The sequence below is a fragment of the Stegodyphus dumicola genome, chromosome 8, assembly GCF_044657685.1.
Source record: "Stegodyphus dumicola isolate Sdum_Otavi_A_Nest chromosome 8, ASM4465768v1".
In the NCBI taxonomy this organism is placed as follows: domain Eukaryota; kingdom Metazoa; phylum Arthropoda; class Arachnida; order Araneae; family Eresidae; genus Stegodyphus; species Stegodyphus dumicola.
Window position 1 is genome coordinate 103,196,608 of NC_140775.1, and position 144,179 is coordinate 103,340,786.

General features: G+C 32.0%; 2 protein-coding genes across 5 annotated transcripts in view; both read left to right on the plus strand.

Moving 5' to 3' along the window:
- Positions 1 to 20,894: 20,894 nt before the first annotated feature.
- Positions 20,895 to 117,857, plus strand: LOC118181246 (nose resistant to fluoxetine protein 6-like). 2 transcript variants are annotated; one of them, XM_085822199.1, is made up of 15 exons: positions 20,896 to 22,118; positions 23,514 to 23,683; positions 30,862 to 30,979; positions 36,357 to 36,453; positions 44,221 to 44,369; positions 44,467 to 44,646; positions 45,355 to 45,448; positions 57,454 to 57,546; positions 61,922 to 62,090; positions 85,090 to 85,169; positions 89,801 to 89,917; positions 101,089 to 101,218; positions 105,020 to 105,206; positions 111,303 to 111,445; positions 117,496 to 117,857. In XM_085822199.1, exons 1-15 carry the CDS (start codon positions 21,851 to 21,853, stop codon positions 117,613 to 117,615), a joined length of 2,115 nt encoding a protein of 704 aa, XP_085678325.1. In that variant the 5' UTR covers positions 20,896 to 21,850; the 3' UTR covers positions 117,616 to 117,857. The 2 variants fall into 2 exon arrangements, with proteins under 2 accessions (XP_085678326.1, XP_085678325.1); XM_085822200.1 differs by lacking the exon at positions 89,801 to 89,917 and having other exon boundaries at positions 20,895 to 22,118.
- A 14,145-nt stretch (positions 117,858 to 132,002) lies between these two features.
- Positions 132,003 to 144,179, plus strand: part of LOC118181245 (uncharacterized) — a 14,799-nt gene continuing 2,622 nt past the window's right edge. Inside the window, exons 1-5 of one of the 3 annotated variants that reach the window (XM_085822205.1) lie at positions 132,003 to 132,425; positions 132,523 to 132,591; positions 133,957 to 134,034; positions 134,281 to 134,339; positions 141,141 to 141,238. In XM_085822205.1, coding sequence (XP_085678331.1) covers positions 132,370 to 132,425; positions 132,523 to 132,591; positions 133,957 to 134,034; positions 134,281 to 134,339; positions 141,141 to 141,223 — 345 coding nt within the window. In that variant the 5' untranslated portion in view covers positions 132,003 to 132,369 and the 3' untranslated portion in view covers positions 141,224 to 141,238. Of the gene's footprint in view, positions 132,426 to 132,522; positions 132,592 to 133,956; positions 134,035 to 134,280; positions 134,340 to 139,084; positions 140,070 to 141,140; positions 141,239 to 144,179 lie in introns of those variants that run through there. The other 2 variants (XM_085822203.1, XM_085822204.1) reach the window with 2 other exon arrangements.

Genomic DNA, 144,179 nt, shown 5'->3' on the forward strand with positions numbered 1-144,179 from the left:
CCCAAACCAAAAATATCTTATTCATTAACAATTAACATGAATTAATTTGAAACGATAAAAAGAAATGAAGTATCATATTGTTAGCAGATGTCGATGAAGATGAAAACAATTTTTGACAAAACATTACAAGTGATTTCTTGTGGGCATGCATGTAGTCATTAGAAGCAGGAAACATGAAAAATGAGCACTGCTTTTTACGGGACTCGAATGTGAACCTCTCAAATAAGCGCCGAGTGTGCTATTGTTACACCCCGAAGGCATGCTGGAAGGAGGGAGAAAATACCTTATATATATTTTAAATGAACCATTCCCGATATTTTTTATCTCAGTGTATAACTTATTAGTTCATTTGATTACAGAGTATAACTCATTAGTCAAACAATTCCCTTTTCACAGAAATGAATAGTGTTTTCTACAAAAATGAGAGCATTACTAGACAAGTAATGTATAATTTTTTATTCTTTCTTGATTATCATACTAACCTGTAGTATAGAAAATAATGGTTATATTAAATGACCTTTGAAGTAAATCAATAAGTGGTTAAAATCGCTATTACACACATTTTTTTTTCTTTTTTTCCATTGATAATGCGGCAACAAGAGAAGATGATGGCTCAGTATGAAAATTTTTTATGATGAAATCAATGAACTGTTGACAAAGGCAATGACGTTTTAATTAAAATAGCATTGCCTCAAAGTTTCGAGACATCTCTTTATAGAATAAAGAGGAGAGCTTAAGGTTCTGTGCAGGGACCAGGTAAGGCTAATGATATAATTGTTTCTAACGATTTTACCAGCTTTCTTTTGTACGATTACGAAAACACATACAGAGTTCTCATCTTTAGTACTGAAAAGGGAACACAAGTTTTGAAACATAGCGTAAAATGTTTCATGGATGGAACTTTCAGAAGCAGTTGCAAACAGTTTTCTTAATCTTATTCCTTACACGCACATCTGGGTAGCTCAATAGACGAGCGTAAAAGGGCATCGTAACATATGTTGTGATGCCCTGTAAAAAAATAGCCTTTATTATAACATTTTTCAAGTGTTAAAGAAAGACACTTAGCAGAATCCGAAAAATATTATCATGGGTTTTGAGCAAGCAGCAGTTAAAGTCATAAGATGTTTATTTTGCAATACAGCTATCAAGGAATGCAATTACCGTTTGACACATGAACTGTGGGGTTGCGCCTAAGACATTGGTATGATAAGTACGTATCGAACGAACCAAGAAACTCGATTAGTTGATCAGCATTAATGCATCTTCGTTAGCAACTTGTCAATGAATTCTAGTTATTAATACAAGAAAATTGCCCATTGAAGCCTAAGTTTAGAGAACTCTTTGACTATTTTGTCAGTCAGTAGCTGAATAACAAAAATAGTTCTGTGGACATATGGAATTGTTATAAGGAGAAGCACATCATATGATATAGTAGAAGGGCGGAGTCACAGACTGAGCAAGCTTATTCTTCATTCATCATTGAAGCAACGCATCAAAACATTTAGAAAAGATTAAAAATACGACTGTCAAATCGATTTTGCGGATTTGAATTTGTTTGGAAAGAAATAAAAAAATATTCAAGTTGAGAAGAAGACTGAAAATACTAAAATTAATTTTGAGTCAATGAATGGTATCCCAAAGTGGCTATAAGCATTTCAAAACTGGAGTGAAGCTAAGAATATACAAGAATATCTTGTTTGTTCCCCTGAAAGAAGCCGAAAAATTGTACTGGCTTAAAAAGTTTTATCGATTATAGCCCCTCATACAAACCTCAATTTCATTATACAGATATAACCAAAGTAATATAATTAAGTTGTTTATCAATTCAAATAACCAATGATACGCGCGAAAGGCAAAATTAAAAATTTAGTTTCTTCCCAAATGTAGGAAATTATTTCTTTTAATGGTTAACATAAAAGAAATCTAACAACAGAACGCGTAAACAGAAATAATGTAAAAATTATTCGCAGTTATGTAAAAATTTATCATTGACGCTGAGGTGACTGTGTCAACGAGTTGGCTTTTACTCTAAAAACGGCTAAACGCGTCACAACCGGAAAGACTCCATCCGAATTATTTTGGGGGAGGAAAATAATTACCCTCTTGGACAAATTGTTCTTTGTGCAGGAAAGGCAGGCAGCATTTAAATTAACTGAGACTCAGAAAATAACTAACGAAGCAATAAGAAATTCAGACATTGCAAGAGCAAAACAAAAAGTGTATTATGATAAAAAAAGAAGAGATTTTAACTTCAAAGCCGGGGTTGGAGTCTTTGAATTAAAACTTTCGTTGTCTTGCGCCCCACAAGAAAAAGTGGCTAAATATTATCCCAGATTTGAAGTTCCTTTCATTATTCAACGAATTTGTGGAACTTTAAGTTACTTAAAAGGAGATAACGGAATAAACGTTGCTGCTAATGTTGATCAAGTTAGGAAATACTACGACCGCCCTGACATACCAATTTTCCAAGATATTTTGCAAGACTCGCCATCTGACAGAAGAGAAGTACCAACGCCAAGTGCAAGAGATGGGTCTTCGTCTTCAAGATTTGTAGTTTCAGAAAAGAAAAGGAAGGAGTCCAGAATGGTGGAACTGAAAACTAAAAGATATCGACATAAGGAGCTAAAAGGCGACATCAAGGAAAAACTGGGACTAGCACAAAAGAATAGCAAGTCGGCTGGAAAGGAAGTCAGACGGAGACCCCATACCAGATCCAGCGAAAGAGGAACCGACAAATGACGCCAGCTAAGAAATCAGCGATCTAGTTTTCAAGTACCGAAGAAGGAGATCAGTGACCGTACGGCAGCGCAAATTCCACAGCGAAACGGGCATTCGAAGAAGAACCTTCCCAGCGCAAGAAACTGCTTAGGAACTAGCGGACTGCTACGACTGACCAGGCCAGCATTCTCCGAGTAGAGAAAAGAACTTCGATGGCAAGTTCCCACAAGCGTCAAAAAGCTCCAGATTTTGTTCAACGCCAAAAGAAGGTAGCCTGGGAGAGAAGATTAAGCCAGAAAAGGGAGCAGCTGATAGACAAGGAGGAAAAAGGCGGCCCACGGCAGCGGATAAGGGTTCAACAAATCAGCCAAGTCCCTTCCTAGAAAGAATTTGTAAAGAAAAGGATGACGGACTTCGCCAAACAAACGATAAATCAAAACTATTCTATTTAAGTTTATTTTAAATCTAGATCGAAGTTGGCTGAAAATATTTCTTTTAGTTAACATTTTTTTTTAATCAAGCAAGAAGCTTTCTATTTTTGCATTAAGCAAGAAGCGTTATACATTTCTAGCGAGTTATTTCGCTTTAAATAAGAACGAGATGTTCACTTTCAGTTTTAGAGACTGAGAAAATGTTTGCATGTTTTCAGTTTAGTGAAGCAACTTCATTACTCGTTAATCTAGAAATTTTGTTGCATATAATTAATTTGAAATTGTTTTCAGTAATGGCAAGTAAAGAAATTCTATATGTAAAAATTTTTGTGATTGTGCTAATGCCGAAAGTATTTTGCATGCTTGTAAACGGAAATAAATGTTTTTGCATGGAAGAGTCAAGTTAAGCTTAATTGTAGAATGTACGCTAATAGTAAAATCTAGTTTGAGAACGAATAGAAATTAAAGTTAGGCTATCTAGCCAACATTAAGTTAATTTTTCATTAGAATTAAGACCTCAAGGCTGAGAATAGAATGTAGGTTGCGTTTCTGAGGTCTAATGTCCAGTTTCTAACAAGTAAGATGTGGGTTAGTTGCCAGTGTAGCACACCTTCTACATAATCACACGCTCTCATATCAGTACACCTTGCTGGAGAGCAGAGGTTATTAGTTTTAAAATTTGGGCACGAATGTAATGAATAAAAGTACTCCCATATGATGCTAAATGAAATATATCTAATAGCGTACAACCTTCGCAAGCTAAATGAATGGTAAATGTGTGCAAATCTTTCTAAAATATTTTCCTGACGAAAAAGTCTAAGATAAATTGTATGGAAGTGCCACGATATTTCGTCTGTAAAGATTTAAATTAAGAAAATTAAGATTTAAATTCGTAACGGTTGACTCAAGGTTAGATTTAGAATTTCAATATCTTAACCAGAATTTTTAATATTTGTTATGCAATAGTTAAATTATGGCGGGGAAGGATGTTGTGTTCCCCTTAGTTCATTAACTAGTTATTTTAATTTTAGTATCTTTTCTGAGTTCTCTTATTTTTCGTTCGCATTTCCTCGCCAGGATATGCAAACTCATTCCAGAGAGTATTTAAGCAGGTGAAACGAGAAAGTTAGACAGTAATCAATCTAACAATAGACTCAATGCTTCCATGCTTAATAACATTCCAACAGACCAGCAAGTTATTGTGGCCGGTGATCTTAATGCAAAGCATATGGACTTGGGCTGCAGGCATACGAACTTTAACGGACAAATTTTTCCCAACTTTTTTTTCCAACTGTCCTGTTGCTCTTCATGTTCCCACAGATAGCACATATCATCCAACAAAAATTCAAAAAGCTGACATTTTAGACATCCTGGTTACGAATATCTCTATTCGTATTGCATTAGAAGTTAAAACTGAACTCATCTCTGATCACATACCAGTTATTTCCACCATAGGAGTCTCTATTAAAAATACATTCAGGACTTATTAAACAGATTGTAAACATTTCCATGAAGCACCCACCTTGTTTTTTCTCTCTTAAACTCCCACAAGATGTAAATAGTGCTGTAAATGAATTTGCCAACTGTATTATAAAAGCTTACAGAGAAGCTACCTGTACTACACAGCTTTCCAACTATTATACAAGACTTCCACACAGTATCAGACAGCTGATTAAAGACCGTAATAGACTACTTAAGGAATGGCACAGCCACCTGGAATCCCGATCTCAAAAGGAGCACTAACAGACTAAATCGAAAAAGTAAAAAACTCATTAAAGATTATAATGATTACTCTAGGGAAAAAAAAGATCTCAAATCTGATCATTAATGGCGGCTCTCTCTGGAAATACCTTCAAAATCTTAAGAAGAAGCATGTATGCTCCAAGCCTATTCACACAGAAAATAAAATTGCTTGCTCGTTCAAAGAAAATAGTTGAACTCTTTGCAGAGCACCTAGAATCGCAATTCTCTTCAGACACCGACCCTATGGATCCACAATTTAAAGATTATGTGGAAAACTATGTTTTTACATCGACTCATGCGTCTTCTGCAACTTGCCTGCCTGATCTCGTCACTCCTTTAGAAATCCGAAACATCATTAGATATCTCAACATTAATAAAGCACCTGATATTGACGGAGTTACCAAAAAATTATTACAAATCTCCCTATCAATGCTCTCTTCAAACTTCCGAGTATCCTGAATGCAGTTTTGTCAACAATTTTTTTTTCTGAACCCTGGAAAAAAGGCAAAAATATTTTTACTTCCCAAGCCCGAAAAAGATGCTGAAAGTCCAGATGGCTACAGGCCTACTAGTCTTTTATCAGCGCCTGGAAAATTTATGAAATGGTCATTATTAATCGGCTTGAACCTTACTTTCACCTTCTTCCAAATGATCAATATGGATTCAGAGAAAACCTCAGTACAACAAAGCAGCTGCTTATAATTACAGAATTCGTCGGTGTGGCACTCCACAACATACAGAATGTTGCACTCCTTATGAAATGACGTGGCGAAAGATTTCGACCGCTTCTGGCATGAACGGCTCATTTACAAGTTAATTAAGTTTGGGCTGAATCGTGAAATGATTCTTTTAATCTTTTCTTTTCTCAAATAGCGCACCTTCGTTGTAATTTATGGAACTTATCTCGAGGTTGGGGCACATAAAATATGGAGTCCCCCAAGGTAGCATCATTCATCTGCTGCTTATCTGTACTACATCTCGGAAAATTGAACTTTAAATTGTAAATATTTTCGTATTTACTTTTTTCCTTTCAATATTGTAATACATATGCTTTTCTTTTCTTGAAACGGTAATTTGAACTTTTATTTCACCCTTGCTGTAAGATTTCACATTTTGTCTGTTTTCCATTCTAGCAGTCCAATCAGATTCTAGTTTTCATATTTCTCACTTTGCTTCTCTGATCTTCGGTTTTTCGGTCACCCCTTTCCTCCCTGCCTTCGTTTTTTCCTTAGCGAGACTACTATGCAGGAACTTCTTATTGCCATGTGTTTTAGGGCTTATTTACATAGAGCCGGCATAATTACACGAAAGTGTAATAGTTCCAGGATTGGTGTATAAGTTAAAGTTTGAGAAGCTTAGACAGAAAGTGATTTCGCTAGTGTAGAGCACGTTTGCTGTTTTGTCCTCCAGCTGTTAATCTTAGTAGCGGCTACGCATTCTGGCAGTGTAGTTCGTATGTCGCCGGTGTAAGTTGCTGAGTCAGCCTGTTAGATTAAATTAAAGTGTGGTGTAGTCTCGCACTACTTCTTACATTTTGAATTTATTGTTAAATTATGTTGAAGTTCTCACCGCAAGAAGTCGGTGCTATTGTAAGTACGAAATCCGTGCCTTTCTGCTAAAGCCTGTTCTGTTTTTGAGTTGTGATTAATAAAAATGGTCTTTCAGATCCTTTCCCTGTTGTGTTCATCTTCAAGCATGTGCGAGAAGTCGTCAGCTTGGACATTGAGATCTAGTCACATTGCATGATAGCTAAAAAGTTTAGACCTTACAGTATTTCTAATCTTTTAGGGTACAGACCAACTCTACATTCTCCACCTTATCTTATTTAGCTACGATACTATTATGCTATATGGGGAGAACTGATTACGTTAGTCAACAAAGATGTTTCATAGAATTACAGCTTGTTTCTAATGTATTTGCACTTGTTGATTTCAGACATGCATTCAGATGTTTTCGTTATCACTTCGGGGCCGATTAAAAAGGTTGGTTGTCCTACAATTCTGTGAACGGCTGCCAAAGCCTAGTTCCTTTGTTTTCATAATGGAGAAATAAGATTATTAGAAACTGCCGAATGATTCTGGGAACTTTTAAAATCTGAAGTCCTAAGTCTGGTTCTTATAAGCTTAAGACAGTAATCAAGACTTTTATCGCCTGCGGTCATCTTTTTATGTTACTTAGTAATACGTCAAGTGCTTCTTTCGTAAAGTATGTTAATGCTTCCTAAGAGAATATGACACAGAGAAGTTTTAACAATACGTGCAAGTATATATTGAAGTTTTAATGAACGGAAAGCTTTATATTTCCTTTTGTGAGCTTTTTCTTGTAATTTATTTCCTGCTTTTATATTACCATTTCAGTTTCCAATTAATTGTAACTTCGAATAAAATTGTAATTCTTAACATAAACAGCTCCCATCAATACATTAGTTCATTCACTCAATATGAAACAAATTAACAAAAATTTGAAAATCAAAAGTATCCAATTTGAGAAATATAAAGGCAATATCTGGGTAGATTTAAAAGTAACTCAATGTTTTCCTTACTTTTCAATTGAGCTACAAAATATATTGTTATTTATTTTAATTTGTGAATGAGACAGCATGGACAAAAAAAATTTTACAGTTTAAAACACCTGCTGGAAAAAAATCGCTAATGTCAGGAAAGTTTAATACATTTAAGAGAACATTTATAGATCCTAAAAACTCTATTTCTACCCACATTAAATATGAACGCTCCTAGTAACATTGTTGAGGTGATGGATATCAATAGCTTATCTGTCCAGAAACTAATTTCTTAATATAAATAAGTAAATAAAATAGCATACATAGTAAAATTAAAGAAGATATTTTTGGGATACCATAAATAAATAATTAAAATTGTTTGTGGGTCAGTAATTTGATAAGCTTTTGAATTTAGTTGAAAAGATTCCTTCATGAAATTTTCGGATAAAAATATAGGATATTGAAGCTATGCAAAATATTCTTTCCTAAGAATGCTGGAGCAAATTAAAACGAGTGCAATCAGAATTTTGAGAAGGAAGTTTCTAATACTGAAAATTATTGCTAAGGCTTTTTCTATTTTAATATGTTTGCCGATTTCTGCTCAGCCTTGAAACAAGATATTTCTTAAGTGCAGCATAGTATCATATACTTCCGCCTTTTAAGTGCTTTGCTTCCTTGATGCACATAAAAATTTATGCATACTCGTATATTAATTATACATTGCAAAAAATCTGTATTTATCTAGAAAACTTTGATATCATGTTCAATTCAACAAGAAAACTGCTGCAAAATTCATATTTTTATTTATTTGTATATTAAATGTAATATAAAATTTTGTTACTCAATATTTTGTAAAATCAATTAAGAAAAAAAACGATATTTCAATTTACAAAATACGGTTATACAAATAAGAAAACTACTTTTGAATTACATTAAAACGCATTTAATAAAAATCATTCAAAATGATATTTTTTCTTAAATTAAGACACGACATTTCTTGTATAATTACAGTATTTCACTTCTCCTTCCCTCAATTTGCACGCAGTAATCATTTGTAATTCAATAATCATTCGTAATTAATGCACTTGTTGCGGACCTAGTTACAATGACCTGATAACAAAGCAAGCAAAAGAATACTTGCGTTACATGATTTCTGGTATCAATGAAACCGTGAATTACTCAATATTTGTCTTGAGGCTAAGGTCAGAACATGACATAATTTTTTTCGTACCTCATCAGCATTCGAAAACGAGTTTCGATTTTAGTCAAACGTTGAAAGGATAACCCTTTTTCTTTTCAGTAAATTGGATCCTCGAATGCTTTTTGTCCAGAAAGGCAATATTTATACAGTGATGTAAATATCTTATTTTAAAATTAGGTGTTTAGAATTTAATGAAATGTTGTTTCATAATTTTTTTTTTCCATTTTAGGCTTTTTAACTAAAAAAATTTGATTTATTTCCTCTCCCCTCTTCTTCGACAATTTTGAAATATATACCATAGGGAATATTCTCCAATTCATTCGGGAGTTTTCTACGATTCATTAATATGTAAATTATTCAAGAAAAATTTAGGAGATTATAAACATGGGTACTATTATACATAAGCCTATCTGGATGTTAAAAATTTTGGGAATTATTCGAGAAACTTGGAAATTAGTATACAGTTAAGAAATATTCCACACCCGATATTAGAAAAACTTGGAATATTATAAATTTGAAAATATTCAGTTGTGAGTCTGGTTATCAAACAAAGTTGCAGGGGGGATAGAAATTTCATTTGGATAATCAGGTAATAAGCTCCACCCTCTATAAATTAAGTGTGTATTTTCTTTAATGCAAGAGAGAAAATCTGATCTTTAATTTATTGTATTTTATTTCGACAATAATTAAACAGTTAAAAAAATATTTCTGCCTGCTTGAAAAAAAAAAAAAAAAAATGCAAAACATAAGTTTTCTGCAAAATTAAGCACTGAGATAAAGACAAAAACGAAGGAAATTAATTCTTATTTGCGCAGCCCTTAAAACTAAATATACTGTCTTGACCTGCACAAAGTATTGAACAGCTTTCGTATAGAATCTTACTGAAAATCTGTAAACGTGGTTGACTATCCTGATATAACGTCGTTCACTAGCCTGGGCTATTAAGGGAGTATAAAAACTTCTGTGAGGTAGTATTTTTAATTTGCGTTCTCCTGTTTAGTTCCCCCTTGCCGAGGTTTACAAGATTTGTATTGAATTTCTTGGCCAAGTACTGGAAACAGCATCCTTCAAAATCTGCGGACTAATGAGTTGTTTATTCAATGTCCTATTTCTTCCACATATCGACATGATCTATTCTAACTAATCTGCAAGCTCTTCGTCCGACGTGCAGTTTTATTATTTAAAGCCACAAACTGAGCACCTTTCCCCTCATAACAGGCTGATACTCTCTTAGATTTTTCCAATATGCGCTGGATACATAACTACCAAAAATACGAAAGTGAATGAATGAATGACCTTAGTATAGGGAGAAACTTCAAGGCTGAATTTTCTAGACACAGTGTCTTGAAAAGATCGTCTCGTTGAATGATCCGTGAAGGCCAAGTCCTGTTTACAGTTGCATAAAAGACCTCAAATAAGAGATACTAAATGCAATGCAGTATGGCTCACATTTTGAAAGGTAAGCATATTTCAAGCAGCTACTGTGTCAATCTACGATATGTAATTTTGGGCAAAACGTGTTGAAAAGTGATCACAGATCTGCTGGATTGCATATTTTCTCGTACTACTGTAGATTATAGAATTGCTAATTTTGTGAATGACCACATTTACGAGAAAAGTTAAAGGTCTCCAAACACCGTAAGCATACGAACTATTTTAATATTTTTGAGTTATTATAAATAAATATTAAGTAGATATTTTACGTATAGATTTTAAAAAGGATTACAAACCCTGCACATCAGAAATGTTAATGCGCAGGTGTAAAATGACTTAGAAACATTAGATTTCTAGCAAAACATTAGATATGCGCTTAGATTATTTATTGATTAATAATTAAAAAATATATTGAAATAAATAGAATTTGAAAGTGAAAAACTCTATTTAGCAAGAAGATTATCAACGACTTAGCAATTATCTTAGCAATCCCCCCCCCAAATTTTGATTAATATTAAGCCTTGCCTTTCAAATTAAATAACGATATAGTCGTAAGAAAATCTGATCTGAATCAAATTTGTATCAACGAAGACTGAAGATAGTAAACAAAAGAATGCCTTTTCTTTGACAAAAATTGGGACTTTTTAGGGAGGTAGCGGGAGGAAAGACTAAACAGTTTCTTTAGTTCTTCAGCAGCGAATCACCTTGAACTTAATGGTGAAGAAATATCCTCTTCGAAATTTTTAGTGCAGAGACTTCAATTAACTTCAATTTACTTCTTAACTTCAGTTTGATATGCTACTTTGATATGCACAATAATCAGTTAGCGCGATTGAATGAAATAATATTTCCCGTTTTATGTGAATCATGAATCAGTTAAGTGACCTCTTTTACGTTTCGCGGAGTTTTGCTATCCCTAATGCAGAGAAGATGTATTATTTTGATATCGACAATTTTGACGTCTAGAGAGCAATAAAACTCATAGCTTGTTAATAAATTCATAATATATTAATGCATAAGCGAAAAACTGCTCTTCATTTGTTGTTCTCAATGTGAAACAGTACTTAAAGAAATATCATTTGTTAGTTAGCGTTTGAATATAATGTTACTGTTCTAATGACGAGGGTGTGGCTCTAACTATCATCATGAAGAATATTGCAAGATTTCTTTCTTCTTCAGTTATGGATGTTGAACATGAATATGAGCCATTTATGGTTTCAACAAAATTGCGTACAGAGCCAGATAAAATATGCGACATATATTTCCGCCAAAAAAACTTTAGGAAATTCATAGATAAATGATTTAAAAAAAAAAAAAAAAAAAAAAAAAGAGGGGGAAAAAAAAAGAAAAGAAAAAAATCAAAAAATAAATAAGAAAAACAGGTTTTACTTTTATGAGAAATATCAGTGTTGGATTATTTAATTATGATTGTTATTTTTCGTATCATCGACCAATTTTACAAATTTTTAACTACGCTACGTTGTATTCAGAAATAATGTTAAGAAACGAATAATTAATACATTGTAAAGACATTAGTTTTTTTTTTTTTTTTTTTTTTTTTTTTATGCGGGAGCAATACTTTCGCCGGGACTCGAACCTGAACCTGTCGAATACGCACCGAGTGTGCTACTGTTACGCCACGAAGGCATGCAGAAAGGAGGGAGAAAATACCGTATATAATCCTCCCTTAAAGGGCAACAGGAGATTAGGCGACCCAGTCGCCAAATCCCAGTGGTGAAGAATCGTCATCTACCACTTTTTAGATCGGACGCCACTGCAAAAACAGAAAGTTTTTTTTAATATTTTATATTTTTTTTTTAATGCAGGAGACATCAAAAATGAGCAATGCCCTCTCCTGGACTCGAAGCTGGACTTCTCGAATACGCCCCGAGTGTGCTACCGTTTCTCTAGGAAGGCATGCAGAAAGGAGGGAGACAATACCGTATAATATTACTATTACTTTCATTTTACTTTTCAAATTTCTGTAAAAATTCATTATTTAAATTAACAAAATAACATATAAAATAAACAGAAAGAACACTTAATAAAATAAAAATTAATAAATATGAAAAGTCTTAGGAACTAGTCCTGTGCATTTCAACGGACGTTTAGAACAAATGTAACAGCTTCCCATCAATTTTTTTACCTTAAATTTTTACCAAAATGTAAGTACTTGGGATAATAGATAGTCTTAAATCTATTTATTGCCATTAACTGTCTTTACATACTTCGGAATTTTAATAATTGTAATTATTGCTCTGATTTGAATCTGACAGCTATTATTTTTATTTTTTAATTGAACCTTAACACTGTAACTACCACCGTCACCCGGATCTTCACTCACAGACGATGCAAGATGCACTGCGTCATCTTCTGACCCGTCCAAAGCATTTCTTTTGGCATTAATTTCTCTACTACCCTCAAGTCAAAAAAAAAAAAAAAAAAAAAAAAAAAAAAATAGAGAGAGAGAGAGAGAGATTTATATCTGAAATGTGAGCAGTTTTACTTTGCAAATATCAGGAAGCTTCTGCGTCATTGAAATTCGAGTCAGAATTTGAAGTCGTCCTACCATGTCGTCTTGTTCAGCCATAACTTCTCCTACATATGCCTTCTAGAATTTTCATGTTTTAATTAAGCTTCGAAATAAATCAGCTTAACAGGTACTCAAATCCAAAAGCTTGTTTTTACGAGCATATCTCTACAGATTTTCTTGCACTTTGGGTGCAAACATTACAAAAATGGAAGTCGCGAAAGAACAATTAAATTGTTCTTCATTTAATTGTTGTTTATTTAATTGTTCTTTCGCGACTTCCATTTTTGTAATGTTTTCTCAAGAGCATCCTTTGTTTAAATGCATCGCCATATATTTTTTCCATCTACATGAGACTTCCTTCTTAATGCTCAGTTTCCAATTATTTATGCATAGTGCACCATTCGCAATTCAAATTTCGCTACGTAACTCATTCTTACTTGATTCATGTTACTTCCTTTCATTGAGTCATGTTACATCCCTTTGTTTGAAATTTGACATGTTGCCATAGTGTGTACAACATGTTTGTTTGTGTTTCTATTCTTGTACTTAGGCGAAATCATAAGAGATTTATTTTTTCCTGGGATAAGTTTCATTAAACGACGTACGATTTGCGCAATCATAAATAAGGGAATTTCTAGTTATGGAAACACTCCGTGAACCACCCTCTTTTTCGATCTAATGTCTTACCAATTCTTACTTGTGATGGAACCTTATAAGGTATTTCTCCCACTTCCCTAGCGTGCCTTCGTGGTGTAACGGTAGCATGCTGGTCCGGTATTCCAGAGGTCCGTGGTTCGATCCCCGGCGAAGGCGGTTGCATACTTTTCATCTTTTCTGCTTCCAATTAACCTAATGACTCTACAAGTGGCGCCCGAGCTAAAAGGGTTGTGTATGATGATTCTCCGCACCCAGGATTTGGCGACTAGGTCCCCTAAAACCCTAGTCGCCCTTTAAAAAGGGGAGTATATAAGGTATTTCTCCCACTTCCCTAGCGTGCCTTCATGGTGTAATGGTAGCATGCTGGGCCGGTATTCCAGAGGTCCGTGGTTCGATCCCCGGCGAAGGCGGTTGCGTATTTTAGATCTTTTCTGCTTCCAATTAACCTAATGACTCTACAACCTCAAGGAAGAAGATAGTACATGATGTAGTTTCCGTAAACTACATCATGTACCACAGTACCTAAATTATTATTATTAATAATAGTAATAATAAAAAGGCCATCAGACTGTTATCACGAATATTACGAATATTTCTGACGATATATTGCGACGAGCAGTGAACAGTTTCGATTGTCTCTTTGACTAATATTTTGCGGAGATGTCAACAGAGGCAATGTCGTAGCTAGGGAAGGGCAAGGGGGAACATCTGTACATGGACGAAGGTAACCCTGTGGCAACAGCGGGAAGGAAATTTTGATTCGCGCAGTTAGACTATAGCACGACCGGGGGAGGGATTTTCATTAGCGCAGTTGGAGTACACCCGGACGAAGCATCCAGCAAATTTATGTTACGAAATTTTTGAATGAAATATTTTTTGTTCTCCATGAACAAGAGGAGAGGCGAAATATTTAGTTGTCTCCAAGCGCTGAAAACCCTAGCTACGGAGGATACATTCAAACAGTGGTTTATAAATGTTATTCATAAGATTGTTATTCGACATAGAAAATAATAAATAATAAATCTCATAAGGTATGTTTGCATAAATATGCAATGATAAATAATAAATAATAAGCAGTTGCACCCACTCTCTATATTATTGAAAAATTTCAATAAGTTGTTAAAATGCTACTCGTATTGAATAAATAAGATTTATTACACTTTGCACCAGATTTTAATAAAGGCAAAAAAAACTCTCTTTTATATAGTTACTTAAATTGAAACAAGAGTCAAAGTTTTCTTTTAATGCAAAAGACTTACTCGTTTTCGGAGGGCAGCCGGTAAATTGTTCTCTCGAGCGATAACTAAAACTACTAATAGTATATACGGGGTGCAAAATGTACACTGCGAAAAAAAAGGGGGGAGGGACAGTTTCTATGCAAATCTCTATGCATGTGAAACATATATGACTCAAATGTATATCCAATTTGTAGTACATGCAATAGTACAAGTATACATATCCTATATGCCAATCACTATCTGCACTACAAAGTGAGCGTATTACTTCCATAACAGTCTGTATTAAGTATTATATATAATCTCCAATCAGTAATATGTATTATGTACCAGAACTATGTGTAATTCAAGTGCCTGTAATGCATTATGTATAATCTGCAAACTGTATTATGTATAATCTGCAAACTGTATTATGTATAATCTGTATTATGTACAACAATCTGCATTACGTGCCGTGTATAATCTGCAATCTGCACTACGTATTATGTGCCTGTATTAGGAACCAGTACGCCTTATATACCTGTATTATGTACTTGAAATCTGTATTATGTGTTTTGTACCAATCGCGTCTCATATTGCAAATCTCTTTACAACTGCAACATATGTGACTCAAATGCACATCCAATCTGTAGTACATGCATTAGATCAAGTATACATATCATCAACATCGTAAAAAACAACCTTGTATTTAGCGTAGGTATAATGAAACACTCAATCGATTTCGAGGGCAGCTAAAGGTCCCTTCTCATCAGGAGAAAGAAATACATAGAAAGAAGAAAATAGGAGAAGGAGTCACAGAAACACGTGGTCCTTATCAGCACTGCACGTGGTTATAACTAGATTTTTAATCAGAGTTGCACTGGCCGCCTACTTTTACTGAGCCAGGCTATCTGATCAAGCATAAAGAAATATTAGCGAAGTTAAAATAGGGAGCGAGGGGCAAATGCACCTTACGCTCAAAATCTGAACTTCAAATAATGGAAAGCCTAGTCTAGTCTAGTCTGTGCGGCTATTGCCGAAATGTCGCGCAGCTGCGCAACTTGTTATAATGGAAAGCAACCACTGAACGGATTTTTATACTCTCTAGTAGTACCAAACGCGAGGAGGTAACGCCATCTATCGGCAAAAATAACTGAATTAAGATAGTAGAATTTTAAAGGCATTAGGAAGGACTGGATTGGACTTTAAATCATTAACTAAACTTGCTAAATCTTTGTGAATGTGAAAAGCCTCAAGAAAATCCAATTCACCTATGGAAGAAGCCTTTTGAATGATTTTTGCAGACCCAAAATCAAAATTATGGTTAAAAGTCCAACTATGATACGCTATTGAAGGCTTGTTAATTTCGCCTTTTTTGACATAAGATTCATGTTCGTTGATACGAAACTTCAACGCTCTTTTTGTTTGGCCAATATATCTTAAACCACACTGACACGATATACTATAAATTCCCCAAGAATTCAAGACAGAAACGCAATCTTTTATAATCGAAGGGTGAATTTTATTAATAGGGGAGAAACCGTCTTGAAAATTGAATTTCTGGAGAATCCGTGCAATTTTATAGCTAACAGAAGGATAAAATGGAAGCACGACAAGGTCATTAATATTATTTCTAACAGTGGAATGTCTTCTTTGATGGGAATCTGAAAATTTTTTAACGGCTTTATCAATAATCACGGGAGAAAATCCACGGTCAATCGCAACTGCTCTCAAATAATTAAGTTCATTGGTAAGCAAAGATTCAGAGGAACAAACTTTAAGCGCGCGGAAAACATAATAGTAAAAAGAAGCCATTTTTTGCTTAACAGGGTGGCATGACTTGGCATGGGGTGATAAACAAACTGCAAAGGGTTTACGGTACACAGTGGTGCTAAAATCGGTTTCATCGCGGATTATAAGAATATCGAGGAAGGGGAGGGTATTGTTGGATTCAATTTCAAGAGTGAATTGGATGGCTGGATCAATTGAATTCATAATAGATAGAATCGCGGATAACATATACATATCATATATGTCAATTACTATCTACATTTCAAATTAAGCAAATTAATTCCATCACAATCTGTATTATGTATAATCTCCAATTTGTATTATGTATCTGTACTATATGTAATTCAAGTGCCTATATTGTATTGTGTATAATCTGCAAACTATATTAAGTATTATGTCTAAACTGTAATATGTATAACAATCTGCATTATGTATAGTATATAATCTGCAACCTGCATTATGTATTATGTACCTGTACTGTGTACCAGTAAGTATTATATACCTACATTATGTACTTTCAAACTGCATTATGTATCATGCAGCAGTCGAGTAGTAAATTGCAAATCTCTATGCAACTGCAACATATGTGACTCAAATCTACACTGCTAAAAAAAAAAAAAAAAAAAACGTGGGGACAGTCCTATATCTCCCATTCTACTGGGCCGATTGTCGAAATTCAAATTGCGTTCTTCATGTCTCGAAAGTGCGACTTAGGATATATATTAGGTTTATATATAGTACTATTCTAACATAGGTATTTTGACACAAAATCGGACTTTTTCTGAAATAACATACCAATTTTTTTACGTATTTCGATTCAACGACTCAAATTATGCCTAAATGTTAAATTTTGTAAAATTTGGTGCGAAATTTACGGAGAAATTCAAAAATTTATATTGGCGCTTTTTTTCAGATTGCGCCAAGAATAGTTCACTTGCGAACTTAATATGTGGCAACCTATTTTCATTTTCCTTTTTATATCATGCGTGAGTGGGGAAAAAGTTACAATCGTTCCTTCTTTCAAATAATGTTCTTTATATTATAGTTTTAATTATTTTAATTATTTTTTTCTTTTTCGAATTTCATTTTAATTGTTTAAGTTGCATGGTTTCTTTCAAATAACTGCTTTAAAAATTTCTGTTTATTCATTCGAACAGCGTAGTTTAAATAAAAGGTGCATCGTTTATTTATTTTTTTTTTCAAATAGTTTTCTTTATACTATATTTTTTTAGTCACAGTTATTATTTTAGGTAATTTTTAAATTTTTAGACTTTAATTTTAATTGTTTGTGTTGCATTGTCTCTTCAGATAATTGTTTTAAAATTTTCTATTTATTCATTCGAACTGAGCATTTTAAATATATTTATTAATATAAATTTTCCAGAATTTGATTTTGTTTATTTACATTGCGTTTCTTTCGGAAGAATACTTTGTGACCAAGACTATGATGCATTTGAAAACTGCATACATTAAAAGAGAAAATACAGTAAAGCACAGTTAGCACGACTTTCAGTGTTCCGTTCAGAAAAGATATACAAGTAAGAGAGATATATAATCGACATTTTAACTTAGGATGACTTGCATACATTGCTTTAAACAGTTTTATCAGTGTGCCGATTGCTTTACACAATTTAATCATCGTACATTTAGTTTTTTAAAATGTTATTCATATTTAGTCAAATGTTTTATTTTATAAATCGCAAGAATCAAATATCATAAGATTAAAATAAATAAATAAATAAATTAAAAAAACTAAATTTTATGCAAAAATTCATTTTTTCTTTTTAATGGCTTGCACTTTTTCTTCAGATATTCTGCAAGTATATTAAAAAGTATTCATCTTTTCGGAACATCTTGGTATTTCTTACATTCATTTTAAATAAAGTTATCGCCTTCCATTTCATTAAAGCCCACAAACGGCCAAGCGGTTAATTCGCTGAACACTGGTAGTTCGCTCCGGGGTTTGAACCTCGGCAACCGGGCTGGTTGCATGGGCGTTTTCGTTGTTTTTCTCATGTGTAACGTGTATGCCAGCTGGTTTCCCTTAGAAAGTTCTTCACAAAATCATCCTTCCTTTTAAGCAGATAGCCCTGCTTTGCCGTAACTTAATAATCCAATTCAATCCATTTCCTCAGTTTTTGGTGAAAGCCTTTATCTGTCTTTAGAGGCTGAAGGCATGAGATGAAAGGGAAGATTGGTTTCATCAAGAGGGAAAACGTCTTTAGATGATATACATATACGTTTTAGAAAGATTGGGATTTTTTGGAAGCAGGAGACTTGAAAAATGAGCAATGTCGTCACGGGAATCGAGCCACGGACATCTCGAATACGCGCCGAGCGTGCAGACCTCTATACCACGAAAGCACCATAAGAAGGCGGGAATAATACCTTATGAATAAATTCCAGAATCTTCAAATAATTCGACTGAGAAATCATGGGATGTTCCTTTTATGATACGATATGATGCTCTATGACGTAATTTCAATTTATGCAATTATATAGTTGAAAACCAGTCGCTCTTATATTTAATATGCAATGATGTGGTTTTTGTCTTTTCCGTCAGTACTAACTCAATTCCTGCTATTTGCTGGTGTGCACGTCTAAGTGTTTTGTCTGTGAACATCCAACTTCCTTGAAGTAGACTGCCCTTTAAATTTTTGCTTCCCCCTAATTTCCTTTCTTTAATTCTACATTTGTTTTCAGTGCTGACACAAGAAAATTAAGATTTTTCGATTGTTACACTTCCATAAACTTTGCATTCTTGTCAATTTTTTTAAAATATTCGTTGCATGAAATACGTTTCGGTTGAAGATAGCTTTTTATTTTCTAGGCATTTTAACCATAAATAAAGTTTAAAGCAAAGTCCAAAGGATAAATATCTGAATTAAAAGATTTTTGTTAAATGAGAAAGAAATAAACTACTCCAGCAACGCTTATTCTGTACCACTGAGTGGACTGATTCTTATATCGGGTGCAAAACTATCTAAATAATATTATTTAGAGTTTTTAAGTCTAATAATTTCTATAATAAAGAACATGTTTATTTTATGTAATATACTACACAAGAGATAATTACTACTTTAAAAAAGTCTTTCTAAGAGAATTAATGTAAAAATTTATACTATTCATATATATTTTTTTAAAGCTGGGACATGACCCAAACTCTCAACGTCTTGTTTGCTTATAAACATTGTGAAAATAAACATCAAACGAACTTCTCAGTTTTAGACAATTCAGTTTAAATGGAGTTAAAGTAGTAGACGATAAAGCGACAAAGGTAAAAATTTACTCTGACAAATATTAAAAAAAAAAAAAAAAAAAAAAAAAAAAAGGAAGAAAGAATGAAATTAAAAAAAAAAAGTTAAAATTGAATAATATCATCTGTAATTTAAAAAAAAATTTTCATATAGCATTAATAAATATTTATTACGCATCATAGAGGGAAAAAATTCATATAATTACTTCTCCGTAAAAATTTATTTGAAATTTAAGGTTAAAAATAGCTGTGGCAATTTACTGTAACAAAATTCATAAACCACATTTGGCGTTATTATCGCTCAAAAAAAAGATGCCAAATTTCAAAACGGGAAAACATGTAAATTCGTGTATAGATTAGAAAATTTTGAATAGGAAACTCTAATTTTTTGCAGGTATGCTTAGAAATACGCCTACTTTAAAATGATGGTAAAAATTTTATAGGTTAGAATTAATTTTTTTTGCGAAAAATTTATAAAAATTACTTAAAAATACAAATTTTAAAAATAAATCATAAAAATAGATAAATTTCATTTGAAATGAACTTAAATTTCGAAATGCGAAAGGAAGAATCAAAAACATTTCATAAAAAAAGATTAATAAATATATACCTAATTCAATTAACATTGAGGAGCTAAAATTTTGAGAGCTGGTTTTTTAAAAACTACTCATGCGATTTTTTACAAATATTGGTAGTTTGACGTAATTTGAGTCGTAAAATCGAAATATGTATTAAAAAAAAAAAAAAAAGTGGGTATGCTATTTCAGATAAAGTCCCATTTTGTGTCAAAATACCTATGTTGGAGTATCGCTATATATAAATCTAATATATATCCTAAGTCGCGCTTTCGAGATATGAAGAACGCTATTTGAATTTCGTCAATCGGTCCAGTAGAACGGGAGATATCGCACTGCCTCCCTTTTTTTTTCCGACAGTGTACAAATCATGTAGAACGCCAGAAATGCTGGGCCTGATACAAAGTTTTGAAGATAAGCATTCCCCTCCCCTGCTTAACCATGTACCTTTTCTCTTCATCCGCATTCTCAGTTTCGTTAGACAGAGAAATTCCTTCGACAATAAAATAAATACCGAAATTGTAATTCGAATGCGTAGTATTCAAAACTGTATCACATCGAGCCATGTTATGACCGGAAAATATAATGTAATTTTATATAATGTTACGCATTGTGCTTTTCACAGGAAGGCGATGGATTTTTTTACCATCCATAAAACAAGATAACAAGATAAAAGAAAACAAGCGAGAAATTACTGGGGGAAAAAGTACTCGCTGAGCGGAAAAAGGTCAACACGGAAAACTGGGTCAGGAAGGAGAAAAAAATAAGTAAAAATTCAGTAAAGGAGAAAGGCTTTTATATATTCTCTATTAGACACACGTTCTAGGATACTAGAATAAAGAATCGCGTCTGGAGCAGGGCAACGTCCGAGGCTGCTAGCATTTAAAAATGTGTACTTATTACAAATTCTGTTATTAGATCGCGTGATTGCTTGGTTATTTATTGGTCAACTTTATTTGGTATATAAACTTGTAAAAATGACATAAAATGTTTTTATTATGCGTAAGAAGAGTATACTCTGCTTTTAATATGATTATGGATTTTTTTTTTTTTTTTTTAATATGCAAGAATGTTAACGACTACAAACGGTAGACGAGACAATAGAAAAAAGAAACATTAATACAGCCTCTTTTCTTTTTTTGTACGGAAAAAGCGGCAGCAGAATTACTTCCGCGATTACTCTATTGATTTAATAAATACGAATTCAGTTCTGTAACGCTTTCCATATTCTGCAATTCCTTAATGGCTGCATTTTAAACTAAATTTGATGAATAGTATTTATCTAAAAAGCAGTTTGGGCGTACATTAGCGATGCATAAATGATGATGAAAAATGCAATAAATTCTAACAATTGTTTCTGTAGTCAAATAATCAGTTAATGGAGTTTTTGTATTGTTAAAGGATGAAATGATAATTTGCGTTTTGCCTTTTTATTGCGTCTGCATCAATGTGAAAACACAAAAGCATGGCAAAGATCCAAAAATTTTGTAATCTCTCTCATTCACGTCGTATTTCAACACTTGATAATGTAGTAGGTTCAGACTGTGTCATCGAACGCGAAAGTCCTTCGAAAAATCAACTGCGGCGGGTATAAAATTCGCTCCAGCGGTTCGCGTAGGAATAAATGACAATGTTTTAGGATACGAATAGGAAAGAAAATCGTTTCTTCATTCCTTATATTTCTGCTATACTACTTCATTTATATTTAATGCTTAAGAATTAAGATATTCGCAATCAGCAAAAATAATCCAGATTAAAAAAAAAAAAAATTTTAATTCGCCATTAAACTCTCGTCCAATGAGAATGGCGGGATTTTTAACGCGTTTCTTTGCCGCGGGATATGTTTTCCTCAGTTTGTCAACAAACGAATGGGTAGTGCATGCGTACCGCGAACCTTCTGATGCAAATCATGCGTTTTCAAATTTCACACATTCATATTTGTCATTTTTGGATGATTTGTATAGTAATCTTAAAACAAACCATGGCAATGATTCCGAAAAATGTAGAACAGAATCTGAAAAGCTTTTGGATTTAGTGTCAGCTGGGGATTCCAATGCTTTAAAGGGTAAGTAATTTTGCTTTTGTCAAACTTTGCATCGTATTTGTCATTTTTTATTTTATTAAAGAAGTAAGTTTTAATAATTTAAGTATTTTAAGTAGTATTGAATCAATAATTGTGATTTTTTATTACTAAAATAATATTTTCTGATTTAAAAATTTTGAATATTTTTAATCGTAGTATTTTAGGTATCATGCTTGAATCTTGTGAAGTATGAAAGAATAGAAGCAGAAGTGTGTGGGGGGGGCGATCTTCCCATGTCTAACTCCCTTTAAATGCGTAATATACTAATAAATAAGAATGAAATATAATTTTTCAATAAAACTAATTTTATGAAGTTGTTTGAAAATTTTCCGTATCTTTTTTTGTAAAGCGCATATATGTTTGTAGTCATTCTTGGTTAGAAATGTCTTCAGAAAATTTAACTGATAACTGAAATTTTTCATAGCAGTTCTATTTTAGAATTAAGCTTTATAACATCAATTTATAAATTTAAGGGTAATAAATTCTGCTGTGTTTACAACTCAACATATTAAAATTGGTGTACACCATCAAGTGGTGCATCTTATGAAGATGAGAAATTATGTTACATTGCAATTAAACACTTTATTTAAATAGTTGGTTCATCAGAATGAAAATTTTTAGTGCAAAATGCTATTTCTTAAATTTATGTATTTCATTTTTTTGCATTTTTATAAATCCAATTTACGAGTTAATTCTATTTGAGAGGTGACTGAACTGTATGCAGTCCAGTTTAATTTTTCCTTCCGTATCTGAAAATATTTATTTAAAGAAAACAAGTGATAATATGAAACATATTTTAATAGTACGATGAACTGCAGCAATGGAATGTTAATCCAGTGAAAACTAGAAATAGAAAATTATGCTGATGTACTGTTTTAACAGGGCCGGATTTACGTACGAGCTACACAAGCTATAGCTTGGGACCCCTACTTTCCTGCTCCCCCCCTAAAAATGAAAATATAGTATAAATAGTATTAAAATATATTGTAACAGACTTATAAAGGGCCTCATAGTTTCAAATGGCTTAAGGCCTTATCGAGTCTAAATCTGGCTCTCTGTTTCAAGGTAACTATAAATTCTAGGTAAACTGTGCTAATCAGTGATTAAATCTAGTAAAACTATTTTCAGTGCAAGAAGAATGATCTTAAAATCATAAATGTCATTGTAAATATGAAAATTTCATGGAGAATATGTAGTTCAATAATTTTTGCATTGCTAATTTGGGATGTGTGTAAATTTCGCTTGACATTTAATGAACAAAATGGGGTGCATTTATAATTTTATCGTTTTTATATATAAATATATCCTTTTTAAATAATAGAACGTGAAATGTAGTTCTTCTATTTCTAATTACACATACTTTCTTTTAAATTTTAGTTTTAGATTCAAGCGGAAAACCTTCAAGTGGACTCTTGGAAGGTGGGGTCTATTTTATTGGATTCTATTCTGAATGTGTAAATGCTGTAGTGAAAATCAGTGACGATTCTTCATTTTCTGGAAAATACTGTTTGCTAAATTTGGAATTTCCTGAAACTAATAACCAGAAGGTTTGTTTAAAACTGATTTATGCAAATCTGTATTTTTTTTTATTTCAGTGTAAGTTAATTTTTTCTTGCTTTTCTGTAAGCAAGTAAAAGTGTATACAAGTAAAAGTTTCTGTGAGATAGTAAAGTATGAGCAAGCATATTTCTGTACTGTTTTTATTATCTTCTTTCTTTGTTTTAGGATATTGGCAACTCTTTTTTAGGATATTAACTAACTCACTAAGTTATTAAAAAAAAGGTATCTTTTTACTGTTGCTAAATTTTAAAGTGTGTACATTTACTTGAAGACCAGATATATATGTAGGTTATTATTTTTCATACTGAATACTTTTGCTTTTAATGTCTTTAATTTTTATGAAACTGTAGTAACGATCCTGTGATGATTTTAAATACTATTAACTGTGGTATTTTTTTAGCTTGGGTTTAATATTATTTTCATTTAAAACTTTTAAAATCCTTTATTGATGCATCTTGTATGAAAAGCTTTGCAAATTTTTGTAAGCTCCTGAGAGGGGAATTATTTTTTTTAAATTTCTGTTTTATTAATATTTAATAAATTCTTTTGAATAGTTTATATAATATCACAAGAAGGAAGATGAATGTTGTTCTTCTTTGGAAGAAATAATAATCATAAAAACTGACATTAAATCTAACAACATGTATGGTATGGTACTTACTTAAATTTCCTGTCTACCGTGAAAGTTAATGGAGATCCTGCTAAACTTATACCAGTCATACTTTTGGAAATTTGAAGTAACAGATATTTAATTAGATAATCAGTAGATAGATAGATATTATCAGTAGATAGTAGGTAGATGGTTATTACATAGGAAAAACTTACCATAAATATGAGCATCCAATTATTCAGATTCATTAAAATATATCAGTTATGCCGGCAGCTAAAAATTCTTTATGGTATTAAAAATAACAATAATAGGCATCTTCTTTGTGAAACCGGTATTTTGTGATGCTGTATCTGTTATTATCTGCACTATATTGCTGAACATTGTAGAGACATTAGTTGGAGAGATGAAAAGTGAGCAATCACCTTCACCGGGAATTGAACCACGGACCTCTGGAATACTAATCCAGCATGCAGAACCACTACACCACAAAGGCATGCTAGGAACACGGGAGAAACTCCTTATATACTCACCCTTTTAAAGGGCAACTGAGGTTTTTTTAAGGGACCCAATCACTTAATCCTGGGTGGGAGAAATCATTGTCCACCACCCTTTTAGTTCAGTCGCCACTGTAGAGACATTAGGTTAATTGGAAAAGCTAGAGAGAGGAAAAATGAGCAATTGCCTTTGCCAGGAATCGAACCACTGACCTCTGGAATACCAGCCCAGCATGCAGAACCACTACACCACGAAGGCACGCTAGGAAGGCAGGAAAAATACATTATGGCTTAAAAGTTAATGTTTTAAATAGTACTAGTATACACAGTTTTCTAATTTTGAAAATACTCCACTGTTTTCTGCTCTGTAAAAATTAGGTTCCAAATTTTAATCATTTCCTTAAATTCAAGAGAAAAAGTGGTCTATATTCTTCTTAAGAAATACTAAAGTGGCGATTTGAGAAACTGGCTTTTTGGGCATAAATTTGAGATTTGAGAAACTGGTATAAAACTAAAGCAAAGACAGTGCTCATCCATTATTTGTGTTATACTGCATGTTTGGTGACAGTTTTGTTTGCCAAAATTGGTCAACACAAATATGTACCCATGCATGTTATATGAAGTGACTTCAATAAGTTGAATATTGATATTGAATAGTCTGGCGATTTCATCTTCTGCTTATGTATTTTTAAATATCAGCAGTGAACCATACCTGTTATATCCTTTTATTTATCTGTTAAGATCAAATTTCTTGCAGGCACTTTGAAGCATGTGCAAAGAGGAAATTCATGGAGAAGCATTCAGGCTTTCCAGTTTAAGTTGCATGTTTTCCTTTATTAAGACAAATTTGATGGAATTACGTATTTATCCTTTTATATAGTCCTCTTATATGGAAGACAATGGTGGTAGCTACAGATTTTGTTTTCTTAAATATTAATCTTAAATCTGCATTTAAATTAAAATGTTTCTCAAAACAAAATAAGGACTTTTATGAAAACTTTTACAACACCAGGAGCTAGAATATTTTTGTAAATGCAGAATTTAATCCTTTATATGATTCCCACAGAGAAAGAACTTCAATCAGCAAAATGTCTGATATGCTTTCATAGAGTATAAAAAATTTCATGCATTTATGTGCTGAATTTGGGGAATCGTAAGAAAAAACATTCATTGATTTAAAGATATTTTAAGTGCATATCAATCAAGAAACTATGATTAATTTTCATTCTTATTTAAAGACAAACCATGAAATATAAGTTGTTCTTTTCAGCAATTAGTAACTTCAGGTGATAAGAACAGTAGTTATTATTAACTTTGCAGTGGGTACCTAGAATTAAATTTTTCTTTTGAGGAAGTAAGGTGCAATCTCCATCATAATGTCAAAACTACCATTGCTATTTTTTTCTAATTTATAGTTTTCCCATTTAAATACTTAATCTAAAAAATCATACAGCTGCAGTTAAATTCTATTATTTAAGCAAAATACATAACATTAATTCAATTGCATTTGTGTTATGATAATGATGAAAGTTTAATAAAATACCAATCAAAAATGCAATACTTATTTTGATCTGATGCATTATTTTATGAGGTGAAAAGACTTCATAAAAGCAGTTTTTTAATTTACACCAAGTTGTTTGTTAATTTTTTTTAATGTGTAAAACTTCTTTATAAATGCATATTTATGTACACTGTGCAAAAAAAAAAAAAAAAAAAAAAAAAAAAAAAACGGGAGGACAGCTTTACATCTCTCGTTCTACTGGGTTGACTGACAAAACTCCAATTTTCATGCATTTTGCATGTCTCGAAAGTTTGACTTAGGATATGTATTAGATTTATATACAGCATTGTTCTAATATAGGTATTTTGGCACAAAATCAGACTTTTTTTGAAATAATATGCTAATTTTTTTCCATATTTCGATTCTACGATTCAAATTATACTTAATTTAAAATTTTGGAGAAATTCAAGAATTTACTTTGGTGCGTTTTTTTTTTCAGTTTGCGCGAAGAATAATTCATTTGGTGAACTTCTTATAGCAAGATATTTTCCTTTCCTTTTTTATATTGTTAACAAAGAGGAAAAAAATCATCATTAACTATTTCAAATAATTTTAACAGAGTGTGTAAACCACATTTGGCATTATTATCGCTTTTAAAAAAATATGCCAAATTTCAAAACGTGCCAATATGTAAATTCACATATATCCTAGGACATTTTGAATAAATAACTCTAATTTTTTGCAGGTATGCTTAGAAATACGCCTACTTTAAAATGATGGTAAAAATTTTATAGGTTATAATTCAAAATTTTTTTTAAAATTATAAAATTTATTTAAACGTAAAAATTTTTAAAAGAAATCATAAAAAATGGTCAAATATTACTTGGAATGAACCTAAATTCTGAATTCTGGAAGAAGGAATCAAGTAAGTTTAAGAAAATAAGATATATTAATATCTTCAAATTCCAAATTTAATTAACATTGAGGACAAATTCCAAATTTAATTAACATTGAGGAACTAAAATTGTGAGAACCAATTTTTTAAAAACTACTACAGTATAAAGTCTTTAATCCGGATGTTCATAATCCGGAATGATCTATAATCTGGACCTCAAAGCTACAAACTTTCTGTGCATGCGTAAACACATTATGTGTTTATGCATGCGCATAATACCTTTATGCATGCGCATAATACCTTTATGCATGCACATAATACATTTACACATGTGCGTTTAATGTATAACGGACGGTATAAGCTAGGCTGAAATTATCTAATTATCTGTTTCAGTTAATGTTTCAGATTGCGTTGTTCCTTAATATTTTAATTGGATCCGGCTTACTACTTTTTGCAGACTGTTAGAGCAATTTTATAAAAAGTAAGCTTGAACTTTCAGTTATGTCAAAAAGAGTTTCCGATTCTGGAGCTGCCAAAGGATCTACAAAGCGAAAGCATGTTTCGATGTCCATCAAACAAAAAGTGGAATTGCTGCCAAATGATCTACAAAGCGAAAGCATGTTTTGATGTCCATCAAACAAAAAGTGGAATTTCTGCAAAAAATGGATAAAGGCATGAAGAAAGTGACAGAGATGTGATTTTTTTTTTTCTCTAACCATTCCGAAATCTGTTTATCAATTTCACGCTGCTCTGCGGGGGAAGGGGGGAATATTGCGCACAATGAACTGGAAGTTGATCTGTCAGCACTATCCTTATCTTCAGGGCAGATGTTTTTATTTTATTCGGCTTATAATTCCTTACTAAATGTAGTAGTTCATCTCGATGTACTCCATTCATATGATTTAAATAAAATTCCTCGTCATTATAAATATCACGAATACACATCAAATAGTTTCTGGTTGCAACTTTCTAATTTCGTCTATGCGTAATGTATGCTTTACGCATGAGCGCCTAGAAAGAAATGTTTAATAAAGTAAACAAATAAATATTAAGCTTTTTTTTTTTTTTTTGTAAATTTTGATAACCTTTAGATCATAATTGTTCTTTATTTCATAAATTACGATTTCATATTTTTAATTGTATAATTTCTGCATGCAAGATTTAAAGATTTTAATTGATTTACAAGATTTAAATTGATGATCTATAAACCAGAATCGCCGAAGTCCCGACAAGTCCGGATTAATGACTTTGTACCAGAAGCGTAGCTAGGGTTTTCAGCGCCCGGGGACAACTGAAGATTTTGCGCCCCTTTCTCTGTGCCAAGAACGGAAAGTATTTCATTCTAAAATTTCGTAACATCAATTTGGCGCCCCCTGAATGCTGCGCCCGGGGACAGATGTCCCCCCTTGCCCCACCCTAGCTACGCCACTGCTTTGTACTGTAGTACCATTTTTACGAAACTTGGCAGTTTGGCATAATTACCCAATATTAGAACAATGCTATATATAAATCTAATGCATATCCTAAGTCGCACTTTTGAGGCATGAAAAATGCAAGTTAAATTTTGTCGATCAGAGGGGGAGATATAGAATGTCCCCCTTTTTTTTTTTTTTTTTTTTTTTTTTTTTGCGCAGTATACGAAATTTTTAGTGTTAGATTTTAAAAATGTAATTTCTCTCACTGCATTCAGAGGATGAGCTCCCATAAATTTTAATAGGTAGATGTTTGAGTGTGCTTTGCCATAATCAACTAAACCAAAACTCTAGATTTTAAAAGGGTTTAGTCAATGTAGTGATTGTTTTTGTCTTACTAACAGAGACAAATCTTTGCAAACTGCTTGTGAAGCTCATGACTTTCTCTTCTAACTGTTGAACTTTTTGTCAGCTTAGTACAAAAACATAACAATTACCGCGAAACAAATATAAACTGACATTGAGTCTATGATTTCAAACTAACATTCAGTGTACGATTTCGCTGAGTCAGCTGCACATAAGCATCTATAATTATTTATGCATGATTTGAGGCCTAAGAATAGCAGAGACTAGAGAAAGAGCAAGATTCAAGTTACAGGGGACTAGAAAGGAAGATAAGTTATTAAATATTGTAAAGTTAACATTACAATGTATTCTTATTGGAATATAGGTTTCTTTAAAAAGAAATAATATTGGGATAGTTACCTGTAGCTTATCTATGTCTACTTTTCATAATCCATTTTCACATTTACCATTTTGTGAATAATTTTTAGATAGCAATTCTACCATAATCATAACAACTTTGGGCCCCTCTATCCAACCAATGGAACAATGTTTTTTCAGAGATTCTCTTCTGGACACAAATTCTTGGCACACAATTTAATATACAGTCAAAAGTCTTTAATCCGGACTCGTCGGGACTTTGGCGATTCCGGATTATCGGTTTTTCTGGATTATAGATCATCAATTTAAATCTGGTAAGATAGCATGCAAAAATTATACAATTAAAAATATGAAACCGTAATTTATGAAATAAAGAACAATTATGATCTAAAGGTTATCAAAATTTACAAAAAAAAAAAAAAAAAAAAAAAAAAAAAGCTTAATATTTATTTATTTCTTTCTAGGCGCTCATGCGTAAAGCATACATTACGCATAGACGAAATTAGAAAGTTGCAACCCAGAAACTATTTGATGTGTATTCGTGATATTTATAATGACGAGGAATTTTATTTAAATCATATGAATGGAGTACATCGAGATGAACTACTACATTTAGTAAGGAATTATAAGCCGAATAAAATAAAAACATCTGCCCTGAAGATAAGAATAGTGCTGACAGATCAACTTCCAGTTCATTGTGCGCAATATTCCCCCCTTCCCCCGCAGAGCAGCGTAAAATTGATAAACAAATTTCGGAATGGTTAGAAAAACAAAGGATATGCCTTTATCCATTTTTTGCAGCAATTCCACTTTTTGTTTGATGGACATTGATTTAAAACAGAAAATGCTATTTTTAACAAAATTAAACAATGCATTTTTCGGGAAGGGGGGGGAAAGGTGTCTAAATGCACAATTCATTTTTTATCTACTAAAACAATGAAAGTAATTTTTATTTGAATAGATTCTGAAATGAAATAAATAATTTTGTTTTTGACTTTGCTGTCTGAAAATTAAACAAAGAATTTTTCATCTTTTGACAAAACAAACTATATAATGTATTTATATTTAACTAAAATTAAACTAAAGTATACATTTTACTGTATTTACATTATAATAAAATTTGCTGTATTGTTGTATTTGGAAATTCACTTTCTGTGAGAAATATGTCATGTATTATTTTCATCAGTATGAAAATCAATGAGAAATTAAAAACATGTAAATCAGTTGCTGAAAAAGTTTAATTTTTATTGGCTTTGATAAAAGAATAAACCCTGAACAACTAGAATTTTACTTTAGTTTGAGATGCAACCTAAGCAATGGGCTCTGTTTTGATTCTGTGACATTGGTAAAAAGTATAAGACATAGAATAACCAAAAAAATGTTTTAGAAATTTTTATTGTTTGCATTTTCCTGATGAAAAAAAATTAAAATGAAATTTTAATTTAAATACAATAAATAATTTCAGATTAATTAAAATGCAATTATTCCACATAATGATTTTTTTTTTTTTTTTTTTTTTTTTTTTTTAAGGATATAATACCAGAAGCATCATGGTTAGTTTTTACTCAAAGTCAAAAACCACCTACTATTGGAGTTTGTATTCCATCATCGTGTTCAGAAAACGATCTTGCTTATGCATCAACAGTTAGTAAGTGCATGATTTTTTATATTCTATTTCAGCTTTTGATATCTTTTTTAATTTTTTATACAGTACAAAGTCTATAATCTGGACATCCATTATCCGGAATGATCTATAATCCAAACCTCAAAGCCACAAACTTTTCTTTTGTATGCTTTACGCATGCACGTTTAATGTTATGCAGGCATGTTTAATGTTTACTCATGCGCGTTTAGCACAAAAAACGAAGCAACTTAAAAAACTTACATTCAAAGAAACGTTTAATAAAGTAAACAAACAAATATTGTCGCATAGATGAGGGGATCCTACAAATGAACAGTCAAGTATAAGTCTAAACTCAAGACTTTTTATTCACTAGAACTGAATGAAGAGTTACTTATATACAGCTGGTGAACATGTTGAAACATTCCAGACTTGGAATGTTCTAGAAAAATAAGAAGGAAATTTACATAAATAAGATAACATTAACAACAAGGAAATTTACATAAAAACCAATAATCAGGCATCTTGCCGTTGATGGGTTTCGAACTTGGTACTTTCGGGTTTCGAGTCCTGTGCCTTCTCCGCTAAGCTATGAGGAGCTCGGTCGAAAAGAGCGATTTTTGCTACAATATTAAGCTTTTTTTGTTTTTGTAAATTTTAATACCCTTTAGATCATAATTGCTCTTTATTTCATAAATTACGGTTTCATATTTTTAATTGTATAATTTCTGCTCACCATCTTACCAGATTTAAATTGATGATCTATAATCCAGAAAAACCCTTAATCCGAAATCACTGAAGTACCGACGATTACGGACTTTGTACTGTATGTGTGAAAAATAATTTTACTTTTCACTATTGTGTATAAGTAATAAACTGAATTTCCATCCAGCAGAATACTGTATAAATGTTTCAATGAAATCTCTCTAATAGATGCATTTTTTTTCAGAAATCATCAGAAAAGCAATAATTCAATTATTTGGAGCAAGCTTATAAAAATATTTTGAATGGGTTATTCATTCTTTATGGTTAATATATAACCATTCATTGTGGTGTAGATTGCATTTTTATATTCAACAAATATTGAATACAAAAATACTATTTTCATTTTGAATTTTAGCCTTTTTATTATTATGTTGTAGAGCAATTAATAGAATTGAAAATAATAGTTTAATAAGATATTATATTTAGTTATAAGTCTTAAGTTAATAATTTAGTAAGTATTATGAAGTAAATTTCATATTGAAAAAAAATATATATTGTATAATTGCAAGAGATATTTAAAAATTACTATAAAATTAATTTAAAAACTATTTTGTTTCAGAAAATAATTCCTGCAAACTTATTCTAAACCTTTTTCTGCCACTCATAATTTGAAGTCTAGTTTGAGATTTCTTTTGGCAGATATATATATCATATGAATGCAAATAAATTGTTTTGAACCTTTATTTTAAAGTGTTGAGATATTTTTAATTAAAATTACTCTTTATCACCATATTTTAATTTTTGTTGTTTTGAAATTTAAAAAAAAAAAAAAAAAAACCTTCCTACTATCTAACAATATAAATTATTGAATGAAAAATAGTGTATGATGATTGCCTGCTAAACAGATGGAAAAAAAAATGTATGCAGATTAATTGAAAGAAGCTATGGTTTTTTATTTAACTTTGTTCAAAAATGTGTCCTTTCATGATTGAGAGCAAAAGATCCAATAGTGAGTATTAATTTGTAAACTTTTAAATATTAAAGTTTATGGAATTTTGGAAATTTGCATTTATCACTAAAATTGAATTCAATCAATAATATGGAAAAGTAATTTTTTTTTTTTCATCAAAGATTAAACATCAAAGATTAAAAGCAAATATTTTAAAGACTTTTACAAATAATCTGTGTACAATATTTGATAATAAAATTCCAGAATTGTTGCTGTGAGGAAAAAAATTATAAATGTATTGCAGCAAATTGTGTTCATTATGTAATTTGTGATTGCTTATTAATTTCAACATTATTTTACATAGGATTTAATTAAAAAAATAATTTGACATCCAGCTTAGAATCAAGCTGAATATTCATTATTCAGTATGTGATTGATTTGATATCTGTTGCATCTCTTCTAATTTTTTATCTATATTTACACTGTGCTGTCTAAAAAATATTTCTTAGTGCTGTTCTCCATATCATTATCATTCATACTACTGATATATTGTTTGCTGTTTATGTCTTATTCATTATATCTCATGATATGTATATATTATCTATTTTGACACTAGAATCTATAAATTATTGACTGTTCATGATCTGATTTGTTTAGAAATTCTATATTTATTTATATTTTTTATATGCAGCCTCAATTTCTGTTACATGCATAAATATCTTAAGTTATAAACTATTAAATTTTAAAAAATAGAAAAATTCATGAAAAAACTTCCCTTAACCATTCAGGAGTGGAACTGAAACAAAGAATATATAACACTATTAGAAAGGAATTCACTTCATTGTAATACCTTCCGAGCTGTGACTTTGAGCGTGTTGGACACACTTTGGTTTACTGCTCAATTTCCTACAAACTGACCCAGTCCCGTAGGCGGTCAGTGAGTATACGTTTAGTCTACTGAGTACCCTCTTGGATTACACACATGATTCCTATGGGTTTCACTGTTAATCATGTCCTTTTACAGGACAGTCAATACTGATGATGATATTAGCGATTGTACAGACTTGGAACGATCAACTTTATCCCTACCTACCACCTCAAAGCTTGGTGAATTCCTGAAGGATCCAAGACTGTGGAAAAAAGGCAAAAATAAGAAAGGGGAAGAAAAGTCTGAAAAAGGGGAGATGGATGCTGCAAAGGCCCGGGAGAAGAAGTTACAAAAACTGATCAGAGAGTTTGGAGTGGATTACATAACGAAACACTTGGAGTATGAGGCAAGGCTAAAAGTAGCTAAAACACCAGAGGAAAAATCCAGAGTCATCTCTGAACACTGCAAGGAAGCCGCCTAGTATCTCAATAAGAGACAATGTACTGACCTAGTTACTGAGAATCCTGGTGCAGTTGAAGAATGGACCATGCCAAAGAAAATTGCAAAAATCAAGGAAAAACCCAAACCGATGGAAATCCCCCAGGAGAACCGGTTGCAGTTACTCAAGAAAATTTCCGAAGAAAATCCGGAAGGCAGAGCCAATGCATAAGTCCCTCCCCCATCCATTGTATTCTCACAGAGTGTGATTGGATGATACTGGACGAAATGTTTATGGAAAACGGCACTGAGCCCCACGAATGCCAAATGAAAGAAAAATCCATCTTCGTCTATACTAAGAACCTGAAGGATTACAGTACAATGAACAAGCTACTATTAAAAAAAGAAAATCCCCTACTACTCCTACCAACTTGATTTTGAAATGCCAATACGTGTCATCCTAAAGAACCTCCGTGCCACTTATAAAGAAGAAAATATTCTACAAGACCTTAAATGCAGGAACTTCCCCATTGAAAAAGTGAAGCAGTTTTCGAAACGATGTGATGGTGAAATAATTCCCATCTTTCTACTTGAGTTAAAAAGCACCCCAGAAGGTAATAAGATTCATCAGCTCAACAACATGTTCAGCTTCAACATTACTGTAGAAAAGTTTAACCCTAAGAAATGACCAGTGCAATGCTTCTGCTGCCAGCAATTCGGTCATTCTCAATTTTATTGCAGTAACCCCATTAGATGTGTGAAATGCGGGTAACAACACAGAAGCAACCAATGCACCATGAAACCCGAAGACAAGCCAAAATGTATTTTCTGCAGACTTTGTCATGTCAGCAGCTACAGAGGCTAAAGCGAGTATAAGAAAAGATTTGAAAAGAAAAGCAGCTCCTCCCTTCCAGCCTTAAGTTCCCGAATTCACAGAGGAAAATTTTACTAATTCAAAGAATACTATGTTACCAGCGCAGAAAAATCCACTCCAAGTCACTTACAGCAAGAAACTGAAAGATAAAATCATGCCCCCACCGAAGGACCTAAACGACGCTATTGCATAGATCCGAGATGACAAAATTAACATACTCCTAACTTCAATCATTTCATGCATCGGAAAAATCAGAACTGCAAAAAGTCCAGCAGAAAAATTACAGACAGAATTTTAGGCAGCTATGCTACTCATCAATTTTGCAGAGTCTGAAGATTAGAAAAGAATAAGTACTTCTTCTATGACGGACCAATAGGATTGCTGGAAATTCACTCGGCTAAATTCTTGACTTCACATTTTCATTTCTACCTTTCTACTTGTGCAGCAGCGGTCTGACTGTTTTCCCTAGTCGGGGTAATTCCGAATATGTTATACGCAAGGCTCATTCCATCGCATCATCGAAAATCCTTTTTTTTTTAGAATTCTCAGCCAACATTCTCTAATGTTATGGTAGGAAAATTATGTCATTTCTCCACGCGTTACACACAGGATGCGCCTTATAGCCCAGGGGCCTGCTTTCATGTGCTTCGCACCTGAGCCTTCATTGTAATAATGCTCACAAGGAATAGTATAGCCATTAACATGACAACACTGATTGGAAATATTTCTTTTTAATATATATATTTTGGGCATATTTTAAATGTTTCCAGACTTGTCACGTGCAAAACTTTGTTCTGTTTATTGCTGGTGTTAAAATTTCCAGGACATGAAGCAGTCTTGGTAAGGTTTCTTTTGGATTGCAAATAGTTCATTTTGTAAATTTTCCCAATCATATCAAAAAAATAGATTTTAATTTTGAAAACAGGAACATGTGAAAGGAAGCAGAACAAGAGGCTAGAGAGACTGAAGAAGTATGATCATCTCTGTTTTGGCTCATAAACCAGGAATATGGAAATAATACATATCCCGAAAAGTTAATGTTATTGAAAACAAAGATACGTTCTGATACAATTTACACACTTTTCTTTTCATTTTTTCTTGCAGGTAGCTCAGGATTTGCTCAAGGTGTGGCATAAATTCATTGTCCACTTGTAAAACTTCCTTTATTCTCAATACTAAAGAAGATAATCAACTAATTTTTTTTTCTTTTATCTGATCTGTCAATACACGAGGAACTTTTCTAATCATTATGAAAATTATATTTTCATCTCCGGCACTGTAATTGCAAATTCACTTCTCAACATCATCCTTTTTCTGCTTCATTTATATTCTCCTTACATTTCTGACAGATTGCAATGATTATTTTTTTTACTCTTAGTAAGAAGGCACAGTATAATTCTGAAATCAGAATGTAGCAGTTATGGTGATAATATTTGTAAAATAATTTATAAATGTAAGAGCATTCATTGTAATGTTTGTTTTCTTAAAAATCATATTTTAAACATTATTTCTGTAACGTGTGAACAAATTTTTTAATTCAGGTATTCTGAGCTGTTGGTTTTTCTTTTAGGTTTAAATAAGCATTTTGAAAACATAACAGGGACTGTGTCTGTCTGCCATTCTAATGAAAAAGGATTTTCTAAAGATGGTCCTGCTATAGCTACTTTGTAAGTTATAATTAGACATTAAATAAAATTTTTAAATCCAAGTTTTATTTTCTTACTATTGATTCTTATTTAGGTGGATCTGATATTTTTTGGTTTATACACTGACTACCAATAAGTATTTGAACACCTGTGATAGAAAAGAAAAACTAACTTTATTCAAAATCAATAGTTGGTAGAGCCTCCACAAGAGGTAATTACAGCGTGGTCCTTCCGGGGCATACTTTTCACAAGTCTTTGTATGACAGCTAGTAGTATTTTCTTCCACTCGGATTGGAGAAGACATAGAAGTTCTTTCACCGATTTTGCACAGGTAGTGCATAGTGCACCCGTGAATTCGGCGATGCAACTCGTCCCAGAGGTTCTCGATAGGGTTCAGGTCTGGACTCCTGGCAGGCCAGTCCATTCGATGAACTTCATTGGCACCATACCAAGCCTTGGTTAACATCAAAACATGACAACTGGCATTGTCGTCCTGAAAGTAACAGGGGTCCAACCTGTAAAACTGCCACAACGTAGGAAGCACATTGTCATCCAAAATAGACATCGGAGTTGAGTTTACCATGAATGGGGACCAAGGGTCCCAGCCCATACCAGGAGAAACACCCATAAACCATAATTCCACCTCCGCTGAACTTGACTGTCGGCACAATGCATGCTGGCAGGAGACGTTCTCCAGGTAGACGCCAAATCGAGACCCTGCCATCCGAACGGTAAAGGGTGAACCTTGATTCGTGACTCCAAAGAACCCGTTTCCACTGATCTACGGTCCAATTTCGATGTGCTTTGCACGACATTAACCGAGCAGCGCGTTTGGACTTTGTGATCAAAGGCTTATGGGCAGCAGCATGACCATGAAAACCAAGCAGATGTGCTTCCTTACGGATGGTATTCATTGAAACAATACTCCCGGATGCCTGTTGAAACTCCTCGCGGATGAGGGCCATCGGTTGGGTGCGGTTCTTCTGAATTTCTCTGGATAGCACTCGTTGGTCTCTATCTTCCAGTTTCGTTAGTCTGCCGACTCGGGGAACATTCAGACAATAACCGCTCGCCTTACACTTCTTAATCACATAGGCTACTGTCGATTTTGGGTACTTCAGATCGCTAGATATGTCCCTTAAGGATCAGCCAAATTTGTGATACCCGATAATTATACCTTTCTCGAAATCAGAGAGCTCCGAACTGCGAGGCATATTGCATGCGACTAAAGCCGATGTTGTTTCCTACACGATATATACCGGTGGAGTCCCTGACTTACCTTAGGACCGCAGATATCGTCATTTGCATAGGTGTCCAAATACTTATTGGTAGTCAGTGTATGTATTATAGCATCGGTTTTTATTATAGCATTATATCATATTTTTGGTTTATATGTTTATAGCATTGCATTTGCAACACCAAGTAGGAGAGGATTATAGGTTGTAGCTAAGATATCAGTCAATCAAATTATGTTAACCTTTCCTGCAGCTAAGGCGAGACCCCATAAACAATCTCCATCGTATTAGGCTAGAGAGCTGGTCAGTGTCCACAGAAATATCCTCAAAATAGGGATAATACACATTCACTTGCTACACTTTAAGGGCCTCAATCCCGTCAGGGAGAGGTTTAAGAAGAATTCTCTTTTTAACCCTCTAGGCTGAATTGGGCCACCAGGTGTTCATTCTTCACCTCAGTTTTGGAGACCAGCCAGGGGAGAGGCAAACTATGTACACTTGTTTCTGGCCATCGTACTAGCCCACTCAAAAAAACCTAAACCACACCATCTTTCTGGTCATTGGAACTGGGTTTGTGTTATCAGGCCTGTGAAGCTGCTACTGTCATAGTATAATATTAAACCAATGTAATGCAATCCCGGGAGGTATAGTTAAGATATGCACATTATTTAATTTTTAAGCGCCTAGCTCTAGTCAGTGGTATGTAGGTGGGGCTTCAATGGTATAAAACTCTGATTGCTGCATTTTTTTTGGGGGGGGGTCTTTTATTTTTGCCACATGGGATTTTAGAAAATTGGTTTAGTTTTGTGGTTTGATAGAGTTCTATCCTGAGTTTGTTGACATGCTATTTACGATCAACTGCAAAGAATGAATAGTGAGGGACCCCTTGAATGTGGAGATGTTGATTTATTACTCTTATATATTGCCTAGGTCAATATATCAACACCATTCAACAGTGTGTCTACTAGTGGTTGTGAGAGTAATGATGAACTCTAATGGCAGCCGGCAGTGACCATAGACAAACTTCTGTTTGAATGGGTTGTCACATTAGAAGTATGATGTATAATGGTCTCTACCATCCTGCAAGTGAACTTGAACATCATGCACTAAGACCAGGAGATCCAGTAGTATTTATGCAAATTATTAGAAGATACTTCTCTGATACTGGCTTATATAACACAGATGGCCAACAGTAGGTGTTATGTTGATCTCAACCAGTCAAATACTATTCATGTTGTACATTCAGTTTATAATGAAGGAAGGGCCAGTGCCAGAGCATGTGCAGTTAATGCGTCAGAATCTAGAGGCAGTAAACTTCTAGGAAGGAACTAGTGGCAGAAACTTTTAATTGTGGATTTTGCACCAGGCAGCAAAAGGTCTATCACCAGCCCTGAATAGAGGCTATAATGGAGTTCTGCTCTCGTTGACAATCAGTCTCACGTCTGTTAAAAGGCCATCAAGTTTGTATAGTAATTAGAGATGCAAACTGTCATATCAGTGGGCCCAGGCTTGAATCCAAGAGAAGACACAAATGTTTGTAAGCCTATAGTGTCTGTGCTGTGAGGAAACACTCAAAATACACGTTAATCCAAGTCTTTTCGAGAGGTTGATGGTAAGGGAAGAGGGTGAAGACCTATGGGCCACGCATCAGGTGTTTTCCCTTAAATCTTAACAGTTAGGTAGCTTGAGCAATATTTCAATCACCTGTGGTACTTACAGAGGTGCTGGCGAAGCTCTTGCCTGTACCTGCATTATTTAGCAGTGATGGTGGGAGACCATATGGCCAACCATGCCATGCTGTCTCCAGTGGTATGTAGGTGGTATCTCCATTGTTGGCGTATATTTTGAATAAAACTGTATGACTGTCGTGGACAATTAGACAAAGGTTCCTTTCCTTCAAAAGCAAAATTGCTTTGCTAATTTTTACTAAAAAAAGTACTTGTGTCTTATTGTTCTGAATATTAATAGAGTTTATTCAAAATCTGTAGGGGAAAAATATGCTTTTTTTGCTAATTTTAAAAATGACCCATATAAATAATATCTGAAGAAAGAAGAAATGGCAGTAGTGCATTTAAAAATCTTGTGTGTCATAAAATTTGGAAAATTGAAGATTGCAGAAAACAGATCACAGTCATAAACAGTCACATTTGATACACTGGGGGAAAAAGGGCTGTCTCCCTCTTTTTTTGGTGTGGCTAATGTTACTATACTTTTTCTTTTATCAAACTGTCACTTTGCTTCTGTATTTAAAACCATGGCAGAAACTAGTTATATGTTGAATAATTTTAAGGTTTTTTATGCAGTTTGTAAAAATTATATTTTAGAATATTTCCTCGAAAAGCAAAATTGTTTTGCTAATTTTTGCTAAAGAAAAAGTACCTGTATCTGACTGCCCTCAATGTCAATACGGTTTTAATTAAAATCCATGAATACAAAAAATATGCTTTTCTGGCTAATTTTAAAAATAACCCATATAAATAATAGTTATTATCTGAGAAGTACTAGAAATGGCAATTGTGGATTTAAAAATCTTGAATGTTAAAAAATTTGGAAATTGCAGATTGCAGAAAACACTAACAGTCACATGTGATATACTGGGAAAAAAAAACAAAAAAACACCCTTTTTCCATCATTTAAAAAATTATTTGGGGGGGGGGACTGAATGCTGGGACAATACTGAATGCTATTTTTAGCCCGGATAAATGTCTAGACACACATAACTTTTTCTACATCTGCCATAATTATTTTCCGCATGCGTGAAATATCTGTCGCCAAAAAGCGCCAAAGCTCGAAGCTGATGTCGGAGTTCGAACAGGTTCGACAGTCACATTACGTCTATGGAGCCTTTCCTTCTTTTACATAGACTTTCTTCAACTCAGCCGACACACGTGTCGGTATCGGTGCTACTCTGTATAAATGTGTCGGTATCGGTGCTTAAAACTATTTGTTTAAAAAAATACCCTGGAAAATATGACTACAGGAAACAAGAGATTAAGCTATACAATTCAGTATAAACTAGGAGTGTTAAACTACGCCAAAGTGCATGGAAAGAGCAGCAGAAAGGCGTTTTGGTCCACCAGCAGCATTTTGGTAATTTCAGCAAGGCATTTCGGTAATTTTCCTTAATAAAAATATGTTTGGTAATTGCATTAAATGATTGTTTATTTGACTTTTACGAAACGTGAGAACTAAAATAAATCACATTTTAAGTTATTGTGGTACCACGCTTTTGCGCGTACTATTGAAACTTTTTTCCCTTGTGTGTGGCCTTCTAAATAAGGGTGCATCTTATATGCCGTCAAATATGGTATTTTACTTGATGTGTTAAATATTTTTACTCTGAAGATCCACCATAACCAGGAGCTGCTTGATAACGACAAGCCACAAGGTTTCTCATTCGCAGTCAGTTTTCTCAACAGAATGACTATTGATCTGTCATGGCCTTGGAATATTCTGTGGAACGATGAGGCTCGTTTCTACTTCAGTGGGACATTCAACACACAGAATCGCCGCATTTGGGCTAAGGAAAATCCACTGATCCACACTGAAATTTCCCTACAGTCTCCAAAGATTCTGTGTGTATTCATGGCAACATTCATCCTTGGACCATTCTTCTTTGAGGAAATCGGTGAACGTGGGCCTGTCACATGTTCCGTTATGGGCCATCGGTACCATGACATGCTGCAGACGTTTGTTGTTGTGCCGCAACTACAGCAAAGGTGGATCCTTACATCAACCATTTTCATGCAGGATGGTGCACCTCTACATATCCATGGGTCTGTGAAGGTGCTATTGCACTTACCAGAGGAATGTTTTAGTCGCTCCTTTCCTAATTCATGGCCACCACGTTCATCGGATCTAACTCCGTGCGATTTCTGGTTATGGGGCTATTTAAAATGTCTGGTGTATCATGGTGGTGTTGCAACATTGAATGACTTAAAGAACTCCATAACGCTTCATGTGCGAAGCCTCACAACTGATTAGTTACAATCTGCTGTTAAACACACTGTCCATCGACTTGAAATTTTTGCAGGTGAATGAGGGTGGTCACGTGGAGCACCTTTCCCTACATCGTCCTAGACACAATTAACAACTGCTCCTCTTGTGCAATTTCTTCCTAATCTGTTCTTGTTTCTGCAAACTGAACTGTTTTTGTTTCTCCCTTACCCTTACTTAATGTGGTTTGATGACAAGGTGATCAGAAATTAGTCAATAAATGTTAATATTGTCTCTGTATTTCGTTTTGGTCGTTTATTGTGTTAAATTTCATGTTTTCCCGAAAAGACGCTCTCTCGTGGACATTTTGGAACTAAAAAATGTTTTCCGAAATTCCGTGAGTGCATCTCATGTGCAAAATGTATGCCCATGTACAAAATTTTCTTGCATTCCATTCACCAGTTTGCGCTGTAGGATGCCTTTTATAGAGGACGTTTAATTATATATAATTATATTTGTGTTAAAGTAAATTCTATTTCATGCCTGATGAATAGCAGTTTTTTTATGTTTTAAATATATATTAAGGTAAAATAAGAATATGTGCTAAGAACTTGGCATTGTTTAATCGTCTTTGATAACTTTTCTCTTACATCACACCATTAGTGCCAAGAACTTATATTGCATCTTTATGAAACTGAATATAGAAAAATCATTATAAAATTAATTCCTTTCCTTATATATAATTTTTAGAAAATTATATGGCTATATTCCTGTATTTCTGTTAGCCAATGTATGATATAAATCAATGCTGTTTCTCTTAAAAAAAATAATTTCCAAGTTCTAAGTTTACAAAAATTAACTACTTAGCTGTTTATATTTAAGAATAAAAAAAGAAAATAATTACTTTTCACTTCTCATATTTTTAAATAACTGCAATGCTAAAATGGGGTTAAGCCTAAAATTGTAATTTTTTTAAAGGTCGAAATTTTAATTAATTTTTTTAAGAATTGGGTTTGAATGAAAGTTTCCCCATCACCACAAATGTTGTTGAAAACAATTCGTGTTGCCATGTTTAATCATATTTTGTCAAATGATTTTTGGCATTTGAAAGAAAAAGACTTGCTTTAAAACATTGGGCTGTGAAATTTGTGAAAAAAATATCATTATCATTAAGTACATGGTGCCTGAAATGGAACTATCATACTACCAGATTAGAACCATCATTTACTTCCAAAAAAGTTGCAAAAAGTCAGCTACAGAATGTCACCAAATTATGGATACAGCTTTAGGTACTAATTTTGTATCAGATACACTGTGAAGGTTTGGTACCGAAAATTCAAAAACGAGGACATTCAAGAAGCAGAGCGCTGTGGCCAACCTACTGATGTTGATGAGGCTCACCTGCAGGAACTTGTGGAAGATCAGTATGCAACCACTCGAGAGCTTGCTAAGGACTTAGAGGTTAATGCCATGTCTATTAGTCGTGGTATGCATCACATAAACTTGACATACAAGTCAATCACTGGGTGCCACATGAGTTGACTTAAGCAAATAAGGACAGACATGTTCGGGCCTGCACTAATCTGCTCAAATATTACTGCAAGGACAAATATCTGGACCAGATCGTTACTTGAAATGAAAAGTGGATTTACCTCAACAGCACAGGCCGAAAAGTGGGTTGGTCTCTGCCTGGTGAGGCCATTGGCAGCTTTGCAAAGTGCAATTTGACTAACAGAATGATCATGCTTTGTATCTGGTGGGATTGCTGTGGTATTGCCCACAAAGGGTATCTGGAAAAAAGGTAAAACCCTCAACAGTAAGGTGTACACTAAGATGCTAGTACGTGTTGATGCTGCTATCAAGGAAAAACGTCGAACTAACTTCGCCCCCAAAACGTGATATTCCATCAAGATAATGCAAGATCATATGTGTCTGCATTCACCAGCTGGACTCAAATGGGATCTTTTGCCACATCCATCATATAGCCCTGACATTGTTCTATCGGACTTCTACCTTTTTTCACATCTACAGCTACGTATTGCTGGTGCTATATTCCATTTTGCACAGGACATTGAAATGAGGTTTATCTGCTTTTGGACTCACGGCCACCAAGTTTCTAGGCTGAAGGCATTAAAAAACCACCAAAATATTGCAACACATTTGCTACATGCTGGTGGTGATTACTACCCACACTATAGGTACTGCTTTCATGTTGTTGTTTTTTTAAACTTTATTAAGAACGTTTTTTGGCAGAAAACTTCATTACAACCATATATTTGATATAGTCATTAAATATTCTAGTTTGAGCATTCAAAGCAATTGTTGCATTTATCAATTCATAAATATTAAAGAAATGCTTTACAATTTGCGTAACGTAATGCAGTTACAAAAGTTCAACTGACTAGATGAAAATTTATTGAAATCTCAAATTTAACAAATGTGTGCTGAGATATATAATCTTAATCAGATTATTTTAGAACATTCTGAATGAATTATGTGCTTTAATTTTTGTGATATTATATCATTATAATCATAGACATTGTATTTATTCTTTTCATAAAGTGTTCATAAACATTACTGTGCTTGTGTATTTTATGTAAATATAACTCATTTTCAGGTGTGTGCTGTTACTATTCGTGGCTTTTGCAATATTCGCTACAATATTAGACTGCCTACTTAATACAGATAATTCAAAAACTTCTTGCTGTGGGAATGGCACTGCAACAACTGCTTCTACTGAAGTATTGTGTGGAGAAAAGACTAAAAGTTATTATGAATTTTTCATTTTATTTGCATTTCTTTATTTTCTTTTCAGTTATTTCTGTGTGCAGTTAATTTTGCTAATTAATGATTATCAATTTAGAGCACAGTAAGGCTATGCAATGTGTATTGGCTTTCTCCTTGACAAAAAGTGCCAAGAAACTTTTTACTGTTGAGAATGGTGCACAAAATATTAAAGCCCTCCATGGACTAAGATTCCTGAGCATGACATTGATCATCTTTGGGCATACATACTCCTTTGCATCTCAAAATTTGTATTTTCGTAAGTACTGAATATCAAAGTTATTTAACATTTTGTATAGATTCTGTTTTATGTGTATTGTGTTTTATATGTGAAAGCATTTTGTGTAGATTCTGTTTTATGTGCAAAATTTCAGTTTGTTTGATCAGATATCAGTTTTGGTATCAGAAGAATATAATTCTCTTTCTTCGTTTTACCTCCTTTGCACAACATTTCTGAATGCAGCAAAATAGATAATATTTTATTTTTTTAATTCTCATATTGTTCATTAATATTTCTTAATAATTAATATGCTTTAAAAATTGAATTTAAGGCACATTATGCTTTCTTTCAAAGAACACTGCATGATAACATTGCTTTTTTGTGAGGAGGGGGGGAGGAATTCCTATATTACTTTTTATCAGATAACAATGCTATCCTCTTCTGCAATTTTTCTTTCACTGTAGAAATTTTTAAATTTTGGGAAGAAAGGGAAAGAAAGGTTTTTATAGTTTTGTTTAATTATGATTATATGAAAAACTGAACATTTTGTAGATTTTTTATGAAACGATATTTTTTGTAGATTTTTTATTTCAAATCTTTGCTAATGAAACTATTTTAAAGTGAATTAGTTTTCTGTAATATGCAACAACCTTAGTAGAATTTTATTCAAAATGCATGGTGATTTAATTTTTTAGGAGCTCTGATGCTCTGTAAAATGAAATGCTTTTTGTTTCCTTCCCTGTGCAGGTAATCCAAGAGCTGCAGCAGGTGCACCATCAGATTTTTCATCTCAGCTATTTGCAAATGGAACTTTTGCAGTTGATACATTTTATTTCATCAGGTTAGTGGGAAAAGCAAAAACAAAAAAATCCAGTTTGCTCTTTTTTTTTTTTTTTTTTTCTTTTTCATAGTTAAAAATTTTCTCAGACTATATGTTAAATTATGATTTAATTTATAATAGGAGTTAGTTATTTCTCAAATTTAGAATCTTAATTTAAATTATAGTGTTAAATATTGAAAATTGGTGCAACATATTAGTACTACTTACCATCTTAAAACTAGGTTTCTATATATATGAAATTAATTTTTCATAAAAACATAAATAAACTGAACCTTTTTCTTCTAAGACTTTAGTAGACTCCGTGCTAGGCTTAGCTGGGAGTCATAGCTGATTTATAATATCTATAATTATAGATATTATTTATAATATCTATAATCTTGCTGATTTAGATATTATAAGATTTATAATATCTAAATCAGCAATTCACAAACCTTTTGATCTGTGTAATCCTGCTTAGAATTAGATTCTCTAACAAAGCCCCTTAGGCCCCAACCTATATCTTACATGATAATGATGTTTAAGAATGAGTAGATTAGCTTAGCTTATTTGACTATGGCAAAGCACATGAGGGCTATCTGCCTATTGATCTGCCTATCTGCCTATCCTGGGCAGGAAAGAGTATAGATAGTAAGGATATATCTAAAGAATTGTGCAATGTCCATGAAATGAAACTATATTTTAAAATTTTCATTCTTACCATCATATTTCAGTTTATTATTGACATTGTATTGCCAAAAGGTAGTGATCGCTACCTTTTCACAATACAATGTCAACTAAAGATGTCACTAGATGTCAACTATATGTCACTAAAGATGCAAAAGCATGCCACCCAACACAGTATTACTATCTAAATGATTAGCGTGATGTACTCTTATTTTAGTGAACTGGTAACTACAACAATGTTTTAGTGATTTAGTAAAGAATTCAAAGTATTAAAATATTTCCATAATTTTGAAATTTTTAAATTATTGAAAATATTCAATATAATCATTTGAAATTTCCTCATTGTACTATGGTTGTATCTCACTATATTAAGCTTTTATAACTGTAATCCATTTATATTTATTACATATGTGTATGAACCATGGTGTAGAGAAAATGCTGGACGTAGTATATATAATGCAAAAGTGATCATATGGACATTTTTTAAGTATATTATATTGCAAATACTTTTTTGAGTATTATCTGTTCAGAAGCTAAATAATTTTGCTTTCATTTTATAGAATTTAGTATTTAAAGACACTTTACATTTTTCCAAATTTTCTAAATTGTATTAAAATCTTAGTTCTTATTATAAATTATTAAAAATTTAATGTTATTTCTTAATTTAATATCTGTTCCCCCCTCTTTCAAAATAGAAATATTTCAAAAAAATATTCTTTGGCTTGCAATGTTTATAATAACTATATTTCTTATAATGATAACTATATTTCTTAACTTAATACCTTCCCCTCCCCATTCTAAACAGAAATACTGTAAAAAAATGCTATTTGGCCTGGAATATTTTTTTAACAGTTTAGCTTTTAATACTGTTTTCTGTTGTCCATTTCTTTCTTCCTTAATTGCTTTCCTTCCAGAAAAAGAGCTAAATTATTTTGATAATTGGAGGAAAGAAAAACCGTTTTAGTACTAGATTTATAGGATATTTACCTATTTTATTATCTTGTTATATAACGAAATGTCTCGTTTTGAGTTAAAAGTTTTTATAAATCAACACAATCATAGTTTCCAAATTAATTAACTACATAAAACAATTATTGTTAACAAAGCTGACTTTTGGAAAATCTGTATTACTCACTTCTGAGAATATACACTATACTATGACCTTCATAGCAATGCTTAAATACTATTCATAGCTCATACGTTAAACTGAATGAAATACATTAAACTTATGTGTTAAAGTTCACAAGTTCTTTATTTAATCAACACATATGGAGAGTAAACACTTATTGTATACTGACTTGAATGATAGCAGCAATAATTAATATATAATAATTGAAGATAAATTTTAAAATTATTATTTAGAATGAAGCGATTATCAATGAAAATAATAACAGAGATGCATGAACTTTATAGAAGTGCGAGAAAAATCAATGAAGATTTTTTGCTATACACAAATTTCTGCAAGCATACAATGAAATCAGGGCATTTGGAATTATTTTAATATGATTTTTCAGAGAAAAGATGAGAATTCGGAAAATGTGTTTTGATGTAAATTATGTTGTAACATAAAATATAGGCATTTTTGCTATCCTTCTCCTTTAATATAAACATGATTCAGTTTTTTATTTAATTTAAATAATATGAAGAGATCATATTTTACAGTGCATGCTTTCAAATGTTATTAATTTAAACTAAATGAATCTGTACAACACAAAGCCACACCGTTTTTGGGTGAATCAGGCACTTGAAAGTAATGGGGCACAGTACTGCATAAATAAGTATTTGGAAAGTAATAAAAATATTTAGGAGAAGCAGTTATGAGATTAGTTTCAGATATTAAAATCTGATGATAAAGCCCTGACGCTTTACTTTCTTTAAAATACTTCATTTTTCTTTAAACTGGACTTTCTTTAAAGTTTTCATTTTATTTCTTTATTGAAATCAGAAAAGATTTCAAACTGTTAAGATGTAAAAAAGGCATCAATGTTTTATTAAGGCAATATGTTTCTGCCTATCCTGGGATCTTACATGATAATGATGTTTAAGAATGAGTAGATTAGCTTAGCTTATTGGACTATGGCAAAGCACATGAGGGCTATCTGCCTATTGATCTGCCTATCCTGGGCAGGAAAGAATATAGATAGTAAGGATATATCTAAAGAATTGTGCAATGTCCATGAAATGAAACTATATTTTAAAATTTTCATTTTTTACCATCATATTTCAGTTTATTATTGACATTGTATTGCCAAAAGGTAGTGATCGCTACCTTTTCACAATACAACGTCAACTAAAGATGTCACTATATGTCAACTATATGTCACTAAAGATGCAAAAGCATGCCACCCAACACAGTATTACTATCTAAATGATTAGCGTGATGTACTCTTATTTTAGTGAACTGGTAACTACAACAATGTTTTAGTGATTTAGTAAAGAATTCAAAGTGGAAAGATTAAAAGGCAATATGTTTTAGTAATGATATTATAGTTTTTTACTAGATGGGAATTAAAGAAACAGTTTCCTTAGTATACTTTTAACTGAAGAGAAATAGATTATTTGATTTCTTTAATATAAAAAATAGGTTTTAATTTACTTTTAGCACAGTAAGTATGAACACGTTTATGCCTTTGATTTTAGAATGTATGCAATTAAAACTGAATTTCAGTTATTTACTTAAGTTCAGATTGAAATTGGCTGTATTTATGAAAATAAAAGTAATTCCACTACTTAATTTTGTATTAATAAATTTGCAACTTTTGTTAAAATTAAGAGATAACAAAAATATAAAACTCCTCCTCTTACATTAAAAGAAATATTTGCTTGTCCTTCAGTATAATACAGCACAATTATGTGGAGTTTTCAGAACCTTCGATTGACTCTCCAGGAATTGGCTTTCTGTTATAAAATTCCCAAACAAATTTATTTGTTTATTTAAAAGCGGCAAAGAATTGAGGTCTGTCCCAATAAAAAGATTCCATTAAGTTATATTTTACCTTAAAATCAGTTTTTCTTCCCCTGTATGTCAAAAATTTCACTTTAATTAATCAGTGTTTTATAATATGCAGATTTCCAAGTTTCCAATGAAATCTTTTCAATGTCTATTCTGCAAGTGATACATTAAAGCAAAACTAGATGTGATAAGGTTAGATAATTAAATAATAGAGGGTTAAATGTAATTTTTAAATTTATAATAACAAAGTAAAATATATTGTTTGCAGAAGTGAAATATATTAATTTAAAATAAAATTATTATTTCAAATCAAATTTATCATTGAAGCTTAAACATACATTTCGATTTATAGTAATTTATAGTAAATTGTCTGCAATAGATGAAATTTTCTTAAAATACAATTTAAAATTCGGTTTCTTTATAACATGAGTTAACTTGTACTTTTAGAGACAAATTAATATTAATTTATACTCTTTTTGTCAAAAGTGAAATTTTAACTTCCTTCATATATAAGTAACGATGAAATGTAATTTCATTATTTTTATATTGTTATCATTTAAATAATCTATGTATCTATTTAAAAAATTAATACCATGAATACATTCTATTAATCTCTCAAGCAACAAATACTTTTGCACAGTTGGTTTTCATGTTTTTCTTAATATGTATAGTGAATACAAGTACTTTCCTTAGAAAGGCACCCCTTCTCTTAAGTAGGCAGCCCTCATGTGTTTTGCCATAGTCAAATAATTTAACCTAAACTAGGAAATATTTTTCTCTAATTAAATCTCTTAATAAGGAAATTGGGTTACTTTACCAAAACAACTTAAATATATTATACGTAAAAGTGTGACATAATTTGTGAAAAGAAAAGATTTGACATAATAAATTTAAAAAATAATTTCAGAAATTTACATATAGGAAACACGTAGAAAAGTTGAGTGGAAAAGTTCAGTGTTTTAACCCCTTGTGGTGCACTATACTTTAAAGTCAGAATTTCAACAAAAAAAAAGTTGTATTCAGTCTATTTAAGCCTAAAGGACTATGCATGTAAAATTTTGTAAAAATTGCATTTACCTTTTAATTTTGTGGGGGTGTTCCATGAGGTGCAACGCTGCGCTGCCAGAGCTCTTAAAGTGCGACTATGCGAGCATTGTAGTGAAACACGAAAATGAGTAGAAGCTTTTGTATAGTAATGAAAAAACAATGTATTACATGTTTTGTACAATGTAAACAATGTATTACATGTACATGTTTTTCTGGATAAACACGATATTCTTGAATATATATGGATAAATGATATAAATATATGTATATACACAAGTCCTATGTAAAAAATATTTACATATTTTTCGATTTCTTAGCTTCATGAAATTGTTCAAAGCATGTCACACCTTTTTGATGGAACCACAAACCAACTTTGCAGGTTTTGCACACAAAACTTGTTTTGTGATGACTCAAGCTACTGACAGGATGACTCAAGCTATTGATAAAATTCCCGCCTTAATTCACAAAAATTTCAAGATGCTAATGTTAGGGTTTTCTTATTACAAACCACACCTCACCTTCAATACTGCTTTGTTTGAATTCATTTCCCCCAAAACAACAGAAAATGTATACAGCAGATGTTTCTCCTAAGAACAGATGTTCTGATGCATAATAGCATGAGATTGCTAAAGGTGTAGTGTTCACGCTGATGGAACACCATGTTTTATTCGATGATTCTGCACATGTTTTTTGTATGAAAAATTTTAAAAAACAGAGAACAGATAATATACAGTCATTAAAATTATACAGAAATTCTTTTTCAAACAATTTTTTTTTGTGTCACAAAAAAATAGAGAAAATTACTTGAAAATAAGTGGATTTTAATAACACATCATAGGTAACAATTCTGGGTCTCCTTTTGATATGTTGCCTTGTACTATTTAAAAATAAAGGTTCAAAGTATATTATAATGGTATTTTTATTCATTTTTATCCATTTACGGTTGAATTTAACGGTTTCAGAAGCGATTCAAGTTGGGTGTTTCATGAAGTGGAACATTGAGCAACAAAGGGTTAAAGTAATACACCATTAGTAAAGTTATAGTAATTAAAAAACGTGTTTTATATAACTAAAACATGGTTATGAAAGTATGGCATCATTTATAATGTAACGCTAAGTCCACACATGGAAGTAAGTGCAGTCAAAAGTCGTTTATCCGGACTCGTCGGGACTTCGGCGATTCCGGATTATCGATTTTTCCAGATTATAGATCATCAGTTTAAATCTCGTAAGATGGCATGCAGGAATTCTAAAATTAAAAATATGAAACAGTAATTTCTGAAATAAAGAACAATTATGATCTAAAGGGTATCAAAATTTACAAAAAAAAAAAAAGCTTAATATTTATTTGTTTACTTTATTAAACATTTCTTTTAATGTAAGTTGTTTAAGTTGCTTCATTTTATGTGATAATACTTTCTCTTTAATACTATAAACAGACATAATTTCTTGTTCAATTACAAAGTTTCGCTGTTCAAGTCCCGTAATTGCTGTGCCGAGAATACCGACTAACTTGTCAATCGAAATTTTTTCGTTTTCACTAACCTCTCTGTCACCTGCTTCATGTCTTTATCCATTTTTTTGCAGTAATTCCACTTTTTGTTTGATGGACATCGAAACATACTTTCGTTTTGTAGATCCTTTGGGAGCTCCAGCCTCGGAAATTCTATTTGACATAATCGAAAGTTCAAGTTTACTTTTATAAAATTGCTCTTACAGTCTGCAAAAAATAATAAGCCGGATCCAATTTGAAGATTAAGGAACAACGCAATCATCAACATTAACTGAAATAGATAATTAGATAATTTTAGCTTATACCGTTTGTTATACATAAAACGTGCAGGCGAGAACCTATTCTGCACTTGCGCACACGCATATGCGCAGTCATAAAGATCTTACACGCACGCGTAAAAGCCTATGCGCATGTGTCAATGCGACGCATGCGCAGAAAGTTTTTAGCTTTGAGGTCCGGATTATAGATCATTTTGGATTATAGGTGTCCGAATTAATGACTTTTGACTGTAATTATTTTGCGAATAATTTCGAAAAATAGCTGAACACGATGAAAGTACTGCAGTAAAATGCATAAAATCAGTTCTTTCTTCACATTATCTTTTAACATTAAAAACAACAAAAAGTGAATTATATCTACCAAATTAAACTCCCTAAATTAAAATTTCTAAGCAGTTAGACAAAAAATGAGAGTAAACCTTTGATAATGGCCCTTGCTTCTGAACTCTTTGTAATACAAATAAAAGTTAATCAACTGCCAGTATTTCTTTTTGTTTATAGCATTTAAACTACGCTTTTATTATTATGTATTAATTATTACTGATATCATTCACACCAATATACAATAAACAGTGCTTACCTGAAAATGTAGCACAGACGATGTGTTCGGCGAACAGAACTAAAAAAAATGGTCACAAAGATCCTTAAGACAAACAAACGCTATATGGACAACAAACTCTTTCGTCAATCTCTCTTAATAACACTAGATATGGTAGAATGTGAATTCATTCACCACAGAATATAGTTCAATGATTTTGAAGTACCACATCAATAAAAACTGTTAATATTTTTAATAAAAAAGAAATAATTAAAACTGCAAGCTATTAGCATAATAATTTATTTAGAAAGGTTTACTGAAACACATAGCAATGAATTGGAGGGTAGGTCAGCATGCAAGAATACCTCCCATTAAAGAAGAATTATGTGAGCAAGGTCAAGAAAGGTCAGGGTGGGGAAGACTGCAAAATTCTTGTCGTCACATTAAACGTTTGCTGTGACATGTATGTGACATCCGTACGACATCCACATCACAATGCGACATTTCTACGACGTTGAACAGGGGGCACAAATTTAATGTTAAGAAAATGCAACATTGAGAGGTCACTGCAATTGCATAGCAACTCAGAGTGCTGTATGGGATAGTATCATTTTATTGTGATTATTGATTAAGAAAGTAATATTAGGTGCATGACGGCTGATGAGGCTCTGTGTGCTGACTGTTGCACGCGTGCATTTGGTTCACCATCACTGATCTAAACGAATTGCCATAATCAGAAAATATTTCACAGACACAAGGTCAACAATGCATATGTTCAAATAAGCTAACTGTGGTGGACACAGAGTGCCATGTAGTGATTTAAAAAAATTCTAAAAGAATGTGTATGTTTGAGAATGCATATATGCAACACTTGTCTGGAAGATCAATGCAAGCAGCAATGCACCAGTGCATCACCCGGCTGCTAGAAACATTTGTGATGATGCATATATAACATATCCATCTGCCAAGGGTTTTTAGTTCAGCAACATGCCATCGTGAAGTGGTTAAAGGTTCTTCCAAAGTTCAATGAAACATACCAATTTGTATTACCTCATATTTTACATTATTCTTGAGAGCCTCATCAAACTTATTACAATCAATTTGGTTTTTAATGAGTTAATCATTACCTGGAATTAAATTCAAGCACATATTCACTCAATACTTGTTATTTGAAATTTTTATTGCTCGTTATAGAAGTGAGTTACAATTTAATTTTTTAATGATGTAATTATAGGGCACTGTGGGCATAAATTAAGACATCAGATAAAAAATTAATGCCACTGATATTTTAATGCAACTGGTTGCCTTTCTGTGTACATGTCAGTGTCTTGAGAGGATCATCTTACTCCACTGTGCAACAAGAGGTATTCATAGTGGCTTCCCATATTCTTCACACATTTGTATATAGTCTGTCTTTAAAAGGTCATGATCGTATTTATTATTTTCGCGTCTGTTTTTAAAAGGTCACGATTATATTTATTATTTTCACTATCACCTTTATTAATAAACATATACTAGTTATACAACTTAATTCATAAGGAAATCAAAACACAGAAAATTTGTGGAAGATTTGCTAAGGAATCATGATATCACTATGAACTTTTACTGTTAACTAACTCCCAATCGACAAGCCACTGGCATTTATGTGGGGCTAGAATTCAAGAAGCTTTGAGCAGATGAAAAGGAATTTCAAAGGATCAAAAATGAGTGAGAAGCTTCTCGAATGTTCAGTTCTAAGTAATGGCCATGAATCGTCTGCTCGAGGAGACACAAAATCCAGCTTGGCAGATTTCCAATTTAAATATAATTTTTAAATTTCTGTTTGATTCTATTCTTTATTTCTTTTTCTGCAATTTCATTTACTTTTTATTTATTTTCCTGGAATAGCCAAATAGTCCCTGTGAAGTGCACTGAACCCTTAGGGTTTCATGGAGCACAGATTAGAAACCACTAGTCTAGATTAAATGAAATAACATAAAAACATGACAAAAGATATTGAAAATTCTGAAAGCTTATTGTGATATGCAGAAAATGTAGCATTATTTGTATATATGTAGAATATTATTGGAATGTTGTATATGATTGCACATTGATGTTATTTTATTACAGTTTTGATTTAAAAAGTAAATGCTGATTTTGTCAAATCTCTAAAAGTTACAACTGAACCCTGTTAATCCAAATTAAATGGGTATCATAGCTGTCCAAATTTAAGACAAAAAGAAGATTTAAGAGAAATAAAAGAGCTTAAAATATATGTTAAAAGGTATTAAAAACTACAAAAGTTTAAAAAAAAATAGCAAAACTTCATAATCTGGATGATTTTATTGTTTTAGAAAGTATGTTTTTATTATAATGGCATTAAAATATTAATAATAAAAATTTGTAATTTGCAGACAGTTCGACATGGTTTAAGACAAATTTACTTTGAATCATATTCCTGGCTTGTCAGTTGCGTGTTAAAATAGTTGGGAGTAATTTATGATCTTTTTTTTTAGTTACTAAGTGTCCATTTCTTCTATTATTGAATTGTGAATATGCTTTAAATAGTCATAACATACTGATAAATTCTGATTTTTTATTAGCCTCACATTTTAAATAATTACATTTTTCTTTGAGATTCTTTTTTTCCCCTTCATATTTTCTTGCACTTTTTCATCATTTTCATCTTTGCCAGACCTGGTGTCAGTTGCCACTATTCTACAAGGTCCGCCTATTACTTTCCAGGACTGATGTAACTGTAGGAAAAGAAAAGTCGGAAGATGGCGCTAATGATTGCATATTGAAGAGCGTTTTCTTGCGCATGTGCAGTGCAATCGGTGCCATTCTGAAGTAAGTGGTTCTCATGCAAAGGCACATTAAAACGTAGCTCTTAAATTCCTGTTGTCGAAGTGAAAATGGAGCAAAAAATTAACATTAAATTTTGCTTCAAATTAGACAAGACAGCTGCAGAAACCTACGAAATGTTAAAACAAGTTTACGGTGAGGAAGCATTATCCCACTCAAGAACTTTTGAATGGTTTAAACACTTTCGGGATGGGCGCAAAAGTGTCGAAGATGATCCACACACAGGTCAGCCGCAGTCCGTACGGACGTCGGAAGCAATTGAAAAAGTTCGCGATATGGTGAAATGTGATCGTGGATTGACTATTCGAGTACTCGCCAATGAATTCAACATGGACAAAGAGACGGTTCGGCGAATTTTGATGCAAGACCTAGGCAAACGCAAGATTCGTTCCTCACCATTTAAGGGACAAACAAAAGCAATTGAGACTGCACGCATGTGGCGAACTTATCGACAATGCTGATGCTGACACTGCTTTCCTAGATAGGATAGCCACGGGAGACGAGTCTTGGTGTTATCAATATGACCCTGAAACAAAGCATCAAAGCTCTGAATGGTGGTCTCCAAGTTCACCAAGGCAGAAAAAATTTCGATTTGAAAAGTCCAAAATCAAGGTCATGTTAATCACTTTCTTCGATTGCGATGGACTCATTCGTCATGAATTTCTTCTTCCTAACATGACTATCAATGGACAGTTTTACACAGAAGTTCTTGACCAACTTTGAAACCGAATTCGTAGAGTGAGGCCCCATTTTCAACAAAATGAGAGTTGGCTGCTGCTACATGACAATGCCCACCCACACATTGTGTTGCCTGTGAGGCGATTCTTAGCCCAGCATGGTGTCATTGAAATGCAGCATCCACCATACTCTCCAGAACTTGCACCCGCAGACTTTTTCCTATTTCCTAAGCTGAAAAATTCGATGAAGGAAATAAGATTACAGGATGTCGAAGCCATCAAGAAAACTGTAACGTCACTATTAAAGAGCATTCCAAAAGAGGACTTTAAAACTTCTTTCTGAAATTTGTGCAGCCGAGCATAGACATGCATTATGGCTGATGGGGATTACTTTGAATCATATTAAATGGCTATGTGTTTAACCTTTTTTTTTATGAGTTATTCCATGAGTCCTGGATATTAATAGCCGGACCTTGTAACATGCAATTTCGCTTCATTCATAATTTGATACCCTTGATAACCTTCCCCCCCCTTCTTTGACCAAATTGCAGCATCTTCTAGAGACACTTTTCCACCGCTCTGACTCAGTACTTTATGAACATTGTGCATCTCTAGCCCAGTTATTTTAGACTTTCATTTATGAAAAATAATTTGCAAGAATTATCCAGAACTGATGTTTTATACTTTACAACAACTGTAAAATTGAAATTTATTGATGTTAATTTGTATGTTTTTCAGTTCTGTAGCTTTTACTAACTTCTTTTATTCACTACATAAGTGGTTGCTCCTAAAAAAGTTATTCACAATCTTTTTCTTATAAAGACATTTAACGGCATAGGTGATGTCCTGATCAATACAATTCATTCGTGACCAGTATCTAAATTATTAGTTGCAGAGTGATTAAAAACATATTGAAATTTGTTACATCATAAGAAATCTGGATCAACATGATCCAAATTAATGAAGGATTGCTGAAAGCATTCAGAGATAAAATTGATCGAGGACTTGGAAGATAAATTATGAAATATATATATTTCATAGATATGTAACTAAAATTTATTTTCTAAGTTGTAAAATCATCTTTTGGGAATCTGTAAAAAATCTAGGTATTAGGAAGCCTGAATACTCATTGAAGTCCAAGCTGTTTAATTTGGTAAAAATTTTAAATGTCTTAATACCAAGAAATAAATTTTCATAGACGTGACCTGTATATATTTATAGTAAATTCTGTTATTCTAAAGTTTTTCCCTCTCTATATTTGGATATCAATATCTTAATATGTATGTAATTTCAAATTTTAGGTTCAATATTATAAGTGCTTATATTTTGTTTTTATTCTACTCATATAGTAACAAAGTTATTTATTGTATGTTTATGTCTTTTAAATTTTAAATAATAATTAAATTATTATTTAAAAATTTTTAATTTATTATTTAAAATTTTTTAATTTAAAAATTTAAATTAAAAATTAAAATTTTTTAAATATTTTTAGTGGTCTTCTTGTAGCTTATGTATCGTTAAAGCTGATGGATAAACTTGGAGGCAACCTAAATTTTCTATATTTTTATTTGCATCGATACTTCAGGTAATTTTTTACATCTATATTAATTTTTAAATATTTACTCTTTTTGATTTTGAAGGTAATACTCATTACAGATGCTATTTTTATTTACTGTATTTAAATATCCCTTTTTTGGTATGCTATGAAATAAAATGATTTACTGCTTGACACAGTAAATAAATTATAATTTCCACTTTCTTCTTTTATGGCATTTCAGAAATTGAATAACACTGCTATCAAGATAAGTTTTACAGATAATTCAAAAAATATAATCCAATTTTGATTTAACACTTGTTTTGTTTGGTCTAGTTCAAAAGACATAAATCAAATGAAAATTAGCCTTAAGTTTTTTTATGTAATATTTTTTCTGTGTACTTAAAATAAAATACAGATGCATAATTAATAAGTGCAAACAACAACTTTTAGCATTTTATATATATCAAGTCTAAAAATGAGTTAAGATATTTTTTCAACTTAATTGTAATCTTGACTTTATGATAATTTTCAGTAATTCCTTAACGTATGTTAAATTAGGATTTGATTGTGTCAGTTGATAATAACTAAAGTATACTAGTATGCAACGCATAAGCAATTTTTCTGATTTGGGCTGTAATTCCACAAAATATCAACTTGGAGACATGAAGTTCGTACTATAGAGGCACAATACAATACTTAAAGGATGATGATATTATAGTATAAAAAATGAATAGGCTGCATCTGATACGGAACAAACAGAAAAAGGCTTTGTTGAAAGAATGGTGTTAGTACAAAAACTGTCTGGCCAAGAGGAAGAACAACAGACCAAAATGCCTTAGTAAGGGATATGACTTCCCTTAACTGCAATGGTTGTGTTGTGCTGCCTGTCAATTCTCAACACCAGATTATGTAACAGGGAGCATTTGTTTCAGTTCTTTAATGTTGTCTGGCACATAAGATCATGTCACCAGGCATCTCCCTTAAGTTTCTGCACATGTTTTCAATGGAATTTTAATCAGGGGAGCATGCTGGCCAATGCATTCTGTGGATATCTTCACTTTCCAAAATCTCCTCAACAACATGAGTCCTGTCATGCATTTTCATCCACAAAAACAAAGTCAGGACCAATGGCACCCTGGAATAGACATACTCGAGGAAGAGTAACTTCCTGTTAAATGAACCTCTGTTGAAAATGTGGAGCTTCATCCATCTGTTTATCATAATGCCTTCCCATACAAGCACACCAGGACCACCTCAACAGTCTGTTTCCCTGATGTTAGTTGGATGAAAGGCCTGATCTTTCCATATTTGCTGATGCCGATAATTGATCGTCAGACTGAAATGACTCTCATTGATGAAGAGGATGTGACTTCATTGATGAGGTGTCCAGTCTTTGTGTTCTCTACATCACTGTAAACAGTGCCATCGATGGGCTGCTGTCAATGGCATGAGGCATTCAGGACATCAGGTGAATAAGCCATTTTTATGAAGTCCTCTGGCCACAGTAAACTGAGACACCTATCGGTCATCAGTCACCAATTTTTCCTTGGTCCACCACCACCAACCTTTCTTATAGCTGTAACTATAATTTGTAAAGCTTTCCAAACTTGTGAAACAGTGCTTTTATCAGCTCCAAATTGTAGGGTGACAGATGTCAAACTGCATCCCACCTTAAGCTTGCCACTCATTCTACCACGTGTAAAGAGAGCCTGATATTTTCTTACTGCACGTACAATCTCATTTTCATTTGCAGAAGAATGCCTGGAAATATACCTTTTCTTCTTTTTAAGCTTGCTTGCACTGCACATGCTGACTCCTTAAATTTTACATGTCCTGACATACCATCTGACATCATGATGCTGATATTTACATAAACATCACCTTTCTGCTGAGTTGGCTTTTCATTGTACTGATTGCAAAAAGCTTTTTTCAATGATTTTCATGGTTGTGTGTAGGAAAATGGATTTGTTGCTTTAAGTTTCACATACTAGTGTATTTTGTGTTTAAAGCGTTCTCGCGTAGAATCATGAGAAACTTGAAGGGCTTATGATGTGCTATTTAAAAATGATATGTGAGAGAGAAAACCTGGTTCCAAATTGCATCGCTAAAGTATACTACATGATTTATCTATTGTAGATTTATTACTTTTGAGCTATGCTGTTTATTGTACTTCCATTCCCAATAAGTTACAAACTGCACCATATATATCAGGTTTCTCAGGCATTTTTCATGACCTCTTGGAAGAAGTTTGTAATATATTTTCAGTTTGACGTTTACATCATTTAAATAAAAACTTAACTTGCAACATATTTACCATAATATTGGTACATTGACTGAAAAACAAGGGAATATTTTTTAAGGTAAAATGTAAATTACTTGATGGATAAAACATCAGCCCAAAGACTGTAATAATAGCAATTCCAGTGGGCGTGTGTGTGAAAAGTATTAAAAAGTTATTACATTGATTAAATCACAGTTAAGTAAAAAGCAAAAATAAAAGTGAAAACATAAGACAATTTGCACTATATAAACATTGTAATATTTGTACTATATAAACATTGTAATAACAAATGATATTACTGTAAAATTAAACTCTTCTAACCTAACATTCTTAGATTAAAATGCTTCCGACATTAATCAACTATAACTTTGTTATGGAACTTTTTTTATTATCAAGTTAGAATTCTTTTGCTTGCTGAATTTGTAATTTTTAAAACAGAATTATTCATTCCTCTATGCCAGGTACCAATTTAATTGTGTTTTTCAACCCAGATATTCATGGTATGTGTTCTTTTTCTAAGTGTTATCTGTTATATCAAGAAAAAATAAAATAATTTTGTTTGGACTCTAGTTAATATAAATATGTTGCAAGAGAATCATTTGATTAACGTGGGAAGCATTTTAATCTAAGAATGTTAGGTTTGTAGAGTTTAATTTTACAATAATATCACTTGTTATTTCAATGTTTATCTAGTACAAATATTACAATGTTTATATTGTGCAAATTGTCTTATGTTTTCACTTTTATTTTTTATTTTTACTTAACTGTGACTTATCAAAATGTCAGTTTGTGGCACAGGAACATAGATTGAAAGAAGAAAAGAGAAGTGTGTACCTTTTATTAAATGCAGCGCAAAATTAAAAACTTATTTTTTTAAAAGAATGATCTCGTGCATCATAATGGTGTAAATTCATTACTTGAAGTTTTAGGACATCAGTAGCTTCCTGAAGAATGTAATGTATTCGTAGACCCCTCAGTCTAAGCAGTCCTATTTCACAATTGAAATGACTTGTTTATTTATACAATTTGCTCTTGCTGCAGATAATGAAAAAATTGCAGGAAAATGATAGATTGCTGCTAAAGGACATAAATTATAAAAAATTAATGACATGTCTGTAAACGCGTGAAAGTGATACCTTTACTCTTTGGACCACAGGTTATACAAAAAATGCTTTTACCTCAGAGTGTGATGGTTAGGACAAAGAGAACTATTGTATTAAAAAGGTCTGTCTAAAAAAAAAATGGAAAAAATATAGCTTTTGAATATATCTTCAGTCTTAAAGAGTGTGACCCTAAAAAAGTTTTTATCATCCTTTTTATATCAACTTATTAAATTCAAGAAATGTTAAAACACTTTAGTTTTGAAAATAATGGATAGAATAAAAGAGGAATTTCATTTTCTGAAAATCAAGTTCTCCAGCAGTTGTAAAGAAAACTAGAGTCTTATGTTTCATCCAATATTTTTACATTTCAGTGAATAATTTTAATCTAAGGCCTGAAAAGTTTTTTTTAATACATGGTGATGAATTCTTAGGTGGCTGAGTAGCAGCAAATTATAAAGAACTTGTTAATAAACTTTTGAAAAATTATAATGTGATATATAGTGTAAGATTAATTTTTTGGACTCCCAACTTGAATTTTTCACAGGGAAGTCAAGAGCTATAAATGATGAGCATGAAAAATGTTTATGTATTTACATATGTATGTATGTAAAATGGAAATTCACTATAAGACACTATCAAATTCCAAAATACAAAACAATTTCTTTTGCTCAGTTGCCATCTAGACAAACACTAATGTGATGGGAAAAGGAAGAGTGTTAACACTATCTGTCACCAACTGCATGAAACTTGAGAATTCCCTCTTTCTATGTATACATTATTCCATCAAAATAGATTAAAATCTGAACAATTATGAGTTCTTTTAATCTGGATGATTATCTTTTAAATATCTTGATATTCCTGCAAAATATGACATTTGAATCATTGGATTACTTTCTAGAAAGCCTAAAAGAAATATTTTAAATTATGGTCATAATATTGCATTATCTAGAATTTGGTTTATGAATAATTTACATTTGTTATTTAAATATAAAGTTTGAGATAAGTAGATTACTAAAAGAAGTTTTCATTTATATTACAGGTTAACACCAGTACTGTTGGCTGTAATATTATTTTGTGCATATTTATTGCGATATGTTGGTTCAGGCCCAAATTGGCTATTTAGTATTCAAATGTATGATGTTTGGTGTAAAAAGAATGGATGGCTTATTCCACTGTATTTGCATAATTTCATTAACACAGAAGAAATGGTATGTTTTGTGGTATTGTTTTTTTAAAGCTATTTACTCTTATTAATTGTATAAAATTACTAAAATAATCTCTTTTTAAAAATATGTGTTTCTTTTTATGCATAGCAAATCAAATGACAAGTAGAAAAGATATAGTACTAAAGTTTTTAATATGTTAAATTTTCTTAGACTTAATAGCAGAATTCATTATAAAAGTATGTTCTCATTCAATTTTCTGTATTTTTTTATTTTACATGTTTAATACGATAAACTTCATACATATCTACCAGTTTCTTTCTTGTATTCTTTAAAAGAATTCAGTTAACCTTTAAATGGCAGTAAAGTATGGAAAGATTTTACGTTAAAAGACGGGAAATGGGAATGCACTTCCAACTCTCTCTCATCTGGCATTGTAAAGAGAACTACTGCTTGTTTGAAACTAACTATGCATTTAGGGGATCACCTTTGTTAATTTTCAGATAAGAGGCTAGGAAGTAGAAAAGTATTTTTTATTGGTTAAAGAAATAATAGAGTAATAGAAAAGTAGTTTTCCTTATTGTAGTTCCTTATTATATTTTTTTAATCAAAATTTCGAAAGATATATGTGAATTTATATATTGGCGCATTTCGAAATTTGGCATATTTGTTGAAAGCAATAATAACATCAAATGTGATTTAAGTACTTTGTTAAAACTATTTGAAAGTAGGAACGATGTGACTTTCTTCTTGTGCACAATGTAAAAAGGGAAAGGAAAATAGGTTGATATATATTAAGAAGTTCGCCAAGTGAATTATTATTAGCGCAAACTAAAAAAAAAAAAAAAAAAAAAGTGCACCAAAATAAATTTTTGATTTTCTCCGTAAATTTCGCACCAAAATTTGCAAAATTTTAATAATTTGAGTCATAGAATTGAAATATGGAAAAAAAATTGGCATTTCATATCAGATAAAGTCCGATTTTGTATCAAAATACTTATATTAGAACAATGCTGTATATAAATTTAATACATATTCTGTCAGAAGATCATCAGGAGGGTTAGTATTGTGTTTACCTTTTATTCTGCAGGCAGACTCTATAACGTTTTATAAATTCTTTTATTACTACCCTAAATATTTACATGTAGTTTAGGAATATCAGTCACCTCGCTCACTTTCTCTAAATTCTCTGATTCTCGATTAGCATCAAGCACCCTCTATCTGCAGCTTTTCTACAATGCCATCTATTGGCTGATTACAATCCTAAGTCGTGCTTTCAAAACATGAAAAATATCAGATAAAGTCCGATTTTGTATCAAAATGCTTATATTAGAACAATGGTGTATATAAATTTAATACATATTCTGTCAGAAGATCATCAGGAGGATTAGTATTGTATTTACCTTTTATTCTGCAGGCAGACTATAACATTTTATAAATTCTTTTATTACTACCCTAAATATTTACATGTAGTTTAGGAATATCAGTCACCTCGCTCACTTTCTCTAAATTCTCTGATTCTCGATTAGCATCATGCACCCTCTATCTGCAGCTTTTCTACAATGCCATCTATTGGCTGATTACAATCCTAAGTCGTGCTTTCAAAACATGAAAAACGAAATTTGAATTTTGTTAATCGGCCCAGTAAAACAGGAGATACAGAACCGTCCCCCTTCTCTTTTTTTTTTCGGGGTGGGGGAAGCTCAATGTGCATTGTGTGTGTACATACAATTATTCTGCAAAAAGAGAGAGAAAAAAAAGGGACAGTTCTATGTCTCTCATTTTACTGGGCCAATTGTGTTTTTCATGTGTCTTGAAAGTGTGACGTTTGGCACAAAATCGAATTTTTCTGAGATGACATGCTGCCCCCCCTCCATATTTTGATTCTATGACTCAAATTATGCCTAAATATTAAATTTTGTAAAATTTGGTGAGAAACTTACCAAGAAATTCAAAAATTTATCTTCGTCCACTATTTTCAGTTTATGCCAAGATTAATTCACTTTAAAAATTCATAATTTATAGAATCCTATTTTCCTTTACTTTAAGTGAGCAGGAGCAGGAAAAAAGTGCATCATTCATTCTTTAAAATAATTTTCTTCATACAGTCACATAATATTTTTTAATTATACAGTCAAAAGTCGTTAATCCGGACTCGTCGGGACTTCGGCGATTCCGGATTATCGATTTTTCCGTATTATAGATCATCAGTTTAAATCTGGCAAAATGGCACGCAGAAATTATAAAATTAAAAATATGAAACCATAATTTATGAAATAAAGAACAATTATGATCTAAAGGGTATCAAAATTTACAAAAAAAAAAGCTTAATATTTATTTGTTTACTTTATTAAACATTTCTTTCAATGTAAGTTGTTTAAGTTGCTTCGTTTTTATGTGATAATACTGTCTCTTTAATTCCATAAACAGACATAATTTCTTGTTCAGTTACAAAGTTCCGCTGTTCAAGTCCTATAATTGCTGTGTCGAGAATACCGACTAATTTGTCAATCGAAATTTTTTCGTTTTCAATAACCTCTGTTACTTTCTTCGCTATTGGAAGCAAATTATAATGATGAGGCATTTGATTTAAATCATATCAAAGACGGAGTACATCGAGAGGAAATACCACTTTTAGTAAGCAATTATAAGCCAAATAAAATAAAAACATCTGCCCTTAAGATAAGGATAGTGTTGACAGATCAACTTCCAATTCATTGCGCTCCACAGCGATAAAGATAAATAAAATTTAGATAAACAAACGTTAAAGTTTAGATAAGCAAAGGATATGCCTTTATCCATTTTTTGCAGCAGTTCCACTTTTTGTTTAATGGACTCTGAAAGATGCTTTCGCTTTGTATATCCTTTACATAATAGTAAATATATATCGGAAATTCTATTTGAAGTAATCGAAAGTTCAAGCTTACTTTTATAAAATTGCTCTAACAGTCTGCAAAAAATAATAAGCCGGATCCAATTCGAAGATTAAGGAACAACGCAATCTGCAATATTAACTGAAATAGATAATTATATAATTTTAGCTTAGCTTATCCCGTCCTTTATACATTAAACGCGCATTCGTAAACGTATTTTGCGCACGCGCACACACAAATTCGCAGCAGTAAAGGTCTTACACGCATGCGTCAAAGAGACGCATGCGCAGAAAGTTTGCAGCTTTGAGGTCCGGATTATAGATCATTCCAGATTATGGGATAACTACTTTTGACTGTAGTTTTTTTTTAAAGATATTTTTTTTCCCTTTTTAGAATTTTATTTTGTTTGAGTTGTGTGGTTTCTTCAAATAATTGTTTTGAATTTTCTATCTATTCATTCAAACTGCATATTTTAATTATATTTATTAAGTTTTCAAGAATCTGATTGTATTTATTTCAGTTGCATTTCTTTCAAAAGAAAACTTTCTGACCCAGACTATAATACATTTGATAACTGCATATAATGAAAGAGAAAATATAGAAAAGCATAGTTAATATGTCTTTCAGTTGACTGTTCTGGAAAGATGTATAAATGAGAAAGATGCTTAACAAACAGTTTAATTTTGGTTCAGTTACATGTATTGCTTTAAATAGTTTTATCACTGTACCATCGTTTTACACAATTTTACCATCCTATTTTTAGTTTCTTAAAATATTATTCATATTCTAATCAAGTATTTTATTTTAAAAATTGCATGAACTAAGTAGCACAATATTTAAAAGGTCTTTAATTTAAAATTGAAATACAGCCAAAAGTTGTTAATTCGGACACCCATAATTCGGAATGATCTATAATCCGGACCTCAAAACTAAAAACTTTCTGCGCATGCGCCACGTTGACACATGCGCATAGGCGTGCGCGTAAGACCTTTTACGACTGCGCATATGAGTGTGCGCAAGTGCAGAATACGTTTTCGCGTGCACGTTTTATGTATAATGGACGTATAAGCTAAATAATTATCTATTTCAGTTAATGTTGATGATTGCATTGTTCCTTAATTTTCCAATTGGATCCGGCTTATTATTTTTTGCAGACTGTAAGAGCAATTTTATAAAAGTAAGTTTAAACTTTCGATTATATCAAATAGAATTTCCGATATATATTTGTTAATATGTAAAGGATCTAAAGCGAAAGTATGTTTTGAAATCCGAAATCTGTTTATCAATTTCACGCTGCGCAGCGGGGGGAACGTCGCGGGGGGCGCGTAATGAATTGGAAGTTGATCTGTCAGCACTATCCTTATCTTCAGGGCAGATGTTTTTATTTTATTTGGCTTATAATTCCTTATCAATGTAGTATTTCATCTCGATGTGCTCTGTCTTTGATATGATTTAAAACAAGTTCCTCGTCAAGAAAGTAACAGAGGTTATTGAAAACGAAAAAATTTCGATTGACAAATTAGTCAATATTCTCGACACAGCAATTATAGGACTTGAACAGCGGAACTTTGTAACTGAACAAGAAATTATGTCTGTTTAATAGAATTAAAGAGAAAGTATTATCACATGAAACGAAGCAAAACTTAAACAACTTACATTGAAAGAAATGTTTAATAAAGTAAACAAATAAATATTAAGCTTTTTCTTTTTGCAAATTTTGATACCCTTTAGAACATAATTGTTCTTTATTTCATAAATTACGGTTTCATACTTTTAATTTTAGAATTTCTGCATGCCATCTTACGAGATTTAAACTTATGATTTATAATCCGGAAAAATCGATAATCCGGAATCGCCGAAGTCCCGACGAGTCCGGATTAACGACTTTTGACTGTAGTACTAAATTTTATGCAAAAGATTTTTTTTTGTTTTTTTGTTTTGTTTTAATGCCTTGTCGGTTTTTTTTTTTTTTTTTTTTTCTGGCATTCAGTGAATGTATTAAAAGTTTACTATATATCGCAAAATTTTTTTAAACCTCTTGGTATTTCTGACACTCATATAAGTACATATTTGTAAAGGTATCGCCTTCTGTCTCATCCTCATTTGGTCAGAGTTAAAAAAATGGGAAGCGATTTCTATTATGATACTTAATGTCTTTAGATAAGTACCTTGAAGGCAGGAGATAAAAAGAAATAACGGTTTCATAAGTGGGGAGAATGTCTTTAGATAATATCTATATACGTCTTTGGATAAATTCTTGAATCTTCAACTAATTTGACTAAGACATCTTGGGATTCTTCGTTTATGATATAATGAGGTGATTTCAGGCATAATTCAAATTTACAAAACAGTTAACAGTTGTCCTTTGCTTTCACTTTTGATGATTTTTCTCATGTCTTTTCCATTAGCTTAGGCCCATTTGCTGGTATATTTGACGCACTGCACTGTGCAAAAATTGCTAGCAAAATATGGTGTAAACTTCTGGGTTATTCTCCTTGAACACACAACTTCTTTAAAGTAAATTTCAGATTGCTGTTATTTTTTCTGATTTCATTCCGTCTAAATTTGTTTCTACATTTGTTTTCAGTATTGATACAAGAACATTAGATTTTTTTGCTTTTACATTTCTATAAATTTTGTACTCTTGTCAAATTCCTTTGAAATTTCAGTTGCATATTCAGAGAGTTTGCTTTAAATTTTCTAGACATTTTAACTGTAAATAAAGTTTAAAGCAAAGTCCAAAGGATAAGTACTTGAGTTAAAATGTTTTTACCAAATGAAAAAGAAATAAAGCATTTCCAAACTTTCCTGGTCAGCAGAAGGCAACACTTATTCTATTCCACTGAGTGATTCGATCCTGATTTTGGTTGCCAACAATATAAATCATATTATTTTGACATTTTTAGATCAGTAATTTCCATATTAAACAGCATATTTTTTTATATAATCTATAATAGTATTGTTAGTATGCATATAGTGATGGACTGTCGCCATTAGCACGATGAACAGTGTAATCTGCATATCCTGCAAAGGGGTTAATTGTGTAACAATTTTTTTTTCTTTACTTTACTTTTTCTCACTCCTTCAGGAAAGGACAGTGATGTGACACTCTCTATTATATAACTCTCTTTTTCAATATGTATTTGGAATGCTAACAAATCTTAATCTATTTTCATGTATTAATAAAGTATGTGTTTCACTTACAATTTCCGTCTACAACCTCTTTTTTTGGATTACAAGCCATGCTCTCGCTTGAAACTGCACAGGATGCAAGGTAAGAGCGCAAATTAATAAAAGTAGAGAGCAATCACTTTGCTCACTACTTTTATTAATTTATGAAATTTCGAGGCTATAAAAATGTTTTACAACAAAAGATTATAAGATCGAAGGAAAGATCATAGCTTAATTAAATAATAATAATAAAAAAGAAAAACTGTAAAAACTAAACTGTTTCATATCAAAAACGAAAATAAATTTTTTTTAAGGTACAAAAATGTTGAATTTAAGTCAAATGCAAATTGCAAAACTGAATTCCAGCAATTACTCAACATGGAAATTCAAAATGCAAATGCTACTAACAAAGAAGGATCTTTGCGATGTAATCGAGGTAGTTCCTCCAAGCCATATTACAGAACAATGGAGTAAACGGGATGGGCAATGTTGTGCGATGATAAATTTATTTATCAAAGACAGCCAAATAATTCACATCAAACATGAAACTACTGCTAAAGTTACCTGGGAAAAACTCAGGCAGGTACATGAAATTTCTAATCTTTCAAGTAAACTATTTCTTTTGCTAAAGCTTTAGAGTTTGAAGCTTGAGGAAGATGGAAATATGCAAACACATATAAATACATTACTGGAGTTAGTTGATAAACTCAAATCAATGGGTGAGAACATAAAAGACGAACACGTTTCGGCACTTTTGCTTTGTTCAATGCCTAGTTCTTATGATACGCTCATTACGACTGTTGAAGCGAGAGCAGAATCAGAACTGAATCCAGAATTCTTAAAAGGGAAATTAACTGACAAATTTAACAAGAGAGTTGAAAATAATTCATCAGGTTCAAAGGCATTTAAAGCCTCATTTGAAAATAAGACAAAGAGAGGAAAGTTTTGCTCATATTGTCACAAAAATAACCATTTTAGAGTGTTATCATCTAAAATTGATACAAAAAAATGAACCGTGCCCAAACTCGAAGAAAACGTGCGGATTCTAAAACACGGCAAGCAAAGAATGCGTGTAACCTAGTGACGAATCAGCAATAAAAAAATTAAAACACTGGAAATCAGAAGGAGGCACTCAAACCCGGAAAGGCTGCTTTTGTTTTTTGGAAGAGTCCAAGATTTGTAGATATGGTATAGTTCGACTGCCTCATCCACGAGCATGAGCGCAAATGCGCATGTACCATTCAGACCAAATTATTCTCAAAATAGGGTGGAAGGATGGGGACTTTCTTTTCCTCCAGCATAGGTCTTTCCGGAGAAGAGAAGACCTTTCACGTCGTAGCAAGTAATACCGCCCCTTTTGGATGAGTCTATGTGTTTTGGCAGAATAACAATCAGGGTTGCGATTAAGACGATTGAACTATACTTGAAAGTAGGGATGAGGTAGGAGGAGAGGACGACAATACATCATTTTCGGCTCGTGCTTTGTGTGTGCAGCTAGCATCTTGTTAGTACAAATATAATATTTATTATTCTTATTTTTATTGATCGTCTGCTCTTTTTTAAATTTTGGTTACCTAATTTTAAAAAAACTGTGTTAAATTTAAATAAGATCTGGAAAGAGATAATACTTGTTCTTTATACAAAATGGAATTAAAACTAAATTGTTCTTTCACAAGTGAATACAATACTCTGTTCGTATAAAGATAGGCTTTTAAAGCTCCATCAGAATATATCATACTAAAACACATTTTTTATTTTGTGTAGCGGATTAGAAGAAAGTTAAATAATTATGTTTTCTTGCTGTGGTTTTAGCAGTAAATATTATAAATATAAAAAATTTACAGTTACAATTTTCTGCAATACCTCAAGTAAATAAAAACTTTACGGTTACTTATTGTAACTTCATGTTATACTCAGTTACTTTAAAGGAATAAGAGTTCTAGAGAGTTACTTTACCAAAATAAAAGTTCATTAAAATATATCATACTAAAACACATTATTTATTTTGTGAAGCAGATTAAAAGAATGTTAAATAATTATGCTTTGTTGTTGTGTATGTTATTAGAGGTAAATATTATAAATATAAAAAATTTACAGTTACAATTTTCCACAATACCTCTAGTAAATAAAAACTTTACAGTTACTTATTGTAACTTCATGTAATACTTAGTTACTTTACCGAAATAAGAGTTCTAGTAAATATTAGATTTCGTTGGAATAAACAAGATTATGTAATTTTGCCAAAACGTTATGCTTTAAGAAAATTTTAAATAAGCTTACAATGCGTACAATTTCACATTTCACAAAGGTATTTCTCTTCGAAGTATTATTTTTGCTTCATGAATTGATAAAAATTAATTTTTCCTAAAGAAAATGTTCAATAAAACAGAGAGCATAAAAATGTGCAGTGAAACTCCTTCGACAGTTTAAGAATAAGCCTGCGAGCATATCTCTAGTGCCCACTAAAAGCCATTCCGCGATCTATAATCGTTCCATTGCAAGCCATTCCTGAACCTTTCCTTTCCTTTCTTTTCCTCTTACCTGCGTAAATTGAACTCACCCAGCTAACAAAAGCAGCTGTTCCAGGATTGATAATGAAGGAATTTTTGTGAACAATGCTAATTCTTTCCAAAAAGATGTTGAACATTTCTTTTCCTCTCCTTTTGCGAGACCATGGGCGAAGTAAGTGAATATATTATTAAGCTCAAACCCAAAAAAGCACCTGGATTGTAATCTATCTCGAATTGTATGATTAAATACCTGTCTTCCAATTATCAATTTTTCTTAGTAATGCTTATAAATTATATGATCATGCATTGCTATTTTCCTCAAAGCTGGAAAAGAGCACTTATTCTGCCTATTGCAAAACCTGGCCAGAGCCATTCTAACCCTCAAAATTATAGACTTATTAGCCTCCTATCTTTGTTATCTAAGATATACAAATTTGTGCTACTTAAACGCCTGAATGATTTTCTCCTAAATCACAATCTTCTAATTGATGAACAATTTTGATTTCGAGCAAAACACTGCACCACGCACCAGCTGCTGAGGACTGTGGAGTTCATTCACGGAGGGTTTTGTAGCAAAATGCTTACTGGCGCACGTTTTTCTTGATATTGCCAAAACATTTGATAGGACTTGGCATGTAGGGATTATTATCAAGCTCATACGACTTGACCTTCTGACCCAGTTAATTCACAGTTAACTCGTATTTCGCTAATAGATCTTTTTCTGTATGAGTTAATTCTATCATTTCAACTCCCCATCTAATCCTTAGCAATGTAGCTCAGGGTAGTCTCCTTGGACCGACTTGTTCAACCTTTTATTAACGACATACCAAAATCACCTGGTATCATTCACGCACTATATGCAAAGGAGCTCAAAACAAACACCTTGAAAACCTGGTTCACAATATTCAGAGATATCTCTCAAGCCTTGAGCACTGGCTCATTGCTTGGAAAATCAAAATTAATGTTGCTAAATGTGCTGCTATGATTTTTAAACGAGGTCCCCTCCCATACCCTACCATTAATTTATGGTTTTTTAATGACTATATTCCCTGGTCAAATTCTTACAAGTACCTAGGAGTGTTACTTGATTAAAAATTACTCTGACACCTTCACATCGATCATACATTGAATAAAGCAAAGGCTGCCACATCCCAACTTTATTCAATTTTAGCTCGAAAGAGTCATCTGTCAGTTAAAAACAAAATCCTTCTTTATACCTCTGTTATAAGACCCATATTTATGTATGCTTGTACCATCTGGGGTACGTTTGCAAAAACGCGTGAAAAAATTTAAGTCCTTTTAGAGTAAAACACTACGTATGGCCCTGAACGCAACCTGGTACATCTGTACAGATGTGATTCATTCTGACTTAAACATTAAACCCGTGGATTATGTTATTAAAAAATTTAGTCAAAATTTATTCATCAAAATTGAGCAGACTGATAATCGATTATTACAACAGCTACCAGAGTACGACCCAGCGAACTGCAACTCAGGGAAGAGACCAAGAGCCATCATTGGTCGGGACTATAACATCTACCCACCACTAAAAAGCGTAGACACTCCCCTCCAGTTCCAGACGTCGTGCCATGAAGGAAGGATGCTTTCTCAACAAGCTCCCATGTAATTGCTTTCATTTACTAAAGATATGCCTTCATCCTATCCTGCAACCTGAGAAGTGGTCATTTTGCAAAGTTATCACTCTGTTCACTATAGAATCACATCTCCCACAGAAATTAATTCTGCCTTGAATGTTTTCTCGTGATAACTTTATTATTTACACTCCCATTTTATGCCACATGCCGATGAGCCTATTAATCATAAAATCTCTCCTCTCCGCTTTATGCTTTAGTGTTGTATCGTGGATATAAAAAATATAAAATACCAAAAAAAATTATAAAAAATCAAAAACACAAAAAATGATAAAAAATCTAAAAAACTTATTAAAATTCATGTATTCTTAGTTTTATAATTTCTCGCTATTCCTAACCTTTTTTGAGCCATGTGGCTCCCTCTAGTGAGCATCAAGTTTATTACTTATGCAATTTTCCTATTTCTGCTCGCTTTTATGCAATTCTGATGAGTAGGTACATGGTTTTGAACCATAGGCACTCCGTAATTTTTAATCATTGGCATTGACAGTTTAGTGAAATCAGATCCAGATGTGGTGGCGTCGCTCTATCTGCTAATTGCACAGTACATCAATCATCCAAGAGTTTTATTTTCGATACCGGAGCAAGTAATCACCTGGTAAATAATAAGAAATATTTCATAGACTATCAAGCCATAAATCCATCAGATATTATAACTGCGAATGGGCAGTGTATGAAATCAACAGCGATAGGAACTGTCCGTTTTAAAACATTAAATGCTAAAAAAAAAAAAAAAAAAAAAAATAACTGAAGTTTTCTTATCCGAAGTTTTATATGCTTCTGAATTAGAAGCGAATTTAATTTTAAGAAAATAACTGAAAAAGGACTTTCAAAGAAGTATAAATATATACTTCTTTGAAGGAAATAAATGCATGATCATGAAAGGACATCACATAATTCTAGAATGTCATGTAACTAACAATCTTTACCAAATTAAACCAATCAACAGGAATAATGAACCATCAGTTCGTGCAGCATTTCAGTGCAAAAATGAGAACTGTGTTCAACTTTGGCATAGATGCCTTGGTCACAGAAACAATGACGTGATCAAACAACTTGTAAACAAAGAACTCGCTGAAGGAATTAAACTAGATAATTGTAAACATGATACCAAATGCATTCAGTGCATAAACTGACTGATTTCCCATATCCCAAAGAATCGAAATTCAGAGCATTTAAACTGTTAGATCTTGTTTACACTGATGTTTTAGGACCAGTACAAACACCGTCTGTCAGTGGATACCTGTACTTCATAACTTTTATTGATGATTACAGCAGGTTCACAATGATTTATCTAATGAAAAAGAAAAATGAAGTATTTCTAAACTAAAACAATTTATTGCTCTTAGAAACAATAAATGCGGGAGAAAGCAAAAACGCTAAGAAGTGATAACTGTGGTGAGTACACAAGTAAGGAACTTGAAAAATATCTTATAAAACATAATATAAATCACTAGCTTACTGTACCGTATTGTCCAGCTCAAAATGGAGTCAGTGAACGCAAAAATAGATATTTGATGGAGATGACAAGATGTCTTTTAGCTGATCCAGGTCAACCTCACACATACTGGGCAGAAGCAGTGCTGACTGCGAATTATTTACAGAATCGTATGCCTACAAAACAAATGCAAAAACTCCATACGAATTATGGAATAACAAAGAACCCAACCTCTCTCATCTGAGGACTTTCAGGTGCAAGGCTTTTGCTTACATCCATAAATCTAAAAGAGGTAAACTGGATGATACTGCTATAGAAGGAATACTTGGCGGCTATGGCAACAGAAGTAAAGGCTACAGAATTTTAGTTCTTGGACACAAAATCATAATAAGTTAATCTGTATGATTTATTAAAGACACTGGGACTAACAAACCTGTAAACGTCTCTTTAAACCAGGGTGAAGAAAATCCTAATGAAGAAAGCTCAGAACAGGAAGAAATAAAAATAGAAGAACCCGAAGAAGAAGAAATATCAAAATATATAAGTTGAAGCTAACATAGCACTGCTTTTCTGGGTGTGAGATATTAAATTTGGAAAACTTAATTTCCATAATGATTTGTAAAACTCTAACTTTGGCATATTTAGAAGCAACTGCTTGAGATGATTGTTAGATAGCAACTCAATTAATTCAAGCTGCAAATCTTGTTCCAAAAAAGAACCTTTAGAACTCAGAAGATCAAACAGAGTCAGAAAAGGCAAACCTTCTGATCGCTATGGATTCCATGTAAAATATCCAATCTTCCCCGAACCCAAAACCTGGAAGGAAATTCAAACTTTGGAAGAAAATGGCTGACAGCTGTTCGAGAAGAAATTAATTCACTAGAAGAAAACAACACTTGGGAATTAGTTGATTTACCAAAAGGAAGAAAACCAATAGGATGTAAATGGTCTTTCAAAACCAAGCCCAATGCAGAAGGAAAAATTGAACGATAAAAAGCCAGGTTAGTCGCAAAAGGATTTAGCCAGAAGTTTGGATCTGACTATGATGAAACCTTTGCTCCTGTAGTAAAATATATAACTTTACGCACCTTTTTATGTGCAGCTTCGTATAAAAGCATGTTTGTCAGACATATCGATGTCAGGGCAGCTTTCCTTCATGGAGAACTAGAAGAAGAAATTTTCATGACTCAACCTGAAGGATACTTAAAAGCTGGAAAGGAAAATAAAGTTTGCAAGCTGAAGAAATCTGTATGGTTTAAAACAAGCCATTAGAGCTTGGAATCTGAAAATTGGAAAAATACTTCTAAACATGTCATTTAAACAAAGTAAAGCAGACCCATGCTTGTTTTCCAAAATCATCAATGGAAATTTCATGTATATATTATTATATGTAGATGATATGCTTATAGGAAGTGAAAGAGAAGAAGATGTAATGAAAACAATCCAACAACTGAACACTAAAATTGGAGATCAAAAACTAGAAGTCAACTACTACCTCGGCATAAACATCGAAAGATTAAAAGATGGAAACTTTGCCATAAATCAAAAGAATAAAATCAAAGAAATAGTTAAAAAATTTTGACTTCAAAACGAAAAACCAACATATACAAACTACACTGACTACCAATAAGTATTTGGACACCTGTGATAGAAAAGAAAAACTAACTTTATTCAAAATCAATAGTTGGTAGAGCATCCACGAGAGGTAATTACAGCGTGGACCCTCCGGGGAATACTTTCCACAAGTCTTTGTATGACAGCTAGTGGTATTTTCTTCCACTCGGCTTGGAGAAGACATAGAAGTTCCTTCACCGATTTTGCACGGGTAGTGCACCCCTGAATTCGGGGATGAAACTTGCCCCAGAGGTTCTCGATAGAGTTCAGGTCTGGACCCTGGGCAGGCAAGTCCATTCGATAAACTCCATTGGCACCATACCAAGCCTTGGTTAACGTCGAAACATGACAACTGGCATTGTCGTCCTGAAAGTAACAGGGGTCCAACGCGTAAAACTGCCACAACGTAGGAAGCACATTGTCATCCAAACTAGTGCAGTAGGCATCGGAGTTGAGCTTACCATGAATGGGGACCAAGGGTCCCAGCCCATACCAGGAGAAACACCCATAGACCATAATTCCACCTCCGCCGAACTTGACTGTCGGCACAATGCATGCTGGCAGGAGACGTTCTCCAGGTAGACGCCAGATCCAGACCCTGCCATCCGAACGGTAAAGGGTGAACCTTGATTTGTCACTCCAAAGAACCCGTTTCCACTGATCTACGGTCCAATTTCGATGTGCTTTACACGACATTAACCGAGCAGCGCGGTTGGACTTTGTCATCAAAGGCTTATGGGCAGCAGCACGAGCATGAAAACCAAGCAGATGTGCTTCCTTACGGATGGTATTCATTGAAACAATACTCCCGGATGCCTGTTGAAACTCCTCGCGGATGAGAGCTATCGGTTGGTTGCGGTTCTTCCGAATTTCTTTGGACAGCACTCGTTGGTCTCTGTCTCCCAGTTTCGTTGGTCTGCCGACTCGGGACACATTCCGACAATCACCGCTCACCTTCCACTTCTTAATCACATAGGCCATTGTCGATTTTGGGTACTTCAGATCGCTATATATGTCCCTTAAGGATATGTCTTTTAAGGTCACATTTGTGATACCCGATAATTATACCTTTCTTGAAATCAGAGAGCTCCGAACTGCGAGACATATTGCATGCGACTAAAGCCGATGCTGTTTCCTACACGATATATATCGGCGGAGTCCGTGATGTACCTTAGGACCGCAGATATCGTCATTTGCATAGGTGTCCAAATACTTATTGGTAGTCAGTGTACTGCAAACTAGAAACTGAAGATGATCTTCTAGAGCAGGGATGGGCAAACTTTTTCGGTTGCGATCGAAAAATCGAAAAAAAAAAAGTTTGGTGGACCAAGATAAATTTTTCTAAAATATTAAAAACAGCATACAAGCATTACAATTTAAATATGTTAATGAGATGAATGAAATTGCGATTTCATTTTTATAAGTTTATATTGAGGTTCGAAGTGAGATGTACTGATTCTAAGTAACCATGCTAAATGCTCATCTGTCAGTCTGCTGAAATAATTCTTCCTAAGGTTCATAGTTGAAAACACTTCTTCACATATATAAATTGAAGCAAACATAGCACTTCTTTTCTGGGCGTGAGATATTAAATTTGGGAAACTTAATTTCGATAATGATTTGTAACTTTGCCATATTTAGAAAAAATTGCTTGAGATGATTGTTAGATAGCAACTCAATTACCTAGTTCAAACTGTAAATCTGACTTCACTGCTTCACAATTTATGCTGAAAGGCATGGTAAAATTATCCAATTCTGTTTGAATGGCACTGAAATCTTGAAATCTTTGTTCAAACTCAAAATGCAGTTTTTCAAGCCATTTTCATAATTCTTAAGCTTCTCTTCATTTACTGAGAGTATTGAATTTAACCTCGGGAAATGAGACAAGTCGTTCTTAGCTAGCTGCCCAGCAAACAGATTAAAATTTCTTATTAAGTGTTAAGATTTAAGTTTTTTCTAAGAGGTCTAATTCACCTATATTGGATTCCCATATGTTTGTTCCCAGAGAAAGAGATAGCGCTTGTTGGCGCCAATCTACAGCTATAACTAACAAAGAACTTATGCTTTTAACACTTTACCGATTGAAAACTGTCTGTGCTTGCTATTTCCCTCAATTTATGTTTTGTAGAACACAAATAGTGAAAGTGCAAAGATCATCAGTTCTTTGGGAAAAAGGAAGAAAAAAATAATATTTAAACAAAGTGGAAAAGGAGATGGATATATAATATACAGTCAAAAGTCGTTAATTCGGACACCCATAATCCGGAATGATCTATAATCTGGACCTCAAAACTACAAACTTTCTGCGCATGCATCGCATTGATGCATGCGCGTAAGACATTTAAGGCTGCGAATATGCGTGTCCGCATGCGCAAAATACGTTTACGAATGCGCGTTTAAGTATAACGGATGGTATAAGTTAAGCTAAAATTATCTAATTCGGTTAATGTTGCAGATTGCGTTGTTCCTTAATCTTCGAATTGGATCCGGCTTATTATTTTTTGCAGACTGTTAGAGCAATTTTATAAAAGTGAGCTTGAACTTTCGATTATGTCAAATAAAATTTCTGATATATATTTACTAATATGTAAAGGATCTACAAAGCGAAAGTATGTTTTGAAATCCATTAAACAAAAAGTGGAATTGCTGCAAAAAATGGATAAAGGCATATTCTTTGTTTATCTAACCATTCCAAAATCTGCTTATAAATTTCACGCTGCTCTGAGGCGGGGGGGGGGGGACACCTAGGCGCACGATGAATTGGAAGTTTATCTGTCAGCACTATCCTTATCTTCGGGGCAGATGTTTTTATTTTATTTGGCTTATAATTCCTTACTAAATGTAGTATTTCATCTCGATGTACTCCGCCTTTGATATGATTTAAATCAAATTCCTTGTCATTATAATTCGCTTCCCATAGTGAAGAAAGTGACACAGAGATTATTGAAAACGAAAAAATTTCGATTGACAAATTAGTCGGTATTCTCGACATAGCAATTATAGGACTTGAACAGTGGAACTTCGTAACTGAACAAGAAATTATGTCTGTTTATAGAATTAAAGAGACAGTATTATCACATAAAAACGAAGCAACTTAAACAACTTACATTAAAAGAAATGTTTAATAAAGTAAACAAATAAATATTAAGCTTTTTTTTTTGTAAATTTTGATACCCTTTAGATCATAATTGTTCTTTATTTCATAAATTACAGTTTCATATTTTTACTTTTATAATTTCTGCATGCCATCTTACCAGATTTAAACTGATGATCTGTAATCCGGAAAAATCGATAATCCGGAATCGCCGAAGTCCCGACGAGTCCGGATTAACGACTTTTGACTGTATAAATATATACTTGTTTTAATTTGCCCCAGACCGGCAAATTTAAATTCTATCAGCGGGCCGGATAGAACCTTCTGGCGGGCCGTAGTTTGCCCATCCCTATTCTAAAGGATAATACAGAATATAGAGAAGCAGTAGGGGCATTATCATATCTTGCAACAATCAGCAGAGCAGCTATAGCATGCACTGACAATCTACTCAGTAGAAGAAACTAAAAGCCTCAGAACATAGATTGGAATGCTGTCAAGAAAGTCATTCGATACTTAGATACAACTAAAGACTTTAAGTTGGTCTTTAACAAAATTCAAGAACCTATACTAACTGCATATTCAGATGCAGATTGTGCAGAACAACAAGAAAATGCATTAAAAACTAGGAAATAACTGCATTTCATGGAGCAAAAAATGGGAAAACTGCATTGTACTATCTTAACCGAAGCAGAATATATTGCAGCAGCTAATACAGTACAAGAAGCACAATGGCTGTTAAATTTGCTTAAAGATCTAGGACTAAAACAAAATCTGCTGATTACTCTCTATGAAGATAACAAGTTATGCATCAAACTATCACAGACGGAGAAAAATAGCTCCAGAACAAAACATACAGACGTCAAATACTTGCGTGAACTTCACTACTTGCGTGAACTTTAACAAAACAGGATCCTGAGCCTAGACTACTGCAGAAGCTCATACATGATTGCAGATCTACTCACCAAACCAGTATACAAGCCTGTGTTCGAGAATTGCTGCAAATGGCGATGCTGCCCATCTAGTAGGGGTGTTGGTATGCATATAGCAATGGACTGTTGCCAATAGCGCGATAAACATTGTAATCTGAACGTCCTCTAAGGAGTTAATTGTGTAACTTTTTTTTTTTTTTTTTTTCTTTATTTTTTTCTCACTCTTTCAGGAAGACAGTGATATGACACTTTCTATTATATAACTCCTTTTCTTTCAATATGTATTTGGAATATTAACAAATCTTAATCTATTTTCATGTATTAATAAAGTATGTGTTTCGCTTACAATTTCCGTCTACAACCTCTTTTTTGGATTACAAGGTAATTAGCCATGATCTCGCTTGAAACTGTACTGGATACAAGGTAAGAGGAATCATTTTGCTCTCTACTTTTATTAATTTGTTGTGAAATTTCGAGGCTATAAAAATGTTTTACAACAAGTATGAAAGAAAATTAGCTACTTGAAACATTCTTTGTAAGAACATTAATGTAAAAATTTATGTTTTATGTATTGTTATTATAATCTGGTATATGAATCAAACTGTCAAACTCTTAAAGCTTAAATTATCTTGTTAAATTTTAATTTGAAACTATGCACTGTGAAATGGGGATATGGGATTTTTGATTTTATGGATAACAGAAAATTATCAATCTAAATATAGTCAAGTTTCCATCAGTCAAAAATGAAGGAATCCCTTTTCCAAAAAAGAAGTACCGAAAACACGACCTTGAGTTAGTTGGATTTTTCAAATGCATCTTTTGATATTCACTGTGATTTACATTTGAATTTTTAGTTTTGACAACTATTTTGTCAAAAATTCTGACTTACTAAAGCTCAGGTAATTGAGTTTTAGTATATATTCAGTGTATGACAATTAAGTGATCATAGTATATTAAAAAACAGGAGCTTAACACTGATACAACTTTCTCCCATAATGCAACTACAACAGGTAATGAAAGAGAAGGTTTATAGAGGACTGTTTTTGACATGCCTGTGAGAGTTGCTGTTGTATTTTTTTTTTTTTTTATTTCATTAATCCTTTTAGAGGCATCTTTAGTTTTAGGGAAAGGAAAACAAATACAAGGTGACAAATCTGAAGGACATGTGGGATAACTAAGAGCACACACTTATTTTAACCTTCCAGCACGCGCGTATGCACAAAATTTACAACAAATTCAGTTTTTAATGCACACTTTTCTCATATCGAAGCTGAGACGTCTGAATGTCATTTCTATTCCTCTTTTCTACCCTTTCCCACTTTTTTTTTTAACTGGGCATTTGTGCTACGTGGCAGCTTTTTTTGTAAAAGTTTCGATACGCTCGTGTTCATGATTGAAAATTTGGAAAATATTTTTTTCTCAAATATTTTAAAATTTTGTGCTATTAATTGCCATGTATTATTTTAATTTGAATACATTTGGCTCTGTAAATTTTATATCAGTTTTCATGGCAAAAACATGTGCAACCAGCTGATTTTGCTCGCATCCTTCAAGAATTATCTGATGAAGAACAGGAAGACAAGGAAATGCAATGATGTATTTCATTATAGAACATTTTAAATTTATTATTTAATAATTATATTTTTAAATCGAAGCTAATTTTAATATTCATCAAAGGCAAGTATAAACAAATAAAAAAGGAAAACACCTTGGTAGGAAAAAAAGTAAGTTTAGCAGTACTTACTTCTGCAAGGAAATTTACTTATAAAAATATTAAAGTTAGTTTAAAGTGCATTTTTATAACCAGTAAGAAGTAAATTTTCTTGCAGAAGTAAGTACTGCTAAACTTACTTTTTTTCCTACCAAGGTGTTTTCCTTTTTTATTTGTTTATACTTGCCTTTGATGAATATTAAAATTAGCTTCGATTTAAAAATATAATTATTAAATAATAAATTTAAAATGTTCTATAATGAAATACATCATTGCATTTCCATCTCATTAACATAAGAACTTAAAAAAAATAATTTACTTATATTTGAATTTGATATCATTTGTATTTTGCAATAATAAGATTAATATTTTACTTTAACAAATTTATTATTAATATTCACTCATTTCTGTCATTTTTCGTGCAAAAAACGGTAAAATAATGGGTGTTGTAAAAAATACGACGCGTGCGTGCTCATGTAAAATTGCCAAGCGCATGTGCTGGAAGGTTAAGCACAGAGCAGCTCTGTGAAGTAGTTATTGATATTGGTGAAAAGATAAATTATGTTACAGTAGAATGGTTTCTGGCTGAATGATGTTAAGATTAAATATCTCTGCTATTTAGGTCAGCATCTCAACCAAACATTTACATTTGCAGCATTGTTTTGACACCTCATCTTATAAAATAAACTTAATGTCACTTTATCTAAACACTTGTTTAATCTTTCCCGGTGAATAACACAGGGAGATAATTATCCTGTCTTTAGCTGAGATTCCAAGAATGCCAGTAAATACAATAGCAACATATGTAACTGAAGGTTCATTTGCACTACAGCTTGGTAGTTTGAAAGCTAACTCACTTGCAAAATTTAAACTCTCTCTCTCTCTCTTTTTTTTTTTTTTTTTTTTTTTTTTTGTGTGTGCTTCAGATTATAACATTTTAAATAGTAAATTAGGGACTATTAACCTGAGTTCTAATTTATGTGGTTCTACTAGTGGCCAAACAGTTAAATATTGCTGAATATGTGTAATTTGTAGTGGATGCCATCCCAGTAAAATTAGATAGCTGCTTAATCTATCTAGCAATAAATGTAGCTATTTTATTGATGATTATTATTTTATGATTTTATTTATTATTATCTATTATACATGAAAGCTGCTGCACAGTTCAGAGTGAAATTCAATATGGATAGATAAGAGAAAAAATTCGAAGCGTAAATTCATTGATACATTTTATAACAAGAAGTAGACAAGAACAAATTTACACGAAAAATGGAGTAAGAAAATTAATATAGTGTATTTGTTCTTTTTAATATGTCAATACCATTTCAATAGGCATTTATGTGTTAGATTAAGTGAAACAAACTTTAAGCAACTGCTCCACTTTCCAAGTTCTATTCATAGACTCTGAAAGGTTTATTAGAGAAAAGCTAATCTAGTCTGGACTTGAATGTGATCTGAATGAATCTAGTCTGAATGAGATTTCCTATAGTGGAAACTGCAGTATGAACTTCAATTCAGATTAATGAGGGACAATACAAAACCAGTGATGCTGACAGCATAATATTTCCTGGCCAAATTTAGTATATATATTTCATTATCATAAACGTAACTAAACATTGATATCTTACTTTCAACAATAAATTTTAGATCACTATGTTTACAGTACTGTGGAACTATTCCACTTTTAAAAATAAATTAATGCCCTTAATTCTCTGCATTTCACTGAATTACATATGACTCTGAACTTTTCTTAACTGCTTTTTTTTTAAATTAATAAAAAACCATGCAATAAAAAATGTGTATTAAAGAAACATAAAAAACTTTGTTTCTGTGGGTGATGATGTGCTTCAAAGTGTAAAGTTAATAGTCATAATTTCTTTTCTAAAATTTGTATCTAATTTTTTGTCACTGATTTGCTGCTACTTCTAGTTGTTTACCTGTGTTGTTGTGACCTTTATCCCGGCTGCATAATTCACAAGTGCACATCAGTATAGCCACTGATTGAGGGTTTAAAATGTTCATATCAATGAGCTTCTAATGCTCTTGTGATGCTGAATCGTTGAAACTGTACATATGAGCATATGTTGTTGTTTACCTTTTAATTTTGTTTTTGTTTCGCAGTTGTCAATATGTGGCGTATAAATGCTGATATGATATTTTAGTATAAAATCTCGTAGTGCTTTCATTTTATATGTTTGTTTAATCTTCAACAATTCACTTTCACGAAACTTATCAAGCACTGATATCTGAATGTTTGTGGCATGTTATTGCTCTTTATATCAAGAAAATTGACTCAAGCTACAATTAGGCTGGAATATTATACATTTATTAACCCCTGTGTATTAAGAGTCATAATTCATCAAGTAATGGATTCAAGTGTGTAATTTCTTATTTTATTCAGCTGAGAATAACTGGAAGCATTACAATGAATCCAGTATTTTATTATCTCATCCTTTTGATTTGCCTTTGACTCATGGTTTGCATGCCTTTGATTTTGAAAGTGTAAGATTGAAAATAGGTATATATTGTGAATGATCTGATTATACCTATTGTTAACAGTAAATGTTATATATGAGTAAATTAAATATAATCATTGTGAATAAGATAAATTCATTCTGTTTGAAGAGTATTTCTTGGCAATACATTTAAGAGTGAACATTTATTAATGTGAAATTTAACGCACTGTGTAGGAATGGGAATGAACTGAAATAGGAAAATTCAATTTGAATAAAATTGTGCATTGGCTATTATTATAGAATAGGTTTTTCATCTAGACTGCAATAAAAATGTGAAGACCTGTAGTAGAAGACGTATATAATAATGCTTATATTTGATTTAACTTCGCACTGAAAATTTTCACAAGAAATCCACGATGCTTTAGTTATTTTGTATAGGAAATTGCATGGCAAAACATTTTCAGACATCTTTCTTAACATGTGGCCAAGGCCATGTAAAATGACACAAATGTTACTGGAAGCCCATTAGTCCATTTTAGAAGCCACTCCCGTGGTGGTGATACAGATGTGCACTTAAGAAATATGTGTCCTGGCTTTCTGCTGAACTATCGATAATTAATAATGCTAAAATCTTTATGCATTTGATGATTAATTGAGGATTATTAACTATATATGTGGTAATACCTTCTACAAAAAAACATCTAAGAAACTACTTGACAGCATCTTTTAATTACATTTAAAGTATTTACATTTTTAACAAATAAGTTTGTATAAACTGAATATAGTCTTCGATATATTTTTATACACGTCTTTATTGTTGTTCTTTTAATTTGAATTTTGAGTTTTTACTCATCTAGTTGCCAACTGACAAAACAAAAAATAAACCATTAAAAGAATTATACAATGAGCAATCTACGCCATCTGGTATTCAACACTGCCACTACATATATATATATTTGCATACTTAACTACATACACCCACCATAAAGTAAGTTATTCTTTCTTCTGCAGCTATATATTATTTGTTGAGTAATGGGGGAAATTTCAAAATTTTGATACATTTTATACATATTTTGGTATAAAGAGAAGAAGTATTTTATTAAAACTGTATTAAATTCTTTTAAAATTCTATTGAAGAGTCTAAACTTTATCAGTTATTTAAAAAAGATTAGATCTAAATTAATTTTTTGTTCTTTAGCACAGACTTCTGGGTGTGATAACTAAATTTAGTGAAAAAAAGGAATTTATTTAATACATAAAAGAAGAATTTTAAAAACAAATATCTTTCTTAAATTTTTATGTTTAAAAGAAAACTGTGTACCAACTAAATTAAATAAGTAAGATCTAAAACATAATTTTCGTTTTTACGAACATTTCATAACAATAAAACATGTTTTCAATTTATAAACTCTTTTTATATTTTAGAGTTTTTCTTCTACTATTAAATTTTTTTAAGTTGAATTTTTATTTCCAGAATTTAACATTTTAGTATTATAATTTTTTTAAAATTTTCTATTAAGTTTTTTCTGATTAATTTTTAAGTAATAATGCTTTAAATTGTTTTGAAAATGCAGTAAATATTATTTTCATTTTCAGTGTTTAAGTCACACATGGTATTTGGCCACAGATATGCAGATTTATATCATCGTGCCAATAATTCTTATACCTTTGTATAAGTAAGTATTATTTTCTTTAGCTATTACATACAATACAAAGTCTAAATCCAGACATCCAATAACCAGAATCTGTTGTGTTTTTGTATGGGTTCATGGATTTGGAGTGATTAATGAAAACACTTGCTGAAGAATGAAAAAACAGTTTATTAGCTAGTATTATTCAGGAAAGTTCCAAAAACACATTTACAGTCATTGAACAACAAGCATGCTGAAACAATCAGCAACACAGTCTTCAGGCTATGGGGCAATAACGGTGGAAACAGATTCACGGCAAAGCACCAGAGCACAGCTTGTGATTCGGTTCAGTCGTCTGCAAAACTCTATGTATCTCGAGACTCTCATGCTACAACTTGCTATGCAGTCGACGATACACTCGCTAGACTCGACGATGCAGTCACTAGATTCGCGATACTCTTGACGACCAACTCAACACTAGACTGAGATTCAACTTGCTAGATGAGGCGTTGACTCACTCTGCATGCAGGCAGGGTTTATATAGCTTTTGGGCTGCCTTCAAGAACATTCTGGTCCAAACTGGTAAGAATTTGTTGTAGAAGATCCTCCATCTCTCTATGGCATATCGTCAATTATGTCGGCAAATGGGCAATTTCTCGCCAAATGTGGCAAACCTTCCTTCCCTTACCTTTTCTGGTAACCGTAAACCCACTTTGCAGGGAAGCTATCTTATCACACCTGGACATTTCATAACAATATAATATCCAGACTACTAGGAAATCTATTTTATTTTTCTTGGAAATTTTTTTCGAGAAAAGAGAAATGAATTAGATTCTGAAAGTTCTATCTAGCTTTAGTATAGTATCTTCACACATGCACAGTAGACATTTCTTTTATAACTGTGTGAAAAGTTCTGATTCTTAATTTCATTTCAGCACTAAATAAAAAAACATCTCCATCTTGAACAAAGAGTGTATTAGTGTAAATCGATGCAATCAATAATTTTTTATCTCCATAGCTGTCATTTTGCTTGGCAAATAAAAACATTCTACCAAAGATCATCACTGATTTTACAACTACTGAACTTGTCCCCTGACACAAATCTGGCAATCTTTTTTACTATTTTTTTGCTTTCATCACTGCATGACTATCAACTCATGGCAGCTTGATAAATGACTCATGCAGCGGTGTTTAAAACTTTTTTTAGTAATAGCGATTGAATACCAAACAGCATTGTAATCTGTTATGTTGGCATTATGATGATTATTTTATATCATCAACTTAGTGGCAAGCATTTTTCCCATGGTCCATCAGGAGCATGTGTTGCATTTTACTTGAGCTACATTTACAATTTAAATGTTGTTGGATTCAGAATTGAAAGATCTGCAGTTGTATGTATTAAAAAATAACATATAACATGCAGCCACAAATTTAATTATATACAGAATAAACTATATAACTATCACCTTAAGAATGAAAAATAAATAAATAAGTATAACAATATAAAATACTACAATACATATAAACCATAATGCAATCAAAATGAATTTAAATATTTGCAGTGAATTAAAACATTACTCCCTCTTGGTGCACATCTTGGGCAGTGTAGTCCCCAAAGGCCAGAGACAGCTAACCTTCATTGCTAAAGTAAGATGCAAGTCTATTATAGTGTTTTACTTTAGGTTTAGAAGAAGATCTTCAATATGCAGTATGTCAATCAATTTCTTCATCATGTGAAAGGATCCTGCCCTGGACATCTGCAGTTTGTGTGAAATTACTTGACAACACTTGGGGTTAAATAACTAGACTTGATCTCTTTTCATGAATTTCATTTTTACCAGCTTGGCATCATATCTTGCCTTCATCCATTTGGTCATAGTGTTGAGCTTTTCCTTGGTGAATCAATAAATATCTTCTAAATGACCCTACAGATCTTCCAGGTACTGCTCAAGAGAAGAAAGTGTGTTAGGCTGTTCTGAAAGAGTAGGTCACGCTGCACATAAACATCATGGCCAAAAATCATTTGAAATGGAGAAAATCCATACCTCTCATGAATGGCACTCTTAACATGCTTGCAAGAAATGGCAGGTTTGTGTCCCAGCCCTTCTGGCTTCAGGATATGAACAGAGAGAGATGACCCAATATTGCACAATTAAATCTCTTCACAATACCATGCAATTTTGGATATAAAGAAGTGTTTGAATCTATGCTGAGAGTTCTATATAGTCCTTTAAATATGGCAAATGTGAAGTTGTTTTTCCTAAAGTGAATGAGAAAAGTCACTCGAAATCATGAAATGCAGCTTCATGCTAGAACTTTTATGATGCTCTTCTTGATCAGGAATGGCATAAGCAAGTGCCATGGACTACTTTAGTAAATGCCATTCATCATTTACTTAAGTAGTCCATGGCACCTAAGATATACGTTTTAGCCATAATCATACAATGTAAATGTCTGGCAGTATTCAAAAAATTTGAAGAAAAAATTTTAAAATAAAAATTAAAAATTACAAAAAAAAAAAAAAAAAAAAAATGAATGAATGAGTAAATAAAAAAATAAAACAGAAGAGTTAATTCTTAAAATTAAGTAACATTAGAGCACAAAATTTTTGAAATGAAAAAATATATATTTGTTCTGCTTGGTAGCAAAATATTAATGATAAGAATATAAGGTGCTAAGTAATGGATTTAGATAAACTGTGAATTTTAAACTTATAAATAATAAAAATAAATAGGAAAAAACCTTCATTTTAAATAGGTTGTAACAAAAATGAATCATTTTATAAAAGTAGAAAGGAAAAGTCACGAATTACCTGGATTACAAATTCAAAACGAAATTCAGTACTAATTGCCATAAATTTAAGTTAGAGTGAAGAATCAGTTTGCTTCAGTTCAACAAATGGAATAACCATTAGCATTTATTATTAATTAATTCTTCAGTTGCTTTTCTGAAATTTTTTAATATTTTTAATTTTAATTTCTGTTGTTTGTTCAGGAACAAGCTGATTTATTTACTTCTTTTGTTGTACCAACCCCCTGATGACAATGCAGTGAAGGATGTACATTTCTTATTTCATTTTTGGTTTTAACATGTTTTGCTCCTCTTTTTCTTGCAGTTTGTGAATGTGCCAAAATATGGTTTATGTTTTTGCATATATTTATTCTGAATTGAATATGAGATGAATTTTAACTGTATTATTTATTTTAATTTAGTTTGCATTGTTACCACTGCTTGTTGTTGCTTTTGGAGCACAATTGGATGAGGTTTTGAACTACATTTTACTGTGTGTATATATAGCATATAACAAATAGTTTATGTTTTTTAATATAAAAATGCAGAAAATGTAAATAAGTACACACACATTAAAAAAAAAAAAAAAAACTTACATTAACTTCTGTTATTGATTGGCCTTTCTGTTTTTTTCTCTCCCAGTTGTGGAAGAAGAGTTTCACCCTCAGTTTTTTTTTACAGTGAAGTAATGTGTGAAATGAGTTTGTACATACATTCGCTTTCTAAGATATTCTGCTTTGAGGACTAAATGCATATAATGTTAAGGTAATGTGAAGAGCAAATAATGATCAGTGAGGTGATTTTTCTGTAAACAAAATGTAGCCTATGACTGAAAGCAGCTCTTTGCATAGAAATCTCAAATATACTTCTGATTATAGGAGGAAGTAGGGAACAAAAGTATATCAGTTTATCAAACAACAGTGTAACAAAATAATTCTAAAAAATGCTGGCTATGGAAGTTATTGCATAAATTTTAGTTCATAGTTGATGTATTCAAAACTCACTCATTTTATTCTGTGAACAATAAAATTTGGGAACAATGAGCAGATGACCAAAACTGGACTTGATGGAAATAGATACAACACATACACTTGATTCAACTTAATTTGGTTTAAGTTTAGCAAGCATATAAACAAGCCAAAATATGGCATCTACAGAGTAAAATAGTAAATTCTTGCTTAAAGTTATTGGAAATGCAACTAATGATCTAAGGCATATTTTCTTTAAAGATCCTTGATTTCTTATTACTGTAGAGCAGCTTTTAAATGTTCAGATTTAATCAGCATAACTACTGATCATGTACACACTTATATATATGTCATTTTTCTTGATGAAAGGCTTAGTTACTAGCAAGATAAAGTACCATGCCATAAAGCATCAGTTGTCACATGGAGCTTCCAAAAAAACTGTTAATAATGACTTTCAAGTACTGATCTGGCACACATAAATTCAAAATTATATCTCTGTAAAGGATTAGGATAGGACACGAAGAGTAGATGACAAATGTCTCGTACATTATATGGAATGAGCTTAAAAGCATCTGGCCAAACTCACACAAGCATGGTCATAAATAACTGCAGAACAACATCAGTTGATTCTTCCTTTCCATGCCCAACTGAGACTGTAATGAAGGTTCAGCCTGGTCAGTATGGTGTGAGTTAAATATAGAATGAAAAACCCCTAAGCTAAGAATAGCTGAGTCATTAATATATAAGTATTTCAATAATCTGCAATTACAGTGTTATCATCTGAGACATATTATATAGCAGCTGATATAATGTGATAATTTATCTAGTAACTTCTATGTTAATATATGAATTAAACATGAATTAAATGCTGTTGCATAAATAAGTGAAAAAAGCTTAAGTAATATTTTATCTTTTCAGAAAATTAACATATGGCATTATTTCTATGGTTACATTGCTCTTCATAACAATTTTGACTACAGCTGTGCTTACTGTAGTACATCATTATCCAGCAGTGCCCTACATCAACTCTGATGTGTAAGTTTCATTTTAAATGTGAACATTAAATTAACAGAATATGTATGCTTGAGTATTAATTATGATAATGGGTGTACAGATCTTCACTTACTTCTTTCTTTGATGATTCTTGCTTTGTCATTATTATTATTATTTTAATCTGGTACAAAGATTTGAAATTGTAAACAATTTGTACAAAATAATGTGCAAGATGACAAAAGTGCAAAGTGACAATATTAGTTACTGAATTTGATGATAATCATGATATACGAGGCGTATTCAGAAACTAAGTACCGTTTTGAAAAAAAAAAAAAAAAATAGTAAAACAATTTTTTTAATCCAATTTTATTTTTACATGAAAATACATGTCTTAAACTATTTTTCAACATAGTTTTCGCCAATGATCAAACACTTGTCATAGCGGGTGACCAGTTTTTGTATACCATCGTCAAAGAAACTTCCCGCCAGTTTCGATAACCACGACTCCACAGCATTTTTCGTGTCATCGTCAGATCCAAAGCGCTTGCCACCAAGCTCGCGCTTCATGTACAGGAACAAGTGATAGTCGGACGGCGCCAAGTCCGGGCTGTACGGCGGGTGATCGAACTGCTCCCAATGAAACTGTCGAATTAAGGATTGAGTGACACCAGCAGTATGGGGCCGAGCATTATCATGGAGCAACACAATTCCTTTACTGAGCATTCCTCTTTGTTTGTTTTTAATGTCAAGCCTTAATTTTGTTAAAGTCTCACAGTATTGTGCCGCATTAATGGTTTCACCTCTGGGAAGAAATTCAGTAAGCAAAACGCCTTTCCTATCCCTGAAGACAGTGCACATGATTTTTTGTGATGACATTGTCACTTTGAACTTTTGTTTTTTCGGAGAATGAGTGTGTCTCCACTCCATCGATTTTTGTTTCGATTCTGGTGTGAAATGACACACACAAGTTTCATCACCTGTCACAATTTGGTTTAAAAAGTTTTCTCCCTCATTACTGTACCGCGTGAGAAATGTCAGGGCACTACCAAGTCGCTTTGTTTTGTGAACATCAGTGAGTGTTTTTGGAACCCATCGAGAACACAGTTTGTGATAATTCAAGCGGTCAGACACAATTTCGAACAAAACAGTACGTGAAATTTGTGGAAATGCCTGTGAAAGAGTTGTCATTGTGAAGCGTCTGTTCTCATGAATTGCTTCATCAACTTTCCTTACCAAATCATCGGTGACAACAGAAGGCTGACCACTCCGAGCCTCGGCGTGGACATTTGTTCGACCTGCATTAAACATTCTTACCCACTTTCTCACCATTCCATCACTTATCGTGTATTCACCATAAACTTCTGTCATTTGACGATAAATTTCGACTGGTTAACATTCCTCATGTTCAAAAATTTAATCACGGCACGAATCTCACAGTCAGCGGGAGAACTAATTGTCTTAAACATTTTGAATGTGCACAGCAAACTGAAAACACAACATAGAGCAACCAAAATGGCGACAATTGAAAGTCAGTGAACAAGAAAGACTAGTGCACATGCGTAGGACACCTACCACAGCGCTGCGACGGCGCTAGAATGAAACGGTACTTAATTTCCGAATATGCTACGTATAAAATCTAAATGTACATATTCTATTTACATAAATTTCAACATTTTTGCTGTCTTATGGCTAATGAAATATTCTGAAGGTTTTGCATAAGATTTTAACCCTTTCGCTGTCCTCTCCTGTCCCCAAAAATTTCTCCCCAGCTGCCCTCTGTTTTTCGTAGTGTGTAATGTTGTTTTCTCTGTACATCATAACTTTCCATACATAACTTTCGTAGTGGATGAATGTCAATGAATATTAAGTAAAATTATAAGGAAGTAAAGCATAATGGAAAAATAATATCTCTGCTTATTTCTTAACACCAGGATAATTTGATAATATCTGATCTAGGCGGTCCACTCCTCCCATTTTGTTGTTGTAATCTTTTACAATTATTGGTTTTTTATAGTTCTTTTCCGTGTTCCAGCATCAATCATTGAGTTATTATAGACGTATATCTTGTCTTTTTAATTCACAACTTCATTTTTTTCTCTTTTTCTGCTCAGTAGACGTTGAAGCCATCTCTTATTGTCTTATGTAAAATGGAGCAAATATTCATAAAACCTGGGGCAAATTCAATTAGAAATAGAATTTCTGATTAGTGCTGCCCTGTATGAGGTGTTAGAACAAACAAAAATAAAAACTCAAAGAAGTTAACATTTAGAAAGCGTTTTGAATGTTTAAAAGTTTTAAAATGTAGAAGAATGCTTGAAGCGTGTTATGGCCGCCCTGCAGAAGTTTCACTTGAATCCGCTAGATGCGTTAACGGATGACAAAGAGCTTAAATAACTATGCTACTATTTATTTCATTTATTCTTTTTATGCAAAATGTGAGGCCTGTAGTTTCACCTTTTATTCCCTACAGTTTGATGCTGATTTCGTAGTATATATCCAAACATATCATTAAATTTTGTTCTTTCAGTTTTCCTTTTTAAGTCCGTTTTACTCTACCTGTTGGCATTATTCATTAGAGGCTCATGGAATGCCACTCATGGATTTTCTGCAGCAGTGTTCTATGCTATTCTCAATCATTAATGTATACGAGATATTTGAAAAGCTAAAATTATTTCTGTAAATATTGATCCAAGGCATATACTTCCAGTTATATTCTCAAAGAAAATTTTATCAAGCACTTTCAGTGCTGTAGGTAAAATGGTTAAACGAATCCATAATTTAATTTTTGTAACACCATCATAGAGCAAAAGGTTTAAATTGATGGAAATTGCTCAACAATAATAGAAACAAAACAGAAAAAGTGTCTTAAAGGGTAATTTCTCCTCCCTTCCAGCATGCCTTCATGGTGTAATTGGTAACACACTTGGTGATTATTTGAGAGGTCCAGGTTTGGGTCCCGGTGAGGGCATTTCTGATTTTTCATGTCTCCTTCAAAGTAATGTAATGATTCTACAGTGGCACCCAATCTAAAAGGTGGTGGATGATGATGATTCTTCACCACCAGGATTTGGCGATTGGGTCCCCTAATTCCTAGTCACCTTTTATAAGAGAAGTATATAAAATATTTTCTCCCTACTTCTAGCATGCCTTCATGTTGTAACGGTAGCACACTCGGCACATGTTCGAGAGGTCCAGGTTCGAGTTCCCTGCGAGGGCATAGCTTATTTTTCATGTCTCTTGTTTAAAAAATACCTAACGTCTCTACAGTCTCACCATTTAGAGATTCATAAAAATCAGGACAAGCCTATAAGAAAGTTGTGACCCCGATATTACTAGAAGAGGCACACTATCGAACGCTAAGAAGCGAGGGAAAATGTAAAAAAAAACTACAATCTAGTGTTCCAATTGTCCAAAATCGCTTAAAATATATTTGTTTTAACAAATACCATGTGATATAGTGTAATATATTATATTATACTAAATATAAATTAATAAAAATACAACAAAATGGATATATTTTTAATATATTTTATGTTGCATATCTTATATTTATATCCCAGCGCTTATTCCATTAAATTCCTTTTTGAAATCCAACTGAAAATCCTATTTAACTTGAACAAGAAAAGTGCCACTTATATTTGGGTGACGAGGGCCCGCAAGGAAGCATACCCATCACCCAGAAATGGGTGATGCAGTGATGAACGTGTTAAATCTACTGTTTCGAATTAAATATCATTTTCTAAACTGCTATTCTAAGAGCTTGCCATTAAAAAAATCTTTCATTTTAATACTTTTATATGAATGGGATATTGGCATATTTTATTGTTTTTTCTCACAAGTAATGATAGAAATTATTGCTAATCAATGTGACCTGTCGTTTATCTTATAAAATTTGGTTTGCTTATCCATGTAACAAAATGAATAATACAGTACAAAGTCCAAAATCCGGACTAATCGGGACTTTGGTGATTCTGGATTTAGGATTTTTCCAGATATTAGATCATCAGTTTAAATCTAGTAAGATGGTATGTAGGAATTATAAAATGAAAAATATGAAATCGTGATTTATGAAATAATGAATACATAATCTAAAGAGTATCAAAATTTACAAAAAAAAAAAAAAAAAAAAAGCTTAATATTTATTTGTTTACCTTATTAAGCATTTCGTTCAATGTAAGTTGTTTACGTTGCTTTGTTTTTTGTGCTAATACTTTCTCTTTAATTCTGTAGACAGACATAATCTCTTGTTTAGTTACATTGCTGAAGTCCTGTAACTGCTGTTTTGAGAATTCTGACTAACTTGTCAATCCAGGGTTCGTACGGTCCTTAAGAGTCCTTAAATTTTTTTTAATCGGTTTTTGGTCTTTTAAAGTCCTTAATTTTGGCCAAAATCAGTAGAAGTCCTTAATTTTAATCATCTGAAATTTCTGTCTGTTTTTACGACTGCCATTTTGAGTGTGAATTAGCATTTTGGAGGAATATTTTTGTCTATTCATTGACGTATATGGTTATCTTTTGAATGGGTTCATGGGTTATAATTTGTTTCTATCTCTGATGATGGGATACTCGAGTTTCTAAGCAAGAAGTGAAACATAAGCATTTCAAAATTCATTTTTTTTAATAAAAAGCTCTTAAAAAATTTTTTGCTTTTGGGGTTGTGAATTCTTTTATTAAATGGTTCTAAATTTGACAACTTGTCAACATTTTGGCGATTTTTAAGATCAGTTTCTGTAGAAAATTTTTAATTCCGAGATCTGAGAATTTTTCGGCGATTTTTTTTCTTAAGCATCATAACATTGTTCATAACTGTTCTTATTTGACATAACATTGATTATAAAATGACATGACATAACATTTATCATAAACTTGATAAATTTCATTAAAATAGTGGTAATATATTAGAATTATATTTAAAAAATAACATTAAAATAAAAAATTTTTATTTTTTGCTGTCATGTTATAAAGTTTCATTTGAAATTTTTTATTTTTTGCTGTCATGTTATAAAGTTTCATTTTGGCAACTTATTATACAATATTTTAAATCTGAAAAATAAACAAGGTATGTAGCTATAAAGCATAATTTACGGAACAGCTCTTAGTAAAAGCAAAATTAGCTATGTAATTAGTTAAAATCTCTTATTTTTAATTTTTTAGAGTAAGCATTTTTCCCATGTAATTGCCTTAAATTATTCAAAATTCTCAGAATATGCATCAGTTTTTTCTATAAAATTAATTTTACACTTTTTCCTTCCCCTCTTTTTTTTTTCAAAATATTTCTGTTTTTTTGCAGTTATAGAATTGGTTGGGATAATTTTTCTTAGTACTTTTGACATTGCAGCATGGAAAGTTTAGAAGGATTTGAAGGCAAGATTTATAGACCCACGATTCTAGAAGATTCGAGAAATATGTGACAAAATGAAAAATATCATATGGTATCAACATATCAACATGTAATGGATGCATTTTACAGAAAGTTTGCGATGAATTTCTTACTTTTTGGAAAAGGTCTGGAAGAACATTGGAAACATAATATTTGAATGTTCTACTCCTGATACTAGAATCTTTTTTCTTAACATGTTTATCTTCCCTTTATTTTCTCTACTTTTCACTAGACAAAAGCATGGAAAATACAACAACTTCATATAACAGGTAGACGGCTCACCCACAGAGAATTCGTCTGCTAGGTTGTCTCCAACATATACCACGTGACTTAAGCTGTTGGCGCCCTTGGGGAGTGATAGCTTAGGCTGTTTATCGCCAGTTTGGCGCGCTTTTGATATGGCTGGTAGTGCTTTTTATTTCCGTTATTCCTTATTCTTATAATGTTTGGTAAGTTCAAATTCACTGCCACTTTATTCCTGCTTTACCAGATCATTCTTATGCATTAGCTAAATTAAAAAAATTTAGGATTTATTCATGCATTATTAGCTAAGATATACTAGTATACAAATTTTCAGCTCATTTATAGATTTTGAATTAGCTTTTTTTTTTTTTTTTTTTTTTTTTTTTTTTTAAAACCAAAGTAAACATATCGCACAATCTTATCTCAATAATTTAATAATAATAGCATTTTTCTTTCTTTCTTTTTTTTAATAGCAGGCAGTACTTGTTTATGAAACCAAAACGCGTACGATTTGGCAAAAAAATGTTAGCGCCAATTGGCACAGCTTTTTATTTCAACGGGATACACGGAAAAAGAACATAAAATGCAATTATTTGTAAAAGGTGATTCCAGTAAATAATGTCACAGTATTTATTACATTTTGATGCTATTAATACATGCTGAAAATGTCATACACAGCGGAAATTTTCTTATACAATATGGCTGAAACTTTCCAACCAATTCAACAGAGATAGTAAAATGACAAAAATACTGGAAATAAAATAATAAATCATGCAGTTTTAACTTAGCTATGAAAGGTTACAGGTCCCCCTTTTACAAAACTTTCTTTACATCCATAGGCACTGCAGCGGATAACCATTTTTTCTTAAATTTTATGTGACCAAGCAGAGCAGGCGTCTTTCGTCTTATAGAAATTAATGTAAAGTATTTACGGACTTTTGGAATTCGACCAGCAGTCACGTGACACTAATGTTGGAACCAGTCGGAGGTTGCAATAAGCTCTCTACCAGTATATATCTCGTTGGGAAAATATCAAAAATGCTTCTAATCTTATCTCTTGGGCAGCCATTATAGAAAGAGATTTTTTTTTATTAATAAAGAAATTGAAAACTTACAATTTTAAAGATTCATCTAATATGTCTAAATGTATCGTACACAGAGCTGGTGCTATGCATTTTCCCACCTGATGCAATCTCTGTGTATACTAAATTCTGCTGCCTAGTGCCTATCTAAATTCTGCTTCCAATGCCTGCTCTAAATTCTAAAAGTTTTGCCATTTCTAGATTTTGTTGTTCTGTGTGTCACTAAATTCTAAAAATTCTGCCACACCAGCTCTGTAACCGCCCTTTGCCATATATATTTCATATTTCTTCTGAATGTTCATATTACTAAAGAAATAAAATTAGCCTCTTTTTCTGTACATTCTAAATGCATTTAGTATTTTTTAGAATAACAGAAATCCTTAATTAAATCCAAAAATTCTAAAATTAAACGGAAACACGTTGAAGAAAGAAACCGATTACATAAAGAAAACTATTCTTCAAAGATATGTGCAGTTATTAAATTACACAATTGTTTATTATTTCAGCCTTTACTATAATTTTCCATTTCTGTTTCCTCATATGATAGAGTTACTGAGCCAGATTAAATTAAAATTAAACTGTATAATCTTTGACCACTAGTCCACGTTTTTAGTTTGAATTTGACTGTTGTTGTTTAATTATGTCACCTTGAGCTGTAATTCACTTTGTTAGCATAAGAACATGCCTTAATGTTCTAAGTTCTTTGTCTGATATTGTAGTTACTTTCAGACATAGTGATAATTTGCTTCACGTCTATCGGATGGGGGTTGGGACTATTTAACTTTTACCAGATCAAGTAAACCCTCATAGGTACATTGTGGAGAAGTTGACAGGAGATAAAGCACACAGATACTAGCGAGAACATTGGTTTGCATATTGAGACAAATTTCTCATTATTGTCAAAAAAGATTGATAATTAAAGAGAAAGAAATCAATATAAACTAACCAAAATGTTTGGGACGCCTTGTCTTCTCTGAACTTTCAGTAACTTTCTTCACTATCGGTAGCGGTATTTTCTGGTTCTAGAACCATGCTAGATATTTCACCATTCATTAATTGATTGAAGATTGAGAAGCATTGTCATCACAATGAAAATCTTCTTTTATATCATCTTCATTTATTACCACTTCTCCACATTTCTTTAGAAAATCCGTTAACTGGAAAATTTCACCTTTATTTTGCGATATTCGAAAACCTTTAAAATTAATGGCTATCATCATCAAATTTAGCTATACTTCATTATACATATTTGGCTATGGGTCATGAGCTTGGTGACTAATGACAAGTTGTTCCGTTAAAATTTATCTTGCTTCTATCGTGCACTAAGACAATTAAGCCTGAAATGTATTAGTTTAGTTATTTATTAGACTTATAACTATTTCTTGCACATGCTTAAAGCTTATCTAAGTCCTGAATAAATAAATTCCCACATATACTTAAGGCTTATGGAGGGACGGTGCTAGATATCTTACTGCCTGATGCAGTCTCTGCGGGTTCTAAATTCTGCTACCAAGCATTTTCCTTTGTCTTCTCTAAATTCTGCCACCCATTTTGGGCTTTATGTGAATAAGAAATTAGTTATTTGTAATTCAAAGAGCGTTAAATGTAATCTTTTGGCCTATAAGTATCATAAACAAAATCCATTTTTAGCATATGGAAAGAAATTTTTCCTCGTCAACATTTCTTAAAAAAAATTAGTTATCCGTAATTCAAAGAGCACTGAATGTAGTCTTTTAGAATATGAGTATCATAAACAAAATCCACTTTTAGCATAGGAAAGAAATTTTTCCTCGTCAACATATCTTAGCACATTTAACTTAAATCATCTGTAATCATTGCCAAGCATAATGTCAACATACAAGGTTACCATACTCTTCGTTATTCAATTACTAACATTAAAAAAAAAAAAAGAAAAGTGTTTAGGCATCGCTATGTAAGTCATTAGTCAAGTTGTCATGTGTTGATAAACATGCGGTAATGAAAGCAAAATACAGTCAAAAGTCGTTAATCCGGACTCGTCGGGACTTCGGCGATTCCGGATTATCGATTTTTCCGGATTATAGATCATCAGTTTAAATCTCGTAAGATGGCATGCAGAAATTCTAAAATTAAAAATATGAAACCGTATTTTATGAAATAAAGAACAATTATGATCTAAAGGGTATCAAAATTTACAAAAAAAAAAAAAAAAAAAAAAAAAAAAAAAGCTTAATATTTATTTGTTTACTTTATTAAACATTTCTTTCAATGTAAGTTGTTTAAGTTGCTTCATTTTATGTGATAATACTTTCTCTTTAATTCTATAAACAGACATAATTTCTTGTTCAGTTACAAAGTTCCGCTGTTCAAGTCCCGTTAATTGCTGTGCCGAGAATACCGACTAACTTGTCAATCAAAATTTTTTCGTTTTCACTAACCTCTCTGTCACATTCTTCATGTCTTTATCCATTTTTTGCAGCAATTCCACTTTTTGTTTGTTGGACATCGAAACATACTTTCGTTTTGTAGATCCTTTGGAAGTTCCAGCATCGGAAATTCTATTTGACATAATCGAAAGTTCAAGTTTACATTTATAAAATTGCTCTTACAGTCTGCAAAAAATAATAAGCGGGATCCAATTCGAAGATTAAGAAACAACGCAATCATTAACATTAAGTGATATAGATAATTAGATAATTTTAGCTTACACCGTCCGTTATACATTAAACGCGCAGGCGAAAACGTATTCTGCACTTGCGCACACGCATATGCGCAGTAGTCAAGGTCTTACGTGCACGCGTAAAACGCCTGTGCGCATGTGCCAACGCGGCGCATGCGCAGAAAGTTTTTAGCTTTGAGGTCCGGATTATGGGTGTCCAAATTAACGACTTTTGACTGTATAATAAATAATGATTCGCCAGCTTGGCATCAGACATATAAAATATAAGAAAATGTAAATTCAACAGTGTATGTATGTAGAATGTTTCGGTTTCGGATGTAAGCCAAGCAGGCAATTTGGGAGCTACAGAGCCAAGTTATTGATGATACAAATTTATGCTAAAATGATTGCCAGTGTCAATGATTATAAGTTACGGAGCGCCTATGGTTCAAAACCATGCACCTCCACATCAGAAAAATATCTAAGTAGTGAACAGAAATAGGAAAATTGCATAACTGGTTATTGTGATGCACACTAGAGGGAGCTACATCAAGTTTTTATTTATTTATTTATTTATTTTTGTGGGGGGGGGAATTTTATGATTTTAAACTTTTTTTTTTTTTTTTTAATTTTATAACACATAAATACGACACTAAAGCAAAAAGTGGAAAGGAAAGATTTTACAGATTATTAGATTCATTGGCATATGGCACTAATCATAGTGAAGTAAACTATAAATTTTCGTGATGAAATATCCAGGGCAGAAATTTATTTCTGCGAGCAGGATGATTAAATAGTGAACGGATTGATAAGAATGCAGAGGTGGCCACTTTTCAGTAATATTGAAGTAGATCTAAAATGATTGCTTCTTCAATAACAAAATATCTTATTTAGTGTTGAAGTGAAATTAAGAATCAAGACTCTTCCGATGGTTTATTATGCGTGGAGGGGGGAATTAAATGTGCATGCCTATGAGAAAAACATTGTTGGTGGTTTTGAGGTCCGGATTTTAGATTATTCTGGATAATGGACGTTTGAAATTTGTACTGTATAAAAAATAATTTTAGTACATCTAACTAATGCAACAGTTATTATTTTGTATCATGAATGTGATAAATAAAATAGATTTTTATTATCTTGTAGTACATTGAATCGTAAAACTTCTTTTTAAGTGATAATCTGCGTCACAACAGTTTTCCTACTTACATAATTTTATGATTAAAAAAGCAAATACAGAAGTGAAGTGTAGGCCTGAGATTTCAAAATTGAATTTATTTATATTATTAGGTAAAATTCATTTTTATTAGCTAGCAATAGTAGGTATTATTTATATGTATATAATCTTAGAAGAGGGATACTCCTTACTGTATCAGATTTTCCATCTGGAATTTTTGGTGTATGTTTTTCGTTTTTATATGTTTACTAAGAATTTCTTTCTTTCTTAAATGTTGTAAACTGCACTAATTAATGTTTTAGCAAATTTTTAAATTATGATTATTTTTTAAATATTTTTTTTTTTTTAGCAATGGCTTAGGATTATAAGCGTTGCTCCCGCTTGACATTACAACTCACACTCAATGCAAACTGAGAAGCAGAATTTTAGTCTAGATGCTAATGTATGAAATTATATGTATCAAATCTCGTATTTGCTTAACTTGTAAAAGAAAAATATTTTTGGTTTGTATGTGCGAGAGAGATGAATGTTTTCTGCAACACACATCAAAATAACATTTTTTTCTTTGTTTGTTTAATTTTCTGTCTACAGTATATAAACATTATTGTCTTATTGACAGCAAAATTTCTTCTATTGCTAATATTTGCTTATATTTTCTACTTTTATTTATTTATTTATTTTCTCTATTTTTCTTAGGTCTCTAGGTGTAATAAATGACTATTACAAAAATGTGTATATCAAACCATATTGCAGAATGGGACCATATATTGTGGGCATTGCTGTTGGATATTATTTATTGCATAAAAAAGAGCTGCCATTAAGCAGGGTATACTTCATACTTACAGACTATTTAATAACATTTGTATATTTTATTACATGATAAATTTATTATATAGACTAGAGATGGCCAAACTTTAAGACGATGGGAGCCACGTAATAGGTTTCATGAGCGTTCGAGAGCTGCAAGTCCAAATTGTTGCCCTGTTTTAAAAATAATGAGACATGTTTTGAATATAAAGAAACTTTTAAAGTAAAATTAATGAATATGTGATTAACATGATTACATATAAATATGAATAAATACATGTCATGACCTACTGTTTTGTGTTCAGAAAAGTTAAATTCCAAAGAAATAAAAATTTTTAACTCTTGAATTGGGCAACAGAGCTTTTTTCTTCAGGTAGAGAAACCAAATATTTTCTTCTGATATACTTTATACCTATCTGTTTATAATTACTGTTGTTTTATTTTAGTAGAAGTAAAATTAATCAAAAGCATATTCATTGGTCTACAATTACATAAAAAATTTTATTTGAGTAAATTATAAATCATTATTTAAAAGAAAATGGAGCATTTTTTTTTAACTCGTGAGCAATCTTTTAGAAAGGAAAAATTAAATGATACCGGTCAACACGCACTGCAGAGAAACTGTTATTTGAGAAGGAATATTTATTTAAAAATAAGCTATTAACTTTGCTTAAAAAGTAATTTTATTTCTCCGTACAATTAACATAAGGACCAACATACTGAGATCATTTGAATCTTGGAGAACCTAAGAAATTGTTAGACATTTTCCCCCTAAAACTTTGGAATAACTATTTTTACTAAAGCCTAGTATAGAACAATTCACACACACACACACACACACACAGAGACACATACAAAAAAAAAAAAAAAAAAAAAAAAAAAAAAAAGAAAGAAAGAAAGAAAGAAAGAAAAAGATTATGATTGCAATTTTAGTGGTGTTTGAATAACCAGTATCTCTCATAGTAGCCCCGACTTTGTATTTCAGTGTGGCATCCAACAAAATCTGCCAGAATGTTTTAATCAGTACACTGTGCATCATTGAAAATTCTCGAAACTATCTCTCGAATCATTCCAATAATTTTGGACATAGATAATGAAGTTCAGGAGCATCATTGAAAATTCTCAAAACTTATTTCTAGCATCGTCCCGATAATTTTTGACATAGATAACAAAGTTCATGCGCATCATTGAAAATTCTTGAAACTATCTCTCGAATCATCCCGATAATTTTAGACATAGATAATGAAGTTCACGTGCCTATCGTTGAAAATTCTTGAAGCTATCTCTCGAATTGTCCTGATAAATTTGGACATAGATAACGAAGTTCATGCGCATAATTGAAAATTGTTGAAATTCCTCCCCCCCATCTTGAATCGTTATGATAATTCTGGACATATAAAACCTATTGCTAATAAATCTAATAGTTCATGTTGGGCTATATAAATGTTTCATGGAGCACGTATTCCATCCATCTACCAGCCGAACTCTTCAACATAGCTATTTAATTTTGAGCTGTTTTTCAGATACATGGCAAATCAAAACTAATGTTACAGAAAGAAAACATACCTCTCACTACTATAATGAATTTATTTCATAAATGCAGATATGACATGAACTCGTAGCTCTTCACATTTCTGTAAACATGCACAGATATTTGATATGGAGGCCTTTTGTAACACAGTAGATGTCTGCATAATAGTTTAGATCCTAAGCTCTTGCCAAATAGATGAACGAATCCACCAGATTCTAACTGCTGGGCCCATAAAGGCAGTCAAATGACTTACTGTCTCGTTTGAATTTGTAAGCAAAATAACTTCGAAGAAAGTTTAAAATAAATAATTACCAGCCTGACAGTTACATAGTACAACTTTCCAATAGGTTACCTAACCTGCGTACAGAAAATAAATCTCAAATGGAGTTTGAAATGGAGTCTGTCGGCAGATATTTTAGAAAATAAAAGATCAGACTTTAAAAATAAAGACTTAAAGGAGCAACATTTCACATTATTGCCTGAAATTTGTAGTGATCAAGCAGTGGATCATTGTACAACTTTTCGTTTGGCTACTAAGCTTTCATGAAGAACATGTCAGACATACATGATGATCGAAAATTAGAATGACTAAAATATCATCAGATTAAAAAAAAAGTGTAATGCTGGCATAAGAGCCGGGGCAACTGGTGCAGTTGCAAAGCGTCAGTACTAAGGGGTGAAAAATTTAAAAAATGCCGGGTAGCAAAATGCCTCTAACCTAGTGCAGCAAACTGCATCTAACATAGTATGAGGTAGAAAGAAAGCAGTTTGTCAATATCAATATGCCGAATTTGACTGAAACTTTGGAGAAGAGAGATATTTGTATTCTGTTGATCTCTCATAGCTTGATGTAACATTATTAATATGAAGATTTGATGATTAAGGTAAAAGATCTCTATCTGGAATAACAATATTTGATAAAATAGGAAATAAAAATTTTGACTAAAATTTAAATCATTGTCAAACCTGTGATTCTTCTTGTGACTCCAAATATTTCAGCATGCACAACCATTGATGAAATAAATTATGATCTTTACCTAGGATTACCAAGGAATTATTATGAAAGATAGAGTTTTATGCAGGAAAAGTATTTATTAAGCATATTATTGTGAATGGTTGCAAAATATGTGAAACAATTGCATAAAAATGTCTGACTTGCTTAGGGATAAAAAATTAATTTTGAAGGAGTTCCACAGAAAGTCTCTCCAAAGTCTCCTAACCAAGTAAAAAGCTGAAGGTTTCCTCCCCCCCAAAATAAAATCCTCACAAAATTCTTCCCCGGATTAAAAAAGCTGTATATGGATTGCAAGTTGAAACAGGTTTCTTCAGCAGTTACTCATGCCATTCAAGGACTGAATAAAAGTAGTACCTTAGAACGTATAGCAAATCTTCCAGGTGGATCACAAGTGTTGTGAACAATGGGATCACACAGGAATGTAAGCAGATACTGCCTGAGATAAAATTAACTTGAGAGAAAAAATATTAAGAAGAATAATTAAGTAAAAACATTAGCATTGAGTTTCAGCTTAACCTCATATTAGTATATTCCGATGACCATTACCTGTTCAAAAAGTAACATAACCGGAACAGTAATTACCAGAAATAGAATTATATGTAATTTTACGTATTTATTACTCTGACGATAAGCCAGCAGTGGACAGTTTGACATCTATCAAATTTTTACATACAGAAATTAAATTAGCAATTTAGAAATAATTCACTGTACAATTTCTATTTCAGATTCCATTTTTATTAAAAAATTAAATTATATTTATTCAAAACAAGCCACATTTCAGATAGCAAAGGATTGCAAGTAGCTCGCGAGTGGTAGTTAAGATGTCGGAGAGCTGCAGTTTGGCTATATCTGGTATAGACCATCTTTATATGTATATATTTATTTGATTTTACCATTATATTACAGTATGTTTGAATAGTTTTAGCAAATTTTTGTTAGAAATTTAAAAAATGGTTTTAGTTATTACAAATTTTTATTATGTTTTTAATATTTTAAACACCATATGGTCAGAAATTAGCAGAATGATGGAAATGGATGAATTAATATTTAATAAAACAAGCTTAATAAAATTCTTCAGTGAAATTTCAAATATGGAATATCTTGAGTTTAAAATAATAATCTTAAAATATGCAAAATTTTAACTCCAATCTTATTTCAAGAAATTAATGTATTCTTATTTACATATGCACGAAATAATGTAGGGCAGCAAGTACTTTTTTGTGTAAGTTCTGTGCATGTTTCATAAATTACTTGCTTTTTCTTTTCAATTGCAGTGGAAAGTAGCTGTTATGTGGATTCTTTCAATAGCTTTGTGTCTGACTATCATATACCTTATGTGGCCAGCAAATCAGGGATATCTACCCTCAGACTCTGAAGCTGCAGCTTATAGCAGTCTATCTCGAACATTATGGGGCATTGGTGTTGGATGGCTAATTGTGGCTTGCTATTATGGTTATGGAGGTAACTCTTATTTTTTTTCAAGTATTTTAGGCTTGATAAAATATTGATCTCAAAAAAAAAAAAAAAAAAATGAACATGGTTGATTTTTATTCCTATAGATCAGTCGTTCTCAATCTGTTTTGGTTCATGCATTTGTTTAAACCCTTGCTAAAAGATCATCCCCCCCCCTTGTTTCCCAAACTAATGTATACATTTATTTAGATTTAGATTATTTTTAACATGTTTAAACATTTACATTTATTTAGATGCTGTTAAGAGTTCTAGCGTTCAACTGCACATTCGAAATCATTACATATATATTTTTAATTTCAGTAATACCAAATAAAATATTAAAAATTTAATTAAAATATTGAAAGCAAAACTAGCATAATCAAATTTTATAGGAGCAGTTAATAATGTAGCAAGTGAATTTAATCTTTTAATCCTTATAATATACATGTGTCAATGAATATTATTATGGTAATTTTTCCCTCTCATAACAATATAAACAATCACTTAACAATAAAAAGTTTCTTTTTTCATTAGATCAAGCAGTTAGATCACATAATGAGATGAAACATGTCACCTCATTTCATTCTATAAGCATTCATCTCTATTTAATGTTATCAGTTTGTTTATAAATGAAAATAATTAATAGTATCTTCCAAAATATCTTTTATCTAGTCTCTATTTTAACATTAATTACTCTATCTTGTATTCTTAGAATATTTTAAATGCTTATTTAAAAATTACTTGGCACTAAGATAGACAATCTCCTCAATACCTCAGAAGAAATAGCTTCATAATGATGACAACACCTTTATGCACATTAGCTGCTATTTGACAAAACAGAAAGCTTTATAAGAGTGCCCCTACAATAAGGTTTTCCTATCCGTATGAAGGTCAAATTTTAACTTGTAAAAAGCAGTCTTCATACTAGTACTTCATACAGCTACTAATAAGGTAGCAAATTTTTGAATTCATTTGTTTTGCTGTGCTATTCTGATTTGCCAAACAATGAAAAATTTACTTACATAACAGCATCTGATATAAAGGTGTCATAACCAGGAAGGTAGTTTTTTTAATTTTTTTTTAGAAATATATCTGCACAAGGATGCATCATCTTGTGCAAGGTACCATTATGAAAAATTATAATTATTTCATAATATGTCAAGGTACTATTATGAAAATAAGTCTGGCAATTATGAAATTTTGAACATTGTTCAATCACATAAAAATACTGATATCAAGGCATTTTTCTAAGAATATTAACTGGCATTGTAATGACATCATTTGCTATTCTAGGCTCAGTGCAAATAAGCTATTAAGTAAAATCTTTATATAATCTCTAAGATATGCATTTTTATATTAATGAAATTACACTTGATATGTAATGTCTTCATTAGGAAGGATTACTTTTTAACGTGGAAAGATATGTTAAATCAAATTTAATTTGTAGAATGGAAACAGATGTGTAAATTTTTGCAAAATGAATATCCCCCCTTTAACTTCATCTGACAATAATTAAATATTAATAAATAATTTTTAAAATATATTAATTAACTTAATTGAATTGATCCAAAAAGAAAACAATTTGCTTAGCATCAAGATAATTTTACAAAAGCAGCATTCAATTAACATGCAATTATGTACATCACATGAAATTTATGAAGAGGAAATAAATTTTTCAACTTAGTTTTAAGGCAAGCAAAGAGTTTCAGCAAATGTTTACAGTTCTAAAGTTGGCCTATAAAGCATTAGAACAGAAACAAAAATACCTTACATGTATACATACTATGTCAGAAGTCAAACAACAAAAATCAGCGTTAATTTACAAAAAAATTTACAAACCGCAAATGCGGTTTTGCAGCTGAAGATGATGGTTCGGTAAAACCATCGAAACTAGTCCTGTGAAAGTTTTGTAAATTAACGCTGAGTTTTGTTGTTTGACTTCTGAATTAGTATTTATTCGGCGTGTTATTGTGTCTTAATACATACTATGGTTTAAAATTTGTCTAAATATATGTCATTCTTAAGTTTTAGAGATATCAGAGTGAGAATTTTTGTAATTAAATGAAAGGAAAGGTATGTAAATTAGCAACATTACCAGCAGTACATTTTTTGCTTTTAAAAGATCTAGAATAAAATATGAAACTAGAATGTAACATCTTCATTTATTAAAAAAAAAAAAAAAAGATAAAAATTTAGTAACATTTTTGGAATTTTTAAAATAAAGTAGTTCAGAAGAACAGAAACAATAATTCACTTTCAGTTTCAAGTTTAATTCGCTTAGCAAATTCAACCTTGTTCTGTAAAGAACATTAATATGTGTTAAAATAAAATTTTACACCTAATACTTGCCAGAAGTCTACAATGGTTTGCTTAAAAATTTAACTCATGAGATTAAATATAAAATTATATTGCTTAAAAATTTAACTCATGAAATTAAATAGAAAGCTATATCTTATATTACTTGAATTAATATAAATAAATTGATGATCTAGTACATAATGATAACTAAAATTTCAGGCTCTTTGATCAAAAATAAAAATTGTAAATAATTTTAGTTTCTATATTCTTGATGTTTTATGGTTAACATTATCTTATGCTTACTTATAGGTAAATATTAAAAAAAGTATTTATACAGGATGCTTTATGTATTAAATTACTAGTTACATATATAGCTATTTTAAACATTTTGATAAACCAGAAACCAATGCACAATTAAACGTAATATGAATAAATTCCTCCAGAATATGAAGCAATGCCATCTCAGTTTTCAATGAAAATTTTAAGATTTCTACATTCTTGGGCATTCTGAGCAAAATAATAAAGAAAACATAAAGAAGGTAAATAACAATAAAATTAGAAATGATACTGCAAGACATATTAAAAAGTTAAACAGAGTAACAGTAAGACTAAGTTTTTGAAGTCTTCCTTGAAAAATCAGTTTAAATTCAAAACTTTATTTAATATCTCAAAGTAGCGTTATTGTTTTCAGTATACAAATTTCATGTCCTGGCAAAATAGAAATTGTCATTTCACTTGCAAGAAACATTTGTTGCAAGCCCTATATGCAAGTAATCTAGTGCAAAAGGTCAATTGTGACTTGAATAATCAGTTTCTTTATTAACCCTCTGAGCATTACGGGTTTAGCCCTGAAATTTCAAAGTTCCTCAAAATGTCATGAATAAGTGATATTTTCTTAAATGACTCTTTCATTTTGTACCTTGATTCCTTTCCTTCCAATATACATCCAAACTGAAATCAGATACATTAAAAGCTAGCGGAAATTTTCATGTATAATGAATGTAGAAGGCACGGAATTGTCCGGCAGTTACGCTGAGAGGGTTAAATGCATGAAAAATTTCTTATGTTGCATTAATTCATGATGCAATAATACCACATTAAGGTTCTTCCCTTACAGTTTGGTACAGCTATTTCGGAAACCTAATTTAAAATATATGCCCTGATGTAAAAAATCACAGTATTTCTTTCTTTTTTTTTTTTAGATATATTTTTTTTTTTCTTTTTTCTGTCTTAAATTCCCCCTCCAAAAAACCCACAGATTTATGAGTTAGATACACAAAATATAATTCTCCATACTGTTAATGCATGCATTTGCTTACAGATACTTAAAAAGAATTAAATACACAGTAATTTAAGCTTCAGTAAAATTATATATTTTAGTAGCTAATAGCAGTTACCAAATTTTAGCTTAACATATTTAAATTAAATCAATTCTTAGTTGGCAGGTGAATTTAATTAAGGCAAAATATGTAAGAAATTTACCAAAGGATGAATACTTTCATGAAGGATATAATGTGTAAATGTACATGCTTCATGAATAATAATGCAATTATCCAAGATTCCACATAGCAACATTATCCATTCAAAATTGAAGAATTTTCAGATTCTCTAAAGTCTCGGCGGATTGCTGGAAGTGAGAACTTATGCTGTTTGCTTTGTCATTGGTTAATAAACAACATTTATCACATCAATTTTTTTCTTTTCATAATCAGACATGTTAAGAAAGTCTCTATATTAAAATCTGAAATAAATTTATTTTCATATTATATAAATTTCTATTCAGAGCACTCTTGTAATAAATTAATAACACAATTTTTATACAAGAATTAGAAATGCCTCTCAGTGTGTATACTCGGTACATAATTGTAAAAGTGGGTAAGTTTGTGTCAGTGAACCATGTAAATTTTACTTTCATTTAACAGGAAGCATAATACTCATTCTGAAAATCTCCAAATTAAGATTATTCATAACCATTTCAGAAAAATATAATTATTTTAGCTTTGTTAAATATTTAATTTCCTTAAAAATTAGTGAGAACAAAGCAAAATAAAATGTTTTAATATATATTTTCTAAGCATATAATTAATGTAATATGATTGTTTGATAATAATTAAACTCTTCCCATATTCTGTGCAACATAAATTAAAATAAAAATCAGGTCCCACATTAAAAATTGTTCTTATATGAAAAAATATTGGAATCAGTATATAAATTTCTTCTATATTTTAAACACCATTTAAATATTTTAGCTGTCATAGTTATAATACTGATGTCACATAGTTATAATACTGATTAAAGTCATTTAAATTTATGCAAAATATTGCGATTAAGTTTTCAATCTCAGATAATTATATTATTATTAAATTATAAAAATAATTATGGTATGGTATTAAAATTCTGTTAAAAAGTACTTTTGCACACTCTTTATTTTTCTTATTTGAAGAAAAAATAAAAGAACTGTAAACAAAGGGGGGGGGGAATACTCTGAATTATAATTTTTTTGTAAGTTTTAGAATTTGTATAACATTTATAGTAATAACAAATAAGAAGTATTACGATGTTGGTAGTTTTTTTATCAGTACATTTGGCTTCATATAATTTTCATGTAAAGAATGTTCATGATAAAGCATCAACAATAGCTTCAGCCTTTTTTTACTCATATAATTTTCATAAAAGTAACATACAAAAGCACCATACCCATATTTCACTAAAATTACAGATATATTTTTAAGGGCCTAGGTATAATAGACATTTGATTAAAAAAAGTGTGGTGCTTTCAACAAAGAAATTTCTCTTGTCTTTAATCAAATATCTACTCAGTTTTCTCTTACTGTTATTAAGCTGCTGATGTTTAATCCCATACAATGGAAAAACATCTTTGGTTTTACTAGGTGCCATTTGAAATGATAATAGAAGCAAGTCAAATGGAGACCTTCTAATTAAAGCATTTTAACTAACCTTATTTCTCCATTATTACTATTAATATTTATCAAATGTCGGTGGTTGTAAAGGAAAACCAACATCTTATTTTACATTGCTTTCTTTTAAAGTTAGAGAGTGATTTAAGAATTTATGAGGTCATGCAAGTCGCATGGCCTAAATAAGTTCAGATTCTAATTCCTCAATCAAAGCACCTAAGTTGCTTTACTATTTATGCTCTTGTACTACATTTTGTTTTTTGTTATCCAAGGTCCACTTTTGATATTTATATGCTTTGAACAGTGAGTTAGCTTCAAAATGGATTATTCTAAACAGTTCATTCATATGTTCTAAATTATTCTAATTACTAGAAGCAGAATTAATGGCAAGTTGCACTGCAGTATCTCATTTGGTTTATACGAAAAGTCTTCATTCTCCTATAGAGCTAATCATCATAGCTCACAATTTGTGGAACTATTTTTGTTTATTTTCCGTTCTTTAAGTTACCGTTCTTAAGTTTAAGGTACGAATCATGTTGTTTGTGTTACGTACTCTGAAGCCTTACCTTCTTGGAAATCCAGTTATTTGGTCATCACTTTCAAACTCCACTTAATTTTTTTCTTCCCCTGAGTAAGAAAACTGCTGATCAACAGTAGTTTTATTTATACTATTTCATAAACTTTACAAGCACTACTGTTGCCTAAATTGCTTTCATTTGTAAAAAAATGCATTACTTGTATTATTATTGGTATGATTAGTATGATAATATTAGTATGATTATTTCTATTACAGTAAGTACATATATCAACACTCATGAAATTTATATATGATATTGAATTAAATTTATTGAAATAAATTTTTAAGGATTTATGAATATTTTGTTTGCAGGTTTTGTGAACAAATTACTTTCATGGAGTCCTTTGATTCCCATGAGTCGTTTAACATACTGTGCATATCTAATTCACCCTGTGATCATGAATGCTTATTATGGTTCCACTGAAACTACAGTTGACTTTTCGAACAGTTTTATTGTAAGTATTTTTTTAAATTTATATTCATGATTTGAATTATGTAATTAAAATTTTGATCTCATATTCATTATATTAAATAGTTGAAGATAAAAGAATTAACTGTTCTAACTTTCATACATACTCTCTGTGTTGTATTTTAAATGAAAATATTCATTAGTCATTTTTTGTATTATTATTTCTATTACAATATCATGTAACATTATACTTTGATTTATGTTTGCTTTTACCTTTCAAGAAGAATTGCATATTTGAACTTGCTTAGTTTCCACATGTATTACAATACTCATCAATTAATTTATGTTTAACATATTTTAGCAACCATTCAGGTTCTGATTTACTGTTTAATGCAATTGCAGACAAGATGTATGGATTTCATAAAGAGCACAGAAAAATTCTATTAAGTTATTTTTCTTAATTTCTTCAGCTATATTCTGAAGCTTTTCAGCTAACTATAATAGTCCCCTGATATATTCCAGTGTTTTAAAACTTTCATTATATTTAATAGAATATAATTTTCTAAGAAGAAATAATTTACTACACATTCCTGAACATATATTAGCTTCTGCTATATTTATTTAGCAAGTTTACTGTATAAAAATGAATCCGAAATGTTTAGGTACATTAAAAGCTTTTTGGTCACTTTTTAAGTAAGTTTCACTATCAGATTCTGGTTTTCCTTTGAACACAATGGTATCTAAACCTTCTTTTATTAGAAGTTGTTCTATTTTAAATTTCCAGACTGAATAATATTCATCTGTTAACTTTTTTTATATAAACTGATTCTTTTAGAAAGGATATTAGTATTCATTCCAATTATTTTTCAAATTTTGTAACTAATATTTTCAGCAACAAGAAAAAGTCTTGATACTTTATGCCACAGTAATTCTACTGTATAGCATTTCAATTTTCAATTTTAGTTTTTAGAACTTATTATTTTCTTTGTCTCAGAATCATTAACATGTTCTGCATTAATACAGCTAAGACATTTTGAGTACATATCCTCTATTAGCTTAGTTTCATTAAAGAATCAAAACAACTATGAGATTCTTACTTAATAAATAACAGAATTTTGCTTAAGTTGAACAAAAATTAAATTCACAATCTTGACAGACATTTGAAACTGAAGTGTTGAAAAAATAATGTACATAAATGCATATTTGCCAACCTATGACACTCAAAAATCAGGAGATTTTTTTAAGAAATCAGGAGATTTTTCACAATGTTAAAAAGACTTTTTAAATGATAAAAATATGGTTTTTAATAATGAATTAACTTTAAATAGTAACTAATTCTTAAATGCAAGCAATACAAAAATACCTTACACATAAAAAAACATTTTTATTACTTGCATCATTTAAGAAAAAAAAAAGGGGGGGGGAATTTTATTTTAGAAAAAGTTTCTTTCTAAAGAAACTTCCTACTTTTGTTCACTGCAATTGCCACATAGGCCTGCTTTTGCTAATAAAAGTTTTTCTAATGTGTCATCACTAATATTAAATCTAAATTTTGTCCTTGTTTACGCAACAACACTGAAAATCCTCTCACACTCTGCACTACTATGGGGAACTGTCGAGATGGCCAACACAATTCTAGACAGTTGACTATATTTTAAAATTCCATCAGCACCTTTCAGTTTTCCAATTAAACTCCACTGGGTGTCAATCCTAGCTGATTTTATAACTTCATTCAAGTTTTCTAATTGTAAACTGCTGTTATGCAGCTGTTGGAACTGTTTCAATTTTTCCTTCCTTTTAGAACTCCTTTCAAGATAATAATAAATATCAACAATGTGTTCATCCAAATTTATTAGTAAAGAAACTGCCCCTTTTTCAGCTGCTAAATTTAAGAGGTGACAGGTGGACTTCATAATCTGCAAATCTGAATTTTCCTTTCTTAAGATGCCTGCAACACCAGTCTTCAAGCCTACCAATACTGGTGCATTATCGGCACCAAGTGCTAAGCAATTATCCAGAGGGCCTGCATTTTCTTTTAAAGTTTAATAATTAGCTGTGGTATATTAAAGCCTGTCAAATGTCCTTCTAAAATGGGGACAGAAAGTAAACTGCACTCATTTTCTGAAGACTCTGGATCAAAAAAAGAAACAACAATTGGATACAGTTTTGAATCGGTATTATTGCTTCCATCCGTAGAGAGGCAGAACGGAGCTGTTTTTGTGCAATCAATAACTGAAGATTTATTTTTCAAACCCATTTCTTTAACAATTGCACCTGTTTTGGTTCTTGCACTTGAGTATTTCTTAGCAATTCCTCTATCGGGAAACATTTTTCTAAATAAAGCTGCAGCGTGATCCGATGCATTCAGTGGCAGGTTGTGCTCCAGTAAAAAGGCAGAGAACAGACATTCTGCATTAATAACTTTTTGGTCCTTTGTTTCCGAAGAAAAATTTAATTTTTCGTTTTTTTAAAAAACAACTCATGTTATCCTTGTGTTTTTGTGTTCGCACATGTTTGAAAACATCCGCCCTTCCACATTGCGAATTCGAAAAATCGCAACGACAGGCGGTGCACATCGCAAATTTATTACATTTCCTTGAGGAAATAATGGAAAGAAAGTCAACTGTGTACGATTTTTGAAACGTACACGAGTATTTCATTCTTGCAGACATAACAAAAGATGATAATTTCTAAAACTATTTCCCGAAGGCACGTGCACTCACACAACTCAGCACAAATTGAACGAAATAAGTAAAAGAACATCCAAATAACAGCTTGCCTTGTCCTCATTGGCTAATATATGCCAGCTGATACGCAGTGGAGTTTGATGCCCATTGGAGAACTGGAGAACGACGTTTCTGGGATACGTATAATACTCTCACTCACAAAGCAGAAGTTATCTGATTCCTAAGGTTTTGTTTTAAATATAATCTAGAGAAAATTCAATTGTTTTCAGACATCCAAAATCATTTTTGTTCATATAACAAAGTATTAAGCCAAGTTCCATAAAAATCGTGAGAAATTTTAAGAATAAGAAAAAGTCGGGAGAAATATATTGTAAATCGGGTTGGCTGGATATCGGTCGAAAATCGGGAGTCTCCCGCCTAAATCGGGAGAGTTGGCAACTCTGTAAATGTAAATACACTTTCTACCGATAAGTATTTGGATACCTGTTATAGAAAAGAGAAACAGCATTTCTTCATGTTCTATAGTTCTTAGAGCCTCCATGAGTGACAATTACAGCCTCAACTCTCTAGGGTATGTTTTCTACAAGTCCTTGTATGGTGGCTATTGGTATGTTCTTCCATCCGGCATGGAGAAGATATGCAAGTTCCTTCCATTCAATTAACCCCATTATCACCCTACCAATCCATGGTAGACCTTGCAATACGATAGCTGGCATTGTTGTTCTGAAAGTAACATGATTCCAACCTGTAAAAATGCCACATTATAGGAATTTAATTGTCATCCAAAATAGTGCAGTAGGTATTGGCGTTGAGCTTAGCATGAATTTGGACAAAGGATCCCTGTCCACACCAGGAGAAATTCCACCTCTGCCGAACGTTACTTTAAGCACAATTCATTCTGGCAGGAGGAGTTCTTCAGCCATTGCTATACCCACACCCTGCCATCCGAATGGTAGAGGGTGGACCTTAATTCATCACTTCAGAAAACCCATTCCCATTGATTAGATTGAGACAACACTCCCAGCAACCTGGTGAAACGCCTGGAGTATGTGGGCCACCTGTTGGTTGCAATTCTTTTGAACTTTTATGGACAGCATCCATCAGTCTCATGGATCTGCCAACTGGGGCACATTCTGACAACCATTGCTCATCTTCCACTTCTGAATCACATAGGCCACTTTCAATTTTGGGCATTTCAGCTTGCTAAATATGTGGCATCTTGAATGTGACTAATACCATGACTATTTTGTGGCAGAGGGTGTGACGTATATCAGGATCGCAAATATCAGCATTTTTATGGGTGTCCAAATACTTATTGGTAGATAACGTATCTTCAGTCTTACGTGTTTGGAAATAATTGCAGGAGTATTTTACAAGACAGAAGGTAACATGGTTGAAAGAGGGAAAACTATGATTGATACTCTGGCTCAAGCATAGGGTGAATTATCCTTACCAATATATATAGCCTGATGCATATTTCTGCTTCCTAGTTTCATTATGCAAAACAGACATTAATTTACTCTAACAACTGCTCATTCCCAATTTTATTCATCAAAATTATCATTAGTGAGCGAGTCATAAATAATTCAGTTCAGTTAGGAAACAGTTCTGATCTGATCACACAGATGAGCATTTTTACTTACCTCTTACTATGTTAACAGGCCACATAGAAGAAAATTTTTAAATATCACAGGTAACATGGATGATAGCAGCATGTAGCTAAATGTACTGTATTAGACAAAAAAAAAAAAAAAAAAGCGAAAAATCTCCATTAAAGATGTTTCTAAATAAAAAAGAAAACAAAAATTCACTTAAATTAAATCTGATATTTGGGAAAATGTAGGAAAGCCAAATAATTCTGTAAACATGATGCTGGAAGCAACTATTATTCATTACATTCCGATTCTTGATTACCAGCTAAAATTAACTAAAAATATAATAACTAAAATTTTTATCTTTCAGCTATATTGTTACAAAAGATTTAAAATCATTAAGACGTGCACTTATTGTTTTTAAATTGCATTGTCTGTTAATCTTATACAATTAGAACTTGAAAATGAAGCTGTTTGGAATGTCAAATAACAATACTCTGAAAAACTTGCCAGGTCACAAGATAATAAATGCCATAGTAACATCAAATTTCTAAAAAACTCTATTTTGTGCATTTCCAGTGCCAACAAATCTCCATACAATATTTACAGATGAATAATAAGTTAAAATTTTAATATTAAGCTTTATTTCATAATTTCCTTAATGTATCATTTTTAAATGCACTATTTGAATTATCATCATAAAATGTAAAAATATACAACTACTTTAACAAATTCAGTAAGTGTAATTTCATAAAAAATATTTAATATTTTTAATTCGACATATTGCAGTTTAAATGCATTTTTTATTTAAATCAATCAAATTAAAAAGTAGGAAAAATGTTTTTGATTGCATGCATTCTTTTAAACCACTTGGATTGTAAATCAGTAATACACAGATTCTGAATAAAATGTAAAACTTGGTTGCCTACCAAAGGAGCATACTTGCTATAAATTAAACTTTCATAGGTGCTTTCCTTGAATCAATGAACAGGATATGTTGTCATAGGTTGCTATGACATGTGAAGAAAAAACATATTGATGAAGAAGGATAACAGGTGATCAACTTGATTGGTATGTTGGCAGATGCTTGGCTGCAACAATTTCATATAATACTTTATGTAAATGTTGTCGGGGACACTCTGCTAGATTCTTATTCCTATTCTAGTCTTTGACAGCTACTTTCCATGTCAGTATTCAATGCCTCACATCACCACACTGGAGAGAATCAGGGGTACTGGCCACATCGATAAACAGGTACAACACACACTTCGGATAGGCACATTGGGAGGACATGCAGTCTTCGTACACATCTTTCTTGGCTTCTACTACAAGACTATATAGCACTGAACTTTATGTACTGTGCAGCCGATAGGGAGAATGCAAATTACCCAACAATTTTGAACAATGGTGCCTTTGCTCACTTTTAGATTGCTGATATTTCACATTTTATTAATAAAAAATTCATCAAGTACAAAATATGTAATAAATCAAAAACAAATTCAAAGTTCTGAAGGTGCATATGCTTGGGTGGAGGACTACATGTGTTCAAAATTTGGTATCTCTAGGTGTTGTAGTTTTTCCTCCACAATGTGAGGAACATACAAACATACATGTTAGAGATAACTAAAAATTTCTCCTACTTGCTACCTCTTTATGCCTAAAGTTAATAAATGTGGAACTTATAAGCACAAGAATTATTTTAGTAACATTTTCATATAATTTTTAAATAAATTTTTAGCCATTTCTTGAAATAAATGCATCATATATTAAATGTATTTTGCATATTTGTATTTTTACATATTTCTCATTGATTTTAGATTTATATGTTCCTTGGAAACTTCAGTGCAACTTATGTGCTATCTATAATCATATCACTGCTTTTTGAATATCCATTTGTTGCTTTAGAGAAAGCAGCTCTCACAAGATCATCATCTTGATAATATACACGACAAATTTTAATTGATTATACAATATTATGCTGAAGCTATGATTTATTAATAATCATAGCATTTAACTCAGTGTTTGATTGTGATATTTTTGTAAAATACAAGTATTTTTTATGCTAAATAGAAATTGTGAATAAGTACAAAATCTGTTATGATAAATACAAGTATTTTATATTTGTTATGTATTTCCTCTGAATAATTATTAAATACAAATTAAAAACAACTTTTTTGTACATGTTCTTTGTATTTTTTAATTTGTATAAAATATTTGCTTTAATACATTTTACAGACCTATGAAAGATATGCTTCGAAAAATTTATTATAGTTAGAATTGTTAAGAAGCTGCACATTAGATATCTAGATATATTAAAAAAATAGCTGATAAAAATTAATTCTATCCACAACTGTACAAATCGATCTGTTCACGTATAACTGCATTCCATCTTCAACAGTAAATGTGTATATAGGAGAAATCTTATGCTACTTATAAAATTAAAAATTATTTAAACCGTTTGTAAATATGAAGAATAATCATTCAATGAATTATGTCAATCTTCCTTTCTATCTTGGGTAACTTTCTATAAATACAATTACTTTTTATATATCTGTATTGTTGCATGCATACGGGTTCTAGTACATTGAATACACACAACTCCGATGATAGGTTGATAAAATGTATTTTATTGAAAATACAATCAATAGTTACACTTCAAATTACTAAGAAGGTTAAGACACAATGCAGTGCAAAGTAAAGCGCATCTAGAGAGCAAGCTAACTCAGAAATATCTCAGTACTTCGACTCACGCTGAACTAACAACTGAGAGCAGATGTTTTCTCCGATCTTACAGTTTTCACCTGCCCACAGAGATATTTCTAATTCTGCTTCTCGAAATTATGGGAAGGCATATGACAGTTACAGCTACATACAGTATCAATTACAATATCCATTACAGTTTATACAGGGACCAGACAGAAATGTTGCCAAATGGTCAATAACTTTTCATGCTTTCTCGCCAAACTTGTTGACAAAAATTAGTCGCCAAAACCGTTGCCAACTTGGCGATATCTCATAAATTTAGTGAGGCAGCCATTTACTCAATATCAAATAGACTTGCCCTTGTATTTACTTTTCCAGTAAACTTCGCTTTTCTAGATTTTCATGGATATAGAGAAAAAAATGTAACAGTTTCATATATAATTGCACTAAAATTATACATTCTATGTACAAAATTCATAGCATTGCCCCCTTCCCCAGGATGGCACATACTGAGCAGTACAATACCTGGACAGAATGCCATATTTACAATTGAGGCAAATCAATGTAATACTTAAGCAATAATTTCATTTAAAGAAGCACTAAATAAATGAGTGCACAAATTGAGAAACAAACATAGCCCTCTTATACTATTTACATTATGGGGATTACATACTACAGTAAAGGGCTAGCCTGTCATAATGAATGACTTTAAACTTAGAACTTGATGGCTTATGGATCCGAACTACGTTGTTCACCCGGTTTAGGACAATCTTAGTGACTGTAGTTTAGGAGAGCAACCTTTCCATCAAACCAATTTCCATAACCACACCTTGTCACCTTCGTGTCCTACAGTTCTCGTGTCGCATTGGGTCTTCATCTTCTCGGTTGCCAAGCTAACTCGCTCTCATGCAAAATTGTACATCACTTCAAACGGTTTCTGGAGATCTTGGATGTACTCCTCAGGCGATGAAGGTGCATCCGGAGGGTGACCAAACAAGAGATCACATGGCAAACGAAGGTCATCTGAGATGAAGAATAGGCAGTAGTCTCGTGGACAGTACTGCGATAGACCCATAAGAACAGTGGTAAATTCTTGTCTCAGTTCTGTTAGTATTTGGAAATCACCAGTGAGATGTATTAAAGATAGTTTGATTAAACCTCTCTACCATGCCATCTGCCAGGGGATGTAAAGGTGTCGTTTGGGTTTTGTTGATGCCGAAGTAGCTTGCAGAGTTATGTAACTACAGCCAAGGTAAAATTTCCTTTATTGGAATGTAACTGAAGAGGCACACTGAACCCAGAAATTCAATGCTATATCATTACCTCTGCACCGTGACAGCCTCTTTATAAGGAATAGAATACGCTTCAGGCCACTTTGTGAAGTAATCAATGAGAGCGAGGATGTATTTGATGCCATCGGCAATTTGTGGCAGAGGTCCAAGGTTGTCAAAGATGATGCTTTCAAAAGGCGCTCCTACACTATAACATTGCAGGTTCTCTTAGCTGCATTTCTTCAGTCCTTTCCAACCTGCACAAGTATCGCATGCTTAGCACTATTGCATTACTTTCATAAAAGCGCTCTCAAACTCTGTGCAAAGTATTCATTACTCCGAAATGGCCTCTTGTTGAGCTGCTATGTAATTTTTAAGGACGTACAGGATCTGGGATCTTGGAAGTATCAGCTGACAATGGCATATCTTTCCATCATCCGATTCAAATTCTGGGAAAATATGCCATTTTGAATATGGAGAGAGCCCAATATTCTTTTCTTGTAGGACTATAGATCGGAATGTCTCTTCCAGGTAGGTTTTCTATTTGAAGATTCTATTAAGTCAATTATTGGTTTAATGTCACCATCTTCCAACTTGTCTTTCCTGACCTCCTTATCACCATAGGTTTGGGTTAGATGATGCTACACTTGTAACTCGACATACAACTGGATTAAGAAGTGTGTCACTTTGACTCTGGAACAATATCAGCAGCTTTTTGGATAGAGTCTTCTAAGACAGGGCGTTTGTATGTTATGATCCTTTCCAATGACGAAAATTTGTCATATTCCTGGAGTCTCTGTATCCATCTGGCTATTTGAATTTCAGGATTCTTGAAATTTAAGAGCAGGTCAATGATGCACGACTGTGCAGAGCAAAAACTTTCTGTTGTACAGATAATGATGCAGGGGTGTTTGTGGGACCCCCAAAAATCCCCTGAAACTTTTACGAACTTACTACCGACATTTTGGAGTTTCGAGAAGGGGGCAGGAGAGAAATGAAAAATTACAATTATGAAGTATTGAATGACCTAATTATAAAAGTTCAATGAATTACTTTTTTTGCAAAATTAATAACCATAAATTTTAAAACATATAAACTACTACATTTTATGTAAATATTTTAAATTACCTGAATTAATTCTTTAAAAAAAATTATCTAATTTCTGCTGCTTTTTTTATTTTCTGATGTTTGTGGGCTTGTCTTTCTTTTGTGGTGAACTTCATGATTGCAGGAAGGTTGACTTTTATTTTCCTCATTTATAGTTGAAGAAATTTCCCCGAGAACTGCACATGCAGAGGTATAAGCAGTTTGCTTTTCTGCTAATGTAGAAGGTTTTTCAGAGACTTCTATAGGTGACTCATCTGAAATACATGTTTTTAAGTCCTCTTGATATGTTTTCCAACTTCTGTTCATATTCAGAAAGTCGGAGGAAAAAAAAAGTTGAGAAGCGATCAATGACAAATAGCTAATACGGCAAAAAATCCCCCTTCTCTACTTATTGGGGCCATGCCAGGAGAGATAAGACCTTTGAACCCAGAGTCACGTGATCGCACATCTGGTCGAATGAAGACTCTCCCTTTTTTTTCTGCCGCGCCTACTTGCCGAAAAGAATCCAGAAGAGAATTTCCGAGAACCGGGGAAATGGGTCATAACTCGCAATAAGGAAAGAACAAAAAAGAAGTATTTTCACGCATTATCACTGCCTTTGGAGAAAGAAAGGAAAAGTTTTCACCACACACATTAACCTTGCGTTTTCTGCTTTCAAAGCAAACAAAATTACCCAGATCAAAATAAATAATTCATTATTATTCCTACTTCCTTTTGAACGATGATCCCTGGAATTTCCGGGTATCGAAGTTCAAAATCCCCGGAATTCCGGGGTTTCCCCGGAGCACAAACACCCCTGATGATGGATATGTTCTATGGCTTTAACTATTGCAAGTAACTCTTTCCTGGTGACACAGTAATTCCTTTCTGGTTTAGATCAGGGTTTTTTAAACTTTTTGGTGTGGGGACCCCCTAATATTTACAAAAATTTTGTGGGATCCCATAAGCATTGCGCAAATCCGACACATGCGTGAGTGAAACTATCAGTTTTTGGACTTAATTTTTAAAGTAAAATGTTTCGAGTATTAAAAAATGAGTTAAAACTTTTTTCCTTTTGTCTGTATTGTATTATCTTTATCTATTTTCAAATACATTATGCAGAAACATTTGGCAATTATAAAATTATTATAATAAATTTAAAGAAATATCAAAACTGCTAAATTGTTGACGACCCCCGCAACCCAAATTGGGTTCGATCCACAGTTTAAGAAACTGGTTTAGATAAAAAACACTTGCTCCAGTATGCTTCTATACATTCTTGACCATTTACTTCTTGGGGCAAAACAGCACTGATTCTCTCATTGCTCGCATCTTGTCGAGCTGGATGATATGTGAGGATTAGAGCAGATGTCAAATCTTTCTTCAGTTTCTAAAATGCAACCTCGCATTCTTTAGTGCACAAGAACCTAAGAACGTCTATGTAAAGAAGGAAAAGTTCAATAGACATAATGTAAACCAGTTTAAGCGGAAGGAAAATTCGCCAAGGGATTTAGCAAAGGAACCTCGCAACGAGAATTTCCCCCTCCGCGATATGTACAGAAAATTGAGGAACACGTGTTAAGAAGAAATGTTCTTGGACAAAACGTTTCTTCTTTGACTTTTCGTGATAATTTAAATTCGGATTTTGGCACTTTTTTTTGCTCAAAATAACTAATCTATTAATTAATTTACTCGCATGAAAAAATATTTTCTTTTCCTTTAAAGTTTAAAGAAATTTAAAAATATGGACTCTTGATAAACATGACCTTCGAACTTTGGCGATCTGGCGACAGATATTTCATGCGGTTCCCAGACAAAAGCCCACTATGATAATTGCCCACGCAACAAGTACCCACAGCGACGAAAGTGCACATTGATAAAAGCCCACATAATCAAAAGGGACTTATATATTTTTTTACTAAACTGTGTATTTATAATTTTAATTTTAATAAATGGAGTATTCAGATCTGAATTTCAATGTCTCAAATATATGTCGCTTTGTATATTTTATCACTACTTTATTTGTTTAATTTATTATGTTGAAAGTAAACTTTCCACTCTCTCATTGATTAGCTATTAACGTTTCGATGATAAATCTGAAATTGCATTTTATTATTTATTTACTTATTTAACTTTGGTATGTGTATGTGAAAATGAAAAATAGCATTGTGGAGTTTCTCACATGCTATTTTTAAGGTAATATGACTGAGATTAAATATAATTGTTTCATTATTAAAACTATTAGCTTTTTAATTAAAAACACTTAAATTTTATTTTATTTCTTTTTAGTTTTTCCTTTAGTTCCTTTTTAGTTTAGGAATATTAAAACAGTTAAGCACAATGAAAATTTGGCTATGAGATATTTTATTCTTTACTTTAGACTGAGCTTTATCACAGTTTAAACATATTCTCATTGAAAGCTTTTTTGAATGCAACAATTATAATTTGGCGATTTTCTACAGACATTTTCTTTTAGATTTCTGAATAAATTAAAACTGTCAGCTGACATCTTGTCAGAAAATGAATTTCAAATGTAACCTCTTAATATTTCAACTACAGCAATTTGGAATAGTGTTTTTAATTTTACTTTTATTTATTTTTTGGGGGGGATGGAACAACTCTTAGAAGTCAACATACCTACAAATTTAAGTAGAACAATCACCTCAAACTATAGTAATAAATATGTAGCATTGTGAAGATTAGAAAGAACTGTGCATATAATAACATCTAATAAAATTTTGTAACTACATAAATATATATTTATAAAGTCACCAGATTCAAAGTTCATCGTAGTTAGATTCTAAGTATACATATTATATAAATTCATCATTCATTAAAAGTATTATGTATAGTAATAGAAAATTAGTATTAATGTTTTAAATTGTAATTTTTTAATAATTTGTCTTGCATTTGCTGTATATTTGTTCAAGACATATGGATATCAGTTATATAACATGAAAAATACACAGAAAGCAGCTAATCTTATATAACAGCTGATTGTGAAAGAAAAATTACAGTTATAGTGCTTTTAAATTTCTCTATTGTAAATAGCCGTTTTCTAATTGACATTAGATTAAATTAATTCCATTATCCATTAGAAAAAATTTATAGTGAATTATATCTATTTACAACATTTCTAAAAAGTCACCTTTTGAAAGAGACCTGTATTTTTTGTGAACATAAACAAACATTGCCAATGAATATCACATCTCTAAGACCACCATATCTACAACCAAAATCCTTTAAAACCGTGAACAGTTGCATTTATAGAGGGCTCACTATATTTTTAATAAAACATGTACATCTTTATTATACACTTGCTACATTTTGATTTTCTGTCAAAGAGGAACAGTGGTTCTATTTCTTTAGAAGTATGTGAAATTTAAAAAAAAAAAAAAATGGACACTATATGACAAAAATATAATTAGATTCAAAAACACACCTCTTGAACATGTCTGAAATTCATTATTTTGCTCGGAATGAATTTATCTAAAGAAAATGTTTAATAAATATTAGAACTCAAAGGGTAAGTCAGGTCAAAGTAGTAAGGGTCATTTCATCTGAATATATCTTTTCTTAATCATAAAGTGACTTTTCGAACAGCGAATGAAACGGAAAAGACAGGACGAAATGACACTAAACCAAGGGAAGGCATGCATTCGTGGAGGACTTTTAAAGGAAACTTGCTCGTATGCATGTTACGCAAGGGGAAAAACCACGAAAGTGCCCATGCAGTCAGCCTTTCCATCGAGATTTGAACCCTGGACCGAGGTACCAGTGTTCAGTGTTCAGTGTTTTTACCGCTTGGCCGCTGGTGAGCCTTGTGTCTACATGAAAAGCTTAAGAACTGGATGACTGACGCTTTCTTAACGTACAGCTTTTATTTTTTTTATTAATTTTTTCCGATATTTTAACTTTTTCTCAGATTTATTTACAAAGGAACAATGTCTAGAAAATTTTGCAAATTGAAAATAAATGATTAAGTCTTAGATGAGATACATTCTACCAATCAAAAAAATGTTTTCACGTTTAGAATGCAATATATGTAAGTTGTTATGCATACGGCTTATCTTAACTATGCTTATCTCAAGAAATGTTGAAATTTTTTTATGAAACTAACCCCTGTAAAACGTAGAATTTTATTTAATTTTATGTTTGACTGTTAGCTTCAATAATGAAGCTAAAAAACAAGTTATAAGGTCTAATCGTTCACGGGAGCATGCAAATTGTCAATGACCTCCTGTAAGATTTCTGGTGACTTCTCTCTAGTCAACAGAGTCCGCTGAGCGGTAAAGTTGCGGAACACTGGTAGTTCAGTTTGAATTTCGAATCCCGCACACGGGCTGGCTGCATGGGTGTTTTCTCCATGTGTAATTTGTATACGAGCCAGTTTCTCTTTGAAAATCTTCCACGAAGGCATCCCACTTCTCAGGCAAATAGCCCTTGAGGCTTTGCCGTGCTCACATACACCAAACCAAACTCAGTAATCAACTTGATGTTCAGTAACAATAGAATAAAGATAAAGGTTGAAACTTTTTATCCAAGAGAACTATTTACAAAAGTACACCTTGTGCTTAACATATAGACCACTGCTTGTGGTGTTATGTTACGTAAAGTGAAGGGGGCTGTTATATATGTAACTGTAACTGTTATATATGTAACTATTATTATCTTTAACCATAACTGTATAGTAGATGAGTAATGTAGAATAAACGATGTTTGTGTACATCTTGTAATCATCACTGAGCAGGTACCCAACACATATAAAATACCAACACATGGTGCAGCCCGTTGTTGATTAAAAAAGAAAATCTTTTTTCAAGAACCATGCAGCCTCAGTAAAGATGTTCTAAACAAAAACATCATGGGAAGTTGTTTACTGTGAAATCAAAACTTATATCGCTAGTAAGTGAGTTGTTTATTTTTATTGGAAGTGGCTAAAAATACGTATATATAAACTATTTAAATTCCTAAATTAAATATGGATGGATTAAAGCCAGCAAATAATCTAAGTTTCAAAGGAAATTTAAGCGAAAATTGGAAGAAATGGAAACAAAAATTCCAAATTTATATGTTAGCGTCTGGTGGTATTACTAAATCACCTGAAATTAAAGTAGCTATTTTATTGCATATTATTGGTGAAGAAGCACTTGAAAAATTTAATACTTTTAATTTAAGTGAAGAAGATAAGAAGAATGTTGACAAGGTAATTGAAGCTTTCGAAAATTTTTGCATACCGAAAGCAAACGAAAGTGTTGATAGACATATATTTTTCTGTCGAACACAACATGTAGGTGAATCGTTTGATGATTTCTTAACTGATTTAAAGAAATTAAGTAGCAACTGTGGATTTGCAGAATTAAAAGATAGTTTAATAAGGGATAGAATAGTAAGTGGAATTCTAAATAAAAATCTCAAAGATAGATTATTAAGAGAAGATCAGTTAACATTGGAGAAATGTATTAAAATGTGTAAAGCTTCTGAATTAGCAGAACTTCAGCTGAAAACTTTTAACTGAAGAAAATAAAATAGAAGCTATCAAACGTAATAAATTTCCACCTTCAGAGGAAAAAAGTCAGCCTTGTAAGAAAGACTTTCATGTAAAACAAAAGCAACAAAGTACTAAATCTTCTTCAAACTATCAAGGAAATAAGTACAATAATCCAAAACCATGTAGAAAATGTGGAACTTTTCATAAGTTATACAACTGTCCTGCTTATAATAAGATTTGCTTGTACTGTAAAAAGAAAAATCACTTTTCTAAAATGTGCACTTATAAAAATGTTAATGTTGTACAGAATAATTTAGAGCATGAGTTACATAATAATGGTAATGAATATATTTTAGGGTCAGTAGAAGATATAAATCCATTTTCTAAAAATAAAACCGAATGGTTTGAAAAACTAAAAGTAAACATATCTAAATATTTATTTGTTAAGTTGGATACTGGAGCTCAGTGTAATGTGCTACCATTGCCTAAATTTAAACAATTAAATTTAAGAGAGAAATGTTTGACTAAATCAAAAGTCACTTTAAATAATTACAATGGTACTACAATTGATGTAGTTGGAAAATGTAAATTATTATGTGAAACATCGAAAGGGGACAAGGATGAAGTAGAATTTCAAGTCGTAGCATGTGATAAAACTGTTCCAGCTATTTTAGGTTTACCTACATTGCAAAAATTTAACCTAATACAAAGGATTTGTACAGTAAATCCTGATTCTAATGAAAAGTTACCAGAACTTTTAAAAGGATATCAAGATTTGTTTAAAGGAACTGGGAATTTAACTGGATATACATATCATATTAAATTAAAACCAGGAGCTGTTGGTAAAATAGAACCCTGTAGGAAAATTCCACTTAGCTTATTAAATCCATTAAAAAAGGAATTAGCAAGAATGGAAAAAGATGGTATTATAAAGAAAGTTAACCAACCAACAGAATTCGTGAATTCATTAGTGGTAGTAAGGAAAAAGGATGGAAATTTAAGAGTGTGTTTAGACCCTCAGCACCTTAACCAAAAGATACTGAGAGAACATTATCACATACCAACCTTTGAAGAAATTTCATCTCAAATGACAAATGGAAAGGTCTTTAGTATTTTAGATGCAAACAAAGCATTTTGGCAAATTAAACTGTCAGATTGAAGTTGTGAATTTACAACATTTAACACTCTGTTTGGTAGATATTGTTTTTTGAGGTTGCCATATGGACTGAGTTCATCACCAGAAGTTTTTCTAAAATTTTTAGTGATTTAGAAGGAGTTCAAATATATATAGATGACTTATTAGTTTGGGGTAAAGATAAAAAAGAACATGATTCAAGATTAAAGAAGTTGTTGGACAGAGCCAGAGAAAAGAATGTTAAATTTAGTTTAAATAAATGTAAATATGGGCTGAATGAAGTGAAATATATGGGACATATATTTTCTAAAGATGGTTTAAAACCAGATAAAGACAAAATTAAGGCTATTCTAGATATAAAACCACCAAAAAATGTGAAAGAATTAGAATCTTTCCTAGAAATGATTACATATGTTTCTAGATTTATACCTAATGTATCAGAATTGATATCATGTTTAAGAGATTTGTTGAAAAAACAATTATCTGGAACTGGAATGCAACACATGAAAAAGCAATTAGAAGACTAAAAGATGTCTTGGTAAATAAAACAGTTTTACAGTATTATGATATAAACATGCCAGTAGTTTTATCTGTAGATACATCTCAAGAAGGACTAGGAGCAGTCTTACTGCAGAATAATTTACCAGTGGCATATGCATCTAAGGCATTAACAGATACACAGAAGAATTATGCTCAAATTGAAAAGGAAACTTTAGCTATTATATTTGTGTGTGAGAAATTTCACCAGTATATATTTGGAAAAAATATTACTGTGGAAAGTGATCATAAACCACTGGAATCAATTTTTAAAAAGCCATTAAATAAATGCCCTGTAAGACTACAAAGAATGCGTATAAGATTACAGCTATATCAGTTTAAGGTAAAATATAAACCAGGAAAAGAACTTTTTATAGTGGATGCATTATCAAGATCATTCACTGATAAAGGATCTGATTTCTTTGAAGGAGAAATAGAAGCTCATGTTGGATTAGTTGTAGAATGTATACCAATGTCTAATGGTAAAATGGAAGTTTTTCAACTAGAAACAGAAAAAGATTAAGAACTACAAGTTTTAAGAAAATTAATTTAAACTGGCTGGCCAGATGAAAAATGTATGGTTCCAGAACTGGCAAAACCATATTTTAACTTCAGAGAAGAACTATCAGAAGCAAATGGATTAATATTTAAAAATTCCTGTGTTGTTGTACCAAGAAGTTTACGAAAAGATATGTTAAGCAGAATTCATTATGGTCATTTAGGAGTAGTAAAATGCAAGATCAAAGCAAGAGAAATATTATATTGGCCAGGAATGTCCAAAGAAATTGAAGATTTGGTACTGAATTGTCAAACATGTTTAAGTTTACAAAAAGCTAATACTAAAGAACCAATGATATCTAAAGAAATACCTAATGGTCCATGGGAAGTATTGGGAACAGACCTCTTTCAAGGAAGGGATTATCTAATAGTTATAGATTATTTTAGCAAATATGTTGAAATTGGACATTTGGAAGATTTGTCAAGTGTAGCAGTGATAAAGCAATTGAAATCAATTTTTGCAAGACATGGTATTCCGAAAATAGTATATTCGGATAATGGTCCACAATATAATTGCAGGAAATATAAAGATTTTGCAAGAAGATGGAATTTTGAAACCAGAACTTCAAGTCCAAAATACCCACAGTCTAATGGAATGGTTGAAAGACATATTCAAACTGTCAAGCGAATGTTAGAAAATGCTGTAGCTGACAACAAGGATCCATATTTAGTTTTACTGGAATATCGTAACTCTCCTATTTCAGATAAAATTAAGTCACCTTCTGAATTGATGTTTGGAAGAAAAGTAAATGGATTGATGCCTATAAAAGAGAATTTCATCCAAGTTAAACGATATGAAGACCATAAACAACACTTACTGAAGAGACAAACCTTACAAAAAAGTTATTATGATAGGAATGCAAGACAATTAAAGCGACTGAAAACAGGAGATCATGTTTACATAAAAGAGAAAGGGAAAAAATTAAATGAAAGAGGGAAAATTATAGAAGAAGCAGAAAGACCACGTTCATATAGGATCATAAGAACAGATGGAAGAATTGTAGAAAGGAACAGAAGAGACCTTCTTAAAGGAACTAATCAGGAAGAGTTTGCAACACAAAACAACTATGAGAATGAAGTTATAGATGAACCCGAGATACATGAAAATAGTAGGAGCACTACAAATTTAGATGTGCCTGTAAGTCCTTCAAAATCTAACAGAAGTGTTGTGTCACCAAATAGTGAAAGAGGTATAGTATCATCAAATTTTTCAAATGGACATAACTACGTCACTCGATCTGGTAGGACTGTTAAGAAACCTTATTATTTAAAAGAATATGTTTAATTTTATTACTATTATTGTTTTTTATAAAAAAGGAAGATGTTATATATGTAACTGCAACTGTATCTATTATTATCTTTAACCATAACTGTACAGTAGATGAGTAATGTAGAATAAACGATGTTTGTGTACATCTTGTAATCATCACTGAGCACGTACCCAACACATATAAAATACAACACAGGGGCCACCTAATATTTACGTGAAGTAAGTAAACGTTAGCTCTACACACCGACTAGAAAAGCAATAACCTTCCGGCATCTTCGAATCATGATGAAATTGTGACTCCAGCCAACACTGCAAGTTCTGACACCGCCGGGCATTAAATTACATGATATATATATAGCGGTACATAGTTGTACAGGTGCATGTTTTATGACGTTATTTATTGTAATGGGTACAGGCATCATGTGTCAGGACATTACATATTGCAGTACATAAAGGCATGATGAAGGAGTGATGTAGATGATGTTCTTTTAGGGCATGTTTGCAAACATGATCTGTTTACATCAGTGTTTACTATCAAAAATTAAGTTAGCACTATAAAATTGTTTACAAAGCTTATTTCATTCAGCATATTTATGCTTACTGCTTACATTTAAATATTTTTGTATAGATGTGCTGAAACTTTAGCTACTAAGTATTGACGAATAAGTTGCTAAAGTATCAGTATAACAATACTTAAATTGTTGTGTTCATATTTTAACAACTCAGTAGACAAAATATTGAGTTGCTAAAGTATCAGCATGACTAATAAACTTAACATTTCAAGGTAATAAATAAAATAGAGTAATTCAAGATTAGCCTAACCGGCTTTCTCAGACAATTAACTTATTGGCGCACTTAATGCAACGGCCGCAAATGGATAAACCCTGACAGCAGAAGCCAATTCTCGCATTCCCTTTCAATCGCAAAAACTTCGCCTTAAATACTCTTAACTCATTTGCATCCTAAACATGTTTACTTACTAATTTACATTCGGGTGAGAAAGCGGAAAGTAAAATTGACAGTACAGGCTGAAATAATACATAACAGGATAGTATTTTCTCCCTCCTTCCAGCATGCTTTCGTGGTGCAACGGTTAACACACTCGGCGTGTATTCGAGAGGTTCAAGTTAGGGTCCCGGCGAGCGCATTGCTCATGTTTCACGTCTCCAGCATGACGGCTGAACTAAAAAAAAGGTGGTGGATGATGATTCTTCTCCACCAAGATTTGACGACTAGGTCCCCTAGTCGTCTTTAAAAGGTTGAGTATATAAGGTATTTTCTCCCTCCTTCCAGAATGCCTTCGTCGTGTAACAGTTAGTACAATTGGCTCATATTCGAGAGATCCAGGCTCTAGTCTCAAAGAGGGCATTGCTTATTTTTCATGTCTCCCGCATAAAAAAAAAAAAAAAAAAAAAAAAAAAAAATGAAACCTAATAACTCTACAGTAAGAATTAAAGATCATTAGTATAAAATTCTATATTTAATTCAAGTTGGTTCAGTCTAGACCAGTGATTCTCAACAGTTTTTCCCTCATGTGCCCTTTTCACCATTGCTAAAATATCATTCAACTTCTCCTTCCCAAAACTTGAAAAGTACATATGCGTTTGTTTAAATATGGATTATTTGTAATGTAAATTAAACAAGTATAAAGCATGTTGTTAAATACCAAAATTTGAATAAAAATGCTTTTTTATATTCATAATCTAAATACTTAATACATAAAGAAAAGGTTAACTAAATTACTCTCTGAAACTGTGAAATTTCCCTTAGAGCTATTCCTCCTGATTGAGGACCCATAGTCTAAACAGAATTAGTTTTTAATAGTGACCGAATGTACAAATAATTTAATTTGTCACACTTCTCTTATACTAACTTTCATTATATAAAACTTCAGATTACGTGCATATTTTTTGAAAATAAAAGTTAAGAAACAAATTAAAAGAAAATTATGTTTAAAATTTGATGTTGAATTCAGAAACATTCATTTGGTAGTACCTACCATACCTAATAAACCTAAGATATCAAATTTGAAGTATACCTTACTTGTTCTTACTAACTTCTGCTTAAGGTGGTCTACTACAGCATTACAATACTAAAAATTTTTTTACACGCAGAATCGCTAATTAAGAAACTATGTTGCGTGAAATTTGGCAGAAATATAAAGCAATAGGTCAGTTTTCGAATCACAATGTTAGAATCAGGTTTGAAATGAAATTTACTTAAATATTATATTTTAAAAAAATTAGTTTGAAATACGTAATTTTAATGTGTAGTTTGGAAAGCCATCGATAGATGGCGCTACGAGTTAAAATTTAACATTGTAATCTTATTTCTGCAAAAATTCACGAAGTAATTGATTTTGATATCAGTTATAAATCATATTTTTTTTCTAAATAATATTTAGAAGCGTTTCATATATTCCTTTATACACAGTTTTCACTAAACATTGTCAGCTGTCAGCAGAATGACGTTTACGGCAACCCTATTGCATTGCTATTCCGCACTCGTTTTGTTTACATTTATTTCTACTGTGGTCAGTTTGCAAAAAATACGCGAAAATATCAAGGACGACCGAAAAAACATCCTGGTTTTAATAAAAGATCCAGAATTCAGCGTAAACGTCGAGCTCAAGAAAAAAATATGAAATTAAATTCCCGAGATGTGAAAGATTCCGAACAAGCGGATGTTTTCGAAAGGTGAGAAATAATTTATTCTTTATATCGACTACCCCGTGTTTATGATTTCGTAGTAAGTTAATTCCGAAGTAAAATATGCGTATTTTTTTTATTGAAGGTCAGAAATTATTGATACAACTGCATCTGTGTCAAAGGAGAATCATTGCCCGGATGATTTTTTTACAAAGTAAGTTTTTTTTTTTTTTTGTATGTGTGTGTATGAGGGGATGCTAATAATTGTTCAATTCTGTTATAACAATTTATTCCTCCATTCACACTAAATTGTTGGGAAATATTGAAAGGGTAAATTCCAATTCACAAGGAATTGCTGAAATAATTGAATCTTTTCAAAAGTATGAGCACGTTCTTGCGATTTAAATTGAATTCACCATCATTACATGTATTATTGTAAATTTTATAGTCATATGTTTGCTACGAAATGCTTTGTCAGTTACCTATGGTATATTTTTACAGGTGTATGCACATTTATTCATGTGCTCGCTGTTCAACTTGCTTTTTTTTATTATGTCATTTACTTGGATGTTAAAACTTTCTTTTAGCGTTGGAACATTTTATGATCATTTAGTAAAATTTATATATAAATATATATTATTGCTTGTTTATTTATGGTTCTGTGTATTTGTCATGTATGCATGTTGTGAAGTGTAGTTTTTGAAAAATATGTCACAAATGGTAAATTCCACCAAAAGCTGAATTGAATTGAATTGATATTGGGATGCAGGTAATTAGAAAATATCTGCCGTGTATTTTGAGCGTAAACCAAACTAGTGCCAAGAATGGGACCAATACGCTCAGGCTTGCTTAGCCTTTTTGCCATTGTCCAAATTGAATTATCTCCAGTATAAAGGGAGTGAATGCTTTCTCTGTATAACAATAAAATATCTGTCTGATCAAAAATCTACCAATAAGAAACTTTTCATATGTTATGTGACAGACTTTCTGCAAACAGAAGTCCTCAGCTCTGTTCTTGTACATGTTTTTTAATTGTGGTTCAGATGTATACTTCTCAAAGGAATTCTTCTCATAGGAAGATTATCTGAACATTTAAAAACTATATTCTGCTTTTAGGGGCCTAATATTTTATGGCCCGTAAAATTAATATTGAAATTTCTAAAATGTTGAAAAATATGTCATCTGGATTCTGTGCAAAAAATATAATCCCTTTTTCATTTCTGCATTTGCAATTCCTGCATTTTCTTTATTCCTACATTTTTTAATTGGAAGGAATTTCATTCGCAGAGCCCTCTAATTTATTCTTACAAATCATGTAGTAATGTACCATTTTAGATAGATATAAATAACACATTTTGTAATTTTTCTAAACTGTGGTTATACAGCATGATATAATAGCTACACAGGGTATGGCGAAACAGTATACAGCAATATCTGTCGCACTGTCTGAGATGGGTGGTAGTCATACATAGCTTAATGCTTAAATTTGTTATGTGTTATTTATTTATTCATGTTTTTTTATTATTATTATTATTATTATTATTATTATGTTATAGCAGTTTATTTCTTTCATTCTTAGGTCCGGAAGTGAAAAATTTGACTTTTCTACGCCAGAAGTTACAGCTAATGTTCCTAAGACAAACCAGGCTTTCCTGAGGTAAGTTAGTTTATTTTTAAAATAGATATTAGCTGTGCATGATATTGAAACTCTTACAGTTACTTAATTATGGTTAACTAATTATGTATTAATTTAGAAGTCAAGCAACCAAAATCAGCGTTATATTTTCAAATAGTGAATATTTCAAAATATGATGCTGATTTTTGTTGCTTGACTCTCAAATTAATACTTGGTCGGTGTGTTATTGTATCTTAATTAAACTAATTATGGTTCTTTTCTTCTCAGTTCTGATCTGGACATTTCAGTTATTGACTCTGACGTAGAAATACAAGCTCTCTTTTGGGGTAAATATGTATTTCTCTATGCCAAAATTAAAATGTCATCATTTATGTTTTTCTTTTATGGTGTTACATTATGTTGTTTACATACTGATAGCTATTAAAACTGTTAAATATAATATTGTAGTTATCAAAAAGAGGGGGATGAATTTGATTTGTACCAAATTTGGACGTTTTGCATGAAAGAACTTGAAAATAAAAGATTTTTTAAAAAATATATTCATTGAAATCGGTGAAATTTTCAGACGGGACACTGAAGCAAATGAAAATATTTTGGGGTTTGATTCTTTTGATGGGAGCCTCATCAATAAGCCTACTATCTTTTTTAAATATTGCTTCTTTTTCATTGTTTTCATGATGTTTTATGTTCCCTTCATGAAAGAGATTTTAATAATTTAAATTTTGTTAATAAAATATAACAAAATGAAATCTGTGATTATGTGGCTATTATTTTTTCCATATATATTTATTTGAGGAAAACCAAAAATTTTATTATTTTACAGAATTTTTAAGAAAAATATAAGGATAAAATTTTTTAAATAATTCTGATTACTACCTTTGCTTTCCTCTCGTAATGTGCCTCAAATTAGAGCAATTAGACAACAAATTTAAGTCGTGATCTTTTTTTTCCAAGTTTTTTTTTTTAGGCTTAGGAGTATAAATTGCTTATCCCCACAAGACAGTGCATCTTCTTAGTATGCCATCCTAAGGCTCCGTTCACATGATGGTATAAATGTCATAGACGCATAATCATAAGGCACAAAATGTGGGAGTTCCATTCACACCTGCGAGACAGGGCTAAGCCATAGCCAATTAGAGAAGCTAAATTTGTGCATGCATGTATTTGTCTACAGCTTTCTCTCTCAATAGGTTTTATGTATATGCTCTGATTGGCCGACTCTTATATCAAGTCGGCACAAAGTTGAAAACTTCAAGCTTAATGCCCAAACTAGTTTTTGTGACATAGCAAGGTCTGACTACAAAGCGTTGTTAGTTGGGAATTATGACATTTATACAACGGCTTGAATAGAGCCTTAGAAAGCCATTTGGTAACTGAGTTATCCACCATGAAAGAGTTATTCTTGCCCCTCTGAATTCAGTGTTTACTGGAACACGAACATTTTATACTCAGGTGTAGAGGCCCTTCGTGTGAAACCTCCGGCACACAAAGTACTGACTAATATTGCACAAGCAAATGACACTGCGAGCATGGAAGCAGCAGTTGTGAAGATGACTTATCTTCTTGTAGTAATATACTGGTAATATACCAGTGTATTATTATTGTTAATTTATTTGCTATCTGTTGCCTAAATTTCCTAAACCTAATTGTGAATGGGCTGCCTGCATGGGCGTTTTCATGGTTTTCCCCGTGTATATGAGCCATTTCCCTTAGAAAGTCCTCCATGAAAGCATCCCTCCTCTTAGGAAGATCAAGTGCTTTGCTGTCATCAAATAAGCCAAATTTAAACCTAATTTGTAATATTTATATATATTAATTATATATATGTATATATATTAATTATATATATGTATATATATATATATATATATATATTTTAGCTTGGAGTCTGAGCCTCTTCAGGAGAACCTTAATGATGAATTTCTGTGTCCTGCTAGAATTGGGTTAGTCTCTTTGAATATAGCAAAGCCACGAGGTGGCAGATAGCAGATGCTTTCCTGGAGGAAGTTTCTCAAGGCTTAGTTTAGTTTATAGCAAAGCTCCCCATACACGTTACATACGAGGAAGATTATGAAAACGCCCATGTAGCCAGCCCATTCGCCTTGATTCGAACCCAGGTCGGAACTACCAGTGTTCAGCGATTTAACCGCTCGGCCGCGGGTGAGCCTAATTGCTCAAGGAAACTGGGTCGTATTCATGTTGCACAACAGGAAAACAAACCATGCAGCCAGCTGGTTCGCCTGGGATCGAACCGAAACCAGGTCGAACTTCCAGTAATCAATATTCTTAACCACTCAGCCACTGGCGGCGCGTGGCAGAAGTAAGAGCCACAGATATTGTAGTGAGCAGCAAAAACCTCTAATACTGGCTTTGGTTACTAGTAGAATTATATATTGGTAATAATCCAATCTACAGCAATGAAATTTCAGAGCATAATTGTGAAGTTAAATACGACACTCCGATAAACGTGATAAAGATGAAAAATTTTTTAAAAAAGGAAACTTAACTATGAAAATACATGTATTCATTAGTAAACATTTTATAAAATTTATTCTTAATTTAGCGTTTATGAATTCTCAGAGAATTATCTCATCAAATTATTTTTTTCTCCTCTGGTAATCCAATATAATTGAGTAAATTTATGTGCTGTTAATATCTTTGCCTGTTATGTACATAGTTTTTTTTTTTTTTTCCGTTCAAAGTTAGATAAAACTGAACGTACGTTACACTGAAATTACTTTGTCTAGAAAGTAAGCGCTTGAGTAGAAACAGATGTTGGGTTTTATTTTTAGAAGACATGAGATCGCTTTCTGTAAAGTAATGTTATAAAATTTTGAATTTGAAATAATCGTACTTCGTTTTTAGTAGCGCAGAATGATAAAGATTTAATGAGAATATAGCAAAGCATCTTTTTAGAGACGCTGTTATAATTTTGCTATTTTATTTTTTTATGGTAGGTCAAGGAAAAAGGCAGGCTGCTAAATACGGTAACAGCACATTACTCTGTTTCATATATAGCGAATCCGCTCTGAAATGAGGCACGAAGCGGTAAATTAGCTGAACACCAGTATTTCGGTCCGAGTTTCGAATCCCGCGAAGGGACTGGTTGCGCTTTCGTGGTTTTACCCTGTGTAACGTGTCTAGGAGCCAATTTCCCTTAGAAAGTCTTCCACGAAGGCATCCTTTCCCTTAGGCAGATAGATCGTACCGCTGTTTCAACAGTACTGGTTATTTTTAAAAATGATCATCCTAGAAAGGTGATTGCCAAAAAGTATTCACTTCGCATATTTATACGTTATGCATGAATATACTCTTTTTAGTCAATCTAATATATATAAATTACTAATGCTGTAAAAAAAATTCAATTTTCAATATTCTGTTTCCTATTTGTTTCTGTTCAATGAAACAGATTCATACACAGCAAATCCAAATGCATCGCTACAGGAAGATGATAAACCAGCACAGTACGTAATTACAGTTACATCCGGAAAAGAGTAGATATACATATATAAATACATAATATATATATACGGTATACAACGATATACAATATATATATATATATATTATCGTTTTTTAGGATGTATCTATAATATGTATCATTTTACTTTATTAAAATATAATATTCAATTTTGTAATTTAGGAATTTCTTCTCCCTTATCATGTATTATCAGCTTGTACTTTATAAACCTGATACCCCTTCAATTATCAGATGTATTTTATAAACCTGAAACATAGAAACGCAATTTGATTTTATGCATTTCAGTATCAAGTGAAAAATTAAAACTGATTGTTCATTATAACACTTTATGTATTCATTCAAAGCGGATCTCAAATAATGTACCGCAAATTATTTCCACACTAAGTTTTTTGTGCAAATAATACGTCCTGCTAGTGTTTTTGTAATAAAATGCATGTTATTAATTGATTTCGAATTTTCGTTGCATCTTGATATTGCTGCCAAAAGATATTCAATCAACAATAGTATCTTTTACTACGTTTATGTGTGTGGATACATAGACCATTTCTCCGTGTACTAGAAAAATTTGATAATGACTTATCCACTTTTGAAGTAAAAAAATAATAGTTAAGAGTGTTATACGATTTTATAATACAAGTAAAAAATATATATAAAGCTCTGGAAAGTGCTAACACATATTTATGGAATATTATGGATGGTAATTTATGAAATATTATGGATGGATGAGTAAATGGAATATTATGTGCGTGCTATATATGTATACACATATCATCAAGTATAAAATCATTTATATATAATTTTTATGTCGCGATGAAATTTGTTTTCTTCCACAAAATAACGGCAAATTATGAAACATTACGCAACATTGAAAAGCGTGATGAACAAATTTTGCGAAAAGAAATAGCGACTGCTGCACGTATCTCACAGATATCTTTCATTCAACACAAAGGTGGAAAAGTTCTATTCCTGTTCAAAACATACCTGCAGTCTGAGTCACAGACGGAAGAAATGACAGCAGGTCTTTTGTTCAACTGAGGGGATGTGTTTTATGGCTTACTCACTTTCCCGCCAAATGAGTACAGAGGAAGGAAGCGTCGTTGCCATAGTAACCAGGCTGTAGGTAGTCTTACAGATTTGAGTCATTATCGCAACGTTCGTAGCGCCATCTGTTATTAAAAATCGACATGAGAAAGGGGTATTAAACGCTCTTAATGAATTAGTCTCGTGAAAGAACCTTAAAAACTGATAAAACATTTATTGCTAGAAAGCAAGATACAGTCAAAAGTCGTTAATCCGGACTCGTCGGGACTTCGGCGATTCCGGATTATAGATCATCAGTTTAAATCTCGTAAGATGGCATGCAGAAATTCTAAAATTAAAAATATGAAACCGTAATTTATGAAATAAAGAACAATTATGATCTAAAGGGTATCAAAATTTACAAAAAAAAAAAAAAAAAAAAAAAAAAGCTTAATATTTATTTGTTTACTTTATAAAACATTTCTTTTAATGTAAGTTGTTTAAGTTGCTTTGTTTTATGTGATAATACTTTCTCTTTAATTCTATAAACAGACATAATTTCTTTTTCAGTTACAAAGTTCCGCTGTTCAAGTCTCGTAATTGCTGTGCCGAGAATACCGACTAACTTGTCAATCGAAATTTTTTCGTTTTCACTAACCTGTCTGTCACCTTTTTCATGTCTTTATCCATTTTTTGCAGCAATTCTACTTTTTGTTTGATGGACATCGAAACATACTTTCGTTTTGTAGATAATTTGTGAGCTCCAGCATCGGAAATTCTATTTGACATAATCGAAAATTCAAGTTTACTTTTATAAAATTGCTCTTACAGTCTGCAAAAAATAATAAGCCGCATCCAATTCGAAGATTAAGGAACAACACATTACTGAACATCAACTGAAATAGATAATTAGATAATTTTAGCTTATACCGTCCGTTATACATTAAATGTGCATGCAGAAACGTATTCTGCGCTTGCGCACACGCATATGCGCAGTCGTAAAGGTCTTGCGCGCACGTGTAAACGCGGCGCATGCGCAGAAAGTTTTTAGCTTTGAGGTCCGGATTATAGATCATTCCAGATTAAGGGTGTCCGAATTAACAACTTTTGACTGTATTAAAAACTTTTAAACTCAATAAGGGAAAAAATATTCAAAACGTAGCTCCATGTCAGAATATGAAATTCGTATAAGGAAAACAATGCATTTTGAGGTGAAAAAAATGACCTTAATTTGAGTTTTCTAAATAATAAATTTTTACATGATATGCCTATCTTTTTCTTAATCTAGGCGAAATACTATTCAACATATAATAACAGCATAAAACCCACAAAAGAATTGTTCCAGTGAAATTCAGTTTCTAAATGCTGTTTAAATTTGCTTCATTGAAAGTTTCTGTATATAAATAACTACGGTAAATTAAAATGATTTGTTTTTTAAGTGTTTACAGTTAATCGAGTAACATTATTTTATTGAAATAAAAATTATTTTTAATGTGCAAGATTACTTTTCTTACAATGCTGTGTTCATGGTTCTTAAATCCTCTTGTTCTTGAGTTCAGAAACCTTTGTTATTAAAATTATTTGAATAGTTTAATTTTTTTATGGTTTCAACTTTTACATAAATTTTAATATATAAAATGAAAAATATTACTTTTACATAAATTTTAATATATGTAATAATTTAATTTTTTTAGAAATAGTTCAGTAGTTTTACTTTTAAACAATGGCTTTGCTTCGATACAGACATGTTTAATTAGTTCATTAAAAAATTTTTAGAGACATTATCGAATCAGGAACTAGCATATTTTTCCACTCTGCAGTTTTACTGCAAAAACAGTGAATTATCCCTTTAAAGGTGGTTAAGAAATATTTAATTCCTTTCGTTTTCCAGTTATTCAAAATTTTAAAATAACTGAAATTCTAACTAAATCCTTAGATAAAAAGTTATTCAAGAACTAGACTAAAGAAATGCAAGAAATGTGTTAACTTCAGTTATAAGCAGAATTTCAGATATTGTTGTTTTCTAGTAACTAACAAAAAATCATTAAAAATCCTCTTTAATTTATTCCTGATCAACCTTTAATTGCCCTCCCTTCTGAGGCTGTTTTTTGGCACCCCAGGTTCCATAGGGGATAAAGCAATTAAGCAAGGCTCTCCTCTCTTTAACTGCTTTTTCACACAGCTGGGGGCAAAAGAAAGGCAATGGTTTACTGCCTGAATAGCCAGTGGCCAGTTAGAACACTGCATGACAAAAGTCCACAAGATGAATGTCCACTTAAAAACAGCACACATTTTCAGGAAATCCAAAACCTACGACTTTCTGAAAAATTTAATGAGTAATAATTATTATGAATAAAAATGAAATTAATTTGTAAAATCCAAGTTGTCAAAATTTAACTAGATTATTTGAAACCGTGCTTTTAAATCACCATTAAAACAGTGTTTGTGATAGCCGACACAAATGTTTTCTTAATTGCAATAGATTATGGTACTTTTTTTTTTTTTTGTTGACATCAAAGTTCGGCTTTAGTTCTCTATATTAAATTCAAAATTTTCTGCGGTGTTAAATTATTCTCTTCATATGATGAAAATTTACATACATTTTATACTCCTTATAATTTTGTAGAGTTCAAAGAAGCAGTGTGGCCAGTATTTCTGTGTTGTCAGAATATGAAATTCATGTACGGAAAACAATGCATTTCGAGGTGAAAAAAATTACCTTAATTTGGTAGGTTTTGTAAATAATAAATTTTTACATGTTATGTGTTCCTTTTTCTTAATCTAAACGAAATAATATTCAACATGTAATAACAGCATAAAATCCACAAAAGTAGTAATTTCTTAATTTCCTTTCACCTCCTTTGTTGGACTTATACGAGGGTACTTCGATTTGTCGTGTAAATATAAAAAAACACATACCTGTATATGTTCTTAATTATATCATTTTAATTCACTCTCTGTTCTACATGCATATAGGATTTTAATTCAGCCGGAGCACAAAATGAAATGTGTTCCGCTTCTTAAATTTATTGCTCAATAATTTGTAATTAATTTATTTTTTATTCATAAATCTGCTTTGTGAAGCTGAAGAAAAAAGGGAAAAGTATTAATTTTAACGTAGCATATATATCGGGGTGGGCTTTTATCAGTGTGCACTTATATTTATGTGGGCTTATTATCTGCAGGGGCTTTATCAAAGTGCACTTCCATTGGTGTGTGTATTAGTCGCATGGGCAATTTTCCCAATGGGGGTCTTTTGTCTGGTCACTATTTCACTCATGTGCAGCTGTTTCCCTCTACATTGGGAAGGGGGGCACACCTGCTGTGTAGTTTTCCTTCTTAACAATGCATATTCTTTGCAAGAACTCTTCCTTGTTCTGTGTCAGCTTAGGAAGGAGTCTTGCAATTAAAGAAAAGTCCTTCACAAATCTCCTACAGGCAAATACCCTTGAAACTACTCAACTGATGGACATTTTTGGGGCGTTTCCAGTCTAACACATTTTCCTGATCTGTACATACGCCTTTGGCAAAGATGAATGTCCAGGGTAAGTCACTTCTTGTCAGAATAGTTTATATTTAGCAGGATTTCTGAAGTAAATTTCTAAAATTTTCTAAATGCTCTTTAAAACTCTTCCTGGCAATAATGATGTCGTCGAGGTATATCAGACAAGCTAAGAAAGGCCTCTGCTTGGTATAAAAGGAAGACGTTCAAATGTTGCCAGTGCATTACATCATCCAAATGGCATCACCTTGAACTCCTTGTCCAGTAGCAAGTACTATCTTTTCTCACTCTTGTTGCATCTCTACCTGCCAATATACACTCTTTAAATCAAGCGTCGAAAACCACTTATTTCCAGAATGTTGTCAATTCAATGAAGTACATAGCTGTCTTTCTTCACAACCTTCTTCAACAGTGAGAGTCAATGCAAAATCTAGTTGCACTGTCTTTCTTTCTGACCAGGACGATGGAAGAGGCCGAAGGACTTGCTAAGATTTTTCTAACGTCACTTTCTTACATGTTCCTAACTCTTCTCTGTTTCGGTAGCAGTCTTGGATGTTCTTGATTGGTGGATAATCTTCTGTATCAATTCTATGGCGAGCCACACTGGTTCAGTGTATCAAAAAATGAGCAGGAGAAAACATCTTGAAATTCTTAAATGATACATTCTGCAATTCTTGATGTAGGCTTGCTGAAGATACGGATTTCATAGAGCAACTGTTTCATTTAACACTGGTCACCGGAGTACATGCTGCAACCACTTTGCCTTTCTTAATGATTTTTTTATCACTGATGGTGGCAACTCTCACCAGGATAACTGTCCTTGATAAGTCGACAAAGTGCCCTACTCCTTGCAGGATGTTACAGGTCTTGGGATAAGAAATTTCTGTCTTCAGCTATGGATTCAAGAAGTAAAAATTCTTTTCTTGCTGGTGACTGTGATATCATCTGGTACATGGATTTAACATTATGTATCTCAGGATTCTGGATGCCATCTATAAAGTCCTGCGAAAAATATTTCCATAGAATGTCTAATCCGAGTATGCAAGGATCTGTAATATTTGTTACACACACTAAACATACATATATGTGATGTTTACGTTTAAGTTTCCATCGATATCCGTTTATCACTAGATACAGTGTGGAGGCTAATGCAGGGCTTCTCATTATCATCATTAAATGGGACTTCTAATTATCTGGCAACCTTCACTCCACAAGATGGTCACTAATTAGTTTCCTCTGCTCTTGTTGGGGAGCAATCTTATTTTCTATTCCTTGGAGTGTTCTGCAGTTCTTTAATACACGGCCTTCACCACCACAGTTCCAGTATTTTAGGTTTTGTTTCTTTTCACTCCTATTCCGTCACAAAGCATCGACTTGTCTAGACAAGCAGATCCTGGAGTTGAGCAGTTCTGATTGGGTGGCAGTTTCTAAGAGTTGATCGTTGAAGTACTACAGAGGCAGTATTTTCCTTGTTTCTGCTGGGCAGTCCGAGAAAGCGAGACGAGACAGCCTTTCAACATCCATAGCAAGCTACTGTGGTGCTTCCATTTGCTGCTTCTGTTGGTGAGATTTTAACTGAAGCCTGCTATAGTCTTTTAAACACTTCTCCCCTAAATGCAGCTTCAACGCAATACAGAAAGCTTCGAAGTCTAGCCTCTGAGTTTCGAGAGGAGTGTTTCAATATTTTTCAATTTTAAAAACATTAGAATTATAGCCAGGTGTCATTATGGATTTCTTTAAACTTTTAACTTCCTTGGAAACAGCATGGAAAACCCTGTCGTCAATTTGTTGTTTGATGGCAAAAATTCTTTCTTCAACTGTTTTCAATGGTATCATAGCTTCAAATTTGTTGTGTTATGGCAGTAATTTCTCTTTTCATTCCCTCTTTACTTGCTTTGATCTTTTCTTAAACTGACTTGACTGCTCCTTTTGGCAAGTCATTGTATAATGCATAATTTTGCGTTATTAAACTAATTATGACACAATTTGCATTTAAAACACATTAATATTTAGTTCATTATTAGTCCAAAGTGGCCTTGTCCCTGAAGGACTATCGTTTTTGTTTTTCTATTGAAATCACTATGTCAGTTTCACTTTTCAAACTGTTGCCACCCAAATGTCAGAGTCCTGCATTATAGATTTGAAGAAATTAAATAATAAAAA

Coding starts and splice junctions, on each gene's coding strand:
- LOC118181246 (XM_085822199.1), top strand. CDS start 21,851: ATGAGAATGGCGGGATTTTTAACGCGTTTCTTTGCCGCGGGATATGTT. Junction 105,207..111,302: donor TTGCTATTATGGTTATGGAG/GTAACTCTTATT, acceptor TTTTGTTTGCAG/GTTTTGTGAACAAATTACTT. Junction 111,446..117,495: donor ACTTTTCGAACAGTTTTATT/GTAAGTATTTTT, acceptor CATTGATTTTAG/ATTTATATGTTCCTTGGAAA.